Raw genomic sequence first — 144179 nt, 5'->3', positions numbered from 1 at the left:
CCCATCCACTTTTGCTTCCCCTACTAATTCTTCCCTGTTTGTGAGCAGCAGGTCAAGAAGAGATCTGCCCCTAGTTGGTTCCTCCAGCACTTGCACCAATGTCAGGAGGACACTGTGGTCAAGAGGCAAGGATTGTGGCAGACTTGGGGTGAGGGTGAGGCCACCGAAAGGAGCTCAGGGAGATGGGGAGCTTAGGGAGGCATTGGGGGCCCAGGGGTGATGGGGGAGAGTGGGGAACCGGGGAAGCAGTGGGGACAGGAGGGTGGGGGAGTGCCAAAATACAAGCTCACCCAGGGTGCCATTTTCCTCAAGTGCCTGACAAAGAGAGAGATAAGCCATGCGAGGCAGGGCTATATTCCAGCTCTCCCTTCGCTCCAATGGAACAGGCCTGCCCAGTGTGGGTAAGGGAATCCACGCTTCACTCTCACCAAGGGTGCAGCAGGCTTCTGGCTGCACTTCCCTGGGCTTGTAGGAGGGATGGTGAAATCAGATGCAGTGAGATTTGCAAGTGAAAGGACACTGTTATTTTAATGTGAGCCCTGGCTTCTGAAACTGAGCAGAACCTTTATCAATATCTCCACATACATTTCAGAAGATGTTTGCATTTAAGCCTTAAGCAACAGCCAGACAAGCGTTAATATGGTGTGTCCCCTTCCCATCCTCCCCCCAAAATATCCCATTTTTGGTAGAGAGTGAGCAAAAAAAAAGTATCATTAAACAAAGTTCCTGGGTCTGGACAAAAGCATTTCAGTGGCATACTTTACAGTCAAAGCAAGGTTTCTCCATAATCACACCACTGTCTTCGTGAGCTTGTCTTTGATAATCTTCCACTTATTGAGCATGCCGAGGAAGGCGTCAGATTGCAGATTCTGGTGCGCCAACTGCTGAAAGTATTGTAAGCAAGAACAACTTAATTTCTAGTGATCCAAGGGATCGTAAGACAAGGAAAAAAACTCAGGCTGTGTTACCCTAGGGCCACATATTTGCTGCTACTGTAACCCACACACCCCTTCTGGGTGTGGTAGGGTTCTGTCCTCTCGAGTGGCACCAAGGCCCCCTTAGAGATTAATAAGTCTGCTCTACAGCCTTTGCTAAGAGGCCTATGGCTTTTAGCTCATGCGGTAGAAGCTCATGTATTTAGCTCCAGAGGTCCCAGGTTCCATCCCACCGTCTGACAACCGGAGTCTGTTGGTGTTACACTATGTCTAGTTGTTAGCATTAATATTTCTCATATATACCCCAAGGATTTGGAAACAAATTGCAGCTGGAAAGTTGGTTCCAGGGTTTTCTCATACCCCAGACACCAATCTTCTGCAGCAGAGACTGGTTATTAAATGCCATCATTTCCCACAGGGTGCAATATAGCTTCCTTCCCTCCATAGAGCCCACATTTCACAGCCTCCTCTGGGCTCCATGTGCCTTATGGCGTTCTGAATGGCTTTTGGAAATTGTAACTGATCAAAATCTCTACAAACAGAACATGGTGAGCGATGCTTTTAAAGGCTTAAAGATGCTCCATTTCAACTTGCACTCCCATAGTCAATGGAAAGAAACTATTCCTTCAGCAATTCCAGCACTGCAGAATTTCTAGGCCTGGTTTATTCTACACAAGTAGGTTGATGCAAAGCAGCTTACGTCAACCTAGCTGTGGATGTGTCTACACTTAAATTTAGCTCCTATCAATGTAAGTGCCCGCGATGCTGACTTAATACCACCTCCTTGCGTGGCATAGAGTCATGCTTGATGTAGTTAGGTTGACACAGTGTCCGCGTAGACACTGTGTTGGTTACATCAACTGTTACTGGACTCCAGGAGCTGTCCCACAATGACCCACAGTGACTGCTGTGGTCATCATTGTGAACTCAGCTGCCAAAGGGCCAGGTGGACAGGAAGCCGCCACTCTCCTTTAAAGCCCCTTGAATTTTAAAAATTCCTTTCCGGATTGCTTGGCTTGCCGAGCACACCTAGCAGCAGCTGGTTGTTGTGTGCAGCTGACCATGGTGGCTACACGCTGCAGATGCACTCCTGCCTGGAGTACGCAGGAGGTGTTGGATCTCCTGGGCCTGTGGGGAGAAGAGGCTGTGCAGGCACAGCTCCGATCCAGCCATAGAAAGTGGCATCTAAGAGCAGATTGCTCAGGGCATGCAGGAGACGGGCTATAAGATGGGCCAGCAGCAGTGACACAGGAAAGCCAAGGAGCTGCAGCAGGTGTACCAAAAGGTGAGAGGGGCCAATAATTGATCTGGTGTGGAGCTGCCGTCCTGCTGCTTTTACAAAGAGCTGCATGCCATCCTCAGTGGAGCTCTCACCACCACCCCCAAGAGCCCCGTGGATACTTCAGAGGAGCCTGAGTCACAAGCCCCTTCCATGGATGGGGGGGAAGAGGAGGTGGATGATGAAGGAGGAGGAGCAGGAGGAGTATGGTGGACAGTCGACCAGGGGATCCAGCTGCACAGTGAGCCAGGACATGGTTTTGACTCCAGAGCAATCCAACCAGTTGAGCATGGGGGCAAGCCCAATGCAGGGGAAGGAACCTCTGGAAAGGATGCAGTTTGCTTTGAAATTACAGGGGTGGAACCCCCAAAGTAGCCCCTGCTGGACACATCTGTTGATTTACTCTTTTTTACTGGTGCTAGAAGAGTAATGAAACAACCCAGAGAGGCAGAGTTGCTATCTGCTTTTCACTGTGCACCAGAACATCCTGTGAATTCTCCATACAGATCTCAATGAATCTTTCATGGAGGTAGTCTGCCAAAGGATTTTGGGGAGGGCTGCCTTATTTCTCCCACCATGGCAGGACACTTTCCTACGCCGCTCAGTGATTACTTCAGCAGGCACCATTGCAATAGATAGGCAAGCAGCCTACGGGCCTGGGTGGCATTGGGACGCCAGCAGCAGCTGTGCCCGTGTCTGCCTCTGTTACCCTCAGGAGTGAGATATCAGCTAAAATCACCACCGCCTGTGGAAAATGGTGCCAGTACTCCATCCCATGGCCCTATACATAGACTCATGCCTGGGAACTATCCCAGTGTAGCTGTGTCTATAGTAGGGGCTTCTGCAGGGACAGCTTTATCGATCAGGGATCGTCACACCCCTGACTGACATGGCTAGGCTGGCAGAAATCAGTAGTGTAGCTAGAACCTAAGAGCTGGTCTACACACAGTTTTTGTACGAGTATACCTATTTCAGCTAGGGACGCAATATAGTTATACCATATATTTACAGGACTAAGCTATACTGGTAAAAACACCTTCATACTGCTATAACTGTGCCCACACCAGGGGTGGGGAGGGGTACTAGTTTAACTATACCCATCTAGTCTCATAGCTTGAGTTCCACATTTTGGCTGCATGAGGCCAGATTCAGATCTCGATTACATTGGTGTAAATCTGGAAAAAAGCTACTGAACGTGAGCAGAATTACTCTGGATTTAAATCGTATAACATTCCACCTAAAACCTATGTCGATGAAGCAGCTCTGGACAACGTGGATCACTTCTGCTATCTCGGCTCAATTCTTACCAGCTCACTTAACCGTGATAGGGAACTTAATACTAGAATTGGCAAAGCTTCCGTTACCTTTGGCAAACTTACCTCACATGTTTGGAACAACAAGTTGCTAACCCTGAGCACAAAGATGTCTGTTTATCAGGCTTGTGTCCTTAGTACCCTCCTTTAGGATTGTGAAAGCTGGGTTACGTACTCCAAGCAGGAGCGAAGATAGAACAGCTTCCACCTCCACTGTCTTAGAAAAATTCTCGGAGTTACTTGGAATCAACGGATCACCAATAACAAGATCCTTCAGAGAGCTGGCCTGTGGCCTATGCAGCCTATGCTGAACGTTCGCAGGCTTCACTGGTTGGGATACATGGAGTACATTCCTCAAGACAGTCTGCCAAAGGCTGTGCTCTATGGCCAACTTAAGAACTGCCTGTCATGCAGAGAAAGGCCAAAGCGCCAATACAGCGACAAGATCAAGCAAGGCCTCAAGAAATTCAGCATTTCCACTGACAACCAGGAAAATCCTGCCCAAATCATTCAGTTTGGAGAAGCCATGTTAAGGCTGGGGCAGTCACTGTGGAGAGCCACCAGAGAGCCCAGGCTGAGGCTCACAGCTGAGCCTGGAAGCAGAGTGTGCTCCAACCTCCATCTGGTGAGTGGACCTGTAGCCACTGTGGGAAGGTTTGCCGCTCCCGCATCAGGTTCTTTTCCCATACCATTGCTAAGCAGCACTGATGGATTGACTTAATCATGCCTCCTTTTATCTGTCAAGATGTTGGACAGCCATATAACATATACACCAGCATAAATGAAATTAGACTCTGGCGCATCATCGCCACTGCCATGCTGAAATAAATATGTGTGTTGCAGTTTCAGATACAGAGAGACTATACATAAATCTAAGGGGGCATTGGGGTGGCAGAGAATGCAAATGTGTGCTAGTTTTTAAATCTGATTTGTAGCTACCTGGAAGACACAAGTTAAAGCGTTCCACGCTGAGAATGAAAAAGTGCAGAAGTGTGACTGAGTGAACAGACTCAGAGTAAGAAGGCCACTGGCAAAGAGGATGGTCCAATAGGATGGTGAAACTAGGTTTCAATATTCAAAAAGTTATTTGCTTTCCCCCCACCCCACAAGAAAGGAAAACCACATTGTATTCTTTATAAGTAAACCAATCACGCTTACAACTTATTCAGTACTTAACCACCCCTATACAATCCCTAACAATGAAGATTTAAAAATAGCTCCAATGCAATACCTCTGAAATGAATTTTTATTTATTTATTTTTGCACACAGAGGAATGTTGTGGCTCTCAGATAAACTGTGGGAGTTCAGCAGCAGTAAGACTTTGTCCCTCCTATAGAGATCATGCACGTTTATTTCTCTGACTCAGAAAATAGCCATCTGCCATCTAGTGGAGGACTAATGTTTAGCATTTCTTCAATCTACCATTAGGCAGGGGCCTCCTTTCCCTTTCCAAGACTATTATTATTGTAGCACCTAGAAGTCCTAGTCATACTATACATTACAACTCATTATCATGTAACTTAAAAGATGTGCTACTCTGTATCCTAAGTTAGAATCTGTCTCAAACATGATTTGCGATATGTGCTTCAAAATTAAAATTAAACCAGCCCATTGTTACAAATTATGACCGACAAATTAGCATGGCAGACTAAGTTATCTTTTAAAGTCAAGTGTTTCCCCACATATCATCCATTCCTGATATCATAAATCTCCAGCCAAGCTCACATTATAATACACTGTAATTTGCTATTCAGTTTAAAAAACAAAAACAAAGATGCAGGAGATACAGAAACAATCCAGTTAATGAATAATAGGCTTCCATCTTTATCAGTATTAGATTATAAGCCCTTTGGGGCAAAGACCTTGGCTGAGATTTTCAAAGCTGACTAGGCTATTTAGATACACATCTGCAACTAAAATTACAGTGCTGAGCAACTTTCAAAACAAGGCCCCCTTAATAATCATCATACTTACCTCTTAAATACACTTTTCACTAGTTGATCTCAAAGCACTTTACTAAACAAAGTCAGTATCATTATTCCCATTGGAAAACCAAGGAACAGAGCAGGGACTGCTCAAGGTCATATAGCAGACCAATGGCAAAGCCAGGACTAGAACCCAACTCTCCTGAGTTGCAGAGCAACACTCTATTCACTAGGCCAAACTGCCTCTAAGGTAACTCAAATTGTGCATCCCAGAAAAATGGAGGCAACCAAATTCATAGTCACTTTTGAGAACTGAGGCCATTAGATTTTTGAAGGACATTTTTAAAAAACAGAATGTAAATATTGACCTTAAATCATGTGCCAATATCCCTTTAAATAAAAACAACCATGCTAATTTAATCTCTAGTATAACACACAAAGAGGGAAATAAATCAATATTTTCCATAGAGCAGAGTACAAAATAAGCAAAACATACAGTATGTTTCCAAGATGTTAGTACACTGGACAGAATGCCATCTTGGAGAGCTCTCAGATCATGTTATGGGGCTCCATCAGGAAAAAGCTGTGTTTTAAGAGTAAAAGGGGTTTATGTTTTTGAAAGAAGTGCAAGAGTTTGACCAGCTGCACTGAACCAGAGCTACCAGAAAACCTGTGTGTAAAGATCACAGTTTCTATGGACAACTGGAAAAAGCTGAACTTTCAACCTTGCTGTCAAAATATAGTGACTGATAGACAAACAGGGCAATTGTGAAGATCTGAAAAGGAGAATTCCAAAAGATAAGAAACATTTTTTTAAAAAAGGTCACCGTCTGGCTAAGCAGCAGTTCCACAGAAAAGGACTTGGTGATTACAGTGGATGAGAAGCTGGATATGAGTCAGCAGTTTTCCCATGTTGTCAAGAAGCCCAACGCCATATTGGGCTGTATTAGCAGGAAAACATTGCCAGCAGATCGAGGGAAGTGATTATTCCCCTCTGTTTGGCACTGGTGAGGCCACACCTAGAATATTGCATCCAGTTTTGGTCCCCCCATTACAGAAGGGATGTGGAAAATTGGAGAGAGTCCAGTGGAGGGCAACGCAAATGATTAGGGGGGTGGGGCACATGATTTACGAGGAGCGGCTGAGGGAACTGGGCTTATTTAGTCTGCAGAAGAGAAGAGTGATGGGGGATTTTATAGCAGCCTTCAACTACCTGAAGAGGGGGGTTCCAAAGAGGTTGGAGCTAGGCTGTTCTCTGTGGTGACAAATCACAGAACAAGAAGCAATGGTCTCAAGTTGCAGTGGGGGAGGGCTAGGTTGGGTATTAGGAAACACTATTTCACTAGGAGGGTGGTGAAGCACTGGAATGGGTTACTTGGGGAGGTGGTGGAATCTCCATCCTTAGAGGTTTTTAACATCAGGCTTGCCAAAGCCCTGGCTGGGATGATTTAGTTGGTGTTGGTCCTGCTTTGAGCAGGGGACTGGACTAGATGACCTCCTGAGGTCTCTTCCAACCCTAATATTCTATGATTCTATGTCCTGAGCTTACGTGAAGTAAACACGGATAAAAGGTTATCCCCAGCAAATCAGATGATGCACGGTGTATAATTGGAAAAGCACCAGCCAAACTTTTCATTGTGCTATAAAAAGGGATGATTTAACTCTAGCACAACTGAATGTCAGGTCAAGAAAGAAGGAGAAATATTTGTGAGTGTCTCCATATGGGGAGAGGAAGTATTTCTGTGTAATGCTACTAGGTATTTTCTGCTCTAGATTTACTACAGACAATCTAATGTTACTTGCACTGCTAGTGGTTCTTTGTCATTTGTTTCTACATTACTTTTGCATTTTTGCATTTGTTAACATCCATACATCTTAAATATTGTTTTAAGGATATTCTCGTTTGACCATCTTGCTCAATGAATGCTTGACCACGAATGAGTACAACCCAGAGCAGGTATGCATTAGCACACATCCAGTTCAAAGCTTTCATCCCCAGCTCTTTAAGTCTCAAGACTCCACCTGGTGACAATCCAGGGAGGTCATACTGAAAATGAGAGTAAGAATCAGAGATGGGCTAGCATAATCTAGTGTGTGAACTTGCAAATTAAGAATTCAAATACATTTTAAGGTAGGTCTAATCTGGGTCTAAACTACTAGACAATGTACCTGTAAGAAAATACTTTTCATCCTGGAATGAGAACTTCCTGAAATCTATGACTCAGTAAAGATTCAATGCAGTAAGGAAGAGTCTTATTAAATTAAGATTACAGCTTGTTCTAAACATACACCAGTATTTATCTGAAGTTGTTGCCACATCATCTGTCTAATGCCTGCACAGCAGAGTTGGTTGGAACATTTTTGATTAAATGAAATTTTGAAACATTTTATAGAGATGTATCAGTGTCAACAAAGGGTTCTTTGGTCCAAGGCTCTCAGGTAACTTCTGACCAGACAGAGAAAGAGAGAGAGAGAGAAACACATCAAATTGAATAGCTCAGATTTTCAATCTGAAAACAGCTGTTTCAACAGAATATCATTTCACAAAAATGTTCAGAACATTTTGTTTTTGTTCCAGTGCAGAACAAACCCAAATTTTGAAGCTATTAAAGTTGTTGTTAAATGGATTTGTCATCCTCTGGCCAGCTATATTTCATAAATTTGATCAGTCTTATACAAGTTTATTACATTAATGTGCTTCAAAATTGCAACAACATTTATTTCCTAAAATTAAAGAAGCTCCACATTTGCATTTTGTTTTTCTTGACATAAGTCATCAATTTAAATTCTGATAGGGGTGTACAAGGATTAACTCCACAGTTTATATGGATTTTAGCAGGAATTGCTTGTTTAGGACTCCTTATACCAATGAAAGTGTGTCTTATTTTAAAAATTATTGCTAATATTTTGTCATTTAAGTTGCAGTTCTTACTGGGTCTGCTTTTTGTTTTTAATGCAGCAGCTAGGTTATACAACTAGGTGATCTTATAAAATGTTACTTTATGTCCTGGATGGGGAAGGGTCGTACCTACCTTACTGCTGAACAGGAGGGAGCATGGACAAGATTGGTGCACAGCCTCCAGTGTTCTGTTACCTTATCTGTCACTGAATCAGTATTTGGCTTAGGGCAAATTACTTAAAACCAGCCTGCCTCTTCTGTGCAGTCAGCTGGATCTGAGTAACCAAACTGGGCTCCACAGCCTGGAGACCTATGCCTATCTGAAAAGGAAAGGACGGACCCTCCTCAATGACTGCTGTGTCGTGGGCCACCCATCCCTTCCCTATACACAAAGATGGAGGGTGGGATTTTGCCCCACTTGGATGCCCCGGGGCTGAAATAATCCCATGGACACAGTGTGGTGTCACAAGGATCAGCACCCAAGGACCAGCACCCAGCATCTATATGAGCTCCTCGGCCCCACCACAAGCAGCTCCATAGTTCCTGACCATGCATGAGACAAGAAGGCATTCTAGAACAGTGGTTCTTAACCTGTACTGCAGCCTGCACCCCTTTGGTTCTCAAAATATGTTCTCGCACCCCTTATCAAAAATCATTGAAGTAGGTCAGTTCTTTAAACCTAGATATTTTTGTTTGTATATTACAGTAATTGTTAAAAAATGTATAATGTTAATACATAGGTTTGATGAAACAAAAGTATTTGTACTTACATGCCTGTGCTTAATTTGTGTTTTCGATTATTTACCTTCTAAAAAAATCTGGCATGTCTCACACCCCCAGAAAAGGTGTCTCGCACCCCCAGGGGGTGCATGCACCCCCGGTTAAGAACCACTGTTCTAGACACTTATCGCACTGGACCTGGCTGCACTCTGTATCCATCCAGCCAAGCAGGGTTATGAGGCAGTAAAAGAACAGTGTTACTCTGACTGCTGTCATTTATTCATCCAGGATGCACTGTGCACTTAGATTTCTGGGTTTAGTTTGTTTGGAGCTGCTGCAACAGGGGGTTGCACTGGGAATGCAGAGCCAGCGTGGAGGCATAGACATATCACACTGATGGCCTTGGGCTTGGTCAGATCCTCCCAAGATGCAGGAAGATTTTGTCGGCACAGCATGTTAGGGTGTGTAAAACCCTTCCCCCATGATGGAATGAATTAGGAGAAATCTCAGTATGGAACACTTGGTAGAGATTTCTGCCCCTGGATTTGAATTATTGTTCATTACAACCCATACCATTATCACAATCCTCAGACCCTCTTGTGCTACACAGAGTGGAGGTGAGAGGGATTTTTGGAGAGGACAGAGGAAAGGAGCCAGCAAACCTGTAGACTTTTCAACTAGGGCAGAGCTCTAACTTTTAGCCAGGATGACCACTGCTGAACACCTTGTCCAATAATAACTCAGGCTGTGGAACTCACGCGATTAACTCAAAAAAATTAATCGTGATTAAAAAAATTAGTTGCAGTTTTAATCACACTGTTAAACAATAGAATACCAATTGAAATGTATTAAATATTTTGGATGTTTTTCTCCATTTTCAAATATATTGATTTCAATTACAACACAGAAAACAAAGTGTACAGTGCTCACTCTATATTATAATTTTTTTACAAATATTTGCACTGTAAAAATGATAAAATAGTATTTTTCAATTCACCTCATACAAGTATCGTAGTGCAATCTCTTTATTGTGAAAGTGCAACTTACAAATGTAGATTTTTTTTTGTTATATAACTGCAGTCAAACACAAAACAATGTAAAACTTTAGAGCCTAAAAGTCCACTCAGTCCTACTTTCTGTTCAGCCAATCGCTAAGAGAAACAAGTTTGTTTACATTTACAGGAGATAATGCGGCTCGCTTCTTGTTTACAATATCACCTGAAAGTGAGAACAGGCATTCGCATGGCACTTTTGTAGAGGTGAGGCAGTTCAGGATTTAATATTCACTCACACCCAGTGCTGCAGTCTCCCCACTATGACATGAACTTAGATATGCCCCCACAATAAGGCTCTGATCCAGCTTCCACTGAAATCAATGGGCATTTTGTCATTGGTTTGAACGGGAGCAGAATCAGACCCTAAATGACAACTGCAGTGCTGTCACCATGGATTCTTGTAAGAGCTACTGTTTCTAGGAGGGGCTTCTAATTCAGATCCTTCTTTAGCTCAGTACTTAGAGATCTAAAGGTTCCTGGTTCAAGTTTCAGATGGGAAACTCCAGAAGAGGATAATTCCTCATATGCCATTTCCTTTCTCAGATGCCAGTCTGCACTACAATGCCTCTACTATTTTACTGAACATATGCTTGCCAGAATGCACTCATGCATCTGCTGTTTTAATACTAACAACTGCCCTCTAAATGCAGCACTCAAGATAACTGTCTGTTTATTTTGTAGTCAGCCAGCTCTGTACTATCAATACTCAGGAATTCTCATCTGTAGGTCTCAATGCTTTACAATGGTGGGTGTGCATATCATTATCTCCTTTTACAGATGGGAAACTTCAGGTAGAGAGGTGAACGAACTTGCCCAAGGTCACACAGCAAATTTGCAATAGTCGGGAATAAAACCTGACTCCATATCCACTCCCACTCTTTTTGCATCGGTCACAAACCATTATATCACAAATATAAATTTAACAAGGGTTAATCACAGTGGGGAAGAAACTCAATTTTTTTTTTTTGCAGAAATTATGATCTAGCTGCAAGTGTTAACAAAATTAAGGAAAGGGGACCCTTTGAGAGATACCAATCACTTGTTGGGACAGACAACCTATTCCACCCATTGGAACTAACCAACTTCAGGGCTCACATGCATTCAGACTCCTGTGTCACCAGTAGATGAAGGCATGCAGGAGTTAACAGAGAAGAGAGAGTCCCATGAATGTTCACTGATGGTCATACCACTGCAGTGCCACTGGAATGAATTAAATGACTACTTATTACCTGGCCAGTGTAGACATACCCTTCATTACACAATTGCTTTAATTATTCAGTGCTCCCTTGGAAAGGGCCATTGACTGTATACAGACGATGAACTCCCGGAGATAGTTATGCATGGCCTGAACATTTTAACAAAAACATTTTGCATTGTGTTTTGATGCTCCTGAAGTACCGTAGGTTGATGGGATAGATTTTCAAAGTGTGTAAACAGAGACAGTAAAAACAAAAGTGTGAAATCCATGATTGCACCTCAGATAGCATTGTCCAAACAAACCATATAACAACACTTACAACTGGAACCTCCTGCTTGGTAGAAACCAATGCTTTATACTACTTCCAATAGCGGAGGCTGCAGAGGGCAATGATTTTAAGTGAAATCAAATGGGCCATTTGCACCACATTTCACACATGGGATGTACATTGGCTTAGGAAAAGACAGGTACTTTCCAGAAGACTAACAATAGCATACAAGCTGTGACCTTGGGCAAATGACCTGACTTTCTCTGGCTCAGTTTTCCCAGCTGTAAAATGTGGATAATGCTACTTATCTGCCTGTCTCATGGGGTAGAGTGAAGCTTGTTTGCTAATATTTATAACATATTTTGAGATTCTCAGATGGAAGACGTTACCTAATAGCAAAGAACCAGTATATCCACTATGTTTATCGTGCTGTGATAATCTCCTTGCATTTGCCAGTTAACAGTACTTACCAGAGATTTAATGCTGAATTCACACGTCAACTTCTGCCTGAGGTGAGACTTGCCTCACCTCAGGTCCTTTTACTTTTATTGCAGTTCCTCTGAGCCCCTAGCATAAAGAAGTATTTTTGGTAAGTTTTCCTCCCATAGTTCTCTCTTTTGGTTGTCTGGGCATTCTTGGGTGGAGTGGTGGGGGAGACAATAGTTCTTGGGTAATATTAATGGATCTCTTCTGTGCTTTACCATGCCTTTACCTTGAGCATTTAGAGGAGTCAGTTTTATTAATGTAAGTATATTACCATCTGGCTGCATGTTCATTACTTGTTCAAATGTAGATTGACTCTATACATGCAAAGTAGCTAGTAGATTATATTATAGATTATCTACAAAGAAATGTGAATCAGTTCCTTCCTGATTGAGAGGAGGTTTAATTGAAAAAAGAGTTGTTTGATGAAAGTGTAGACTATGCATATGCAGAAAATACTATCTAGCACCAGGAAGGGTTATGGAGATTACAGCTGCTGAGAACTACTTTTATAATAGATTATTTGATTTAGTTAAGGTTGAAAAAAGTTTACATTCTAACTCTCTGTTGTCAGATGCTCATGACTTTTTGAGTCAGTCACCTTTGGAGATGATTGTAAAGAGGCTAGCCGGGGCTCGACCCTCTCCAGGGTGGCAGGGGCCCAAACCGCCTCACTACACACAGTTGTTGTTTGGGGGAAATTAGTCCGGCCGCGAGAGTCTCCCTTGGCGGCCCTTGCGGCAACTGAAATAAGCACCGTAAGCCCGGGCCCTAGGTCAGGGCGGGGCAACAGTGAGTCAGGTACTCAGGCCCTCAGGCAGGGGCTGAGCAACAGCAGTATAGAAATAAGCCCAGGCCCTGGGTCAGGGCGGGGCAACAGTGGGTCAGGTGCTCAGGCCCTCCGGCAGGGGCTCAGCGGTAGCAAACAGTAGCAATAAGCCCAGGCCTCCAAAGGACCTGGAAGAGGGGGAGACTGCCACCCACAAGTTGGGTGGCAGGGGGGACACAGGCCCTCCCACTCCACTGCGTCCCAGCCCGGGGCCGTAGCAGAGGCAGAAGACCCGCTGCTGTGTCAGTGGGGATCCTGGCCGCAACACACTGACATGGGCTCTGGCAGTGCTACAGCCAGACTAGGGTCGGCTGCCCCTGGACTACTTTCCTGACCCCCCCTCTTGTGGTACCTGGGTCACGGTGGCATCCTCCGGGGGGTCCAGCACCGTGGATTCCTCCAGGTAGCGGGTGCAGGGCAGGCCCGGCAACTCCTCCGGGTAGCGGGCGCAGGGCAGGTTGGGCCAGTCCTGGCGCGTCCCTTGGGCCGTGGGGGCTTCCCAGTCGTGGGCTAGGCTGCAGGCGTCTGGCCTCCCCGGCGGCTGGCCCTCCAGTGAGCTCTGAGGGCGAGCCTTTATACTTCCGGGTTGCCACCTGACACTCTGAGGGGCGGGCTCAGAGCTCCCTAGCTCTGCCTAGTCCGGCATCCGGATGGGCTCGTCCCTCTCCGGGGCGGCGGGGGCCCACACCGCCTCACTACATGACATTTTCCAAGCTTGGTGTCTCTCAGAGTCTAAGGGCCTTTTTGATGACTGAACAAGGTATGGGGAGAGGCTTGTGTCAATGTTGTAGCATTTGGAGTTCGTAGAGTAGTGGGCAGGAGGGAGGGGGAAGGACATCCTCCCCCTTTTTAAAAAAAAGTACCATAGTGACATTTGCAGAGGATAGCACAATAATGGCTGAACAACTAACTCAAAATGTGCCATGTATGCAGAGATTACCCGTGGATATAAATAGAGAAGGAATGGGAGACACTGGGTATCTTTGATACCAATATAGGGCCAGATCCTTGTCCCTATTAAGGTTGCTTAGCACACAGCTGGCTAGTTGAGGATTTCCCTGGTGTGAGGGAAGACCCAAGTGGCATAAGGCTGGCATAGTGGCACCACGCACTTCTGGCCCAGCCCATCACTGGCTACTGGAATAGTCCTTGGTGTGTTGGCAGCCAATATAATTAGGGCAACTCTGATGCTCCTTTAAGTTTCTTCTTGAGATCAGACTAGCACCTGGTGGCCCTGAACTCAGGGTAACAAAGGAATTTTACATCCATCTTTGTTCCCCGCTACCCAGATCTCAGTGATCAGGCCCATATTCTTTAGAGAGGGATGTTGATGTAAACAGAAAATGAGGGCAACACAGGGATAGCTAACATGGCATTAAAAAAAAAAAAAAAAGCCCTGGACTCTGATCTAGGCAGCACTGACTCTGATCTTCATCCTCAGGTTAGATCAACTGCAGTCCTGAAGCTTACTGAATGCATTTTTCAGACTAGGAGCCAGATTTACAAGAATACTGAAACACCTAAAGATGCACAGAGGTGTTGAGAGCCAAAAATGCCAAAGCAGGTTAGGCACCCAACTCTCATCGAATGTCTTTGATGTTGCAAAACCAAAGCTCAGCTGATGCGCCTATGTTACACTGACAGACCCCAGTCGTCATTGGGTGGGATCAAACCTGGGACCTCTGGAGGTAAATGCATGAGCCTATACTGCAAGAGCTAAAAGCCACATGCACCTTAGCTAAGGCTGTAGAGCAGACTGATCTTTCTCTCTAAGTGGTCTCAGGTGCTAGTAGAGGGGACAGAGCATCACACCCAGGTTGTGTGTGGGTTACACCTACTCCTATTCATTTCCAAAACAACAGTGTTAAAACCCCATGCACTGCTCATTCTCACTGCAAATGATCTGCTGTGGCAGAAGGCAACAGATGCGGAATCACTCGATTTCAAAGGATTTAGGTAGGTGGCATACCTGGTGTATGGCACACCACTGGAGGTGTGCTTTGATCCACACACCAGATAACTACTTTGGTGCTGCCTTGAGTGTCTTATTTTTATATTGGATGCCAGCATCCCAGTAATCCTGAACAAGCCAATAATGCACGTACTCCTCTGAAACTTGGAAAGTGTTTCAGTTCAAGTCTGAGTTCTTCTGAACAACACCAAAATAAATCTGCTGCCGTACAGGAAGGAAAATTCTTTTCAGTTAATAGAGCTCCCTGTTTACACCACCTGAGAATGTAGCTCTTTGAGAGAAAGGGGTGACCTACACTAAAACTACACTGAGACCCAAAAGGTGGAATATTGTGTACATACCAAACATCTGCTTTCCTTACAGCTTTCTATTTGCATATACTGCCATCCCCACTATAGCTTAACAATAGATAAGTGGTTGCTGCCATCTAATGGGTAAAGTGATCAGATAAACAAGTCTTAGAATTAAGTGTCTGAGATAGGATTTGGGGTGTAACAGTCTTTCTAGAAGAAAAAACTCAGTATTGCATTAAGCTTTGAGGATATCTCAAAAGAGACTCATTGCTGACAGTGGGCAGTAGCAATGGGCGTGTATGGATAAGTGCTGAGGATATGCAGACAAAGTCAAATAGCGTAATTTGGCATCATTTCAGGAAATAGGGTTAAAACTGACTTTTAAGGTATTAGGACATCAACTTCATCCCATTCCTCTGCAGGTTTTAACCATGGTTTCTGCTACAGTGCGGAATATAGTTTCTCTTTATTTATACTTGCAGCTAAACTATGTTCAGCCCACTAATTCAACAGCACCTGTTGCTGACACCCTTTTCAGCAATATGACTCATAAAACCTTGGAATTTCCAGTCTGCAGAAAGTTTTAGACATTTTGAGTTACATCTAGCAAGGGATATAAAAGGTAATAATAAGAAGAGGTTCTATAATTACATTAGGAGCAAGAGAAAGATGAAGGGAAGTTTAAGGCCATTACTTATTGGGGAAGAAGAGCTAATAACAGACTACACCAAGATGGCTGAGGTGTTTAATGCCTATTTTGCTTCAGTCTTAGATTAAAAGGTTAATTCAAAAAAGAACTAGGTAAGTTCATGGAGGATAGGTCCATCAATGGCTATAAGCCAGGATGGACAGGGATGGTGTCCCTAGCCTCTGTTTGCCAGAAGCTGGGAATGGGTGACAGGGGATGGATCACTTGGTGATTACCTGTTCTGTTCATTCCCTCTGGGGCACTTGGCACTGGCCAAGTTGGAAGACAGGATACTGGGCTAGATGTACGTTTGGTCTGACCCAGTATGGCCATTCTTATATTCTTAATTGTGACTGAATATTAAATATTAAACAACAAGGGGGAAGGAACACAAGCCAGAATAGGGAAAGACCTGATTGACAATTATTTAGATAAATTAGGTGTATTCAAGGTAGTAGGTCCTGATGAAATTCACCTTAGGCTATTTAAGAAACTAGCTGAAGAAATCTTGGAACTATTAGCGATTATCTTGGAAAAGTCATGGATGACAGGTGAGGTCCCAGATGACAGGAGAAGGGGAAACATGGAACCTATCTTCAAAAAGGGGAACAAAGAGGCCCAGGGAATTGTAAACCAGCCAGCTTAACTTCAATGCCTGCAAAGATACTGGAACAAATTATTTAATGTAAATTTGTAAGCATCTAGAGGACAATAGGGTGATAAGTAATAGCCAACATGGATTTGTCAAGATCATGCCAAACCAAACTAATTTCCTACTTTGACAGGGTTACTCAACCTGTGAAAAAGAGAGGAAAAGCAGACATGATATATCTTGATTTTGACAGAGTTCCACATCACATTCTCATAAACAAACAAGGGAAATGTGCTCTAGATGAAATAACTATAAGGTGGGTGCACAACTGGTTGAAAAACCACACTCAAGTTGTCATCAATAGTTTGCTATCAAATTGGGAGATCGTATCTAAGGGTGTCCTTCAGGAGTCTGTCCTGGTTTATTTATTCCATTATCCAAGCCATTAATGAAAACACAGAGCACACTTATAAAATTTGTGGATTACACCAAGCACTTTGAAGGACGGGATAAGAATTCAAAAGGACCTTGACAAATTGGAGAATTGGTCTGAAATCTACAAGATAAATTCAGTAAAGACAAATGGCAAAGTACTATGCTTAGGAAGGAAAAATCAAATACAGAACTACAACATGGGGAATAACTGGCTTGGCAGAAGTACTGCTGAAAAGAATCTGGGGGTTATAATCGATCACAAATTGAATATGAGCCAACAATATGATGCAGTTGCAACAAAACACAAATATCATTCTGGGGTATATTAACAGGAGTGTCATACGTAAGCACAGGAAGTAATTATCCTGCTGTCCTCAGCACTGGTGAGGCCTCAGCTTAACTACTGTATCCAATTTTGGGCACCACATTTTAGGAAGGATGTGGACATATTGGAGAGAGTCCAGAGGAGATTAACAAAAATGACTAAAGGTTAGAAAACCTGGGCATGTTTAGTCTTGAGAAAAGAAGATTGAGGGGGAACCTGATAATAATCTTCAAGTATGTTAAGGGCTGTTATAAAGAGGACAGTGATTAATTGTTCTCCATGTCCACTGAAAGTAGGACAAGAGGTAATCAGCTTAATCTTCAGCAAAGAACATTTAGAGATTAGGAAAAACTTTCTAACAACTATCCTTATAGTTAAGTATTGGAATAGGTTAATAAGAGAGGTTGTGAAATCCCCACCATTGGTGATTTTTAGGAACAGCTTAGAAAAACACCTGTCAGGGACGATCTAAGCATACTTAGTTCCACCACAGCAAGAGGGGGGATGGACTACATGATCTCTGACAGTCCCTTCCAGGCCTACAGTTCTATGATTTTGAAAAAAGAAAAGGAGTACTTGTGGCACCTTAGAGACTAACCAATTTATTTGAGCATGAGCTTTCGTGAGCTACAGCTCACTTCATCGGATGCATACTGTGGAAATTGCAGAATACATTATTATATACACAGACACCATGAAACAATACCTCCTCCCACCCCACTCTCCTGCTGGTAATAGCTTATCTAAAGTGATCATCAAGATGGGCCATTTCCAGCACAAACCCAGGTTTTCTCACGCTCCGCCCCCCCGCAGACAAACTCACTCTCTTGCTGGTAATAGCCCATCCAAAGTGACCAATCTCTTCACAATGTGTATGATAATCAAGGTGGGCCATTTCCTGCACAAATCCAGGTTCTCTCACCCCCTCACCCCCCTCCAAAAACACACACACACAAACTCACTCTCCTGCTGGTAATAGCTTATCCAAAGTGACCACTCTCCCCACAATGTGCATGACAATCAAGGTGGGCCCCCCCCCCAGCCTTCTGGTTAAACCTGTATTTGTGCTGGAAATGGCCCACCTTGATTTTCATGCACGTTGTAAGGAGAGTTTGTGTGTGTGGTTTTGGGGGGGGGGGGGGGTGAGGGGGTGAGAGAACCTGGATTCCTGCAGGACATGGCCCACCTTGATTATCATACACATTGTGAAGAGAGTGGTCACTTTGGATGGGCTATTACCAGCAAGAGAGTGAGTTTGTCTGTGGGGGGGGGGGTGGAGGGTGAGAAAACCTGGATTTGTGCTGGAAATGGCCCATCTTGATGATCACTTTAGATAAGCTATTACCAGCAGGAGAGTGGGGTGGGAGGAGGTATTGTTTCATGGTGTCTGTGTATATAATAATGTATTCTGCAATTTCCACAGTATGCATCCGATAAAGTGAGCTGTAGCTCACGAAAGCTCATGCTCAAATAAATTGGTTAGTCTCTACGGTGCCACAAGTACTCCTTTTCTTTTTGCGAATACAGACTAACACGGCTGCTACTCTGAAACCTATGATTTTGAAAAGTGTTTTCAGTTCAAATAAGACTGAAAAGCAGATACTTTATACATTTTCCACAAATCAGAAATTCAGAAAAATGTTGGTTACAGAAAATTTTCATTTTGGAATTTCAAAATGTAATTTTGAATTTTATGTTATGGATTTGTTTCATCTCCATATTTACATTATTTCAGACCAAGGCCCTACTGGTAGTGCATGACATGCACTATTACTACAACTGACAAGTCATAATGACGTAATAATTGAAATAATCCATTTTTTTATTATATTTTTTGTTTTTACAATCAGTGAGGGCAGCTGCTTTTTAGCACTGATTGAAACATTTTATTTTATCTTCTATACCAGAATTTCTCCTGTGTAGGTTGTAATTAAACCGTTTACAACTGTAAGTTCCAAAGACTTTCACTAAGACGTAGGCTTCTAAGTGCCTGAGTCACTTTTGAAAGCGAGACTTGTGCTCCCAAGTCATGTAGGCACTTTAAAATTTTTTGCCCTAGATGTACAAGGAAGTTATTGTTAATATTAGTTTTTATATTAAGCACTGCTCCTCAGTGGGTGGTGTGAGCAGAAAATCCAGTAAATATAGGGCTACCAGCCAACAGCTGTGGATCTGAATAAAAATCTCCAAAAATGATTGAAGGGCTAGAGGAACTGATTTATGAGAAAAGACTAAAGGAAGTAAGTATGTTTTGTTTGGCAAAAGTATGACAAAGAAAAGACAGGACATTTATCTAAAGGGTGTAAATAGTGAAAAGGATGAAAAACTAGAGTGGAAGTGAGAACATCCGGGTTCTCATTCCAGCTCTCACACCGATTAGCTGTATGACCTTGGCTAAGTCACTTAGGGCCAGATTTATAAAAGTATTCAGGTGCTAAAAGATCCAGGAGAGGCACCTAATGGGATTTTCAAGAGTTTAGGTGCCTAACTCCCATTAGGCACCTTGGTGCTTTTGAAAATCCCACTAGGCACCTACCTGTCCAAACACCTTTGAAATTTGGCCCTTAACCTCTCTGCCTCCATTTCCCATCTGTAAAATAGGGATAATAATACTTAACTACCTTAATAAGGACATTGGGAGGCTTAACTAATTAATGTTTGTAAAGGGCTTTAGGATCAACAGATGGAAGGTAGTAAAACTGTGATTATTATATATCTATAGTAATAAAACTGTAAGTTGAGTAATGAAAGGACTTTGAGCATAGATAAAACAGGTTGGAAAGTGTGCTAAAAGTGGGAGCCAATATTTAAAAAAAACTCTTGCATATAGGCTCCTAAATCCACAACTGGGCCCTATATACATGACCTGATTTTCATATGTAGGTTCCTGGTTAGGCACCTACATTTGAAAATTTTGGCCTAAGTCAGTAATGTGTGGATACTCATGCCAGTAATGACACTGATATTTAGGTATCTCAATACTGAGTCTCAGTGCATTGATTAAAGAACCTGTTACGAATTAAGACTACAATATATGCCTTCCCCAATCCTGTAAAGACTTATGCACATGCTTAACTTTATGTACTTTGAGTCAATAGCACTACTACCACCACTAAAAACTGAAAAATGTCAGCCAATAAATAAATAAACGTAGAGAAATGTTGCTGCAGTGACTCATAAGAACTGTAGTTTGCTGCCTCATGTTGTCTACAAACCGAGTTCCCCAGCTGGATTACTTCTCCCATAATGCAGCCTGGGTAGGGACTCCCAGGATGCACTATAGCAGATCAGGAACAAGGGACACCATGAGGGACAAAATCTAGTCAGGAAGCCTGGTTCATAGAAGAAAATGGATGCTATGAGGCATCTGAATGACAACTCCCATGAAACATTGTGGTACCATCTCTAAACTGAAATTTTTGGTTAATAGCTGAAAGTTTTAGCAGTTTGAATTGCTTTCTTTAATTATACATAAAAACAGGTCCTGATGACAACTAGTTGGAGAGTAGGGGGTTATTCTGCAAAAAAAAAAAAAAAAAAAAAAAGTTTTTCTCAGAAAAATCAATGTCCTGTTACATGTTATTAGTTCAGTACCAACTCATGGGGAAGATTGCTGAGACAGATATTGCAAGCCCATGCAGTATCTTTGGTGACTAGTGTATTAAATTTGTGAATGGTTTATGTAAGATTGTGTTCTAGGGCTTTTTGTATAAAAGTCTGAGTTTAAACAGACTCAATCTTTTTGATACAGCAAACGGACAGAACCTCTGAGGTCCCCACCCCTGCTGACGGATTAGAAAGACTTTGGCATGCCAGACACCCATATGGAAGACAGGCATTTCTTGGAGTGTTTAGTGAGCATTTAACTCCTTTATTTTACATTTTTCCTCTGGTGATGCTTTTGCCCTAATAAATGTACTTTGCTTAGGAAGAACTGTGTGGTCACTAGTAAAAAAAAAGTCATTTCCTTTGGATCAAACCAAAGGGCTGGATGTTCATCACACTTGCTGGGGATATCATAGTGTATGCAGGGAGCTGTGCAGCATTTGAACCCCAGCCAGAAGGGAGTGGGCCAAGGGTCCCTGCCGAGAAACAGGTGACATATGCTGAATGACCAGCACTCCTTCATACAGCATTTCAGTATTATTTAGAGGCTTCCCATCTGAGGTCTGATCTGTCCTGACCCCGCTTAGCGTGTATGTTCTGCTAGGATTGCAACACCAGGTAGTGCAGTGGTATGGAACCATTTCACATGATTTTATCTGTACGGCTTCAATTGATACTGCACCATAGCTACATGCCACTGTGAAAAGTAGGCTGTGTCCACACTGTGGTGTGTAGCTACACCTGGAGGGGGGGGGGAGGAAGGGGGGGGAGGAGGAAGAATGCTCAACAGCAGGGAGCTGCTAGAGTCTTTCCCCTCTGCCTCTCGCTGCCAGAGAGTCTTTTGCTGTGGTGGGGCAAGGCTCTGGCAGCAGGGAGAGAGCAGGACACTACACTTCCTAAAAGGTGCAGTGTGGACAAGGGAGGCATTGCTTGGGCATGTAGTGAGCCAGATGGGGTACACACCCACAGGGTTCAGGCATGTTTTTACTCACCTAAGTGGTGCCTCACCACTTACACTGCCATTTAGAGCTGCGTTAAGGGTATGCATAGTGAATGTACTCTACACTCCACTGGAAAGAGTGTTCAGTATCTTAAGGTGTATCTATACTGAAAACAGTTTTTCCCTTAACAAGTGAAGTACACACCAGGACAGGTGTTAAATGTTGTGGCGCTGATAGTCATCAATTAGTTAGGAAATATCAACTCCCGTGACCCTGCAGATCACTTACTGCTTTATCTCCTTACGCTCAGCAGTTATGAAAAGGATGGAGTGCAGGGGTGAATACATTTCCTTTCTTATCATGTTAATAACAAAGTTGTCAATAAATCAAATCTTTGTGCAATCAATCACCTTAGGGTGGAGTTATACGATAAATATTCTCATTAAAGTTGCCTATTTTTATTTAATTGTTTCATAAAAAAATTAATGCTTTAAAGGCTCAGACCTTTTGCAAAGTCTTACCTGTACAGTTTTGCAACATTACATGATGGTGTTTTATATAAATCTTTCACAAAAAGTTGTAGCAAATAGTAGTAGGTAGATTTTGCCATTCAATATATTCCAGAGAAGCATTTCAGTGACTATGAAAGGAAGAGTCATTTTATCACTTGGGTCACTCATTTAACTCATTTTGAAAGAACTAGATTGACAGCAAAATAGATAAACTCTGACCCTGTCATAACATGAACGTGCATTTGGGATATACGAGTTGAAATTAAAGGGTTAGGTCCTCAGTACTGCAACATTTAACTTTTTGGTGCCCTTTGGCCTAATGGAATGCACAGCCCCAAGTTAGGTACCCAGGCTTCTTTTACAATGCATGGGGAGAGTTGGGCCCTCAAGAATGGGATCCACAAAAGCCAGCTTGTTGGGCTGAGAGCTACCTAAGCTGGCCAGTAGGAGGGAGAGGGCTTGGGCTCAAGCCCTGGAAGGGAATTAAGCACCTGAGTCGGTGTCACAAGGAGGCTCCTACCTTTGCACAGGAGTCAAAAGCTGTGACTCCTATTAGAGTTAAGTGCCTCAGGGCATGGCTACACTGGAAACTTCAAAGTGGCAGCCTGTCCACACTAGCGCTTTAAAGCACTCAGACTTGCTACGCTCAGGGGGTTTCAGAGTAACAGCCGTGTTAGTCTGTATTTGCAAAAAGAAAAGGAGTACTTGTGGCACCTTAGAGACTAACCAATTTATTTGAGCATAAGCTTTCGTGAGCTACAGCTCACTCCTACTCTTTCCACAGCATGCATCCGATGAAGATCTTTTATACACACAAAGCATGAAAAAATACCTCCCCCCACCCCACTCTCCTGCTGGCAATAGCTTATCTAAAGTGACCACTCTCCTTACAATGTGTATGATAATCAAGGTGGGCCATTTCCAGCACAAATCCAGGGTTTAACAAGAACGTCCGAGGGGGGAGGGGGGTTAGGAAAAAACAAGGGGAAATAGGTTACCTTGCATAATGACTTAGGCTTGAGTAGAGACTGGGAGTGGCTAAGTCATTATGCAAGGTAACCTATTTCCCCCTTGTTTTTTCCTAACCCCCCTCGGACGTTCTTGTTAAACCCTGGATTTGTGCTGGAAATGGCCCACCTTGATTATCATACACATTGTAAGGAGAGTGGTCACTTTAGATAAGCTATTGCCAGCAGGAGAGTGGGGTGGGGGGGGGGGGAGGTATTTTTTCATGCTTTGTGTGTATAAAAGATCTTCTACACTTTCCACAGTATGCATCCGATGAAGTGAGCTGTAGCTCACGAAAGCTTATGCTCAAATAAATTGGTTAGTCTCTAAGGTGCCACAAGTACTCCTTTTCCTTTTACGCTCAGGGGGGTGATTTTTCACCCCCCTGAACCAGCAAGTTACAGCATTGTAAAATGTAAGTGTAGACAAGCCTGAAGTCCTTTCCTACAAAAGGATAGAGGAAGAAGCAGCTCTGTATATACCAACCAACAGAAATTTAGGCAAAAAGGGATTTTTGAGTGCCTACAGGATTAGGTGGCTACTGAGCAGGGTTTTGAGGATCCGAATTTTGGACTTAGGCACCTAGAGTGGCAGTTAAGTACTTGGAGTCCTTTTGTGAATCTAGTTTGAAGAATATAAGGAATTTTCATACACAGAACCTGTGTGTAAAAATATCAGCAAGACTGAACTCCAGACCACTTAGGTGCTACACAGCATGTAGGCTCCTGATTCAACCAAAGGATCAGAGTAAATTTCCCCATTTAACTTTTGACATTCAGTATTGGCATTTCTAATTTCTCTCTCCATTGTTCTCTATAGCCTATTTTGTACTGAGTTCTCACATGCTATAGCTAGGCACATGTTTAAGTGACACGGAATTCACTGAAGTGGGGAAACAGCACTTAAGGCACCATCCAACTACGTGTGAAGAAGTTTGAGGAGTGTGGAAAAGCCATTGTTACAGATGAAGTATGGGCTGGATGAATGGACTATAAGGTGGATAGAAAGCGGGCTAGATTGTCAGGCTCAACGGGTATTGATCAATGGCTCCATGTCTAGTTGGCAGCGGGTATCAAGTGGAGTGCCCCAAGGGTCAGTCCTGGGGCCAGTTCTGTTCAATATCTTCATAAATGATCTGGAAGATGGGGTGGATTGCACCCTCAGCAAGTTTGCAGATGACACTAAACTGGGAGGAGAGGTAGATACGGTGGAGGGTAGGGATAGGATACAGAGGGACCTAGACAAATTGGAGGATTGGGCCAAAAGAAATCTGATGAAGTTCAACAAGGACAAGTGCAGAGTCCTGCACTTAGGACGGAAGAATCCAATGCACCGCTACAGACTAGAGACCGAATGGCTCGGCAGCAGTTCTGCAGAAAAGGACCTAGGGGTTACAGTGGACGAGAAGCTGGATGAGTCAACAGTGTGCCCTTGTTGCCAAGAAGGCCAATGGCATTTTGGGCTGTATAAGTAGGGGCACTGCCAGCAGATTGAGGGACGTGATCATTCCCCTCTGTTCAACACTGGTGAGGCCTCATCTGGAGTACTGTGTCCAGTTTTGGGCCCCACACTACAAGAAGAATGTGGAAAAATTAGAAAAAAAGAGTCCAGCGGAGGGCAACAAAAATGATTAGGGGACTGGAACACATGAGTTATGAGGAGGCTGAGGGAACTGGGGATGTTTAGTCTACGGAAGAGAAGAATGAGGGGGGATTTGATAGCTGCTTTCAACTACCTGAAAGGGGGTTCCAAAGAGGATGGCTCTAGACTGTTCTCAGTCGTAGCTGATGACAGAACAAGGAGTAATGGTCTCAAGTTGCAGTGGGGGAGATTTAGGTTGGATATTAGGAAAAACTTTTTCACTAGGAGGGTGGTGAAACACTGGAATGCGTTACCTAGGGAGGGTGGTGGAATCTCCTTCCTTAGAAGTTTTTAAGGTCAGGCTTGACAAAGCCCTGGCTGGGATGATTTAACTGGGGATTGGTCCTGCTTTGAGCAGGGGATTGGACTAGATGACCTCCTGAGGTCCCTTCCAACCCTGATATTCTATGATAAAACAAGCTCAAGAACACTTTTTTCTTCAAAATGTTTGCCAACCCTAATTTTAGATAATTGATCCAGTTCTGCACACTAAAGCACAGTAATTTTTTTCATTAAGTGTTTCCCAAAATATGCGGGACACAGAATAGGACTTCTTTCTTACAGAGACTATGCCAGAATACTGATAGCAACTTCTCAGCTTGCACAAGAAATCCCTTGCTGAAGAACATATTACTCAAATCAGAACAATGTGTCACAACATCCTTTGCCGTGAAGCAATGTCAATATTTCACTGAGCTAACCTTATTAAAGAGGCATTGCTGGTGCAGACTCTTCCCAGGAAATCCCTGCAGTCTTTTTTTTTTTTTTTAAATCTTTTAGAATAAGCAGTTCCCAAAACCTTCAGGAGAAAATAGTTAATTGGGAAATGAAACCGTTTCAGCAGACAGTGAACAGTGTGTGCTTTTGAAAGTGGAATCCCTGTTATCCTTACTCGTTATAGCTTGGCACGTCACCAAATGCAAGGAACAGTTTGTGTACTTTCTGCAGGTTTGGAAACAAGTCGTAAAATGGTTATTTTTCTTTAAGGAAGCATACATTCAGAGTCCCAGCTTTTCCCATGCATTATGCCATTTTGCCATCATCATGCCATCATCAGTGCACAGCAGCCCTAAAGCTGGTGGAGCTATGAGATGATCACTCAGGTATAGGAAGATCCACCTGTGGTGGAGAGTTGGCAGAATGGCTCTTTGTAGGTTCAGCATGAGTCACACCTTGGGAATCTATTAATGGCTGCCATACTGGGCTGACTTCTACATAAGAATTTGGCTGCAGCTGACATCTCCTTTCATGCAAGGGCTTTGATCCATCAGTCTGATTAGTCATGAACTCACTGGCTCTGCTTCCTCTCTGCTCTGCCTTGGAGCACCTGGCTGTGGAGCACTCCTTCACCTAGAGCTTTGTGCCCATGTGAAGGGAACTACTCCCCTTCTGCAGCAGAACCACTGTGGTCAAACCACATTTGGAGAGCTTCTGCACCTCTAACGGAGTGAGCAGAACAAGTTTTTCCCCTAGTAAGTGTTGCCTGACTTACAGTGGCGGAGCTGCTAAGATCAGCTGTGCTAATAACCACAGCATTGATAGGGTCTGTCAAGGTTCCTTCCCCACTCTGAACTCTAGGGTACAGATGTGGGGACCTGCATGAAAACCCCCTAAACTTATTTTTACCAGCTTAGGTTAAAACTTCCCCAAGGTACAAACTATTTTACCTTTTGCCCTTGGACTTTTTTGCTGCCACCACCAAGCGTCTAACAAATATATAAAAGGGAAAGAGCCCGCTTGGAAACGTCTTTCCCCCGAAAATCCTCCCAAACCCTACACCCCCTTTCCTGGGGAAGGCTTGATAAAAATCCTCACCAATTTGCATAGGTGAACACAGACCCAAACCCTTGGATCTTAAGAACAATGAAAAAGCAATCAGGTTCTTAAAAGAAGAATTTTAATAGAAGAAAAAGTAAAAGAATCACCTCTGTAAAATCAGGATGGTAAATACCTTACAGGGTAATCAGATTCAAAACACAGAGAATCCCTCTAGGCGAAACCTTAAGTTACAAAAAGACACAAAAACAGTTATATACATTCCATTCAGCACAACATATTTTATCAGCAATTTAAACAAAACAGAATCTAATGCATATCTAACTAGATTGCTTAATAACCCTTTACAGGAGTTCTGACCTGCATTCCTGCTCTGGTCCCGGCAAAAGCAGCCCACAGACTGAGAGAGCCTTTGTTTCTCCCCCCTCCAGCTTTGAAAGTATCTTGTCTCCTCATTGGTCATTTTGGTCAGGTGCCAGCAAGGTTATCCTAGCTTCTTAACCCTTTACAGGTGAAAGGGTTTTTCCTCTGGCCAGGAGGGATTTAAAAGGTGTTTACCCTTCCCTTTATATTTATGACAGGGTCATCGGTTTACATTAAAAGGAGTCAGTGGCTCAGGGGATTGGTGATTTAGGTTGGGGGCAAAACTCCCCTTGACATTTTTGGGTGTGAACTGGGAGTCTAGCCTGAATAAAGGTTGCAGGGAATTGGGTGTTTGTCACCTTTCGTAGGTAGTTAGCAAAAGGTTTTACCATCTGCAGCCTGTCTGATGGAGCATGAACTACTTTCTCATTCCCCAGGCCTGGGCTATAGCACATTAGTGTACGGAGACTTGAGTTGCTGTTCCCTATTCTGTACTTTCCCTGGGGATATATAAGAACAGTTCACTTTTTGGTGCTGTCAAGCTAGCATTTTTTCACAACACGTTGGCTTTCAGTAGCATTTGGGCACCTAGTTGCTTATTTGTGCCTTTGAAAATCTCCCCTGAAGTGAATACTTGTGAAAAATACCCGTTTTTAAAGTTTTGTTTAACTAAATGTATAGGCAGTTAGATTTTGTAGAAACACTGGCTGCCAAATGTGATGAAGTCCTTATCGGTAAAAGTCAGTTTTCAGTACCAGGTTAGGTTATAGCTGCTGCCTACAAGCAAGCAAACTCATGGTCTCCCAATTACAGCAGGCCTGACTTCACCCTTTGCTCCTAGTTCTGTACACAGAAGTTTCCCCACTTAGTTACTTGAAAATGTGCATATATAAAACTTAGCCTTTGAAAGGAGTACGACTCCAATTCAATATTTTCTACAGGATATTTGAATCTGTTTGTTTCCATTATGAAAGGTTAGACAAAAGAAATAGTATCTGTAGTGATTAGAGACCAAGACCAGAGACTTCCATCGCTCTGTCACAGACTTTCTATGGGACCCAGCCTCTCCCTTCTGCTTCTCCACTATAAAAGGGGGGTAATATTTACCTGTCTTTACAGTGGTGTGATGAAGCTCATTGTAATACACACTTTTCTAACATGCCCTGAAATCTTGTTACACTAAGTTGAGTATAAATGAGACCTTGTCTACACGACAGTTTATGTCGGTATAACTTATGTCACTCAGAGGTGTGAATAAGCTGCCGCCCCCCACCCTTCCCCAGAGCAATGTAGTTTATACCAACCTAAGCACTGGTGTAGACAGCACTATGTCGGTGGGAATGCTTCTCCCACCAACATAGCTACTGCTGCTCATTGAGAGTGGATTAATTAAGTCGACAGGAGAGCTCTCTCCTATCGACTTAGAGTGTCTGCACTAGCAGTGTTACCGCAAGACAGCTGTACTGGTGCAGGTGCGCTGCTGGAAACTCTGTAGTGTAGATATAGCCTAAATTAAGCTAGACGTGTCTAGCTGATGTTAGAGGGAGAAGGTAGTAATAAATTGCTTCTATAAAGCCAATTAAAATGTTTTGGGAGGACAGACAAAGAGAGATTATAACAAACTGCATGACTATAAAACTATAAACCTCTTCATATTAGGAAACATTACATTGAAGGAGAAATTGTATCAGAGAATCAGTAACATGAATTGAAATCAGGAAAGTGACTGTAAAGCTTCTGATCTTTTTAAACAGGTAATATTTGTGAGTGCCTCTGTAAAAAGTAATTAGTATGTTTTACTGGTAAAGAATTCAGAGTGCAGGTAAAGGAAAAAAAGGAGGCTACCTTTTAATTCCTTTTTATTACTAGATTCATTAATAACAAAACCAGTGATTATTCATTATGACTCAAGCTATATGACCATGAAAACTATAATCCTTTTCATATACGGAAGTCTTACAATCAAGGAGATCTTGCATACCTACAGATAATATCATAATACAAATATTTACAGAGAGTTGCTTTTAGATATTTGAAACAAGGTACAGAGTAGTTTTTGGGGTACTTAAGCAGTAGAATGTGTAAATGATTGGCGTTCATGACATAATTTAGCATTTCTCCTAAGACTCTGCATTTCACTCAACGGACACAGTTACTATTTATACGTGTGTGTGTATTTTTTATATATATATATATATATATATATATATATATATATTAACTATTGTGTGTGGGTGTATATACAACAACACACACACACACAATCAAATTCAGCTGGGACTAGATTGCTAGTTCTTTAACTCCAAAAGCATAGGCTTCGACCACTTAGGTTAAACAAGATCTCCGTTCACTAGTGGTAATGCTAGGTGCTTTATCTTCTGTGTGGGGCAGCAAATGGGGGATGTCATAATACACACAAGATGATTTGGGGAAATGACTTGAGAAACAACTGTCACAATGGAACAGCACTAGCAGTAGGATTTTTGAGGCTATCATTGTATGGGAGCTCGCCAGCATCTCTCTTAGGTAGCTTTGAAAAGCTTGGCCTAGAAGTGGATCATTAGACATTGATATTGTTACAGTTTCTGCCGTACCAATGGCTAAAACCAGAATGATCAGAATCTAGGAAATCTGTGGAATCTAGTTGTAACTGGAGTTGTTCCACTATCAACTTCTTGATAACTTCCCCTCCAATGAGCACGTTTGATGCTGGATGATAATTGACAGGGTTCTTAAAGTCCAGGGAGGAGTTTTTGAGCAAGGGACTAATCCCTGCTTGCTGAAGAGCAACTGGCATCTTGTTTACCTCAAGAAAGCAGCATCCGTGGTTGTACAGCGCTTAGCTCAATGGGGTCCTGGTCTATAACTCAGGACCTAGTCCCCACAGTAATTTAAATAATAAACATAAATAAGAGACCCAAAACTTCTGAACAGTTTTTCACCAGCCACAAGTGGCATGGGATCCTATCACAGTCAGTAGATGCTACTCTCCCAGCACATGCAACACGTCAATAAGGAAAGATGAGCAGAACTCAAGCAGGGCAGATGGTGCCATTTCTGGCACTGTGCCCATGAAACCAGCCACCACTGATGTAACTCAGGCAATTTTAATCTATGACATAGGTTGAAACTTCCTCACCGCAGGAAATACTCAACTCTCTTACCAAGTGCTGGAATCACCAGTGCGCCACCATTTGGGACGTTTTCACTGGTGTAGATTTGGCACATGCTACCACAGTGGGATTGCTCTGGCCGCTACCAAAGCCATGGCCCATGAGTGCACAACAATAGCTCATACTCACATCATCAGGTTGTGGCATTCCAGCACTACACTTCTGTCCTCACATTACATTGTTCTCTGGATTGGCATCACTACTTTTCTGTCTGAACAGTGCACAACACAAAGGAGACCCATTCCTGATTGGGGCCTCTGCGTGCTACCAGAGTAAAAATATTTACTGCTACTAATAGGTCATTAGAGCAAGATGAAATTTAATTAAAAAACATTTCATGAAAACAAAAATATTTCAGCCATTTTTGACCAGTTCTACAGCTTGTTGAATCAGTTCACAAATTTAAAAAAGGTGGGGGGGGGGGCGAATAGTTTCACAGAATTCCCCTCCCCTTTCTACCAGCTCGATACAGGACACCACTTTATGCTGACTCAATGCATCATTGTACAGAATCATAGATCTGTAGGGCTGGAAGGGATTGCCCCCCTGTGCTGAGGCAGGACCAAGTACACCTAGATCATATATGGTGACAGTGTCACGCCACAATGATGCAACATTTATCCCCGCCTCCTCCATTCTGACTGCTGAACTAATAGGGGGATTCCCTTCCCTTACCCTGACCAAGCTCCTGGGAGGAAAGGATTATCTTCTCTTCTCCCCACAGGCTAACAGAAAGGTGTGGGGCGATTTCCACCCTCTGCCTCCTCAAGGCTGCTAAGCTGGGGAATTCCCTTTGCTCCTGAAGGAAGGTCAAATTTGCTTGCTCCTTGGAGTAGGGAAACCTTTATAGCTCTCATATCACTAGTTCATTGCTTCATGGTTCCTTTAGGTGCGTGGCACTAGAGCGAATCACAAATTTTGGAAATGGTCATCATTACTTCTTGGACAATCTGCAGCAAGGGAGATTCAAGCTAGATACTCGGAAAAGCTAACTATCAGGATAGTTAACCTCTGGAATAGGCTTGCAAGGAGGTCGTGGAATCCCCTCACTTTAGGTTTTTAAGAACAGGTTGGACAAACATCAATCAAGGATGGTCTAGGTTTACTTGGTCCTGCGTCAGCGCAAGGGACTGGACTAGAGGACCTCTCGAGGTCTCTTCCAAACCTATGTTTCTATGTCCTATGGTTTTTTACAATTTTTTTCAGCCAGCTAATAAAGTAGTTGATCTTTCTGGAATTTTGAGGAAAGCACTCAGGAAAAAAAAAAAGCTTTTTCCTGCATTTTTGACCATCTCTATGCATAATATTAAAATAGACTTCAATTAGTCAAGACTACTTACCAATTAGAGATGAGGCCGCCACTAGGATCCAGAATGTAACGATATAAGGCACATGAACCACAAGCCAATCAAAGGTGACTATCTGGTATCCCTGGCTGCTGCTCCCACTGCTGCTGTTGCTAATATCTACAGCTTTTCTTAATGTCTCTTGAGAGGTTTCAAAAGCCATATTTGGAATGGTGGGTTCAGAGAGGACACTTCCAGCCAGGCTCCCTGGACGGCAAGCCAACCATGCCAGGAGCACAGAGGAATACAGGTTAAGTGTTCCTGCTCTCATTATCAGAGGTGGCAGGAATGTCTTTGCTTGATTTTAAACTGTCTGTCTTCTTTTCTAGTACCCCGCTTTGGCTTAATTTTAAGCTCTTCTTCTATGTGGGCTTCAGAGCTTTGCTTCTAGTTTCCTTGAGGTCCAATTTTTAACTCTTTTTGCTATCTTCCCCGAGGCACTCCCTTTTGTAGTGCTGCACTGTCTCTGATGGGGTCTGTTGTTTGATTCCTTAATTCTGCAGCCCTGACCTCCTAATGCAGTGCTGGAGGTGAGAGACCTCTCCCAGGAGGTCCCCAGTCCCCTCTTCAGTGCTGGTTCCTAACTTCTTTGGGAGAATGCAGGACACTTGTTATAAGTGAGAGCATTTGAACAGGAGGAGGAGTCTGTCAAAGCCGTGTACTACTACAGTATCTAGTAATGATCTCAAAACCATTCATGACCTCTGCTTTTCCCCTTATTTATAGATCTATGGGTATGAACTAAGATTATTATTTACTACTTCTGTTCATAACAGTTATGAAGCAATAGGCGTTTAAAGCCGGCTCGTGTGAGCCGTGTGACACAGACTTTGCCCCTGTTAAAAAGGAGCGCAGCTTAATGAGAGATTACTTTGTGCGTCTTGCTCAAGATAGAAAGCAAACATAAAAGATTGCTGTGTTCAATTCAGCGTATACCATCAATGGATGGAATTCCTTCTCAGGCTTTTCATCTTTAGCTGTTTTTCACTGGTAAGCCAAGGCTTACTAAGTGTAAGCGGGGGAATAGTCCCGCTCTTGTAGGGAACTTTCCTGACTTCTGCACTACCCCAGTGAAGTGGGCTAGCGAAAGGATATGAGTCCTCGCTCCCACTTCCTTTACCCAGTGGCCTCCCTGCCCTTGAGGACCCCCCTTCCACTCTCCTTGCTGGCAGAGTCCTCGTAACCCCAACAAGGCTGGGCCCAGGATTCCTGGGGGGGCTCGACCCCCAACCCTGCTGTCGTCACCTAGGACAGGGGCTAGGGTGTCCCCACTCCGGGGTACTCTCTCTGCACTGGGCACTTCTCTGACCCACTGACCATTACATACAAGTTAAAGCAAATGCAAGTTATTTAATCAACAATTAATTTTAAAAAGAAGAAGAAAAAATGGGAAAGGTTAAAGGAAACACATCACCCCGCTCTGTGGCAGGGAACATCACCAACAGTGTCTCTGGAACGTCCGGGCAGTTCACAGTCTGTTCCTTGTAAGTCCCAGGCCTTCTTCTCAGGCCCTGGCTGTGCTGCAGGGATGCTGTGGGTTGGACACTTGCTCTGGTGGTGGCCACACGCTCTCAGGCTCTAAGTGGTAGGACCCTTCTTCCCAGTGTCGCCCCCACCCTGTTGGGGTTACAAACCAAGCCTGGCCTGCAGAGCCCCTTGGCTGAGGCGTCTCCCTGTGCTGGGCCCACTGCCCAGGGTCCCCCTCGCTCTCCCCAGCTGCTCACTGCACCCAGCTCCAGACCGCTCTAGCCGCAGCTCCACCAGGCAGTCTCTGCGCTGCTGCTGCTCTGCCTCCAGCTCCCTGGGCTGCTTTTCTGGCCCCTCTGGCTCTGGTTGCTGCAGCTCTGCTCCCAGGACAGGTCTGCTCTCTCTGGGCTGTGCCTCTGGCTTTGGGGCTGCAGCTCTGCTCCCCAGCTCAGCTTGGGCCCCTGCTTTCTCCTTAGCTCGGCCCCACTCTGTCTGACCCAGGCAAATCCAGCTCACACGGAGGACGGGACCTCCCTGGCCTCCTGACTCCCTGATTAGCCTGCCTGCCCTGTCATTCAGGCTGACCTGGAGCATTGGCCTCTCCCCATTGTTCCTGGGGGCTGTCAGTCTCAGGTTCCCCAGGTTCTCCGATTCCCCATTGACCCTTCTCCCTTTTTAGTACTGGGAGCTAGCAACTAAAACACCCCCACTGAATGTTAGTAAGGGGGCAACGGTCCCCTTACATAAGCAAAACTATGATATCAAGGGCTAGATTTGCCTTTAGTCTCAGCCCTGTATCACTGCACCACCCCAGAAGGAAGCCTAGGAATGAATAGTGACTCAAGAGAATTTGCTCCTGCTGCCAGCATGTTAAGGTGGGAAGAACCAAGACTCTTTCCACTCCCCCACCCACTTGCTGGCAAAGGGGAGTATCAAGTGTGCAGCCGCCATTCTCCCCCACCACACCCAGGCCAGAGACTGGAGGGTCCTACGTGGCTGGTCAGCGCCTTGAGGGTGGGACCTTACTTTCCTGTGTAGCCAGGTAGGATCAGGACACAATCAAACCCTAAGACATTGCAGCACGATCTGAAGTTAGAAAATGGATGCTCTTTTTTCTCTCTGCATGAAGTTTGAAATATATTAGTGCAGCTGGCACTAGTATTTAAATACAACCCCACAGGCCTGAGGATTCCTTCAGCCCTGCTGACTGAAGTCCTCTACTTATCCCCAGAATATGTACAGCTGGGATTGTGGCAGGGCCAGCATCCCCACACTGTCTGAGCAAAGTGCCACAAGCTGTTCTGGAGGGACCATGCTCATGGCGTGTGGCGGGGGAAAGGAAGTAATTCAGTCTCTATAGCTCATTTAATTATTGGCTTCTAAAATGAGACTGCAAACAAGGATGACAATCGGTAGAAACAGATATTGATTTCTGATTTCCTGCCCATCAGGAGCTGCATCTGGACCCACTGGCTCATTTTACATAGGTCAAATAGTCACCAATCAGTAAGACGTGTTGTTCACTATCAATTTTAGGAACTATTTAGCAAAAATATGTAGTCTTTGGAGACACACATTTAGCAGGAGAGAAAAAACACCCCTCAATATGGGAAGTGCTGAACTATTCTGGGAGTGGGAAGCTGTGTAAATGAGCACCTCACCACTCATGCACCAATCATCCCAGGTCTCAGAAATCAGAAGTCAGTCCCTCGCTCTCTGACACAACTGTGCACATTCTTCTTCTTTTTTTTTTTTCCTAAAGAAAGAAGTTAGTTTCAGTGGAGGCCCTTTCCACCCGTGATTACTCTTGTCAGGTATTGAAGAGGGGCTAATAGCTCTGACTGGTGAACTCCCCATTACATCACTGCTGTGAGACATGGCTTCCTCTGCCGCTTAATGTCAGTCCAGGGAGAGATGAGGAAATCTTTGGTAAACATAGCCAAATGTCCCATTGCCTCTCCCTGCCTGACCACGCCATAGCTGTCAGCCAGAGAGAGAGAGAGAGAGAGTATGAAGCATACAGCAACTAGGGTGATGGTCTGCAAAAGTCTATGATTCTTTCCTTGCTAAGGGGGTCGGCATAGGCCACTGTGTTAAGTCAAGTTAGGCATATCTTGGATTCATTTAAGGGGGAGAAGCAGTCACTAGCAGGGACATATTTCCACAACTGCAGAGTCTAATTGGCTCCCAGGCCATGGGAAGTAAAGGACCAATGCCCATGGGTCTAGAATTCCTTGTGTATATACCTGACTTTTCAGAGCTCAGTCTAAGCAAACAAAAAACCCTCTGAACTAATTTCTGAACTAATGTTTAAGAGCTACTCTGTGGCTTTGTTCTGGTGTGCTGCATTCTTCTTTCGGTCCCTCTTCTCACAGTCCTGCCACTCCTTCAATTCTTGTTTTTTGGCCACAGAGTGCATCATGACATCACACAGAAAGTCCTCTTTAGTTCTTCGTGGCCTCTTTCTAATACTGGGCAGCCGTTGAGCCGGTGATAACGAAGAGTGAGGCTGGCTCCCAAGGTCATATCTGCGAAGCTAAAATGCAACATTTTACAGAAGCAGTATTGTTTGCAACACACAGATCACTGATTCAGTGATTTAAAACACAGCCACTATTCACATACCTATCACTGGCTGACCCCAGGCAAGCACACATGAGCCACAAGACCTCCAAAATGGTGAGTAACGGCAGGGGCAGGGGAAATCAGTGTTCCAGGACCATAGTTTACACTGGGCACATGGCTCTTAGGGAGAGCCAGCACTGCAGGGGGGGGCACCTTATAATCATTACTGTCACCACATCTTCCACAGGCTGTGTTCATTATGGAAGATATCTTGCTGCTGCGGGTAAGCAGGGAATCAAGGGAGGATCTTCTCCAAGACTGCGGCTTCTGTCCTGGCCCTTATGCGGCTCGCCCATGTGCAGCAATGGTCCCCACCACCCCCGTGACGGCAGAGGGGCATGGGAAAGTTACCCTTAATGGAGTAAGGAACAAAGCAGCTCTGTCAAAGAACCTGTGGCAGTGGATTGCCCAGTATCTCCATAGGATTTTCCTGGAGATCTCTGAGGCAGATTCCTGTGAAGTGAGGGAGTCAGTCAACAGCCTGTTCCACCGCTCAGACTAGGCATGTGGTACACGAATCTTACAGACACAAGCCTGCTTTCTGTAACCCTCCTGCCCCCAACAACTCGCTTCAGCAATTCCCAAAATCAAAGCCACTTACCAGGGCCTCCTCTCCTGTTTGCGCGTTTCCAAGCTCTGACAGCTGTCACTGGCTAGCTTCCTCCAGGGTAGAGAAGAGCTCCTGGCTGCATGCATCTCGGACTTCTGAGTCATCCTCTGCCTCTGGGTCCCCCTCCCGCTCCACATCCTCACCAAGATTGCCTCCTCCTGGCTCGGTCCACTCTTGACTGGCACACGAGCCACCAAAGTATCCATAGTGGCCTTCGCAGTGGAGGTAGGGTTGCCACTGAGTATCGCGTCCAGCTCTTTGTAGAACCAGCAGCTCGTGGTCACAGCACCGGAGCAGTGGTTTACATCCCGCACCTTGTGGTAGGTGTTCCACAGCTCCTTCATTTAGACCCTGCACTGCAATGTGTCCCAGTCATGGCTCCTTTGTGTCATACATTGTGAAATCTGTCCGTAGGTATCATAATTCCTAAGGCTGGAGAGCACCTAGGACTGGACAGCCTCCTCTCCCCAAATGCGGATAAGGTCCAGCAGCTCGGCATTGCTCCAAGCAGGGGTTGCGCACTAAGTGGCTTGGCAGTGTGTACACCTCGGGAGTTACAACGCAGAAAGCTGCTTTACTGTGCAGAAACTTGCCAGTGTAGACAAGGCCTTAGTGTGCCAAAACAAGACCAACCCTGTTCACCTGACAACCCCCACACCCAGGGCATGCAGCTGTGTTTTTTTCTGTTCAAAGAGAGCCTGAGTCAGGGTTGGCCCCATGGGTAAAGCCACTGGCACAGAAGGCCTTCCCCGTCAGCTATGGAGTAGGGTCCACTGGCTCTGCACTCCCTCGTCTCCTCACAGATAGCATTTTGGAGATGGGAGAAGTTTGGTCAGGGCAGTCCTGTGCTCTGGCTATTTCTCCACTTGCTACAAGACACATCGTAGAGGCATTTGGTATCTGGGTGAAGTTAGAGCAGGGGGTGGTTAACTGTCCCTCAGGCATCTCATGATCAGACAAACAAACAATCTACCTCCCTTCCTTGTCAGTGACAAGCTTTGCACAAGTGCAAAGATTAAGCAGGCCCAGATAACGAAGACCTCCTCCTTGGCTAACCTTTGGTGAGGGCCTATCCAGGTTAACAGCACCCTCGGCTTTGCATTTCTAAGTGTAATCCAGCCTACGCATTTACCTACCAATCCCTTGAACAGTCCCATTTCAATTCCTTAAAGAACTTTACAAACTGCAAATAGAATTTAGATCACAAGACACAATACTGCCAATGTGCTGATACAATGTAACCAGTGTACTCCTCAACAGGAACAGGTATGTCAGGTTGCTAGAAACCAGAGAGCCTCTTAGACTGCAGTTGACATTTAACTAGCCTTTTGAAATCTTTGACATGTACAGTGCAAGAACTAATGGGGAGGTCACTCTGATAGTGAGTACTGTACTTTGGAATTATAATCTTCAAGTCTTTTGTAATATGATGGATTGTTTTAAAACAGCTTTGATGGCATTAATAAATGGTGGTGACACATACATTAAATATTTATTTAAGAAATAATTTGAAAGCTACTTAAAGGTGTAGAAAAGGTAATGCAAGGTCAAAAGATCTAATCAGTGAAGAGTCACTGAGGCCATGATCCAAAGCCCACTGAAGTCAGTGGAAGGGCTCCAATTAATGGGCTTTGGATCAAGCCCTTAATAAGCAAACTCTGTAGGGCTGGGACGCTTAAGACATCACCATATGAACTCCATTAATGGGTGGAATATTTGGGTTCTGTATAAACCTGAATAAATACATAAATTGTGGCATTTGCTCCGTCCCAAATAAAGCCAAAGTCTCAGGGTGGATATTCAGTTTGCTTTGGCCAGTTGGAGGCCTCAGGTGCAGTAGCAGAGACAGCAGCACTGACTGCTGCTTCTCTACTCATAGACTCAGATATTAAGGTCAGAACAGACCATTATGATCATCTAGTCTGACCTCCTGCACAATGCAGGCCATAGAATCTTACCCACCCATTCCTGCAATAAACCTCTCACCTATGTCTAAGCTACTGAAGTCCTCAAATCATGGTTTAAAGACTTCAAGGTGCAGAGAATCCTCCAGCAAATGACCCATGCCCCATGCTACAGGGGAAGGCAAAAAACCCCAGGGCCTCTTCCAATCTGCCCTGGAGGAAAATTCCTTCCTGACCCCAAATATGGCGATCAGCTGAACCCTGAGCATATGGGCAAGATTCACCAGCCAGATACCCAGGAAAGAATTCTCTGTAGTAACTCACATCCCACCTCATCTAACATCCCATCACAGGCCACTGGACCTATTTACCATGAATAGTTAAAGATCAATTAATTGCCAAAATCATGTTATCCCATCATGCCATCTCCTCCATAAACTTATCGAGTTTAATCTTGAAGCCAGATCGGTCTTTTGCCCCCACTGCTTCCCTTGGAAGGCTGTTCCAGAACTTCACTCCTCTGATGGTTAGAAGTCTTCGTCTAATTTCAAGTCTAAACTTCCCGATGGCCAGTTTATATCCATTTGTTCTTGTGTCCACATTGGTACTGAGCTTAAATAATTCCTCTCCTTCTCCGGTATTTATCCCTCTGATGTATTTACAGAGAGCAATCATATCTTCCCTCAACCTTCTTTTGGTTAGGCTAAACAAGCCAAGCTCCTTGAGTCTCCTTTCATAAGACAGGTTTTCCATTCCTCGGATCATCCTAGTAGCCCTTCTCTGTACCTGTTCCAGTTTGAATTCATCCTGCTTAAACATGGGAGACCAGAACTGCACACAGTATTCCAGGTGAGGTCTCACCAGTACCTTGTATAATGGTACTAGCACCTCCTTATCTCTACTGGAAATACCTCGCCTGATGCATCCCAAGATGGCATTAGCTTTTTTCATGGCCATATCACATTGGCGGCTCATAGTCATCCTGTGGTTAACCAATACTCCAAGGTCCTTCTCCTCCTCTGTTACTTCTAACTGATGCGTCCCCAGCTTACAACTAAAATTCTTGTTATTAATCCCTAAATGCATGACCTTAAACTTCTCACTACTAAATTTCATCCTATTACTATTACTCCAGTTTACAAGGTCATCCAGATCTTCCTGTATGATATCCTGGTCTCTCTCTAAATTGGCAATACCTCCCAGCTTTGTATCATCCGCAAACTTTATTAGCACACTCCCACTTTTTGTGCCGAGGTCAGTAATAAAAAGATTAAATAAGATTGGTCCCAAAACCGATCCCTGAGGAACTCCACTGGTAACCTCCCTCCAGCCTGACAGTTCACCTTTCAGTAGGACCCACTGTAGTCTCCCTTTTAACCAATTCCTTATCCACCTTTCAATTTTCATATTGATCCCCATCTTTTCCAATTTAACTAATAATTCCCCATGTGGCACCGTATCAAATGCCTTACTGAAATCTAGGTAAATTAGATCCACTGCGTTTCCTTTGTCTAAAAAATCTGTTACTTTCTCAAAAAAGGGGATCAGGTTGGTTTGGCACGGTCTACCTTTTGTAAAACCATGTTGTATTTTGTCCCATTTACCATTGACCTCAATGTCCTTAACTACTTTCTCCTTCAAAATGTTTTCCAAGACCTCACATACTACAGATGTCAAACTAACAGGCCTGTAGTTACCCGGATCACATTTTTCCCCTTTCTTAAAAATAGGAACTATGTTAGCAATTCTCCAGTTATACGGTACAACCCCTGAGTTTACAGATTCATTAAAAATTCTTGGTAATGGGCTTGCAATTTCATGTGCCAATTCCTTTAATATTCTTGGATGAAGATTATCTGGGCCCCCCGATTTAGTCCCATTAAGCTGTTCGAGTTTCGCTTCTACCTCAGATATGGTAATATCTACCTCCATATCCTCATTCCCATTTGTCATGCTACCATTATCCCTAAGATCCTCATTAAAGACCGAGGCAAAGTATTTGTTTAGATATTGGGCCATGCCTAGATTATCCTTAACCTCCACTCCATCCTCAGTGTTTAGCGGTCCCACTTCTTCTTTCTTTGTTTTCTTCTTATTTATGTGGCTACAGAACTTTTTACTATTGGTTTTAATTCCCTTTGCAAGGTCCAACTCGACTTTTAGCCTCTCTCACTTTATCCCTACGTGTTCTGACCTCAATAAGGTAGCTTTCCTTGCTGATCCCTCCCATCTTCCACTCCCTGTATGCTTTCTGCTTTTTCTGAATCACCTCTCCGAGATGCTTGCTCATCCAGCTTGGCCTACAACTCCTGCCTGAATTTTTCCTCCTTTCTTGGGATGTAGGCTTCTGATAGCTTCTGCAGCTTTGACTTAAAGTAATCCCAGGCCTCCTCTGCCTTTAGATCCATAAGTTCTTCAGTCCAATCCACTTCCCTAACTAATTTCCTTAATTTTTGAAAGTCAGCCATTTTGAAATTTTATTTTTAGAAATATTTTTGTTTATCCTTCCCTTCAGTTTGAACTGAATTAGCGGAAGATCACTTGAACCAAGATTGTCCCCTACAACCATTTCTTCTATGAGGTCCTCACTACTCACCAAAACCAAATCTAAAATGGCATCCCCTCTAGTCAGTTCAGCAACTACTTGATGAAGGAATCCATCTACTATCGCATCTAGGAAAATCTGAGCCCTATTATTATTACTAGCACTCATCCTCCAGTCTATGTCTGGGAAGTTAAAGTCTCCAATGATCACGCAATTTCCATGATTATTTACTTCATTAAAAACATTAAAGAGGGCTCTATCCATATCCAAATTAGATCCCGGTGGTCTATAGCACACCCCAAGCACTATCCCAGGGGAGGCTCTAATAGTTTTCTTCCCCAATGTAATTTTTGCCCAGACGGACTCAGTCATATCCATTTCATTGCTTCTTATTTCTTTACATTCTACCTCATCACTGATATACAGTGCTACTCCACCACCTTTGCCTTTATTTCTGTCTTTCCTAAACAGCACATACCCTTCAATACCTGTAGTCCAGTCATGACTACTATTCCACCATGTTTCTGTTATCCCTGTAATATCTGGTTTCACTTCCTGCACCAGTAGCTCTAGTTCCTCCAATTTTGACTATCATACTCCTCTACAACAAGAAAAGGAGTACTTGTGGCACCTTAGAGACTAACCAATTTATTTGAGCATGAGCTTTCGTGAGCTACAGCTCACTTCATCAGATGCATACTGTGGAAATTGCAGAATGCATTATTATATACACAGAGACCATGAAACAATACCTCCTCCCACCCCACTCCCCTGCTGGTAATAGCTTATCTAAAGTGATCATCAAGATGGGCCATTTCCAGCACAAATCCGGGTTTTCTCACCCTCCGCCCCCCCACAGACAAATTCACTCTCTTGCTGGTAATAGCCCATCCAAAGTGACCACTCTCTTCACAATGTGTATGGAAAAACAAGGAGAAATGGATACTATTAATTTAGGGAGTGGCTAAGTCATTATGCAAGGTAGCCAATTTCCCCTTGTTTTTTCCTACCCCCCCTCCCCCGGCCTTCTGGTTAAACTTGGATTTATGCTGGAAGTGGCCCACCTTGATTGTCATGCACATTGTGGGGAGAGTGGTCAGTTTGGATGAGCTATTGCCAGCAGGAGAGTGAGTTTGTGTGTGTGTGTGTGTGTGGGGGGGGGTGTTAAAAAACCTGGATTTGTGCTGGAAATGGCCCACCTTGATTTTCATGCACGTTGTAAGGAGAGTTTGTGTGTGTGGTTTTTGGAGGGGGATGGGGGGGTGAGAGAACCTGGATTCCTGCAGGAAATGGCCCACCTTGATTATCATACACATTGTGTAGAGAGTGGTCACTTTGGATGGGCTATTACCAGCAAGAGAGTGAGTTTGTCTGTGGGGGGGCGGAGGGTGAGAAAACCTGGATTTGTGCTGGAAATGGCCCATCTTGATGATCACTTTAGATAAGCTATTACCAGCAGGAGAGTGGGGTGGGAGGAGGTATTGTTTCATGGTGTCTGTGTATATAATAATGTATTCTGCAATTTCCACAGTATGCATCCGATGAAGTGAGCTGTAGCTCACGAAAGCTCATGCTCAAATAAATTGGTTAGTCTCTACGGTGCCACAAGTACTCCTTTTCTTTTTGCGAATACAGACTAACACGGCTGTTACTCCGAATCCTCTACAACAGTGAATGCTGCTGCCTCCTGGTTCAGTTCTCCACTATCTTGCATAGTCAGTTATACTGGGCAGAGTAGGTGTAACACGCTTGACACATTTTACACCCACTTTGCACAGATGTGACTATGGATGGTGCAAGGCCCTGCACCTTCAGCATCCCTCAGTTGCCAGTATGTAGCTATCCAACACCTGCTGCCACCCTGCTATTCCACCCCAATGAGAACGCCCCTTACCCTCCTTGGAACAAGTAATACTGGGATAGCATGCCTCTCTGGGCAACATATTTAATTATATATAACATTTGGAACCCTTATTCTCAGGCAGCAAACCCTGGATGCAGTGGCTCCAAGTCTCCTGCATTGCTTCCCCCATTACTATGATTAGAATGGCCATAAAAGAAGTTGTTGGTGTAGTCAAGGTTAGCTTCCTCTACACACATTTTTAAAGAAGCAAAACACAAAACATAAACAGCAAAGAGTCACTAACATAATACTAGTGACTAGAAACCAAGCTGGCACGAACACCTCAAGGGGAGATATGATTGCTCTCTATAAATAGATCAGAGGGATAAATACCGGGGAGGGAGAGGAGTTATTTCAATTAAGGGCCAGTGTTGGCAGAAGACCAAATGCAGATAAAACTGGCCATAAACAAATTCAGGCTTGAGACTAGGCAAAAGTTTCTTACCATCAAAGGAGTGACATTCTGAAACAGCCTTCCAAGGGGAGCAGTGGGGGCAAAAATCCAACTGGCTTTAAGACTGAACTTGACAAGTTTATGGAGGGGGTGGTCTGATGAAGTCACCTATAGTGGCATGTGGCCCATCACCAACTGTCAGTAACAAGTATCTCCAATGGCCAGAGATGGGACACTAGATGGGGAAGGCTGTGAGTTACAGTGAATTCCAGGTGTCAGGCTAGTGGGTCTCACCCATATGCTCAGGGTCTAACTGATCGCTATATATGGGGTTGGAAAGGAATTTCCCCCCAGTTCAGATTGGCAGAGACTCTGGGGTTTTTTCCACATGCCTCTGCAGCATGGGTCCCTTGATAGTTTGAACTATAATAAATGGTGAGGTTCTGTGGCCTGTGATGTTCAGGAGGTCAGACTAGATGATCACAATGGTCTCTTCAAGCCTTAAATCTAGGAGTTAAAATGATGCAATGAAACCAGTGACAAGGCACACTGGATCAAATACAACATTCCTCGGGGAAAGCTAAAATCAAGATTAAAAGTTGGTTACTGCAGCAGTTTCTCAATAGTATATTACTAGACTATCATACTATTCATTTTGCAAGCACTTTTTACAATGCCTATAGGAAGCATGCTTAATAGGCAATTATATGTATACATGACACTCAAAGCAGCTATTGCAAAGTTACTATAGTAATACTCAATAAATCAAGGTATTTCATTAGCTAATTAATAGTGTACTGCCACTCTTCAGCCTCACACAAATACTTAGTTATCTGACCAACATGATAATGTACTAATCTTATTCTGAAAGGAGCTGTATGTATTCAAACAATACAATGATTGGCTGATTGCAATTAAACAGCCTTGCTAAATCACCCTTATAAAGAGCAAAAAAAGTTCTCCAGGATTGCATCTACATGCTGACAAGTGTGTCTTCACACTAGCATAAGAGGATAGGGTGTTTTGAGCACAACTACCATGAGAAAAATCAGTGCTTTTGCCTGAGATCATAACCTAGCAATTGTGGAACAGCAGCTTCACCCATCGACACTTGAAAATTGCTGAGGGTCTTGGCAGACCACTTAATGATTTTTCCAAATGTTGTTTGTACCATTAGCTAACTACTGTAAAGCACTTTGGATAAAAGCGCTATATAAAAAAAACCTTAATAATGAACATTATTTTGTTCTACAAATAAAAAACCACAACTCATATTTTTATATCAGTAGTCTTACCTTTCTAATGCGATGGATGTGTCCTCTCTCCCCCGCTGCGCCAGCCCCCAAACTGGGGCTGGGAAAGAGGGGGATCTGTCCCCTGCCACAGCAGCCCCAGAGCTGGGGCTGGGAAGGAAGGCCGTCTCTCCCTGGCAGCCGCAGCCCGGGAGCTGGGGAAAGTCGCCTCTTTCTCTGGCCGCCGCAGCCCAGCAGGATTCAAATTCCTCCCTCCCCACCTACCCCCTATTCCCCCCCAAGGCCACCACCTCACCTTACATGTGTGTCTTCTCCAGGGTCCAAGCACCTAATTAGTGGAGCCACACCTGTGTGGCTCCACTAATTAGGTGGGTGGCCCTTCATTCTGTTGTGTGCGGCCGCCCAGGCATGCACCTTAGAGGGAACTAGCTGCAGACCACCTAAATGGAGCTCGCAGATCACAGTTCGAGAAAACTCTGTGTTAGTGCAATCGATCTACTAATTTTCCATGCTTCATGAAAGCTCACGCATTTATGCGATTACATTAGTTTACTATGAATTTATAATTGCAAGTGTGAGCAGCTAAATAGCTGTACAAGGTTGTGATTAATTGATTGTATACGCTGCTAATACTCAGCTGGTTTTCATATTCCTCACTAATATGCATTCATATGGTGGTATGTGTTTTACAGTTGGTTGTTTTATGAGGATCTTCAAGAGCACATGTTTTAAATCAGCATTTCTCTTATTATGTAGAAAAAGTCATCCTACCAGTTCACTGTTTGGATGGCAACAGCATCCACCAGTCAGACCACTCAAAGTTCCCCATTCATTTGTAAACACCAAGCAGTAAAAGACGACATGAATAATATCAACATAGACAATTTGCCTTCGACTGTCCATTTTCTAATACCAACAGAGTGCCATGTGCTGCAGGAAGAACTCTAGTCGAAATGATAAGAATGGAAATATTCTGAACTAACATTTGCTTTCTAAAACAACCATATTTCTAAAGGAATGGCATTTCCTATAGCTCTAAACAATGAAAAACTCACAGCATTTGTGACGTATCTGCTTTTTTACAAAACATGCATTTCAGCTAGTCCTGTTGTCAAAGTAATGTATGACAGTTAGGAAGCATAGGAAAGCCTCAAATCAATGTGTGTGTTGGATTTAACCTTGCTCTGCATTTTTTCTGCCCTATGTAGAATGCAATAAAGCTAAAACTCTAAGAATTTAAATGAAAGAATACTTACTAGTGTACTGAATGACTAAATGTTAATTTTCCCAAGCCCAAGTTATGGGAATCAAAATGTTTGGAGAAAGGGCCTTTTGTTTAACTACCATAACTTGTGCAGGGGAACAAATCATTCACACATTACTAATGTAAAGGTCCAGGAACAGTCAGTTAATGGGTGGATCTTAATTCATGTAGCAGTTCCTGAGCGATTAACTCTTGCATGCCATAGAGGCACTTGCTGGTATAGCACTGAAGTACATGCTTCTGGCTGGCCATTTGTATGTGTTGTGTTTTTTAAACTCTGTTGAAAACCTTTCAAAATCATCTTTATCTCACATTTTGCTTGAGCTAAAGTATGAGGCAGGCTAATATATAAATATTGCTGGGATAATTATTTACTGTTACCTTAGTCAAAGTGGCTCTGCTTCTGTTAAATGCTCCACTGGCTGGGGACAAGTACCAAAATCAGGTGCGTGCAAGTCACCTCAACCCCCCAAACACAGGTCAAGTCTGACACAGGGGTGCCGGAACAATTTTTATAGTGGGGGTACTAAGAGCCATTGAACCAAACTGTAAACCCTGTATGTGATGGAATCCACCAGCGGGTGCTGCAGCAACCCCCAACACCCCTAATTCGCAGACCTATGGTCTGACAGGCAAGATGTAGTGGATATCTGCAAGGCAGCCTCAAAATAAGTGTCAGTCTGTGTGTCACTATTAAATAAAAACCAAGTGAGAGGCAAGTAAGCACTGAGTGGCAGCTGCTACAGAAGTACTCATCCAGGTATTCAAAGTTTGCTAACCAGCAGCACAACCAGCGATATGATAGCACTCTGTAATGGCTGTTATGGGGCTATCTGGGACTGGGAATGGGCGACAGAGGGATGGATCACTTGATGATTACCTGGTCTGTTCATTCCCTCTGGGGGACCTAGCATTAGCCACTGTTGGAAGACAGGACACTGGGTTAGATGGACCTTTGGTCTGACCCAATATGGCCACTCTTATATTCATCCAGCCCAAAGGGAACTAATGATGTGAATAATGTTGCACCTGTCCTAACTGCATCAATGCAACAGAGTAACCCAAAAGGTTATAATGAGGGCAGCGATTTACTGTTAAAATTTTAATCCCCAGATCAAGGGGAACAGTCCAAAGTTATGGAGAGGGAGCAAAATTATTCCCCCATAGAAACTCACTTCCAGGACTTGTCACCCAGTGAGGATAAGGAAAACACGGTACAAGAAGGATGAGGAAACATGGTACAATGATCAAATACAATCGTAGAGGCTGAAGGTCTTCCCAGCGGGTTCACCCAAACACAGAACCTTTTAAGTGTTGAGAAGGAATACAACTGAAACATCTCCCATGCAGAGAATAAGAATTACGTTCTGGAGACACTGGTTGGCACACAGATACATTGTAGAATTAATGTTTTCTTTGGATTGGACATTAAGTGACCACACTGTACATATAGGACAACAAACAGCAGAATATGAAAAATGGAAGATGACCCAGAGCCACCATCCACCAAGAGCATTTGCAAATCCTAAGCTTGTGATGAGGCACAAGCAGTCAACTCAGCAGTGAGTAAAGTGACAGACATTGGTGAAGAAACAGAAAACACCTGACAGGCACCAAACACAAAGCACTTTGGCCAGAATGCACAAAAAGAGTTAGATACTCAAGTCCCAGTTTTGGGACCACTGTGACAGACAGGACTCCTGCTGAACCTTGTATGGGCCTAAACTCCATCACCACCTAAGTTTTGCAGTAAAAGCTCTACAGAGACCTATGTTTCTGCTTCTGAGCACACACACACTGCTGCCACCCTGTAGGCATCTGGGCACCAACCTCCTGGCCTAAGCCCCTGAACAATTCACAAATCAGGAAAAGACAGGCATTTGGCCACCTAAATCACATGGGGGCCCTGATCTGATAGGTGTGCTCAGAGGGCACTCTTGGAGGGCACTCTTTCTCTGGCTCAAATGACAGAGAGAGTGAGGCATGAGTGACACTATAGCATGGTGATCAGAGCACTCATCTGAGAGGTAGGAGACCCAGGATCCAATCCCTCTGCGCTAATGATGCTTTCATTATTTACCCAGAGTGCAAGAGCTTCAAGAGGAGAGACTGAGGGAGCCCCACATCAGAATAGCCTAGTGGTTGGAGCATCCTCCTGAGAAGTAGCAGATCCCTATTCAGATCTGTTCTCCCCCTCAGGAGGAGGTGGATTTGAACGGGCAGGGTCTCCCCCATCCCAGGTGAGTACTCTAATCACTCAGCTAAAAGTTATGATGGAGGGCCTGCCTTCCCCCCACCTTCTTGCTAAAACAGAAGAGGTACCTAATACTAAGAGAGGGTTTGCAGCTGAGAATTGCTAGCAGAGATAAGTGGCTAAGTCTGGACTGCAGAGAGGCACCTATCTCCAAGACAGGGCTGGGCTTAGCATGCACCTGTTGCTGGCATCTCCCATTGGCTAGTTTAAGTGGATCCCTGCCTAGCATGCAGCCTTTTGTGAATCACACTCTAAGGCACCTGTATCTCCACCTTCGTTGCATAGGGAGCCTAAGTGCCTAACTTAGGCTTTATGAATGACAGTGATTTTATAAAAAGAAAAGGCGTACTTATGGCACCTTAGAGACAAACAAATTTATTTCAGCATAAGCTTTCATGAGCTACAGCTCACTTCATCAGATGCATGCAGTGGAAAATACAGTGGGGAGATTTATATACATAGAGAACATGAAACAATGGGTATTACCATACACACTGTAACAAGAGTGATCTCTTAAGGTGAGCTATTACCAGCGAGGTGGGGGGGACCTTTTGTAGTGATAATCAAGGTGGGCTATTTCCAGCAATTGACAAGAACGTCTGAGGAACAGTGGGGGGTGGAGGGGGGGGAATAAGCATGGGGAAATAGTTTACTTTGTGTAATGACCCATCCACTCCCAGTCTCTATTCAAGCCTAAGTTAATTGTATCCAGTTTGCAAATTAATTCCAATTCAGCAGTCTCTCATTGGAGTCTGTTTTTGAAGTTTTTTTTGTTGAAGAATTGCCACTTTTAGGTCTGTAATTGAGTGACCAAAGAGATTGAAGTGTTCTCCAACTGGTTTTTGAATGTTATAATTCTTGACGTCTGACTTGTGTCCATTTATTCTTTTACGTAGAGACTGTCTAGTTTGACCAATGTACATGGCAGAGGGGCATTGTTGGCACATGATGGCATATATCACATTGGTGGATGTGCAGGTGAACGAGCCTCTGATAGTGTGGCTGATGTGATTAGGCCCTATGATGGTGTCCCCTGAATAGATATGTGGGCACAGTTGGCAACGGGCTTTGTTGCAAGGATAGGTTAAATAAATAAATGGATACAAATCAGACGTCAAGAATTATAACCTTCAAAAACCAGTTGGAGAACACTTCAATCTCTTCAATCAAGCCCGACCACAAGTACAGGTGTACCAGGGTGGGATTAATGAACCCACAGCAGCTCCTTAACCTTTGCTAAACCACCATGGGGTATGCACACCCTATCCCACTCCCCAAGAAAATAATTGTAAATAGTCAATCATCCCAAGTTTCCAACATAATTTAATGTGGATTTGTCTGGAGAGATTTATATGTTCGACTTTTTCTGAAAAAAAAAAGACCCCTTTGTTTCTCAGAAAGTTTATCTGGTTTTAGTGGTTCTTTTTTAAACACCACAGGTTGGTGCTATGAACAATCTGTAGCAGCTGACAGAGAGGCAGGATTTGCAGCTGCAGCATCAGTCACTGTAAAGAACACACATTTGTGAAAATTTTAGTCTTATGTTCCTCGCAAGGACAGTTGGCTGAGGGGGCACAGATGTGCACAGGCACTTTATTTTAATCACTGGCTGTTGCAGCTGCCAAAACTCGGCCTCCTGTTTGTACTGATATTTCAAAATTGTTGTTCCTGCTTGGAAAGGGCAGGAAATGTTTGTTCACGTAACAATGACTCCAGTTTGAAGTATTGCATGTAATGTTCAAAATCACTACATAGAGCAAACGTTTTGGCCCGAGGGTCACATCTGGGTATGGAAATTGTATAGCGGGCCATGAATGCTCATGAAATTGGAGGTTGGGATGCAGGAGGGCTCTGATGGGGGTGCGGGCTCTGGGGTGGGGCCAGAAATGAGGAGTTCAGCGTGCAGGAGGGGGCTCTGGGTTTGGGGGGGGAGTGCTCTGGCTGGGGGTGGGAGCTCTGGGGTGGGGCTGGGGATGAGGGGGTTGGGGTGCAAGAGGGGGCTCCAGGCTGGGACTGAGGGCTTCGGAGGACGATCAGGGCTGGGGCAGGGGGTTGGGGCGTGGGAGGGGGTCAGAGATGCAGGCTCCGGGCGGCGCTTACCTTAAGCAGCTCCCAGAAGCAGCGGCATGTCCCCCATCCAGCTCCTATGCAGAGGCGTGGCCAGGTGGCTCTCATGCTTCCCTGTCCGCAGGTGATGCCCCTACAGCTCCCATTGTCTGTGGTTCCCAGCCAATGGGAGCTGCGGGGGGGCAGCACTTGGGGCGAGGGGTAGGGGGTGGAGCTCCCTGGCTGTCCCTACGTTTAGGAGCTGGACGGGGGACATGCCTCTGCTTCCGGGAGCCACACGGAGCGGGGCAAGATCCACTCCCTGGCTGGAGCGGGGCAAGCCTCAGACCTCACTCCCTGGCAGGAGCTTGAGGGCTGGATTAAAACCTCTGGAGGGCTGGATGCAGCCTCCAGGCCGTAGTTTGCCCACCCCTGGCATAGAGGAATTGGTGCCATTAGTCATGTTTATTTTCCTGAAGGAAACATGCAGAGAGGTTTTTTAACACACACTGAGCAGAAGGACCAAAATAATCACAGTTTTGTATTTACCAGCCAATACTCTTGCATGCATTTGTTATACCTGTATGTTGGCCTATACTACATTGCAGCGCGCTCGTTATTACTTTTGCACAACCAGCTGTGCTACATTAGCATTCAGTATTTAATTGTTATCTTTCAGCACACACCAAGACCTTGTCTATACTGGGAAATGATACTGTTTGAGAACATGTGTTAACTAGCACTAAAGGTATGTCTACATTTGAGCTGGGAAGCATGATTCCCTGCCCATGTTGACATATATGTGCTAGTTCTGCTCAATCTAGCATGCTAGAATGCCAGGGTAGCATGGGTGGTGGCTTGGGCCAGCTGCCCGAATCAGTACCCACCTGAACTGCCATAGCTACACTTCTATTTTTAGCATGCTACCTCGATTAAAGCTAGTGCACATGTGTGTACCAGACTAGAAATTATACCTCCAGCTCAAGTGTAGACATACCCTAGTTAAACATTCGCTGTAGACAAAGACAGTCAGGTACAACGTTATGCATCATGTCATCTGGTCATGGTTAATTTTAGGGTCCACTCCAGAGTTAACCACACACAGCTGACATGATGTTAGACACAATAGCTTTTATCAACACTGAGTGCAAAGCTGTACTTAACATCATGTTAGTTAACGCTTGTTCTAACAAAATAATTCAGACAAATCCCAATAGGTCCGACCACTTTTCAAACTACCAAAAACTTCACCTTCTTGTTTCAGCTGCTGCTGAGCTGAGTCACGTGCTCAGTGACATAATTAGTCAGTAGCAAACAGTATCTTTTCTTATATTAAAATGATTTCTCTGAACACGTTAAGAACATCAGAATAGCCATACTGGGTCAGACCAATAGTCCATCTAGCCCAGTATCCGGTCTTCTTACAGTGGTCAGCACTAGATGCTTCAGAGGGAATGAACAAAACAGAGCAATTATTGGGTGATGCATCCCATGTCGTCCAGTCCCATCTTCCGGCAGTCAGAGGTTTAGGGACATCCATAGCATGGCGTTGTGTCCCTGACCATCTCAACTAATAGCCATTGATGGACCTATCCTCCATGAACTTATCTAATCCTTTTTTGAACCTACTTATACTTTTCCAATCCTGTCCCCTGGACTTTATATAGGGCATGATATGGCCTGGTATCTCTAGCACTAAAGCAGTGCAGGGAACATAGCTTTGGGCTGCATTTAGCATGACTGGAAGCCTGTACCCAAGGGCCCAGGATGGGAATATCAGGTGTGTTGAATGTTGGGACTGAGCTGCAGCAATAGAAATGTGTGAACCAGCATCTAGCATGGTAGAGTGTTGGGACTGAAGTTAACGGGCAGCACTGAGGAAGGGTGCGATTCTGTGCTGTGCCTTTAAGAGGTGTAGCACAGAAATCCTGGGCTGCTCTGGAGACTGGGGTGGCCTCCAGAATAATTTAGATAGTCCTGGGGGCCTGTATAAATTCCAGCAGCCCCCCTGAAATGTCCTCCTATGGGTGACAGCACTGCCCAGAATCTCTTCAGCATTATGTGCTGTGGCCCACCCCACCCCAGGTATCCCCGTACACTAGTACTAGCAAAGGGTTTCTTGGAAGCAGACTTACAGCTATCTGCCACAGTGCCTGTCCTGGGGGAACTCTCCCCCAGCCAGATCTGGGCAGTAAAGGGGCTGGCACAGAGGTGAGAATATGACTAAGTCATCTTCTTCAGGAATATCAAATTCATAACACATAAAAAACAAGAAGAAAAGCAAAGCTGTCACTTCTTCCACACAGACCCGCATTCTGATTAGAAATAAAGGCCTCAATGTTAATTGTTTTTTAATCAGAAGGACCCTTCGTTCCTAGCCAGTTGTATAAATGAATGACCCATGAATTCCTAAGCCAGCTAAACCTGTCTTGTATTATGATAATTTGTTCCAGGACCATATTTATACCTAAGAAGATTTTTCATAATTTCAGTTACCTACATTCTTCTTTCCCAGCCTCTTTTTATTTAAAAAAACCAACCCACTGTAATATGAAATTTGTTGTAGCCTGCAGAGATTTGTTGTTATGACTATCCTTAAATGAACTAGAGCTTCTGTCCAAGTGACATGGAGGAGGGAGGTAAGACTCCCAGGTATGCTGCTGATTTAGAGAACACCCTCCTTGGGATTTTTATCTAGTAAAACTATTTAGGACATTTGCATTAAAATACTCCAGTTATCTCATGGCCTCCTAGTTCTCTATTCTTCATTCTTGCTAAACATATCAACTTTCTTCTTTCTCCGATGTTCACTATGTACTTGATTCTAAAAAAACCCGAATAAATAGAATGCCCTTATCTTCTCCCTAATTGTTTCCATCATTCAGTTTTCACTCCTGACTTCTTTGGATATTTTAACTAGCCTGTATGAGATAATGTTTTGCTTTGATAGTCATTACTTAGGGTAGGGATAGGGTCCAGAGTGACGTAGACAAATTGGAGGATTGGGCTAAAAGAAATCTGATGAGGTTCAACAAGGACAAGTGCAGAGTCCTGCACTTAGGATGGAAGAATCCCATGCACAGCTACAGGCTGGGGACCAACTGGCTAAGCAGCAGTTCTGCAGAAAAGGACCTGGAGATTACAGTGGATGAGAAGCTGCATATGAGTCAACAGTGTGCCCTTGTTGCCATGAAGGCTAACGGCATATTGGGCTGCATTAGTAGGAGTGTTGCCAGCAGATTGAAGGAAGTGATTATTCCCCTCTATTTGGCACTGTTGAGGCCACATCTGAAGTACTGTGTCCAGTTTTGGGCCCACCCACTACGGAAAGGATGTGGACAAATTGGAGAGAGTCCAGTGGAGGGCAACGAAAATGATGAGGGGGCTGGGGCACATGACTTATGAGGAGAGGCTGAGGGAACTGGGATTATTTAGTCTGCAGAAGAGAAGAGTGAGGGGGGATTTTATAGCAGCCTTCAACTACCTGAAGGGGGGTTCCAAAGAGGATGGAGCTAGGCTGTTCTCAGTGGTGGCAGATGACAGAACAAGGAGCAATGGTCTCAAGTTGCAGTGGGGGAGGTGTAGGTTGGATATTAGGAAAAGCTATTTCACTAGGAGGGTGGTGAAGCACTGGAATGGGTTACCTAGGGAGGTAGTGGAATCTCCATCCTTAGAGGTTTTTAAGGCCCAGCTTGACAAAGCCCTGGCTGGCATAATTTAGTTGGGGTTGGTCCTGCTTTCAGCAGGGAGTTGGACTAGATGACCTCCTGAGGTCTCTTCCAACACTAATCTTCTATGATTCCATGATTCTATGAATTCAGGCTTACAAACAATGGTGAATGTAGATAAATCTACAGCTGTTGTCTTAAAGGGATCCCATGGTATCTAACTTATTACGACTGTAGTGACAGTTTAAAACTGGGATTTTCAAAAGAGACTAAGAGTTAAGCGTACAAATCTCACTGAAATTCAGTGGGAGTTAGGTGCCTAACTCCAAGACTCCATGGCAAAGATCAGCCTAAAGCAATATAAGGTATAATGTGAAGACACTTGCTGTGTTATATGTTTCAGCATTCCAGACCAGATCCTGGGGTTACAAGGTGTTTTGCACTGCACTGCTGGTGTACTCTGCTTGCAAAACCTGTAGAAATCAGGGCAGAAATCATGTCTTCTTATTTGACTGTAAGCAACCACCACACTTTAGTGTGCTATAGGAAACCCTATATGAGCTGTGTGAGTTGTCTGCTTTGCACTGCCCCAGTAGCAGAAAATAGCTCTGTAGCTGGTGGAAACAACACTGGAAGATACTCCTGCACAGGGGAATCCTTGAGTGTCATAGAGCCTCTGCAGCAGTCTGAAGCCATCTCACTCCTTGCCACTGGTTCAAGGGGCATGGCCAGGAAAGGGGGTGTTAGCAGGACATCCCCTCCAACTGGTTGATCCCTGGCTGCTAGAACTGCTCTTAGAGCTCATTGACTACCGGCATAGATTAGAGGAGCCATTAGACCACTTTAATTTAGGGCAGGGGCTGGACGAGTGCCCACTGTCCCCAGGATTTGGGAGGCACAAGGTGGCTTATAATCACCTTACCACACTCCCTCCCCTCTCCAGACTTGCACCGAGTGCTCCTTGGCCTGTTCAAAAAAATCTTGGCCAATAGATAATATTAGAATTTCAAAATTGCAGAAACATTAAGCATACAACAAAAGCATTATATGGAAAATAAACCATAAATTACCAGCTCCAATCTCTTCCCCCACCCTCAAACAACAACTCCAGTAACTTTCTGTTGCTTCTTTCTTCTACAGAATGAAAAGCCAAACTATGCAAGTTATGAAATGAGCATCAGTCTCCAATATTTACAGACTCCTCCCCCCATCACACAATATGGTACTTGCAATGCCAAGATGACAGCCGACTGAGGGATTCTGAATTACCTCATCAGTTCCTTCTGGCTTTTTTTTTACATTGTTTCAATGGTCTGAAAAATCATCACCTTTTGGTGCAGTGGAAGCTCAGAATAGGCTGAGTGAAGTTGTGCTGCCATTGTTCCAATGCACTGCCATGGTGCAGTCTGATCCCTGTCACTGGCAGCCAAGTTATCAGGAGCCAGCCCATCTTATACCATGCATGGACAATATATGGCCGCTTAGGGTTTGCAGAAATTGGTCAATGTAACTGACTGATCCTTGTAAGTGCTGAACTGAAATGGACTTTTTTCAGAGTAACAGCCGTGTTAGTCTGTATTCGCAAAAAGAAAAGGAGGACTTGTGGCACCTTAGAGACTAACCAATTTATCTGAGCATAAGCTTTCGTGAGCTACAGCTCACTTCATCGGATGCATACTGTGGAAACTGCAGAAGACATTATATACACAGAGACCATGAAACAATACCTCCTCCCACCCCACTCCCCTGCTGGTAATAGCTTATCTAAAGTGATCATCAAGTTGGGCCATTTCCAGCACAAATCCAGGTTTTCTCACCCTCCCCCCCCCCCCACACACAAACTCACTCTCCTGCTGGTAATAGCCCATCCAAAGTGACCACTCTCTTCACAATGTGTATGATAATCAAGGTGGGCCATTTCCTACAGGAATCCAGGTTCTGTCACCCCCTCACCCCCCTCCAAAAACCACACACACAAACTCACTCTCCTGCTGGTAATAGCCCATCCAAAGTGACCACTCTCCTTACAACGTGCATGAAAATCAAGGTGGGCCATTTCCAGCACAAATACAGGTTTTCTCACCCCCCCCCTTTTTTTTCCCCCCAAAAAACCACACACACTCACACAAACTCACTCTCCTGCTGGTAATAGCTTATCCAAAGTGACCACTCTCCCTACAATGTGCATGATAATCAAGGTGGGCCATTTCCAGCACAAATCCAGGTTTTCTCACCCCCCCCACCCCCATACACACACAAACTCACTCTCCTGCTGGTAGTAGCTCATCCAAAGTGACCACTCTCCCTACAATGTGCATGATAATCAAGGTGGGCCATTTCCAGCACAAATCCAGGTTTGGGGGGGGGGGGGTGAGAAAACCTGGATTTGTGCAGGAAATGGCCCACCTTGATTATCATGCACATTGTAGGGAGAGTGGTCACTTTGGATGGGCTATTACCAGCAGGAGAGTGAGTTTGTGTGTGTGGGGGGGGGCGGAGGGTGAGAAAACCTGGATTTGTGCTGGAAATGGCCCAACTTGATGATCACTTTAGATAAGCTATTACCAGCAGGGGAGTGGGGTGGGAGGAGGTATTGTTTCATGGTCTCTGTGTATATAATGTCTTCTGCAGTTTCCACAGTATGCATCCGATGAAATGGACTGTAATTCTCCATATGATGCGTAGTCAGTCTGTAGACTACACTGGATGCCACTGAGTCAAATATTTTAAAACAGAATTTTAAAAAAGAATTAATTAATTGTGTGACCTTTAATAACAGTCACACTTGGCAACAAACTAAAATAAGAGTAATCAAATCTCATGCTGCAGAGCAAAGTGCTCACTTGCGGGGCTTCCTTCCCCCCACAATGTACAGTATTACAGTTAGCTAGATGCATTTGGGGATTTTTTTATTTGCCACTGAACCAACATGTGTGGTCGGATTTGTTACGAAAAATCCAGTGTACTGTTGCCACAAGTCAAAAGATGCATCAGAACCAAGAATGTACACAACATTAAATTCATGGTATAAACTGCATTCCTGCCTAGAACATTGAGTGATTTAAAATATGTCTCCCTTTTACAATATTTCTCTAGTTTATATCTGAGATGGTCACATTTCTCATGAGTAATGTAGTTTCTTCATACACCTTCTCTTTTGTTCCTGATACCAGACTGTGTCTTTGGGCCCATCCTTGCACCAGCGATGGGGACTTTTCATATTAGTCTATGGGCCTGATTCTCCAGTGCCTGGAACTCGTGCAATCATTAACACCTGTGCAAAGTGCATGTAAAATGCTACTACTCTGGCTTGGTAGCATTTTATAGCCACATGGCACTTGCCATACACATGGCAACTATACAAGGTGCAAGGCAGAGGAGACTGAGGTCAGAGATCTAATTAATCAGTGAAATACCTACTCAGTTCAGAATTTCTCAAGTAGCAACACACTGTGTAGAAAAACCCTAGAAAACCATAAACCCATCACTGGAGAAAAAGAATGATCTAGTAAGAACCATCCTTGACATTATTGAGCAAGAAGGTGGGTCTGGTACAGAGAAACTCTGAAACCCCAGTTTTACAGGCAGAAATAAATTCCATTCCCTTACCCAATCCTATATGACTACTACTATTCCTATGCCTATCTCCTATTTATCATTCAGTGTGTTCTATTTTTAGGTCTCCTTAATCCTCCTCCTGTCTTCTCTTTTTTTAGTCCAGACTGATAACTGTTTCCTGGAACATGAGCTGAGATGATTCCAAATATTATTTTAGTGTGACTGAAATTAAGGTAAGATATTTTTAGCTGTTTTTACTTATTTATCTTTTTGGACTATTTTTGTGGGCTTTGTTTTATCTTGTTTAATGTTTTCCAATTCCTCTATCATTACATTTCTTCCAGCCAATCAGCTCTAATTTAATGTCTTCCTTATTGTTTTTTATAATCTTGCTTGAGCATTGCTCTCAAATCCACACGTTGTAATTTCTCTTGGACACACTGTGCCCTCTGCAGTTTAGTGTGGCTCAAAATCCAAATCTTTTTTCCTCAGCCCCCTTATAAACAGTATGGGGAACATTTTCAAAGGCATAAATGGCAGTTAGGTATCCAGCTCCCATGGAAAGTCAGTGAGAGGTAGGAGCCTAACTACCATGAGTGCCTTTGAAAGTCTCCCACTATGGGCTCAAACCTGCCCTTGATTGTGCTAATAATAATATTGTGCTAATAATAATACCTAGGTCTTTTCATCCATAGTCCTCAAAGCGCTTTACAAAGAATGTCAGTATTGTTCCCATTTTGCAGATGGGGAAACTGAGGCACAGAGTGGTGAAATGATTTGCCCACTATCATCTAGCAAGCTAGTAGCAGGAATAGAACCCAGAGTCCTAATCCTCTGATCTAGCCACTAGACTACACTGTCTCCTTATATCTAAGATATGAACCACAACAATTCAGGGATGCAATCTGCTGTTAAAAAGAGTGGGGTTAGGCAATATCCGCTGAACATGTATGCTCCTACTCCAAGGAACAGTATTCAAGTACACCAGCACCATAGTGGTATTCATCAGGGACATATTTTGTTCTGAGATTGCAAAATGTCTCTTGTTGAAATGCGGCTGGCTACAAGCTGCTATAGATGCTATATGGAAGTTTATTGCTCAAGAGCTTATGATCAGGAGTAAATCAGGAAAAATTCCACTAAGTCAATGGAGATACACCAGCATAAAACAGAGGAGAATTAGGCCTAATGATTTTTTGTATGCGGGACTACATATATGCTACAAACCTCTCTCTTCATCCTTAGCAGAAAACATATACATTACCTAGGCAATCCCCTTCCAGCATGCTGTACTGTTTCTGGGATGGGTGGGTCTTCCCAACAGCTTTTCTAAACAGCCCTCAGATTTCAAGAAATTGACAGCATTCTCTAAATTACCATTTGTTTGTTCAGCTGAATTCAGACCAGATCCCAGAGACCACAGCAATGCCATAGAATTAGCTGCTCACTTATCATAGAATATCAGGGTTAGAAGGGACCTCAGGAGGTCATCTAGTCCAACCGCCTGCTCAAAGCAGGACTAATCCCCAACTAAATCATCCCAGCCAGGGCTTTGTCAAGCCTGACTTTACAAACCTCAAAAGGAAGGAGATTCCACCACCTCCTCAGGTAACGCATTCCAGTGCTTCACCACCCTCCCAGTGAAAAAGTTTTTCCTAATATCCAACCTAAATCTCCCCCACTGCAACTTGAGACCATTACTCCTTGTTCTGTCATCTGCTACCACTGAGAACAGTCTCGATCCATCTTCTTTGGAACCCCCTTTCAGGTAGTTGAAAGCAGCTATCAAATCCCCCCTCATTCTTCTCTTCCGCAGACTAAACAATCCCAGTTCACTCAGCCTCTCCTCATAAGTCATGTGTTCCAGTCCCCTAATCATTTTTGTTGCCCTCTGCTGGATGCTTTCCAATTTTTTCACATCCTTCTTGTAGTGTGGGGCCCAAAACTGGACACACTACTCCAGATGAGGCCTCACCAATGTCGAATAGAGGGAAACGATCACGTCCCTCGATCTGCTGGCAGTGCCCCTACGTATACAGCCCAAAATGCCATTGGCCTTCTTGGCAACAAGGGCACACTGTTGACTCATATTCAGCTTCTCGTCCACTGTAACCCCAGGTCCTTTTCTGCAGAACTGCTGCCTAGCCATTCGGTCCCTAGTCTGTAGCGGTGCATGGGATTCTTCCGCCCTAAGTGCAGGACTCTGCGCTTGTCCTTGTTGAACCTCATCAGATTTCTTTTGGCCCAGTCCTCTCATTTGTCTAGGTCCCTCTGTATCCTATACCTACCTTCCAGCGTATCTACCTCTCCTCCCAGTTTAGTGTCATCTGCAAACTTGCTGAGGGTGCAAGCCACGCCATCCTCCAGATCATTAATGAAGATATTGAACAAAACAGGCTCCAGGACCGACCCTTGGGGCACTCCACTTGATACCGGCTGCCAACTAGACATGGAGCCATTGATCACTACCCATTGAGCCCGACGATCTAGCCAGCTTTCTATCCACCTTATAGTCCATTCATCCAGCCCATACTTCTTTAACTTGCTGGCATGAATACTGTGGGAGACCGTATCAAAAGCTTTGCTAAAGTCAAGGAATAACACGTCCACTGCTTTCCCCTCATCCACAGAGCCAGTTATCTCGTCATAGAAGGCAATTAGATTAGTCAGGCATGACTTGCCCTTGGTGAATCCATGCTGACTGTTCCTGATCACTTTCCTCTCCTCTAAGTGCTTCAGAATTGATTCCTTGAGGACTTCTCAGATGATGCTGGATAGCTAGTATCCAGAGAGAGAGAGACAGATACAGGACAAGGAGCTTCATTGCCAATGTCTAGATGTCCTTATTCACATTTGAGATGAACTGAAGAAGGTGATACAGAAGGTCTTCTATTCAAGAAAGTCAGTTTCCCAACAACTGGGCTTCACTGAGAAGCAATGTGGTTTACAGGATCAAGCACAGGCCATGGGACGAGGACTGTAATTTTATAATCTGGGCTTTACCACTAATTCACTATGTCGTTTAGCAAATTACATAGGACCTGATTCACTATGACTCAGCACCTTGTAGAGTAATTCACAGCAATGTGTAAAGCGGACATGTAACACTACCAAGCCAGAATGGTAGCATTTTACACCTATTTTGCCCTGGTATAAGTCACTACACTAGGTGCAGGGGAATAGTGAATCAGGCCTTGCTATCTTAACCAAGGATGTAGTAAATTCAAGATAAGAAATAATAATACCGTCTTACATAACACATTCCGCAGTAAATCTCAAAGAGCTTTATGAAGAAGTACACATTATTATCCCTCTTTTACTGGGAAACTAAAGCACAGACAGCTGAAGTGACTTGCCCAAGGTCACCCATCAGGGAGTGGCAGAGACAGGAATAGAATCCAGGTTCCCCAGTCTACTGATCTATCCACTAGGCCATTTAGGAATTTCTAGTTCTAAGTCCGATGCTGATCTTCTAGGTCACTCAGGCAATATTGACTCTGGCTTTTTTCTCTCTTTTTGTCTTAGTTTCCCTAGCTGCATAAAGGAATAGTACTACAATTGGCTTACGTTGCAAAGTGTTGTGAGAAATAGTGTTTGTATAGTGCTTTGAAAAGTGTTTGTGTGTCTTGACCAGAGCTGCATGTTGCTGTGAAGTGATATTACTATTAAAAAATGAAGTCCTGATGCACTGAAATTACAATGCCAGTTTTAATTCAATGAGTAGCCTTTTTGACTTGTATACATTTGTTGTAAAATCCTAATAAAAGTAATGTAAACAGCCCCCGCTCTGAATGCTATTATTATCTTAAAACTAAATTTAAGGAGAATCTTTAGAAAACTGGCAGAACATCCAAATACTTTACCCTGTGCTTGCTTCACATAATAACAAAGTTTTGATTCACTCCCTTTCTTTCAAAACCTGCATTAACTATGATTACTGTGTTACTTTGCCAAGAACCATAAAAAAAGACTTTGGATAAAAGACTCTTTAACCATTTAATCCAGGGAATAGCAGCTTGGAATTTGCATGCATACATGTACAGATCAGGTTGGCTACATATTCTACTCTGAACAAACCATACTTTGGGCAAAAGCTTCTTGACATGAGTTCCTGTGAATCTCTGTTCACCAACAAGTCTGAACATCCCATCTAAAACCTTCCCATGCCTATGTTTATTGTGTTCTGTGTGTGCATGCGTGTGTGCTTGCACTATGGGTATTGTAGTTCTGGCTGTAGAAAGGATTTAGGACAGTGGCATTTCCCTTTCAACGAGTTAATGTTCAATCAGTCTCTATTCTGATGCCTGTGGGCTTGGGACAAGGTATTTTTTCTAGTTGTGACACTCAAGTATGTTGATTTTACAGATAGCATCATAACTGGGTCCAGCTATGTGTGAAGTAGAGCTGGGCAGGAAATATTTTTTCCCATTGTGGGAATGTTTGAGATTTCAAAACCGTTTCTATTCCACATCAGGATGCAACTGAGACGTTTTCAAAATTTTCACAAAAAACCGAGAGACCCACCCCAGAATGGGTGGTTAGGACACTCACACGGGATATGGGAAACCTCAGTTCAAGTTGTTGCTCCAAAACAGGAAGAGCAGAGACCTGAACACAGCTCTCCCAGAGCACAGGTGAAGGCCTTAACCACTAAGCTATTGGCTATTCTAGAGCAGTAACTCTCAGCCTTTCCAGGCTACTGTGTCCCTTTCAGGAGTCTGACTTGTCTTGAGTACCCCCAAGTTTCACCTCACTTAAAAACTACTTGCTTACACAGTCAGACATAAAAATACAACAGTGCCAAGGCACACTAGTACTGAAAAATTGCTTATGTTTTCATTTTTACCATACAATTATAAAATACATCAATTGGAATATAAATATTGTACTTACATTTCAGTGTATAGTATTTAGAGCAGTATAAACAAGTCATTGTCTGTATGAAATTTTCGTTTGTACTGACTTCACTAGTGATTTTTATGTAGCCTGTTGTAAAACTAGGCAAATATCTAGATGAGTTGATGTACACCCTGGAAGACCTCTGTGTAACCTCAGGGGTACATGTACCCCTGGTTGAGAACCACTGTTCTAGGGGATAGGTGGGGTGGTTGTGCTATGGAGGAGTTTCTTTCACTTTCATTTTTGACTGGAAATTTCAGCCTAGACCTGAGAAACCCAAAAGCCAGTAAGAGAACACTTCAATCTTCCTGGACATTCTATAACAGATTTGAAAGTAGCTATACTTGAACAAAAAAACTTCAGAAACAGACTTCAAAGAGAAACTACAGAACTAAAATTCATTTGCAAATTTAACACCATTAATTTGGGCTTGAATAGGGACGGGGAGTGGTGGCTCATTATAAAAGTAGCTTTGCCTCTCCTGGAATTGACACCTCCTCATCAATTATTGGGAGTGGACTACATCCACCCTGATCGAATTGGCCCTGTCAACACTGGTTCTCCACTTGTGAGGTAACTCCCTTCTCGTCATGTGTCATTATATAATGCCTGCATCTGTAATTTTCACTCCATGCATCTGAAGAAGTGGGTTTTTTACCCACGAAAGCTTATGCCCAAATAAACCTGTTAGTCTTTAACGTGCCAGCAGACTCCTTGTTGTCTTCCTAACAAAAGTTTCATCAAAACCAACCCTTTCCTGCAAAAACTTTCAGTTTCAACAAATTGGTGTTTTTTGACCAAAAAACCCAAAAAACATTTTGTCAAAAAATTACCATCCAGCTGGAATCAGATGCTCTGGTATGTGTATGGTTATATGACAGGCGCTAGATTAGAGGTGTCAAGCTCATTTTGGAGGAGAGGGACAACTTCCATATTTCATCATGGTTTGTGGACTAGGTTATAAACTCAGGACTAAGTACTCTGCACAATATACAGTGAAATGTACGGAAGTTTTCACAGAGATCAAGAAAAGAATGAGGTTTTTATATTGTAACTAAATGTTTAGTTTAGTTATTTATTATTTGTTCAGCGCTTAGTGGGAATATCTGCCCTTTTTGGGGAACTGCTATTTCAGCCCTTTTTTTTTTTGAACTTCTCCATCCTCCTTTCCCTGTACCTCTCCCCATTCCCTGTTATGGTGAGTTTCATCTGTTGTTTTCTCTGCATTTCCTTCCCCATAGTAACTCCTAGCCTAGTGTACTTCACTCCCGCCTCCTACTCCCATTCCATCTGCTAAAATGATCAGCAAGAAAATATTTATGTTGACACTCAATTGTCATCATTAGAGATGTTACTCCACTAAGATTAATACCAAAGGGGGGAGTTTGCTCCATTTCATTGTTTTAGGCTGATTGCCGACTCGGGCAGATACCACTGTGTCAGTTATAGCTGGTTCCCATTTGGAAGGTTCTCTCTGCAGAGGTTTGGAAGAGTCTCTTCACCATAGGCAGGCCTTTTCAAGGCAAAGCCTTGCATAGCAGCCTTTTCTCATTTGTCACCCCATGCTGACAGCCTTGCTGGCACTTAGCTTGTCTTCCTTATCCTGTGGCTCAACCCTCTGGCCAGGTCACTGTTAGTCGCACCCCTTCTGGGATAAACTGAGTCCAACAACACAGAAGTAGTCTGGCAGCGCCACACCAGAGCTTTAGCCCAACTTCAGGAGTTGTAGGCTTTCAAGTCCTTGGCTCCAGGGTCCTTGCACCACCACCCAAGGTGAGTGGGTAGGGGAACTCAGACCCACCCCCTAGTCAGGGCTCCAGTCCAGGGACCCTGTATGAATGGAGAAGGTCTGTTTAGTCAGCTCCTCTGCTGTATCCCTTGGCTGCTTCCTACCATGGCCTGCAACTAGGCTTTTCCTAAAGTCTCTTTCCAGGCTGAGTGTTCCATAGATCCCAACAAGGGAAACCACACTAGTTATGGAGAACAAAAGGTCCCACACCAGACCTATCTACCCCAAGGGGGCTCTGACATTTAGGAATCTCTGGTTAGACTCTGGCCCCAGAGGCCTTCCTTCACAGGGCTAGCTCAAGAGGTCCACTCCCTCTCCCAATCAGCCTCTACTGAGATGGGCTTTTCCTCTTTTAACTCTTCCTTCCAAGTTTGATACCTCACCCAGGTGTAATGGGGTGGGCTTGACTGGGCCCACAGACACTCATTAATCCCTTCTTAGTCAGTGTGGGATCTGTATACCCCATCACAGATGTTGGGTTATGTCCATTTTGTATGTTTTGTATAATTTCAGGAACCCATATTGGTTCCCAAAATGGAATTTATGCCCATGCGACCCAGCTGATCACAGTTTCCCATCTTTTATTTCTCCTCAGAAGTGGTAAACAACTTCTGGATAAAACTGGGGTTTTTTACTGCCTTTTCCATGGGGTTTCCCAGAAGGGGTTTCCTGCTCCTTCTACGGAGTTTCCCGGGAAAGGTTAGATAAGTCTGTCCCAAGCACTGCTCAGAGGCTCTCCATCTGAGTGAGAGCAAAGGACTATCACAGGTCTGACTTGCACTTACCTACCCATCCTAGTGGTAGAGGGGGCTAGGGTTTTCTTTTCACAGCTCTGCCTCCACATGGATGTGCATTTGCCATCACCTGTAAGGAGAAGAGAAGGACAGACAGCCACATCCCACTTACCATTATCCATCTGCAGCTCCTGTCCCCCGACATACCATCTACTCTTCTTCAGACCCAGAGAAACACCAAGGGACTCCCTGGAGCTCCTCTCCGATGGCTTTCAACTAGCCGGAGGATTGAGGTCCCAGACAACAATTGAAACTTAATCTATAGAAGAAGGTTTCTATTGAGGGGTTTACTTACCTGTTTATAGGGTTTATTTTGAGGAATCACTGTATTGCATAATTTTACTGTTTACTCCCTCCTTTTCTTTGGCCTACTCATTGTACACCAATTCTTCAATACACTTTATTTGTTTTTCACCTTATCCCAACTGACTCCTTGTTATTTGAGGTGGAAGGGACCCTTTATGGGAAAATCAAATCTACTAGTTGACAGACGCTGAACAGGGAGGGTCCAATCTAAGGAAACAGGAAGCATAGGCCCACATATATTTCTTTGTCTTTCTGTCCTTTCCTCTAACACAGAGGGACTGAAACTTTTTTTTAAATGCAAGCTGAGACTCTGCACAATTTGGATCTATCAGGCAGGCCACATAAATACACCTTATTTATGGGCCATATATTTGATACCCCTCCTCTAAAAGTTTCAGTCTTCAAACTTTAGTTTGTCTTTGGCTGCAGATAGCCATTCTTTCAAATGGTTGATTTCCCTATCATGTATATCTTCCATAAACAAAAACCTCAATTAAAAAAGATTAAGGCTGCATATGTGTGACAGTCCCTCCAACACAAACCCTAAGCCCCGGTCTACACTATGAGGTTAGGTTGAATTTAGCCACGTTAGGTAGCTTTTATAAGCAATGTGGCTACACAACCAACCCTGTTCTGTTGACCTAAAGGGCTCTTAAAATCAACTGCTGTACTCCTCCCCGATGAGGGGAATAGTGCTAAAATCCACCTTCTTGGGTCAAATTTGGGGTAGTGCAGACGCAGTGTTGTGCAATTCAATGGTATTGGCCTCCGGGAGCCATCCCAGAGTGCTCCAGTGTGACCACTCTGGACAGCACTTTCAACCCTGATGCACTAGCCAGGCACACAGGAAAAGCCCAGGGAACTTTTGAATTTCATTTCCTGTTTGGTCAGCATGGCGAGCTCAGCAGCACAGGTGACCATGCAGTCCCAGAATTGCAAATGAGCTCCAGCATGGAGCGAACAGGAGATACTGCTGATTGCTGTATGCGGAGAAGAATCTGTGCAGGCAGAACTCTGATCAAAAAGAAGAAATGCTAATATATATGCCAAAATCACATAGGGAATGGTGGAGAGAGGCTACACCAGGGACACAGAGCAGTGTCGCATGAAAGTTAAGGATCTCAGACAAGCATACTACAAGACAAAGGAGTCTCACGCAACACAGAGGAGGATTTTGTGGATGAGGAGGAGGAGGAGGAGGAGAATGCGCAGCAGGCAAGCGGAGAATCTGTTCTCCTCAGCAGCCAGGACCTTTTCATCACCCTGGAGCCAATACCCCCCCCCCCCAAGGCAGGTTCCTGGACCCTGACGGCAGAGAAGGTACTTCTGGTGAGTGCACATTTGTAATGATACTACAGGGGTTAAAAGCAATTGTGTTTAATGTTTCATTTGCCCTGAACAATTGGGATGCATTCGCGGCCAGTACAGTTACTGGAAAAGTCTTTTAACGTGTCTGGGGATGGAGCGGAATCTTCCAGGGACATCTCCATGAAGCTCTCCTAGAGGTACTCTGAAAGCCTTTGCAGAAGGTTTCTGTGGAGGGCTGCCTTATTTCGTCCTCCACGGTAGGACACTTTACCACACCAAGCCAGTAGCAAGTAGTCTGGAATCATTGCAGCACAAAGCATGGCAGCGAATGGTCCTGGGTTTTGGTTGCATTCATGCAACTTTCGGTCTTTATCTTTCTCTGTCAGCCTCAGGAGAGTGATATCATTCATGGTCACCTGGTTGAAATAGGGGAATTTTTGTAAGGGAACAGTAAAAGGACCCCATTCATGCTGGGCTGTTTGTGCTTGGCTAAAAGGGATCATCCCGGAGAATAGCCACGTGGTGGGGGGAGGGGTGTGCTGCACATCCAACCCAAAACCGCAGCCCCTCCTTTTAAACAGCAAACCCAACTGGCATTGCTTGCTATGGGAAAGGAGGGTGCTGCAGTTTGAAACCATTCCCACATGTTATGAAGGTGGAAGAAGCCAACCTTTTGGCTTACCATGGCTGCCTGGAAACCAAATTCTGTTGCCCAGCCATGTGTGATGTGTCACCATACTGGCAGGTGCTCAATATAAAAGGCAAAATGCGACCTTGTACCTAAAGCACATGTGCTGTCTGCTGTGAATTGCTTGACTCACTGTGAAAGAGTCTCCCTTTTGTTCTCAGAAATGTATCTTCTTAAATTTTACTCTCCCTTTTTATCCCCCCTGCAGGAGCAAATGTTTTTATGCTCCCTGAATTAACTCCGTCCCTGAGGTTATCGCAGATCAGAAGGCGAAAAAAAACACACTTGCGATGACATGTTTTCCAAACTCCTGCAGTCCTCCTGCACTGATAGGGCACAGCTAAATGCATGGAGACATTCAGTGACAGAGGCCAGGAAAGCATTCAGTGAGCATGATCAGAACTCGCAGGAGGAGATGCTGAGGCTAATGGGGGAGCAAACGGACATCTGGTGGAGCTGCAGGAAAGGCAACAAGAGCACAGACTGCCACTGCATCCATTGTATAACCACCTGCCCTCCTCGCCAAGTTCCATATCCTCCTCACCCAGATGCCCAAGAACGTGGCGGGGAGGCTCCAGGCACCCAGCCACTCCACTCCAGAGGATGGCCCAAGTAACAGAAAGCTGTCATTCAAACAGCTTTGATTTGTAGTGTGGCTACAATAAGCAATGTGGCCTTGTCCTTCTCTCCTGCCCCACCCCACCCAGGCTACCTTGTCAGTGATCTCCCTTTTTTTAAAATAAATAAAGAATGCATGGATTCAAAACAATAGGGACTTTATTTCCTTTGCCAGCTGTGGTCAAAGGGGGTGGGGGACTGGTTTACAGGGAAGTAAATTCAACAAAGGGGGAGGGTTTGCAGCAAGGAGAAACACACACAATGTCACACCGTAGCCTGGCCAGTCATGAAACTGTTTTTCAAAGCCTCTCTGATGTGCAGCGCGCCTAGCTGTGCTATTCTAATTGCTCTGGTCTCAGGCTGTGCAAAACTGGCCGCCAGGCGATTTGCCTCAACCTCCCACCCCACCATAAACGTCTCCCCCTTACTCTCACAGATATTATGGAGCACACAGCAAGCAGCAATAACAATGGGAATATTGGTTGTGCTGAGGTCTAACCTAGTCAGCAAACAGCGCCCGCGAGCTTTTAAACATCTAAAGTGACATTATGCCACCATTCTGCACTTGCGCAGCCTATAGTTGAACTGCTCCTTACTACTGTCCAGGCTGCCTGTGTACGGCTTCATGAGCCATGGGTGCAAGGGGTAGGCTGGGTCCTCAAGGATAACTATTGGCATTTCAACATCCCCAACAGTAATTTTCTGGTCTGGGAAGTAAGTCCCTTCTTGCAGCTGTTTGAAGAGCCCAGAGATCCTAAAAATGTGAGTGTAATGCATCTTTCACCACATTGATGTCGGTGAAACGGCCCTTGTGATCCACCAGGGCTTGCAGCACCATTGAGAAGTACCCCTTGCGGTTTACGTATTGGTTGGCAAGGTGGTCCGGTGCCAAGATAAGGATATGCGTTCTGTCTATTGCCCCACCACAGTTAGGGAACCCCATTGCAGCAAAGCCATGACCTGCACATTTCCCAGAGTCACTACCCTTGCTAGCAGAAGGTCACTGATTGCTTTGGCTACTTGGATCACAGCAGCCCCCATGGTAGATTTGCCCACTCCAAATTGATTCCCGACTGACCGGTAGCAGTCAAGCATTGCAAGCTTCCACAGGGCTATCGCCATTCGCTTCTCAGCTGTCAGGGCAGGTCTCATCTGGGTATTCCTGTGCTTCAGGGCGGGGGAAAGCAACTCAGAAAGTTCCATGAAAGTGGCCTTACGCATGCGAAAGTTTCGCAGCCATTGGGAATCATGCCATACCTGCAACACTATGCAGTCCCACCAGTCTGTGCTTGTTTGCTGGGCCCAGAATCGGTGTTTCACTGTATCAACCTGCCCCACTGATGCCATGATGTCCCAATTGCCACATCCCATGCTTTCAGTAATGTCTGTGTTCATGTCCTCCTCACAATTGTCCTCGTGCTGGCGTCTCCTAGCCAGGTTCTGCACATACTGCAGGATAATGCGCAAGGTGTTTACAATGCTCACAACAGCAGCGCTGAGTGGGCTCCATGCTTGCTGTGCTATTGCATCTGCACGGGTAACCCAGGAAAAAAGGTGCAAAACGATTGTTTGCTGTTGCTTTCAAGGAGGGAGGGAGAGAGAGAGGGGAGACTGATGACATGTACCCAAAACCACCTGCGACAATGTTTTTGCCCCATCAGGCATTGGGAGCTTAAGCCAAAATTCCAATGGGCAGCGGGGACTGTGGGATAGCTACCCACAGTGCACCAATCCGTGAGTCGATGCTAGCCTTGGTATTGAAGACACAGTCTGCCAACCTACTGCGCTTAGTGGGGACATACACAATCGGCTGTATAAAATCGCTTTCTAAAGATCGACTTCTATAAAATCGACCTAATTTCGTAGTGTAGACATACCCTAAGAAGCAAGAAAATTCCTTGCTCTGGGACATCTCTTAACTGCAGCCTATTGCCCACACAGAACATTTCCATTGAGAGTAACAGACTCCATATTTTCACAAGGAGCTTCCTTCAACCTCCAACAGTTAGGAAACACACTACACGTTAATCTCCCACACAGTATGACATGAAGCCTTAATTATAACTTTAGTGACATTAGCAACTATCCAGGGTTGAGATATGTGTACACATTAAGTGTGTAATGTGTTTCTGGAAGAAACATAAGGTCATAATTAAGATGTATATCTATTTGGCCATCATTTATTCAGAAGGTGTGTACTGAATTTTCTCTTCTGACTCTGAGGGCTGTATTATGTCCAGCACTACATGTGTGCACAAGGGGAGGAAGACACAAGGAACCTTCCTCCTTATATATGCCCTTGTGCCAGTGTAACTTGCTGGTGAGCATGTGTTCTGGAACCTCTTCTGTGCTGAATCTATATAGGATAAGTCTGCTATAGCCACACATAGTGAGGCTTGGATCTCTAGCTCAAGGTGTAGCTCTTCATGCTTTTAATCCTGAAGGTCCCCAGTTCAATCAAGAGGGCAGCCCTCATGCAAGGGTAGAGCACAATCTGTTCCTTGTGTTGCCTGATGCAAGGCTGGCATTAGGATTAGCCTCCCAAAACTAGAATAGTATTCTATTACGTCCAGATTACATCCCCCCAGACAGCAGAGTGAGCTTTGCCTTAAAAGTAGCTGGAGCTCTGGGAGCCACTGTGGCTATGTTAGGCTCAATGCCTCTGGGAGTTGATACATTTTCATCAGACCTACAAAGTGGGACTGTGCATTAAAGAGACACTAACCATTTTAATCAAATTCAGGGCAATATCTACATTTTCTCATGAAGATTTGTTGATTGCAGTTTAAGGTTATAAGTTTGTGATCATCTTTTAAATCTTGTGACTGAGAGAAAGTTTTTCTATTATATCTTATTTATATTTCAAAATTCTGCAGTAATGGAGACATTTTGCTTTTGTATGTGCCTTTAAATAAATGCAGTTTTTAAAAGTTTACATTTTGAGGGCTTCCCAGTTCCCCGTCCACAGATAAAATAGGTTGGAAAGGGGGGAAGAAAAACACTGTACATACTTTGAATTCCATTCACTCGGTCCGCTTGTTTCCCTGTCAACATCACGATAGCTCTTGGTAATTGTCCTTTCTGCAAAGTAATTTTTAATCAGCTCTTTGGCAATTTCACATAAATTATTTTCTCAAACCAAATTTCATCCCATGCTTACCTGAATGAATATTCACTCTCCGCTATCACTCTTTGAGGCCCTTTGATTTTCTCCTGTCTATAACAGATTGAAGTGCTTTCAGCACTTTGGCACAAAATGCATCTGAACGGGAGCTGATTGGTTATTGGCGATCCCAGGGAAGCTGACTTTGTTTCAGCTGATCTGAGTTAGCACTCCCGTAGTTTAACTTCAAATTTGGGATTAGAATGAGTATTAGAAGGTTTAAAAAACACTTTGGCAAACTTGGAGCATGTGCAAAAAAAAAAGCCTTAAACCAAACAGTTTAGGGTTATAGTGTGAACCACAAAGGATCTGTATTACTGATCCCCACATGCCCTGTTTCTTGACTTCTTATTAAGACCCATGTTAGTAGCAGTGCTTTAATAGTATCCCAACATGAACCTAACCAGGAATGGGAGGTAAATGGATTTTTAAGTGAAACTTGCAAGGGCCAAGTGGACAGAATTTAATCTCTGGCAAATAACTTGCTGTAACTCTTCCTGTAAAGAAACACTTCATACAGCAACTTGATTCCAAAACTACTCTGCCATCTGCAAAGCCAAGGTCACTCAATGACTTTCTCTGATAACAACTAGAAGTTTTGGAGTGTAGACAAAACCAGAATGTCTGTACACAACATTTCATTATAAAATCAATTACAATGATTAAAAGAAAAAGTGCTAATACATCAAATGTATCACACACTTTACCAGCTAAGAAACCCTGCTTATAGTGCCATATGGAAAGGTTTGTACAGTTATCTTTATTGATGGCAAAATGAGTTATTATCAGTCTTTAGAAATCTAAATTAACACCCACATGATGACATTAGACCAGTTCATGACTGGACCTTGTCCCACTCGAGAAAGCCTTCTATTGTTCCTGGAATCATGCCATAGATCTTGGCCTCACTGGCTCTCCTTTCTTCTTTTATTACAAAGGACAAAATGTTTAGGCCAGGCAGCTTTGATATTCATATGTAACCAACTCCGGTGGTTTTCTGTTTCATATAGTCAATTTCAGGTCTTCTCCACACCCTCCTTTCCCACAATAACACTTTGGTTTCTTTCTCCTCTCCCCTGACTTGTGTGAGTATTTACATACTTTATTTTTAAGTTATCCTTGTGCCCGCTAAATAGAACCTGATTCGTCTTTCATTTTGACTGATGTAATTTGTCTTGGTCAGTCCAAGTGAATGGATAATTCCTATATTTCTTATGTTTTTTGAGGCATGTTATCCCCTATTAAGGCCTGATTAATCTGCATAAATTAATTTTGATACTAAATTATCCATTCAAATGGCTAAAATTCTGTGGTAGATGAAATATTTTTACCAATATTTAGTAAAAAAATCAGGCAGAATGAAGGGGGAAAATTGGATTTTTATCAGGGTTTAAAATACCAGGAATGGATGTTTTGCCAAAGTAAGCAATTTAATGTCCTGATAAGTTTTTGAAATAAAAGAGCTAATTTTGGGAAAATAAATATTTATATGCTTTGAAAACAGCAAAGCCATCAGACCCTAGTCATTATGGGTCTAAACATTGTATCATTGAAGTCTAAGGCAGCTTTGCCATTGACTTCAGTGGGCACAGGATCAAGCCCTATTCGATACCACGTTCATTATTCTCTATTTTGTCTTATGCAATAGGCGTTTTGAATAGTTCCTTATCAATTTCTTCCACATTTGGTTTAATTATTTCTTAAACATAGTTTTCACCCAGTGAGTTATTGTCAATTAATTGAAAAGCATGGTATAAAGCCTTTTTAGTGGGCAAATATTTTACGTATTTAGTCAGGGTCATGAATTAAATGGCCTTGTATGTTCTTAGTGGATGCAACTAATTTTTGTGGCCTATACAGCATTTCTACTTATAATTTGTGGACTCGGTCTCCATTTTCAAATAAATATTGTGTAGGACTCAGAAGTGTTTCTGAACTGTAGTCATCAGAGGAATTTTGACTTTCTCTCATTTTTTTTCATGCCTTTAAAAAGAATTTAACCACATTATTGATTTTTCCCCAAGGACCAGATTCTGCCATCCTTACTCACACTGAGTAGTACTTTATTCAGGCCTTGTCTAAACTACAAAGTTTTGTCGACAAAAGGCAACGTTTGTCGACAAAACAGGTGATGCGTTCACACTGCAATGCGACTTTTGGCAGCAAAAATGCTGTTTTGGTGACAAATAAAACCACCCTGACAAGAGACATAAGGCTTTTTGTGCAAAATTTTTGTTGATGAAATGCCAGTGTAGACACTACTCTTGATTTTATCACTTTAATTGGCGTCCAGGAGGTGTCCCACAATGTCCATCCTGACTGCTCCGGTCAGCAATTTGAACTCCACTGCCCTGCAGCCAGGTAAATAACCATCCACCCCTCCCGCTTAGAAGCCCCAGGAATTTTTGGAATTCCATGTCCTGTTTGCTCGGCATGGAGAAGTCTCATTGCATCTTCCCAGGTGATCATGGCAGGTTATCACAGCAAATGCTCTCCTGCTTGGACCACTGCAGAGTTGCTGGATCTGCTCAGTACTGGATATGGGAAGAGGAGGCTGTGCAGTCCCAGCTGTGCTTGAGCCATAGGAATTGGGATACCTATGGGCAGATTTCTCAAGGCTTGTGAGAAAAGGGCTATGATCAGGACACACTGCAGTGCAGAGTGAAGATAAAGGAGCTGTGGCAGGCGTACCATAAGGCAAGGGAGGCAAACCATTGCTCTAGTGCTTCACCTAAGACCTGCCGGTTCTATGAAGAGCTGGATGCTATCCTCGGTAGCGACTCCACCTCCACTGCCAAGAGCCCCGTGGATACTTCAGCAGGCTTGGAGGCAGCGGAAGAGGACCTAACCCAGAGGATGAAGTCACTGATGACGAGGTGGAGTTAGACGATGATGTGGAGCTCCCAGAGGGGTCTCCCAGTGGGGCAGGCAGCCAGGAACTGTTCACCACTCCAGAGGTATATAGCCAGTCTCAGCAGTTGCTCTCCGGTGAGCAAGAAGCAGGAGAGGAGACACCTGGTAAGTGGCTGTGGTTTGTGTAGTGTGGAGGTGGGTTCAGGATATAGAAATGTAGAAGGCTGGCTGTGTTTCTGTGTGCAGGACATTTCCCTTTGTAGCTAATCTGTACAGCGGAACAGAGTGTTGATGAACACCGAGATCTCATGGGAATCCTCCAGAGAGATCTCCGGGAAAGTTTCCTGGACATACTTGGCAATTCTCTGCTGAAGGTTCCTTGGCAGAGCTGCTTTGTTTCTTCCCCCATTGTAGGAAATTTTCCCACGCCATTGGCAATCACTTGTGCAGGGACCAAAGCGGCACATAGGTGAGCAGCATAGGGACCAGGGCAGAAGCCACAAGCTTGTAGCTGTACCCTCTCTTCCCTTCTTACCCTCAGCAGTGACTCAGATATCTGCTACAATGACCTCTGCCTGTGGAATAGTGTGGGAGAATTTTAAGAATTTTTTTCCTAGTTGGCTATACTGCAACCATTGTAGAGTGCTCTTTTCCCCATGTAGCGCGCCCCCACTCCCAGCCACCACTCACCATGCTTTCGGTGTTTGCAGAGATGTGTGCTTGCCAAGGGTCAGTGAGAAAGTAATTGTTATGTTACCAGAGGTGTATTATATTGAAATGTTTCAATACTGTGCGTGAACTTAACAATCGTGCTTCTGTGCACTGTTCCTTCTGCTTTGGCTGATGTGGCCTTCAGGAACACCCCACACGCACCGGCCGAGCATCTCAGCCAGATAAGAAAGCGCCCAGGACGGCGCAAAGAAGACATGTTCTGGGAGGTACTGCACTTCTCCAATGCAGAGAAAAGGGAACGCAAGGAGTGGAAGGAAGCTGAAAGGCAGGACAGAAAAGAAAATCAGGAGTTTGTTAAGGACACTCCTGAGCAGATGATTATAGTAATGGAGGAGCAAACACAGATGCTGAAGTCCTTAATAATGCTGCCCTCTCCTGCAGCACATTCAGAACTCTTTTCCATGTCCCCCCAAATTCCGCCCACACAGTCCTTTCTGCTTTCCGGGACTTCTCAGTCTCCCATTCACTCCACCCCCTCAGACAACTTTCAAAATGACAGCTGGACCTGCCCTTTCCTGGTACCTCCTTTCCTACCAAGCATCATTTTGTGGGTGTGTGTAGTTTCTTGTGCAATAAAAGCAAAGTTCTGGAATGGTAACTCATCTTTTTGGTTTCCTACAAATTGAGATAGCAAACACTACCAATACATACATAGGCAGTTTAATCATTTGCTTACCAAGCGGTCTGCCTCAACACTCCACCCCTGAGCAAATCTTTCACCCTTAGTTTCACAAATAATGCAACATACAACACGCGACTATGACCAGGGGAATATTATCCTCATTAAGGTCTAACCTGCCATAAAGGCATCGGCAGCGCACCTTTAATCTGCCAACGGCACATTTCACTGTCATCTGGCACCTACTCAGCCTGTAGTTGAACGATTCCTTACTGCTGTCCAGATTTCCCATGTAAAGTTTCATGAGCCATTGTAATCTTCTGATCTGGAAAGAAAGTCCCTGCTTGTAGCTTTCTGTACAGGCCGGTGTTCCTGAAGATGCGTGTGTCATGCACCTTCACGGACCACCCCGCGTTGATGTCAGTGAAACGCCCCCTGTGATCCATAGGCGCCTGCAACACCATGGAGAAGTAGCCCTTCATACTGATGTACTCCGTCACAAGGTGATCTGGTGCCAAAATTGGAATATGTGTGCCATCTATCACTCCTCCAGTTAGGGAAATCCATTTCTGCAAAGCCATTCACTATTTCATGCATATTTCCTAGAGTCACAGTCCTTCGTAGCAGGAATCGATTAATTGCCGTGCACACTTGCATTAATGCAGCCCCAGCAGTCAACTTCCCAACCCCAAATTGATTCACGACCAACCAGTAGCAGTCTGGAGTCGCCAGCTTCCACATAGCAATTTCTACAGGCTTCTCTACCGATAGGGCAGCTCTCATTCTGGTGTCCTTGTGCCACAGTACTGGGATGAGCTTCACACACAGTTCCAGGAAGGTGGCTTTCCGCATCTGAAAGATCTATAGCCACTGCTCGTCATCCCACACCTGCATGATGATACAATCCCAACATTCAATGCTTGTTTCCTGAGCCCAGAAGCGATGGTCCACCCTATGCAGCTGTTCTGTGAATGCCAAAAGCAATCTAAAGTTGCTCCTATCCATATCATGCAGCATGTCAGGCAACTGGGAGTCTTCTTCAGTTAGGAACTTTGTGATTAATTGTACTGCCGTCTGCGACATATTCATGACAGTTATCTGAGCATAGAAGAGCCATGCGGGATCCATTCCTTCTCACAAAGATGTTGGGGCGCACAGCAAACAAGGGCAGTTGAAAAATGCTGTGAAAGAAAGCCGGAAGCCCATGGAATGCTGGGACAGAAAGCAATGCATCATGAGACATTGAGCCCGGTCCCAAGATGTGCCGAGATCCACACCGCCTTCCCACAAGACCTAGCGGCAGAAGGTGTCAAGCTGGACTGTGGGATAGGTATCTACAGTGCACTGCTCAGACTGTCGATACTAGTGCCCCAAGTGTGCACGTGCTCTGCTGACAGAGGGAGTGAGTGTGAACATGCGAAGTGATTTTTATTATAGCGCTTTTTGAGCGTCAACATAACTTTTGTCGACAAAACTCTGTAGTGTAGACAAGGCTTCAGTGAGTAGTCCCACTAAAGTCAGTGATTTCATCAGCACACAATACAACATTACTGAACCTCCTGTTAACCACTGTCAGATATGTTGCATTGAAGTCTATGGGACTCCTCATGGAATAAGAGGCAGAATCTGCCCCTAATTTTGAAAATTCTTTTAGAAGTTCCCCCTTATTCATGTGGTTTCTGCTGCTTTCCAATTTGACTTTTAGAACCAATTTTGCTGCATCTTATAAAATGTCAATAGAAGCATCTGGGGTAGAGTTAATTTCAGAATACTCTGCTGTATTTTTAACTGGTTGATGACAAGAACATACTGGAGTAAAATATTTCCATTTCCAGAATCTGAGAAGTTTTTCTGATTGTGTTTATTTGGATCCAGTTTGAGGCGTGGCCACACCAAATATTCATAGAGCCTAAGTTGATTAACAGATTTTTTAATTATCATCAATGAAAGAGAGAAAAATTTTGGAGTGTGATTTGGATGGTATTTCACAATGTTTTGTAATTCATTGCATTTGCTAACAATTTGAAACATTCTTCCTCCATAAACATTTAATTTCTAATACCTTATTGCAACATAACTGACAGGGTTAACAGTAGGTTCAGTAATGTTTTGTTCTGTGTGCTGAGAAAAGCTTTGACATCAGCTATCCATCCAAAAAGAGCCATCCTAAGAGTAGCTGCAGTCTGTTCCTGCAAGAACTCTTGAAATGCAAAATTCCACAGAGGAACAACATGAGAACAGACATGACATCACATGGCATCACTTGCAAACTGCTTGTGGGCATTACTAGTAAAAATTGGACATCCCTTCTGTAATTTTCCCTGTTATCTTGGGAATACTATATGCTCTGGGCTGAAGTCTCAAATTAAATAGTTTAATTCTCATTATTTTTAAGGCTTTCATACAGTGCTTAATTTGTGTCAGGGTACCTCTAGGCTTAGCAGTTCATAGCCCCTACACCTCTGGGCTTGCTGCATCATTGTGAATGTAAAAAAATTGCTTGTGCCCTGGCATCTCTTTCATTACTAATTAAGCACTGCTTTCATATTGTTCTCCCATAAGAATTCCATTGTTCTTCATTTAACTCTAGGTCTTTCATTCTCCATTCATCTCCAGCTTTTCACCCCATTGGCTGTACAGAAGATATGAGCCAGAATCAAGCATTTATATGGAACAATTCAGAGTTAAAGGGCCAGTTCGTCAGTTGGCATTAACAGGCATAGCTCTGTTGAAGCCACAATGATGTACACAAGTTGAGGAGGTGGCCCAAAGTCTCTAATGCCTGGTCTACACTGCGGGGGAGGAAGGGGGATTGATCTAAGTCGGGGTCTCAAACTCAAATGACCATGAGGGCTACATGAGGACGAGCGCATTGGCCCAAGGGCCGCATCACTGACACCCCCACCTGCCTGCCTGCCCTGGCCCTGCTCCGCTCCGGGAAGCAGCCAGAACCACGTCCCTAAGGCCCGGAGGGGGAGAGGGGCAGAGAGCTCTGTGCACTGCTCTTGCTGCTCCTCCAGGTACCTCCCCCAAAGCTCCCACTGGCTGTGGTTCCCCCTTCTTGGCCAATGGGAGCTGTGGGGGGCGGTGCCTGGAGGCAAAAGCAATGCACGGAGCCCTCTTCTCCATCCCCAGCCGCAGGGACTTGCTGCCGGCTGCTTCAGGGAGCAGTGCGGGGCTCGCGGCGCCACGGCGGCTAATCCCACGGGCTGGATCTGGCCCGTGGGCTGTAATTTGCCCACCACTGGCCTGGGGGCGGGCGCAGGGAGCTTGGCGGGCCACAGGAAATAGCCTCGCGGGCCGTGTGTTTGAGACCCCTGATCTAAGTTACACAATTTCAGCTTTGTGAATAATGTAGCTGAAGTCAATGTACTTAGATCTACTTACCGCGGTGTCTTCACTGTGGTAAGTCGATGGCTGATGCTCCCCCGTCGACTCTGCTTCTGCTTCTCGCCCTGGTGGACTACCAGAGTCAACGGGAGAGTGCTCGGCAGCTGATTTATCGCATCTAGATGAGCCACGATAAATCGACCCCCGCTGGATCGATCGCTGCCTGTCGATCTAGCTGGTAATGCAGACAAGCCCTAAGATTCTACTACTGCATCCTTTGATTGGAAGGCTGTATAAAGTTTGTTAGTAACTGTAAAGATTTTTTTTAAAAATTAGTGTTTGCTAGTTGATACTTATTTTTCATTTGCTCAGAAGACATAAGTATCTTTTGAAACAAATCCCCAGGAACCTAGATTTCAGTTTTTATCTATTCAAATGTCTATATGTTGTTTGATCATCCAACTTTAGGCCATAATTCCTCCATTGAGAGGTCTGTCTGTACCAAGGATTTACCAGTCCTGCCTACATTCTAACCATTATAATTGTTAAAGAAAGATTTATTTCTAAATATTTTTTGCAAACTAAGGAAAGAGACACTTCTGATTATTTTTAGGTTTCAGATCAGTGTTCTAAGCCCATTTTAAGGTCTGCCAGGGGTTCATGCACACTTTCTAAGGTATGCAGCATTTAAGTGCAGCAGGCATTCCTGCTGATTGTCTAAAAAGAACCTCTACCCACTTAAAGGGCATTAAGAAATCCAGAGATGTCAACTAAAAAACGTATTAACATAGTTCTATCAAGCAGGAGAACATTATATTCTAATGAATACAGCTGACATCTCCAGAATGGAATGGAATGTACATGTTTCTGAAACAGTAAACAGCTCTCTATGGCAGGGATTCCTGTATTTTTCCTTGATAGATTGATTGGAAAGAAGTTTTCTCAAATTATGGGATCAGCCCCATGTGGGAGTTGGACAGTGTCTGGTTAGGGCCTATGCAGAGGGAGTGGCTGGTTAAACTGGCTTTAGGGCCCCTCTGAATGGCCCTTGTGGCACAAGGGAGCCAGAAAAGAATAAAGAACCTGACCCAAAGTGTAAGTAGACATGGTCTCTGCCTTTTAGGAGGAAGACACAACAAATCAAAGAATAACAGACCATGGTGGATGGATGTGTGAGCGAGGAGATGAAACAACAGAAAAATATAAAAAGCTAGTTAAGGATTGCAGGGAAAATATAAGAGCAGCAAAATGGCAGGATGAACAAACAATGCCATACAGGTATTGTTAATAGCATGGCAGCACTGTGGCTAATTAACGAGTTGCATTGTGTCTTCCAGCAGACAACTAACCATGCTGTTACCGAGCCTAACAGTGGCACTGCTGGGTTTTTTTCTGGGTAATGTTCTGGGTTTTTTGTCATTTCTCCCATTCTACCTTGGACAGTTAAGTAATGTTGGTGACTGGTCAGTTGCTTTCTAGGTATGCAAGACAGAACTGTGGGAGGGCAAACACTACCTGAAATAAGAGAAAAACGCCAGCATAATAAGCCTTAGAAAGTCAGCAACCAAACTGGCCCCTGGTATGCAAGAAAGGCATATCATCATAAATTTAGACAAAATTTAATCAGACAAATGAACCTATGCCAGGACACACACCTGTCAACCAACTTCTGGTTCCTTTGTCACATTTAAAGCACCAATGTGGTAGCCAAAAGGCCTGATTCTCCTCAAATTACACTGCTTAAAGCAGAAGTAATTCCACTGAAGTCAAGGGGATTTCCCTGCCTCCCACTGCCCCACAACCCACGGTGGTCACTAGTTACATCCAGTGTTGTCAATTTAGTCATTTTCCAACCCTGCCTTTCCCCCAGTAAATTCGAACACCCCTCTAATTTCAATTCCTGGGGAAAACACAACTGCCTATAGTGGTGTAAAACCAACATAAATGAGAGGGGAATCAGGGCTGAATGTTTAAGAAGAGTTTATAGATATGCAAAGCAAGAAGGTAGACATTAATAAATAAAAATTCTTTTTTTTTAAAAGGTCTTTTATAAGAAAAATGAAGAGGAAAGGACAATCACTATGTAATTAAGGTCTTTAAGACAGCTGTAGGTAAAAAGCATGTAAAGGAACTCCTGCAGAAACTAAATATATACACATCAACATTTGGGTTCAAATGATAGGTGTCCCAAGGAGATAAGGATATTATCTAAATAAGGACTCAATTCTGCAAGGGTATAGGGAGAGTTGTGAGAACTGCCTGGAGCCAGAGTAGTTGGCTCTGAAGAAATACTGTTGCATGGGACTGGTTGAAAGCATTTTTTGTCTGTACCTGTCACTGTGATAGCCTCGTCTCTCACTTTCTCCTAAGGTTAGCTATTCAACACTAAAAGCATTCTAAAGTGTATGCCTCAAGAGTACCTTGAAATAAGGAAAAAGGCTGTTATACATACATTTGTGCCTTAACATAATTATACTTTAAGACACTATGTCCTGACCATGGCCTCTGTTCACACACTGTACCAAGGCTTATTTCATTCTTACTCACTAGTGCTTATTTCAGTGAAAACATAAAATTTTACTATGTTACTTAGCTCAGTGCGCGTTTGCACACTACAGGCCCAGTCTTGCTTCTGTTGAATTTAATGGGAGCAGGATCCAGCCCTATTGGGAAACTTATTTTTCTGATTGTGCTGAGAAAAAGCTGAGTGCCCAGCACTAGCTTCTCTACCTTTATTTTATCAACAGGCAGCAGAACTGAACCGTAATTTAGAAATGGCTCCAACACCCATTAAAGTCAGCAGAAAATCTCCCACTGACACCAGTGGGAGTTGTATCAAGTTGTTGCCGGCACCCAGTGCCGAGAGGCAAAACAACAGCAGGGGTTGGTTCGCTACCTGGTGTGCTTCACCCAATAATCACAATGGGGTGGAGAAGCAGAAAAGTTTATTTGCAGCTGCAAAAAGGTACAGGGAGAATAAGATCTCAAATCCTGCACCCAGAGCAGGAAGTTACACAGGCTTTTATACATCCTTTCTTCAGCATACTTATCCAATAGCAAGCTGCCCTAAGTATCCATATAGCCAGCCAATCCAGTTACCAGCTAGTTCCCTTGTTTTTTGTATTATTTGTTAAACTATACATAAGGCTGCTTTACTCAGCATTTTTCTTCCATATCTCCCCTGTTTGGCCTTGTTTAGTTTCAGGCAGTCTGACTCTGCAATATATTGTTGCAGATCCTCAGCATAACTGCTGTGAGTGCCTCCAGGCGCGGGGGCCAAGGACACTTGGGCCTAGTACGCAGAGCGGCTGCGAGTGCCTCCAGGTGGGGGGGGACGGACCAAGGACACTTGGGCCTAGTGCGAGGGGGCTTCATCGACACTCGTGGTCTTCCATCACCTCGAGTTACCTAGTGGCCATGCCCCAGTGTCCCCAATAATTCCCTCCTTTGAGAACACTCAACAGCCTTGGCTCTGAGTTTTCTCACTTGGGCTACTTATTTCTTTACAATAGGACTTTGCATAAGCACTTTGATAGCCCTGAAGAGAATGACTTATTAACTTCTGCAAAAGGGCCCTGACACATGATACTGCACAGCATAATACCATTAATACAAGCAATATAGGAAAGAGAAGTTTCAATTACAGGCTAAATAAACCACCAAGCCAAGACGACAAACCCCAGCCTGAAAACAAGGTTTGCAACCAATCGCTCTCTGGGGCAGTATAGGCAACCTGAGCTCCGGCTCGGGCATGGGCCTCAGCCTGTACCACCTTTTCATAGATTTCATACCTGCTATCATTTACATATACACAACATCGGGGCCCAACGAGAGCACAAACCCCTCCTTGGGATGCTAAGAGATAGTCCAAAGCCAGCCTGTTTTGGAGGGAAAACGTCCTGAGCTGCTGTACCTCTTTATTTAATGTTTTTCCTGCTGACCCTAAATCACTAAGCGAGTCTTTTAACTCTAAGGCAACTTTTTTAAGTACCATTTGCAGCCTTACAGTATAGCGTCCTATGCATGCCATGGCTGGCCCGGTAAACAGTGGCGCTATTCCCAGTACAGAGCACCCTACAAGCTTCTCGGCTGTGAGGGAATTCTTCATGTTGCCCTCCAATGCCGTAGTTAGTCGCCGCAGGGTCTTTTCTCGTGACTCAACAGAGGTGTCTCGGGCATTTCTAATCTTTCCTTTGGGCAGTGTGGCAGTTATTGACAGATGAGGAACTCCATGAGCTATATAACAGCTACCTGTCCAGCTGGCTGGCAGCACCTTGTAAGCCTTTCGGCCACATACAAAATAGTGACCCTGTAGGGCCCAGTAAGGACTGTTTCTTAAGGGAATTCCTGGGATATTTAAAGCTGTTTTTCCAAACAGTTCATATGCCCCTAAGGGGGCATCCCATCCTCCTGATTGGGTACAAGTGGGGGCGTTTCTAATTGTGCGGTTCAAATTACACTCGCCGTAGGGACCACTACAAACCCACCATTGGCTTGCTACATTGGAGATATTAACTGGACGGCAAGTTATATTTCCAAACCCTTTTTTTTTTTTGTGGTAAGATTATTTGTAAGAGTTTCCCTAAAAGGGGAGGAACCATTACACCCACACTGCTGTCCTCCCCTTTTGGTCTTTATCCAATACCCAGCAGCCCACTGTGTAATAACACAGGAGCTTTTTCCCACAGGACACCCATAGTAATCGGATTGGTTTCAGGTAAAACATAATACTCCCTCAGTGAGTACTGCAACTGAATACTCCTGGTCCTGATAGGTGGCTTGCTGTAAAGAGGTCTTATTCCAGAACGGCGAGTCTGTTCTTTCCTGCTCTTTGGTGGCGGCTAATTCTGCTAGGGTCAGGGGCAGCACGTCAAGGGGCATTCCCGTTTTGGGGGACAGTGGAGTTGGAGCACATACCCAGCAATCAGTCTGGTTTGTTAAAGTAGCAACATGGTGCGCAAGCAAAACAAAGGAGTTATGCTCCCGATATGCACAGTTTGGAAATACCAATACAGAGAATAACAATGTTACCCAATTAATTATCACCAGAGTCTTCCCAACCCAGGGTCTTCAGAACCTGGGTGGGCCCATTTTAACGTAAGGGTGCCCACTATTTGTGTCTTTTAAACAGTAGCTTTAGCCCGAGATCGTCACTAGATGAGGAGTCAGCAGGTTGGACGGTCCACTGTTCTGCTGACGAGGGGGCAGGTACTGCCTTCAGACGAGAGTGATGGATCCAGTTCTTGTGTCCCTCGATCTTTGCCGCTGTATGGGAGACCAGCAGGACGGTATAGGGTCCTTTCCACTTTTCCTGGAGAGGCTCGTCTTTCCAGGTACGAACAAGCACAGAGTCACCGGGCTGTAAGGAGTGGACGGGAGAGTCCAAGGGGAGAGGCTGGGAATCCTTGGTATACCTGTGAAGAGACAAGAGAACAGCAGACAGGGAACACATATACTGTAACAAAAAACCATTACCCAGCTCCCATTCCCCTGAGAGAACCGGGGTGCCATTCATAGGCCATGCCCTTCCAAACATAATTTCAAAGGGACTAAGCCCTAATCCACCCTTAGGGAGAACGCGAATACGAAGTAGGACGAGGGGCAAAGCATCAGGCCATCGCAGTGAGGCTTCTTGGCACACTTTTGAGAGATGCCGTTTAAGGGTTGGTACGCTCCACTACACCACTGGCTTGCGGTCTCCAGGGCGTATGGAGTTTCCAGGGGATCTGTAAGGCATGTGAGATGCTTTGAATGATTTTTGACGTGAAATGTGTCCCGTTGTCAGATTCCATCCACAGGGGGAGTCCAAAGCGAGGAATGATCTCCTTAACAAACTTCAGGGCCACTGTTCTGGCAGTGCAATTATGGCATGGGAAGGTTTCTGGCCATCTGCTGAACTGATTCACTATGACAAGGAGATATTTGAACACTTGGGTCTGGGGAAACTCATTAAAGTCTATTTGCCACACTTGTCCGGGGCCCGGAGTGGGTTCTAGGGCAGCTGGTGGCACAGGATGTCCCGGTCGGGGGTTATTCTTTTGGCAGACTGATCAGTCCGCTTGTACCTGGGCAGCCAGGAGTCGGAGTCCGGAAGTGATAAAGTATTTTCCCATTAGCTGGATAAGTGCTTCCCTGCCAGCATGAGTGGTTTGATGTAGTTTCTGCAGCACTGGCCGGATCAGGCCCTTTGGTAAGAGGACCTTCCCTTCCGGGGAATGGAGCCATCCCTCCTTTTCCCGGAGACCAAGTTTGTCAGTTAGCTGTCTCTCCTCCCCAGAGTACTGAGGGGTTGGAAGCTCCCCTACTGATGGGATAAGGGCATGCATATGGGCATTCTCAGTCTGAGGGGATAGCAGGGTGGCAGCATGCTTAGCCTCTCTGTCTGCCCGGGCGTTACCTCTGGCCACATCTTGATCCTCCCTTTGATGGGCTTTACAGTGTACCACCGCCACTTCCGAGGGAAGTTGTACGGCTTCTAGGAGCCGGAGGATTTAGGGCCCATACTTGACTGGGGAGCCTTGGGCTGTCAGCATTCCCCTTTGCTTCCATAGGCGAGCATGAGCATGTAGCACACCAAAAGCATACTTTGAATCGGTAAAAATGTTGACCCGCTTTTCTTTTGACAGTTCAAGTGCACGGGTCAGGGCTATTAGTTCGGCAAGCTGGGCAGAGGTCCCAGCAGGCAAACCTTCAGCTTCCACAGTGTCATGGAGGGTCACAACAGCATAACCCGCCCTCCTTTGCCCATCTATTACAGTACTGCTACCATCAGTGTACCACTCATAATCTGCATTTGGGAGGGGTACATCCTTTAAATCCGGACGGCTGGAGTACTGGGCATCTATGATCTCTAAACAGTCATGTTTTTGTTCCTCTGTTTCTGGCAAGAGAGTGGCTGGGTTAAGGGAGGGGCAAGGCTGTAAGGTGACTTCAGAGCTCTCTAACAGCTTAGCCTGGTACCGAGCAATCCGAGCCTGGGTGAGCCAAAGCCCTCCCTTTGCATCCAATAAGGCTCGGACCATATGGGGAGTATAGATTTGCATAACCCCTCCCAATGTTAGCTTCTCAGCTTCCTCAAGCACTAGGGCAGTAGCTGCGACCGCCCGTAAACATGCCGGCCAACCCTTTGTAACCTGATCCAGTTGCTTAGAAAAATAAGCCACGGGACGTCGCCATGCTCCTAACAGCTGTGTGAACACTCCTAGGGCCACCGCCTTTCGTTCATGTACATACAACTGAAATGGCTTAGAGAGATCCGGCAGGCCCAGAGCCGGGGCTTCCATCAATTTTCTTTTCAGGATTTTAAATGCCCTGTCAGCCTCTGGGGTCCAATAGAAGGGGTCATGATCTGCTCCTTTTACACAGTCGTACAGGGGTTTAGCCCACAGTCCAAACTCTGGGATCCATATCCTGCAAAAGCCTGCCATACCCAGAAATGCCCTGAGCCGCTTACGATTACTTGGGGTAGGAACTTGAGAGATAGCTTCCTTTCTTTCGCTTGAAAGCTGACGCTCCCCTTGCCGTATGTGAAACCCAAGGTACCGTACCTCTGGGAGGGCGATTTGAGCCTTACTCCATGCTGCCCGATATCCCCGGAGTCCAATAAAATTCAGGAGGCTCACAGTGGCTTTAAGGCAGGGGGTTTGGCCCACAGTGGCAATTAACAAATCATCTACATACTGCAGAAGGAGGGCCTCCTCATTATCCCACTCCTCTAGGTCCCTGGCTAGAGCCTGGCCAAAGAGGGTGGGGGAGTTTTTAAATCCCTGGGCCAACACTGTCCAGCAAAGTTGCTTTTTAACCCTTTTTCGGTCCTCCCACTCGAAGGAGAAGATCTCCTGTGACAGGGTGGCAACTGGGATGGTAAAGAAAGCATCTTTCAGATCGAGGACTGAAAAATGGATACACTGTCCCCCTATAGAAGCCAATAAGGTATATGGGTTAGGGACAAGAGGGTGCAAAGTCTTAACCCGTTCATTGACTGCCCCTAGGTCCTGTACCAGCCGATACGTGCCATCAGGCTTCTGTACGGGTAGAATGGGAGTGTTCCAGGCTGACTGACATTCCCGGAGAATACCATACATTAGGAATCGATCTATAGTTTCCTGTAAACCTTCTCTGGCTTCCCTCTTGATTGGATACTGTTTTACTTGCACTGGGCCTTTCCCTGGTATGAGCTGAATAGTAATGGGGGTCTGGTGGGTGGCCTTTCCTGGAATCCCTGATGTCCACACGAGGGGGTACACCTGGTCTTCCCACGGGCTCCATTCTGGGGCTTGCATGGCTGAGGGCTCAACTGCAAGGGTCATGATCCATGCATTCTCAGGGGGTAAGGTAAGGGTTATTTCATCCTCAGTAAAATGCAGGGTGGCACCGAGGCGACAAAGCAGATCCCATCCCAGCAGAGGTGTTGGACACTCAGGGAGGTATACCAGCTTGTGGGATATAGTCCTGTTTCCCAAAGCGCATTCCGCTGGGGCATACACTGGGCACTTGGTGTCCCTGCCTGTGGCTCCCACAACAGTAAGGGAATCTGCTACTGGCAACTGAAGGGGTCGATTTATAGCAGTTCGTGCCGCTCCAGAGTCCACTAAAAAATCTATTTCTGAGCTTCCCACCTGCATCTTTACTCGGGGTTCCGGGGGTAGGGTGGTCCGTCTCCCCTGACACCCCTATTCCTGCTCCGCCATCGCCATCATAGAGGCACCCCCCTTTTCCTTCCTCTTTGGGCACTCATTTTTCCAGTGTCCCTCTTGTCAACACAAGGCACACTGGTTGCGACCCAGTCGTCCCTCCTGCGAGCCCGGACGTTCGTGTCCACGGCCCCTTCCTCCCCGGCCACTTCCCTTAGTGCCGGCCTATACCGCTGTTACCATCAGTCTCACTTGCTTTCTCTCCTTCTCTGTCTCTCTCAGACTATAAGCTTGGTTTGCAGTCTCTAAGATTTGTGCCATGGTCATGCCCATTAAATCCTCCTTTTTTTGTAACTTTCTCTTAATATCAGGGGCTGCTCTGCTCGTAAAAATTCCCTTAATAATTGACTCAGTTGCCTGATCATCGGGGTCTGCATTAGTGTTCTGTTGAATTGTGTCCCGAATACGCTGTAGAAAGGCCCCTGGGCTTTCTTTTAAATCCTGCATTACTTCATATGGCTTTGCCCAATTATTATGTCAGACAGCCGAGTGACAGAGTCCATGCAAAAGCAACTCTTTATAGGAGGTAAGGCGGGTCATATCCCCACGATCATTTGGATCCCACCTGGGGTCTGCTCGGGGGACTTGTGCATCCGGGTCAGGGACATTAATACGATCCCGGTCGTACCGTTTCTGCGCCTCCTCTCTTGCTTTGGACACAACCTGTTGTCTTTCAACCTCAGACAATAGGGTTCAGAGGAGGATGTTACAATCATCCCAGTCCGGCTTGTGACTACTGAGGCACCCCTCAAAAACTGATATAAACCTGCTTGGGTTGGTGGAAAACTCTCCTGCCTGTGCTTTGAAGCAGCCAAATCCACAGGATTAAAGGGCACATGAGTATAAACCTGCATAGTCGTGGCCGGACGCGTGTCCGATCCAGACCGGGCGACTTTAGTTTCGGTGATTAAGGGGTATAGGCCAACCATTGGGGACTTACAAGGTGTGGGTGTAGGGGCCGAAGGGGACACCGGCTCTGCCATTACAGTGGGGGTGGGGGTCTGGGGACTAACATTAGCTGCTACCGAACCAGTCGGAGTCAGATTACAGCGCTGTAAAATATCTGGTCGAGTACATAAAGTCAGAAACAAATGCGCATACATATGTTCATTCCATTTCCTTGTTCTCTGACAGAACAGGAGTAACTGAAGGATCGTGTTGTAATTAATTGACCCTCCTGGTGGCCACCACTCCTGGTCCTCTAGTTGATATTGAGGCCAGTCAACTGTACAGAATCGTTTTAATTGGCTCTTAGTCATCGGATCCACACCAAATACCTTCCAGTTTGCTAGAATGCATTCTAGGGGTGTACACCGTGCCCTAACCCCTGAGCTCTGTCCCTGTCCCATACCTACAGGGTAACTCTGGGCATCCCCAGGTTCCAACAGAGCATACAATCCGGATTTCAAAAGGTTCCTACCTTATCCAAGGGACCGGTTCCCCACCGTCGTCCGCAGCTGCTCCTCCCCCATGTCCAAGGGACCGGTTCCTCACCGTCGTCCACAGCTGCTTCTCCACTATATGAGTGCGTTGCACCTTTGTGCCCTCCGGGGTCGATCAAATCGCGTCTCCTCCGAGGCCCCCGACGAACTCACCGGTGCACGCTGGGCGTCGGTTCTCGCCGCAATGCTCGACCTCTAGGAGGGGTCCGGGCAAGGCTAAATAGCAGCCTCATCGCCCACCCAGGGACGCCAAAAGCTGTTGCCGGCACCCAGTGCCGAGAGGCAAAACAACAGCAGGAGTTCGTTCGCTACCCGGTGTGCTTCACCCAATAATCACAATGGGGTGGAGAAGCAGAAATGTTTATTTGCAGCTGCAAAAAGGTACAGGGAGAATAAGATCTCAAATCCTGCACCCAGAGCAGGAAGTTACACAGGCTTTTATACATCCTTTCTTCAGCATACTTATCCAATAGCAAGCTGCCCTAAGTATCCATATAGCCAGCCAATCCAGTTACCAGCTAGTTCCCTTGTTTTTTGTATCATTTGTTAAACTATACATAAAGCTGCTTTACTCAGCATTTTTCTTCCATATCTGCCCTGTTTGGCCTTGTTTAGTTTCAGGCAGTCTGACTCTGCAACATATTGTTGCAGATTCTCAGCATAACTGCTGCGAGTGCCTCCAGGCGCGGGGGCCAAGGACACTTGGGCCTAGTACGCAGAGCTGCTGCGACTGCTTCCAGGCGGGAGGGGGAGGGCCAAGGACACTTGGGCCTAGTGCGAGGGGGCTTTATCGACACTCGTGGTCTTCCATCCCCTCGAGTTACCTAGTGGCCATGCTCCAGTGTCCCCAACAAAGTCTTTACAGAGTATTGGGCAACTAATTTTTAAAAGACATACAGAAAGGGGGGACTGAAACAAATGTGGTACCAACCTTAAAAAGAATAAAAGAGCTGTTCTGGCAATCAATGTTCAGTAAGTCTAACTTCACTTTAGAGAGGGATGGAAGAGGATGCTGATGAAAAGGCTAGCTACTTTAAGATGGTCACACAGCTTTTCTTTTGTAATGAAATTAAAAATTTGATCAAGTAACAATTAAAAAAAAATTCAAAATCTCATCTACCTAAACTTGAGACTAAACCTGTTGTTCCAAATCGGAATTTAGTAAGACTGAACTTCACCCGAGGTATTCAACATAGTAAGATTTATAAGCATTCATCTGTACTGAATTCACAGATCATAAAAAATATGTTGAGTCACATTCGTATTGTTCCAGTTCAAAATCAGTGCAGTTCAAAGTTAAAATATGTCTCTCATAGCAATATTTCATGGCTAATTACTTCTTAGATAGCTTATCTTTCTCTAGTGTCAACAGAGAAAATGTTTTAGGAAAATCATTTACAAAGGTTAGTGAACAAGATTGTTAAAAAATGTAAGAGCGTATCAAAAGACAGAAAGATAAAGGGCAAAATTCTTCACTGATTCACACCTGGTACTATCTCATTAAAATGAATGAAGATGCAGGGAGTGTTAGCCAATGGAGAAGGAAACCCATTGTATTTCAGGTTTCAGAGTAGCAGCCATGTTAGCCTGTATCCGCAAAAAGAAAAGGGAGGACTTGTGGCACCTTAGAGACTAACAAATCTATTTGAGCATCAGCTTTCGTGAGCTACAGCTCACTTCATTGGATGCATTCAGTGGAAAATACAGTGGGGAGATTTATATACACAGAGAACATTTAACAATGGGTGTTACCATACACACTGTAACCTTTAGTAGTGATAATCAAGGTGGGCCATTTCCAGCAGTTGACAAGAACGTCTGAGGAACAGTGGGGGGTGGGAATAAACATAGGGCAATAGTTTTACTTTGTGTAATGACCCATCCACTCCCAGTCTCTATTCAAGCCTAAGTTAATTGTATCCAGTTTGCAAATTAATTCCAATTCAGCAGTCTCTCATTGGAGTCTGTTTCTGAAGTTTTTTTGTTGAAGAATTGCCACTTTTAGGTCTGTAATCGAGTGACCAAAGAGATTGAAGTGTTCTCCGACTGGTTTTTGAATGTTATAATTCTTGATGTCTGATTTGTGTCCATTTATTCTTTTACGTAGACACTGTCCAGTTTGGCCAGTGTACATGGCAGAGGGGCATTGCTGGCACATGATGGCATATATCACATTGGTAGACGTGGAGGTGAACGAGCCTCTGATAGTGTGGCTGATGTGATTAGACCCTATGATGGTGTCCCCTGAATAGATATGTGGACACAGTTGGCAACAGGCTTTGTTGCAAGGATAGGTTCCTGGGTTAGTGGTTCTGTTGTGTGGTTGCTGGTGAGTATTTGCTTCAGGTTGGGGGGCTGTCTGTAAGCAAGGACTGGCCTGTCTCCCAAGATCTCCCAAGATCTGTCTCCCAAGATCCGTGAGCGTGATGGGTCGTCCTTCAGGATAGGTTGTAGATCCTTGATGATGTGTTGGAGAGGTTTTAGTTGGGGGCTGAAGGTGATGGCTAGTGGCGTTCTGTTATTTGCTTTGTTGGGCCTGTCCTGTAGTAGGTAACTTCTGGGTACTCTTCTGGCTCTGTCCATCTGTTTCTTCACTTCAGCAGGTGGGTATTGTAGCTGTAAGAACGCTTGATAGAGATCTTGTAGGTGTTTGTCTCTGTCTGAGGGGTTGGAGCAAATGTGGTTGTATCGTAGAGCTTGGCTGTAGACAATGGATCATGTGGAGTGGTCTGGATGAAAGCTGGAGGCATGTAGGTAGGCATAGCGGTCAGTAAGTTTCCCCCGCTGTTCCTCAGACGTTCTTGTCAACTGCTGGAAATGGCCCACCTTGATTATCACTACAAAAGGTTCCCCCCCCCCCCACTCTCCTTCTGGTAATAGCTCAGCTTACCTGATCACTCTCGTTACATTGTGTATGGTAACACCCATTGTTTCATGTTCTCTATGTATCTAAATCTCCCCACCGTATTTTCCACTGAATGCATCCGATGACGAGAGCTGTAGCTCACGAAAGCTTATGCTCAAATCAAATTATGTTAGTCTCTAAGCTGCCACAAGTCCTCCTTTTCTTTTTATTGTATTTCAGGACATCAGGAGGGTCAGAGGAATGAAAACAGACAAGATTATTGGTTTCTGCTTTCAGCTTCTATTTTCTTTTCCTTTATTATTTGATTTTTAATAAAGGAAAGGCCCATTGCAAAATCTTAATTTTGTGTTAGCCATATTATGCAGAATTACATCAATACCTTCATATGACACTGAATTTTAGTATTTTTTTTCTCATTTTGTTGCTGATATAAAGTTTTTTTCTCCATCCAAGTTGTATTTTGACAATTCTTTTAACCATTCCAAATATGCTAGAGATATGTTAGATTTCTATTTTATGAGAATTTCTCATTTTGCTACTAACAGGCATACTAGTGCCCATTTTTTGGCATATGTTGAAAGATTTAATTAATCTACTAAATCTAGTATATAGACCAGGAGGCAGGGGCAGTTATATCTATTCATAATTGTTACCTTTGCATTTACTGCAACAGTACTTCTGTAATTTGTGACAAAAATATTATGTGGGACAGTTTTTAGCTGATAGTTAGTAGCATCTGCACAGTTTACTTTGATTAGCTAAACCTGAGGCATTTTGACAGTCTGGTATCCAGTAATATCTATTTAAGATTTTTTTGTGGAAAACTGTCAAGATAATGAACTGGATGTTCTGCTATCTTTCTTCTTGATCTTCTTCAGACAATGAAATATGATTCCATTTTCCCTTGTATCTCATGTTAGTGTGTACAACAATGTGGTTTGTGTATAATGGCCACAAAGGTATCTTTTAATACCAAATTTAAGAAAATCTTTTAATGGAGACATTTGTTTGTTTTTCCACATATGCCTAATTGCTGTTATATAATTCATAAGAAAAATGCCATATGACAGGGACAAGGCACAAATGATATATTTTGTATAAGAAATGGAACAAAACTGCCAGAAGAAATTAAAGCTGTTACTCTGTATATTTGTCTTTGCATTCACAAGTTTGTAGTATTTGTACAGTCAACTTTAACTTTTCATTGTTCTGTATGAGGCTGAATATTGAATTTGATAAACCTCAGTGATCGTTTTATAGCAAAAGAGCTAATTTAATCTTTGAAATGACTAGGGTTTTTTATACAGTAGATGTATTTGGGATGTTTGAGCTATCTCATATTTAATAAAATTCTACATTTTTAGTCACAGACTATTTTGTGAAATGTGTACTATCCTAACTGTGACACTGCATAATCTAAGACCATGTAAAACCAATGTGAGAAGAAAAAAGAAACAAGAATGCCTTTGCTCTTAGAATAGATGGTTTCCATCACATCTCAAGAGGAAGACTAAAGCTCTATTTTGAAAATATTGGATACTATTTCAAATTAGCTAAGAGACTTAGGAAACACAGGTTTGGCTATGTGTATTTTTTCTATCCCTGGAAACTATTATTTTGTACAAATTATGCATTGGTTACTCATCATTATTTATTTTTATAAAGAATAGAAATTGATTTTTAATATTAAAATTATCAGAGGACAAAATTGTTTCATGGGCAGGAATGACTTAGTCGGATAAAAAATTAATCAGATTATCTTCACACACAAGGTTATTTAGATGCCCAGAAGCAGGGCAGTTAGTTTTCCAACCTAATCACTGGTCTTAGATGGACTTCCCTTTTGGATTTGGGATTTTTGTTTTTGGATTTTTTCATTCTCCAAAGCACTGTTTTTGGGAATTCAGTGTTGCTCCCTCCCTCTATTAAAAAAAATAAAAATCCAATCAATGCCCAAAAAGCCAAGAAGCGAAGCACAGCTAGGTAGGGGAGGTAAGGCTCTGGTCTAGGGGCCTGCTGCACATTGATTTCAATGGGCCTTGGAACAAGCTCTCAACCAGCGTTGTTCACAGCACTGACCCTGGGCTACAGGCTGCACCCAGCACGGGTCTGGACACAGACCCGTCAGGGGACCTGCGGCTGCAACCCTCAGCCCCGCCCCAGTACTTCAAGCGGCTGCCGCCTGCGGCAAGCCCCGCCCCCGCCCCTCGCGCTTCCCCGCGGAAGCCCCGCCCGCAGGCGGTGTCTGGTTGGCCCTTCAGGCGGGTATTAGCATTAGGACGTCAGGGCGCATGCGCAGTGTTTGAAAGCAATGGCGGCGCTTACGGAGGAGGCGGTGCGGGAGAGAGTCAATCTGCGGCACCAGAACCTCGGTAACCAGCTCCCATCCTGGCGGCGCGCTCCTCCAGAAGAGGGTGGCAGGGATGGTCGCCGGGGACAGGAGCCTGGAGATGAAGACAGCAGCTTCCCCCCCTCGGTGGCGGTTAAAACCGTTAATCCGGCGGCACTAGGCGGGTTGGAAAACAAGAGGCGGGGCTTATGTAGTGGTTCCGCCCCCAGAGTACCGCTGACCAACGGGAGGAGACGATTGACAGCAGCTGGAGCTCCCCTTTCCCGCCCTCTCCCACCCGGTGTGGCTGCCTCAGGCGGGCCGCTGGCGGGGAGGGAGGGGCTGTGGGGGGCGGGGCTGAGACGCGTTGCATGCGCCTGTCAGGAGCTGCCCCGCCCCCTCGCATGGCGGTGTGGGAATGGGGGCGTGGCCACGCTTGGGAAGGGCAGGGCGGGGCTTACTGGGGTCCCCCATCACCCTGGCCTTGCTGGTGACTGATGGGCCCTGTGGTTGGTCAGATGGCTCCCAGCAGCAGGTTAGCAGGGATGTGCCATGCAGCAAGGATGCTTAGGAGGCGGGAGCCTATCAGCTTGGCCACAATGCCCAGCCCTTTTCGCAGCACTTGGCTTTGCCTGTCACAGGGCTGTGCCCATGTCAGCTGCTAGTGGCTGCCTGGCCTGTTGCTACAGCACAGCAGGGGGAGGACATCACCACCGCCGCCCCAAGTGGCTGAGGCTTGGGACCTTGGCGATGATGGTCAGGGTTTGATTGCTGCCTGTGATCCTGGCGGTGGCAGTGTGGACGTGTTTGGTTTCACAGGTATTTGCTCTGAGCCCACCCACATGTTCAAACTGTACTGGATTTTAAAATGGCAGCTGTTGTGATCGGAGCAGCCTGAATCCCACATCATAAGGGAGGGGGCAGAAATGACTTTGTACCACCTTTAGAGCTCCCTGATTGTGCACAGGGGGCTGGTCCTTTGAGTGGCAGACAGATACAACTGTCATAGTCCAGCTGCGCTCTGGCCATGCCCCTCTTCCCTTCATGATGCTCCCTACAGCAGGGACTGTGGAGGCAGTATATATCAATGGTTAGGGGAATCCCCAGTTAACCGATAGATGGTGATTTTACAGTAGACTGTGTAGGGGGATCTGGCTCCCTGTCCTGTTTCTTGTCCCATAAATATCTGTGGAGGCCTCCAAATTATTAGAGTCAGAGACCATTGCTTTATGCCAGCTATAAAAGCTGCTGAGAAGCCCACTTTCAAGCAGAAAAAAGTGGAGTATTAGGGTATATCTACATTGAAATGAAAGACCCCAGCATAGCCACAGCTGGTCCAGCTCAGGTAAATTGGGCTGCAGGGCTAAAAATTGCTGTGTAGACATTTGGGCTTGGGCTGGTGTCCAGGTTTTGGGACCCTGCCCCCCTCATGGAGTCCCAGAGGTTGGGCTGTAGCCTGAACCCAAACATCTACATAGCAGTTTTACAGCCTGAGTTCCGAGAGCCCAATTCAGCTGACCTGGGCCAGCAACGGGTGCTTAATTGGAGAGTAGATGTACCTGCAGAGTGCAGTACTGCTCTCACTTAAACTAGTTTTAATCCAAAGTAACTCTGCTAAAATTAAATGTATTACTCTGGTCTTACACCAGTGTATTTCAGAGCAGTATATAGCCCAACAGCTGTAGTGGCTCATGTCACAGTGAGCATAATCTTCCATTTCTTTGCAACTCATAGTCATTTATTCCAGTGCAAAGTGAGTATAAAGCTCTGCAAAATTGGAATCAGTAGATGAGTACTTAAGGTGGAGGCCCATTAACCAGTAAAAGCAGCTTTCTTTCCTCACTTCGCTTCCAGTCAGGCTAGTGTAATCAGACTAATCTTTTTTCTTTAATTGGTACGCCATCTGTGCACTTGGTACTATGTGAAATTAGAGAAAGATCAGTTGCCGGTTTGAGTACCTCACAATCCTGATTAGACTAGCACGGATAAAACAGCACATGGACTTACTAAGTGACGATCCAAACTCAAATGGATGCAGATATCTTCCTTTGTTTTCCAATGCATTTCTCCCTAAAGTGGGTTGACATTAAAAGACCCTTAGGAAAAGCATGTCTTAAGGAGTGTATGAGTGTCGAGAACGAGAAGTAAGTTGGCATGCTAGACGTGAAAAGGAGTAGCTTGGAAGAATAGACTGTTTTAATTCAGTTGTAAATTGGGAAAAGCTCTGGGCAACAGTCACCTGACTTCAGATGTGCAAAGACAGTACTGTGTGGTTCTCTTGCAATGATAACAGCTAGAAACTTTGGGACAGATTCTGCTTGCCGCTTAACAAATGTGCAATATGGGAAATGGCACAGAGAGCCTCCCCTTGCCAGCTCTTGCATGGTCCACATAAGGATCAGGGAGAATTGCATTTGCTGTACTTGAGGGGCATGTAACATCCCAAGGATGCATTGTGCGTGGTAGACGGATCTACCAGTGCTTACCACTGTCAAGCCATATGCGAGATGGAGGAGGACATAAGCTGCACCCTACAAAGAAATGTAATAGTGGGCATGCAGCATCTGTATCAGGGGTGGGTTTTGAAAATTGTATGGAGACTGGTTAAGGGAGGGGGACGTGGCCCTCCCTGCTTCTCACCCCCTGACGGCCCCCTGGGACCCCTGCCCCATCCAACCACCCCTTCTCTCTGTCCCCTGACCACCCCCGCAACCCCTGCCCGGCCCCCTGCCATCCCATCCAACCCCCCCCCCCCCCGTTTCCTTCCTTACTGCCCTGCCAGGACCCCTGCCCCATCCAGCCACCCTTTCTCCCTGTCCCCTGACTGCCCCCGCTGCCCCATCCAATGCCCCCCCCCTTCCTGACTGCCCCTCCAGGACCCCTGCTCCCATTCAACCCCCCCTGTTCCCTGCCCTCTGACTGCCCCGACCTCTATCCACCCTATGACTATCCCCTGACCACCCCTGCCCTCTATCCAACCCGCCCTGCTCCCTGCCCCCTTACTGTGCAGCACAGAGCACCGGGTCAGGCCAGGCTCTGCAGCTGCACTGCCCCACAAGCTTGCAGCCCCTGCTGCGCCGCTTGGAACATTGCGCTGGCGGTGCAGTGAGCTGAGGCTGCGAGGGAGGGAGAACAGCAGGGGAGGGGCTGGGGGCAAGCCTCCCGGGCCGGGTAGAATCTAGGCCGTAGTTTGCCCACCTCTGATCTATATACTTAGGAACTCCCAGTGGTGTAAGGGTGTTTGATTCAGCATTGCTATGCTCAGAAGCTCCCAATGTTTCCTTTAGTGTGGTATGATACCACATTTCCACCAAGGGCTTATCTACGCTACCACTTGAATCGATGTAACTTATGTCACTCAGGGGTGTGAAAAAGTCACCGTTTTGTGACGCAGGTTACATCGACTTAAAGCAGTGTCTACACTGTACTGTGTTGCAGGAGATGCTCTCCCACTGACATAACTTCCGCCTCTCATTGAGATGTAGTAATTATGCCAATGGGAAAGTATCTTCACCAGATGTGCTGCAGCTGCTCCACTGTAGCACGATAGTGTAGACTAGCCCTTAGTGTGGGTTGTACCCACAGCACTCAGTTCTACCCTCTTCCCCCCCCCCCCCCCTTCAAATCAAGCCTGGATTCTGCGGTATTTGGTGGCTGTAGAAGAGTGGACTTATTACTGATGTACCCCCTTATGGCTGGGTTTGGGTATTAACTCTGCTCATCTAGCGCTTCCTGCTGACGTCCACTCTGGCCAGGAATGTCTCTCCTGTGACTCAGATCTCCAGCCAGGTCACATTAAAGCTCTCCTCTTCCACAGTATCAACATCCCTAAGGGACCTTGTCCCACACAGTACTGGTCATTAATATGACATCTCCTGCCCTTCCAGGGCTCCTCTTCCATTCCCTTTTTCTGTCAGAATACTGGCCCTAGAGTATTTTATACTTTTCCCTGGAGTATTTTAACCAAATTCAAAAGCGAAATACAAACCAAAACGATAGCAACTTTTGCCCATTCCCTCAGGTTTAAATTTTTAATCCATCCTGGAGTCTCCCCCAGCTTTCTGTTCTTCTGGAGAATGCTCACTCTCACAAGTTACTTCCCTGGAGCCTTGCCTCTTCTTTGGATCCTCCACTTCTGTCTATCCCTAACATTGTCTGCCTATTGGTTGGCTTTTATCAAGTCCACTCTAGGAGTTCTTTTCACTCTGCCATCAGAGCCTGGCCCAGGCATATAAACTCCTTCCTGAAGCTCTTCAGTTGAGTGCCTGGCTGGATTTCTTTTCTGGAGGTCCAGGTCCTGCCCTTTGTTTCAGAGGTCACTGGCAGAGCATGTTCCACCCCAGTGACATCTCTGTACCTCCTGCATACGGTCTCTGGTACTCAGAGAGGGACTGCAGAGTTCTTTCCATGTAGCCCCCTTCTGCTTTAGTCTTCCTCCTTTTACAGAAACCACCCAGCTCCTCCCTAACCGAGCTTCATTTTTAAATAAGCCTGGCCCACCCTGTAGGTGAAACCAGGTGTGTTAATTGGCCTTGCCAGCCCACGTTAACTGTTTCACCGTCTGTGTGAGGTAAACACCCCCATTACAATGGCATTGTGCTCCCTGTCTATCATAGAAATCTTCTTGCTCACTGGTTTCAGAGTAACAGCCGTGTTAGTCTGTATTCGCAAAAAGAAAAGGAGTACTTGTGGCACCTTAGAGACTAACCAATTTATTTGAGCATAAGCTTTCGTGAGCTACAGCTCACTTCATCGGTGCATACTGTGGAAACTGCAGAAGACATTATATACACAGAGACCATGAAACAATACCTCCTCCCACCCCACTCTCCTGCTGGTAATAGCTTATCTAAAGTGATCACTCTCCTTACAATGTGTATGATAATCAAGTTGGGCCATTTCCAGCACAAATCCAGGTTTTCTCACCCCCCCCCCCCGCCCTCCAAAAACCACACACACAAACTCTCTCTCCTGCTGGTAATAGCTCATCCAAACTGACCACTCTCCTTACAATGTGTATGATAATCAAGGTGGGCCATTTCCAGCATAAATCCAAGTTTAACCAGAACGTCTTGGGGGGGGGGGTAGGAAAAAACAAGGGGAAATAGGTTACCTTGCATAATGACTTAGCCACTCCCAGTCTCTATTTAAGCCTAAATTAATAGTATCCAATTTGCAAATGAATTCCAATTCAGCAGTTTCTCGCTGGACTCTGGATTTGAAGTTTTTTTGTTGTAAGATAGCGACCTTCATATCTGTAATTGCGTGACCAGAGAGATTGAAGTGTTCTCCAACTGGTTTATGAATGTTATAATTCTTGACATCTGATTTGTGTCCATTTATTCTTTTACATAGAGACTGTCCAGTTTGACCAATGTACATGGCAGAGGGGCATTGCTGGCACATGATGGCATATATCACATTGGTGGATGTGCAGGTGAACGAGCCTCTGATAGTGTGGCTGATGTTATTAGGCCCTGTGATGGTGTCCCCTGAATAGATATGTGGGCACAGTTGGCAACGGGCTTTGTTGCAAGGATAGGTTCCTGGGTTAGTGGTTCTGTTGTGTCGTATGTGGTTGTTGGTGAGTATTTGCTTCAGGTTGGGGGGCTGTCTGTAGGCAAGGACTGGCCTGTCTCCCAAGATTTGTGAGAGTGTTGGGTCATCCTTCAGGATGGGTTGTAGATCCTTAATAATGCGTTGGAGGGGTTTTAGTTGGGGCTGAAGGTGACGGCTAGTGGCGTTCTGTTATTTTCTTTGTTAGTCCTGTCCTGTAGTAGGTGACTTCTGGGAACTCTTCTGGCTCTATCAATCTGTTTCTTCACTTCCGCAGGTGGGTATTGTAGTTGTAAGAATGCTTGATAGAGATCTTGTAGATGTTTGTCTCTGCCTGAGGGGTTGGAGCAAATGCGGTTGTATCGCAGAGCTTGGCTGTAGACGATGGATCGTGTGGTGTGGTCAGGGTGAAAGCTGGAGGCATGTAGGTAGGAATAGCGGTCAGTAGGTTTCTGGTATAGGGTGGTGTTTATGTGACCAGTGTTTATTAGCACTGTAGTGTCCAGGAAGTGGATCTCTTGTGTGGACTGGACCAGGCTGAGGTTGATGGTGGGATGGAAATTGTTGAAATCATGGTGGAATTCCTCAAGGAGATGTCATCAATATAGCGCAATTAGAGTAGGGGCGTTAGGGGACGAGAGCTGAGGAAGCGTTGTTCTAAATCAGCCATAAAAATGTTGGCATACTGTGGGGCCATGCGGGTACCCATAGCAGTGCCGCTGATCTGAAGGTATACATTGTCCCCAAATGTAAAATAGTTATGGGTAAGGACAAAGTCACAAAGTTCAGCCACCAGGTTAGCCGTGACATTATCGGGGATAGTGTTCTTGACGGCATGTAGTCCATCTTTGTGTGGAATGTTGGTGTAAAGGGCTTCTACATCCATAGTGGCCAGGATGGTGTTATCAGGAAGATCACCGATGGATTGTAGTTTCCTCAGGAAGTCAGTGGTGTCTCGAAGGTAGCTGGGAGTGCTGGTAGCGTAGGGCCTGAGGAGGGAGTCTACATAGTCAGACAATCCTGCTGTCAGGGTGCCAATGCCTGAGATGATGGGGCGCCCAGGATTTCCAAGTTTATGGATCTTGGGTAGTAGATAGAATATCCCAGGTCAGGATATTCTTGCTCACTGTTGCTTTTGTATGACTAAGCAGACTTTTTACAGTAGTGACTGTGCCACCTTTTCTTTTCAGAATGCCCCTACCAGCATGAACTCACTCACGGTGATTGTAGGGTCATGCTGTGTGGAGGATGCCATTTTGCCCTAAAATGGCATCCTCCATGTGGTGTGACCTTGCATGTACAATTTACATGAGTTCCTGCTGTGCGGAGGATGCCATTTTGCTCTATCAAATGCCATCTTTCATGTGGCATGACCTTGCAATGCATCATGCTATGTGGAGCATGCCATTTAGAGGATGGATAAATGGCATCCTCCATGCAGCAAAAGTGCTGATTCACCATTCTGCCGTGATCAGACCTCACTATAGAACAGCCCTGAGTACATCAGTAATAATACTTTTGTTATTTGATCTAGGAATATCTCGTAAAGCACATTCTTGCTCTTAACTCTGAGGGTTTGATCCAAAAGGTGCTAAATGTCTGCGGCAAGGTGCTGAGCACCCTCACGTCCCATTGATTTCTATAGGAACAGTGTATGCTCAGTAGGTGCTTACAGTCAAGCCCCACATGACCTGCAGGGTTTTTTTGTGTGGGTTTTTTTTTTTTTTTTTTTTTTTTTTTTTTTTTTTGCCATTTGGTTATTTATCTTATGAAATACAAGCTGTTTCTGCTAAAAGAACTAGGGAAGAAGTTTTGTTTCATCACATAGACCCAGAAGACAAGTACAAAAAGGCTGGTTGGGTACATGCCAATAAATCCATTAGAATGTGGCAGAACTGTTTGGTTAGAAACTAGGTTTTAGTGTAATGATTTAGTGGCTTTTTAAGAAACTGCCACAGATCTATCTAGTTGAAATAGGTATACTCTGTTCACAAGTTGATATAGATGTAATCTGACTGCAAGAAACATAATTTACAGATGCACCCCTCTTTGGCCACATGTGAATGTCATTAGAATTTTGAGAATGGAAGCGGAAGTGTTGCTTTCTATCCTCTGCCTTTGTGGCTCAATTTCCATGCAGACAGCTTGGTGGGAAGCAATACAGATGGAAGGTGTATTATCTCCCTCAAGGTCCTCTTTGCAGTTCTACCAAGCAGCATATCTGCAGACAGTTTTTAAAATCTGCCCTCATAGGCACAGGGAGGCCAGTCGCTGTGATTGTTAGCTCTACTTGCCGATGATAAATATTCTCCAGGTCGTTGACACGCACAACCCTGAAATCACCAAAAAAAAATTAAACATGTATCTTGCATTTCTGTCACTTCAATATCAGGTGTATTTAACATAATTAGAATAATTTCAATAACTTCATTTGTCTTTAGATAAATATATTCAAGTTTCACATTTTCTCATTGTAGCTGATGTCCGATCATTGTCTCTTCCTGGAACTTATCATGAAAAGATTACTCATTTAGGAAATTCTCTGAAAAATTTCACTCGCCTAAAATCCTTAGACCTCTCTCGCAATGCATTGGTTAGCTTGGAGGTACGTTTTTTGTTTAATTTTTTTAAATGATTATTTAAGATAAATATAACAGGAACTGGGTTAGGTCTTGAAGTCATGGAGAAAGGACAAGAGGATTGGGGGAGTCATATTGAAGGTTTTATGGAGGTTGGAACAATATCGGATTTTTTTGTGCTTTGCAAGCCCGGTACCTTATGGAAAAATGATGGAGGGTACAGGTGAAGGGGGCACCAGGTTACCTTCCGATAAACTTGAAATTCAGTATCTGTAAAGAAAATAAGTATTTTGTGAGCAGCCTCACTACCTGCTCCATCACCAGCACAGCATGCAGATCTTGATTTAGGCCCTGATCCTGCAAACACTTGTGAGTACTTTTTTTTTTTTTTTTTTTTTTTTTTTTTTAAACAAGTAAATGGAGCTTTGGAGGATTGATAACAGAATAGTGTTTTATCTCCAAATGACAATTTTGAATCTAGTTTGGGTTAGTGGTCAAAAATTATTTGCTGGTGGCTGTTCAGAGCACTGTGTGAAATGATTTTGTAGTTTTAGTCTAATTCCAAGTGGACTGGAGTCCAGATTATAATTGGCACCCTTGGTTGTAGTCTCAGCAAAAGCTGGCTTGGAGTCTGCACTAATGTATTAAATTTACAGGTTGTCTTTCTCGGAGATTGTGGCACTTCAGTGGTTTAGTATGGGGAAACATGCATTGCCATGCCTGTGCTATAGCTCCTTTGTAGTTGAAGGAGGATTTTAGTTTCAAGTGCTATCAATCCATCACCTTTTTCAGGTTGTGGCCCTGATCTTAAAAAGACTTACACTCGTGTTTAATTTAAACACGGGTTCAACCAGTGTCATCGAGACTCTTCATATGGGTAGAAATAAGTATGTGCTTAAATCTTTGCAGGATCAGAGTGTAAGTATATAATCGCTTACCTCAACCCTTTTTGTGAAGAGCAGCATCAATATGCTATATTACTTTATTTTACATAATATCTGTAGTATTTCTTGATAGCTTAAGAGCTCAAATTGATGAATGTCAATACTTAAGAGGTGCTCAATTCACATTTAAGTGTCACCACTCTTAACTAATTGTTCATCTTGTTCAGCAAAATAATGTTAACTTCAAAAATGTTTTAAGTGTCACTAGAAAATTTTAAATATTTAAAGATGCCACTAGAAGACAGAAGGGCTTTATATGCACAGAACAGGTATGGCATGGGCAGCGGTTATGAAGTTGTCCCCAAGTGCTCTACCACTCAGCTACAACCTTTGTCTGGAAGGAACATCTTCTTGGTGGATAGTTTTGATACAGCCAGAAAGAATAACAAATAATGTCACTTGTGATTTTTGTTTGTGAGGTTTTTAAAAATGTTCATGTTTGCACTAGAACCTGGACTGAGACCAGCAACTCGTTTCACATAGGCCACCAAACAGCTACAGGCAGCTGGTAAAGACTATTAAGTCACTGGTTGCCTGGCTTTGATTTATATCAATGACCTAGTGTATTTCACTCTATGAAAACGTGAAGTTTATTGGAGTCCTATGTGAGTACAAACTAATATGGTTTCTATTTTCTGTATATTAACAGGGCATTCAGCATCTGATATTTTTAGAAAAGCTCAATCTCTATTACAATCACATTTCATCACTGTCTGAAATATTTCGACTTCATAGTTTAACTGCACTCAAGGATGTGGACCTCCGTCTCAACCCTGTAGTTAAAAATGAGTCTGATTATCGTCTTTTTGTTGTGCACATGCTTCCTAACCTTAGACGCTTAGGTAAGTACAATTCAGAACTTCAAAACTTAATTGAGTTCTTGAAATTTTAGATATAGCGTTAGGTATCTTGTATGAAAGAGAAATATATATGTGTATGTATCAAGAATGTGTCTGTGGTGTGTGATTTATGCAATTTATTCCATATGAGTGCCAATGAAACCTGTATACCATGTCCACATTTATTCTTTAAAGGCTATATATGTACTTTTAAGAATGTTGTTTTGGTGGTATTTCTTAAATGTATGGAACAAAATGTTGTATCCCTGCACCTGGCTTTCCAGGTGGAGGGATACCTTTGTTACCATAATAATGGCTAGCTAAATGGTCAGTAGGACTTCTGATACCCTTTTTTATTTATAACTTTTAAAAAATATGAAAGAATATTAGATTAGATAGAGAGGAAGGATAGGCCACTGACTAAAGAGCTAGCCTGGGACTCAGGAGACCCAGGGTCCTTTTCCTGTGCTGCCACAGGCTTCCTGGGTGACCTTGGACAAGTCACTTAGGTCCAGATCCACAAAGGTATGTAACCTGTGAAATCAATGGATGTAAGGAATCTAAATACATTTGTGAATCTGAGCCTTAGTCTCTATGCCTCAGTTCTGTAGCTGGGAAATAGAGAGATAATAGTATTTCTCTGCCTCCCTGGATGTTGTGAGAATAAATACATTAAAGATTGCCAGATGCTCAAATACCCATGGTAATGGGGGCCATATATGTACCTAAGATATCTAGATAGATTGACTGGAGACCATCTACCTGTGCACATTAAAGCATGTTTTTATTATCATCATGCTTGTGCTTCTTTGTGAATGCAAATTGTCTTAAATTAATCTGTAAGCTCTTTAGTGCAGGATCTTTTTTTTTTAAATTGTGTGTTGGTTCAGGAATCAGTAGGAACCATGTCCTGTACCAATAGCATGAATTGACAGATTTAGCCCATCACTCCAACAGGTTTCTGTGGTTGATGTACATTACCAGCTTAGTGCATGCTAGGGTTTGGGACCGAGCCAATGCCATTTATCAGCAGCAGGGCTGGCTGTTGCATGAACTTAAATACATAATGAAGTTCAAAGCTGATGTGCATTAACCTTCGTAACATGATTATTTAGGGTATTCAGTACTCTATTAAACAATTTTAGATCATTCAAATATCCCATTGCAGATGTTCTTTAATACAAACAGTTTTATAGACTTTACGGTTGTGATTTTTCTAATGTTCTCACCACTGGTCTAGCTTTGCTCCCCTTGTCTTCAGTAGTAGAAGAATAAGGCCAATACTGAGCGCTTTTGAAAATCCCACCCTATGTTTAATTTGAAAAAAACATTACCAAGGTTGACTGTGTTTTGAAAATGCAATATATTTTTTCTGAATAAAGATGTTTTGAATAAAGGTTTAGAGTAAACATTTTGTTATATGAAGGGTGCTCTATTCTGTTATGATTTTGTATTAATATTTTCTGTGAACATATGATTTGATTAATTAGACACACAAATATGCACACAGCTATTACACAAATTAACTGTATACGTAAATGTTTTGATAAGAAAGCTTACTATTTCCTCCTTGCGTTTATTTGTATTTCAAACTTTCTGATAATGCTTATCAGGACTTCTGCCCACAACTAACTTATGACTAGTGGATATATAGGGAAGAAAACCGTATCCTGCTCCCTGTAGGATTCTGTTAGCTTCTGTGAACCAATCCAACAGTTAAATAGTTAGTTTTTCTGTTTTAGTATAAAATATCACTCTGAGAACTTGTCTTTTCCCCTTCCCATAGAATTGTTCAGAACAGTGACCCATTTTCAGTAGTGCTTTGCATATCTTTTGCTGTCAATAGTGTAGTTTGTGGCTTTGTAAGTTAAAAGATTTAAGTATCAGGATCCTTTAAAAGGGAATGTTGGGTACATGCAGCTATACTACCATAGCAAGATGTTAACTTTAAAAAAAAAAAAAAAAAACATGCCAAATACAAACCTCTTTAACTTTTGTCTCTTTGTTGAGTAGTTCATTATACAAAGAAAATTAGGACAATTGTCATTAAGGCCATCTTCCCCTTCTGCTAGCCTTAGAACAGAATTCACTTATGTCTGTGTGAATGGAGTTGCCAGTCAGCCCCAAATATAAAGCTCTATTTTCGTTGCGGAGCCAAAGGGACAAATCTTGTCCCACTCAAAATCAATAGAAGTTTTGCTGTTGACTTCAGTGAAGTCAAGATTTCAACTGAAAGATCATGGCTCATGGCCTCTGGTTTCATTAACGAAAAGCTACAGTAGAACTTCAGAGTTACGAACTGACCAGTCAACCACACACCTCATTTGGAACCGGAAGTACGCAATCAGGCAGCAGCAGAGACAAAAACAAAATGAAAATCTCACAAATACAGTACTGTGTTAAATGCAAAGTACTAAAAAATCAAAAAGAGAAAGCAGCATTTATCTTCTGCATAGTAAAGTTTCAAAGCTGTCTTAAGTCAATGTTCAGTTGTAAGCTTTTAAAAGAACTATAACGTTTTGTTCAGAGTTATGAACAACCTCCATTCCCAAGGTGTTCTACTGTAATTCCAAATTCATATTACTTGAACCCATGAGCAGTGGGTGGAGCCCCACGTCGGGTAAGCTAGCCCCTAGCTGCGCCTCTCTGCCCAAGCCCCCTGCAGCCAGAGCCCTATGCCCCCCCCCTTTGTGGCCGGAGCCACGAGTTCTCTCCCCTGCCGAGAGGAGCCCCAAGTCCCTCCCCCCCAGCCAGAGCATCCTTGGGCCAGCTAGAGCCCTTGAGCCCCCCCACATGGTTAGAGAAGCCCTGGGCCAGCCGGAGTCCCCCCACAGCACTCTGTCTTCCCAGACCCCAAGCTGCCCTGCGTGAAAAGCTCTTGTTTCTTCTCTTCCGGGAGAATTCATTTAGCTTTTGGTATGCTCCATGGAAGGTTCTGGGGTGGCTGAGGAGGTATGTGTTACTCAGCTTCATCAGTAATCTTTCTGGAGTCCAGGGAGATTACTGATTAACCCAGGAAGTGGAATAGCAGATACCACCTTCTTGGCTGCCCCGGAACCTGTATGGGGCATAATGATAAGAGAAAACTTCCCCCTCCAAACCCACAACCGGTGTCAGGAGGTCGCAGCTGTGCCTGGGCAGGCTCAGCCTTTCCTGGCCTATTATACCCGCTGCCACGTGGCTGTTTCCAGGCTTCCTTTCTTGTCTGCCATTCTCCCTTATATCTGGGTGGAATCTAATAAGCTATACCTGGCCTGACGGGGCTTCCGACACCTGCTATCAGGATGAGGAGAATCATTCCTCTCTGTTACAGTCTATTTAAATGTGAAGGGGTTGTTTTCCTACAAATGAATTATGAGATAAAAAGCCTACAAAACCCAGACACAAAACTTTAAGCCCCTAGAGAATGGGTTGGGTTTACAAATGTTGGCTCTGGAATAGCAATTATGTTCTATAACATTAGCTTAGACATATGCACGTGTTGTTTTCACAATGAATGGAACTTTCAGAAATCTATATATTTTTAACTTTTGGCCTTTTTTTCTCCACTAGGAGCACGTTATGTATTTTCCTTAAAACTGACATGATGAAATCTGTGCCCTCACTGGTTATCAGAGGTTTATCTTCTGTAAATGTAGTCAGTTTGAAGGTGCCATGATACCGTTCTGATTTCCTGAGTTAAAAGCTATAGTGAAAAATATTAATGACATTGATTTCTTTTTGTGGGGATTTTTTTCTAGATGATCGACCGGTGAGAGATAGTGAACGAAAAGCATCCCTTTTGCATTTCACCACAGAGCATGCATTTGAATTAAAAGATTCTTCACCAACAGCAAAATTGAAAGAAATTGAAAGGTATGAACAAAGTAACAGAAGCAGTAGTTTTGAAGTGTTGGAAAGGCAATTAGGGCTTAATTCTAAAGCAAATATTGCACTCAGGCAAGTTTATAAACATCCTTAGTGCAAGAATCAAAAAGTGCAGCTGTGAAAACATATGGAAAATCTTCAGGGCTCTCTTGTCCCGTCAGTGTAAATCTTATGAGTTACTTTGGGGAATTACTCAAGTCCGTGTCTGACAAACCTTACCTATTTGTTACTTGTGCATTAAATTCCTCCAGGCAAATTTCTGTGTTTTGAATACCACAGGTCTCTGGTTTAGGAATTCTTGCCTCATTACCAGTTACATGATTCCTCTTTCTTCATTTGTCAGTTAATGCTGTTCATATTCAGTTCTGTCTTTGTTGATTTCTTGCTATAAGTAAGCCTCTCTCTGTGCTGTGCCCATCAATTTATATTTTTATAATGGCACTAATCTCTGGTATCTGAGTGTGCAATCTATGAAGGTACTTAGGCACGTACGTCCCAGTTTCGGCTTGGCTGCAATCCACAAAATGCTTGCCAAACAGTGGAGGCATCAACTCAGTCGATGCCAAATTTTTCAGAGTAAACGTTCCCGCCTCTAGGTAGGCACACTGCTGCTCAACTCTAAGCTCTTGGACACCCCAGACAGATTCATGAACCAGGGGAAGATAGGTGTGTGACGGGTTCCCCTCCCCCCCGCCCCGGTGCCACCTGATGTATTGGGGTACCACTGAGCCCGCCTGTTCCACCAGGCTGGGCTCCCTTACACTGTCCTGCTGAGCCAGACCCTCAAGCCTCCTCCAACACACAGGTAGGGACACACCCAGCTGCAGAAGGACACAGACACTGAAATCAGCACTGCATGAGTAGGCTTCAGCTAGGGAATTGCCCAGCACTCAAGTGCACACCCCCTCTGGCGTGCAAACCCAAAATTATATCGTCTTGCACTGCACAGAAATCTGTACAGTGTAAGGTCATGAAATTTGCTCCCTCCCTCAGTGTGGTGAAAGATGCGCACAGTTTTTGTCCCCCCCAGTTATGAATGCCACAAACTGGTTTTAAACAAAAACAAGTTTATTAACTACAAAAGATAGATTTTAAGTGATTATAAGGTTTAGGAAACAGATCAAAGCAGATTAACTATCAAATGAAACAAACTTAAGTTTAAGATACTAAAAAAAAACTGGTTACAAGTAGTAATTTCTCACCTGCATTGTTGTTTTAGCTAGATTGAGGTGGTTCTTGAAGGCAAGGTGCTCTTACTTGCAACTTAAAACTCAAGATATTTCTTTCACAGGCCAGACCCCTTTCTAGCCTGGGCTCAGCTCTTCACCCCCACTTTGTCTTTGTTTCTTAGATATTTCCAGCAGCCATCCTGGCTGGGGATTCAGTGAAGAATGACCCTGATTATGTCACTCCCCTGCCTGAAATAGGTTTTACATATAGCAGGAATCCTTTGTTTTCTAGTGTGGTTGCTCACCCCACCCACCCCGGAAAAATACTGGTATTCTATCATGGAGTCCAGGACCAGATGACTTGATCATATGACCCTGCAGTGTCAAAGCAGCCATAAATCAGAGGTTTTTTTGGTAGCATCCCAGGAAAGCTTCTCAGGAAGGTGGGAGATTAGCATCTTCAAAGACCTATTGTTCTCCCTAATGATCTGTTGACTTGTTCCCAGGTAGCCAGCCAGACTGATTGCATTCTGTCTGGTAGGCGTTCTCTAGGTGCAGACACTTTTGTAGTACAGATGTATTGTCAATAGTCCTAACTTTAGATACAAAAAGGATACATTCCTACAAATAGGATAATCATATTTAGTAAATAACCTTTCCAGTGGTACATCACATGACCTTTCTTGCATAAAATACATTATGATTGACACAATCATATAATATTACTCTGAAAAATATGGGAAGCAGTGTCACAAGGTGTTCATCTGTCTGAGTTGCACGTGGAGCATTCTGAGAGGCCACCTACCAGATCAGGTCCCATTCAAAATCTGGTTGGAGGAAGTGGTGATGGTGCCTCCCATTTTATAATTTTTGTCCCAATAGTAAGGGTCTCAATGGGAGGCCCAGGTTCAATTCCTCCCTGTGCTGGAGTGGGAGAAAGGAGACCCCAGTTCAAATCCTACCTCTCAGAAGAGTGCTGTGCTATGTTCCCTGTGAGCTGCATGGCTGCGCAGCAGTCTCTCCAGGCCCGCCGGCGCTGCTGGGGAGAGGAGCCCCTTTCCTGGTCCAGGCCCGCCAGAGCTGCCGTGGCTGGGGAGAGGAGCCCCTCCCCAGGCCCAGGGCTGCCGGGGCCAGTGAGAGGTACCTCTCACCTGGCCCTGAGCTGCTGTGGTAAGAGAAGGCTGCACCCCAAACCCCTCACCCCCCGCTCCACCCCAGAGCCCGTACCCCAACCAGAGCCCTCACCCCCCCCCCAACCCTCTGCCCTAGCCCTGAGCCCCCTCCTGCACTCCAACCCCCTCATCCGCGGCCTGGCCTCACCCCAGCCAGAGTCCTCACCCCCACTGCCCCCCAACCCTTTGCCCCAGCCCTGAGCCCCCTCCCACACTCCAAATCCCTTGGCCCCGGCCCCATGCCCACCACATGAATTTTGTTAAGTATACCAATATGGAGGTGATGTGTCACACATCACCTCCATATTGGTGCACATAACAAAATTCATTCCGTACATGGACATAAAAAAATTAGAGGGAACGCTGGTGCTGTGACTACTGAGCTATGGAATATTCTGATGTGGGCTCCCTCAGTCTCTCCTGTTAGTGCTGTTCTTCCGCGGGTAAATAATGAAAGAGGGACTAGAGCAGGGTCTCTCACCTCCCAGGTAAGTGCCCTAACCACTGGTCACTGGACCACCACTCTTTCACTATCTCTCTGGCCCAGTGACTTTCATTATTTTTTTACAGTGGAATAGCTTCAGCAGGAGAGAATGGGGGAGCAGGTGAGTGCCTTAATCATGAGGCTAAAAATTGTAAAGTTGGGGCAGAGGTACCCCCTCTTCCGCTGGCTGTTTTATGTAGAGTAAGGCAGGTGCCTAACTCATTCCTACAAGAAACTGCTGAGGTGCCTAAAGCCACCTGATTCCAGGCAGCTGGTTTCCAAAGCAGAGCTAGGAACCACACTGCAGCCTGGACTTCAGCCTCGTCCCCTGCCCAGAGATAGGTGGCTAGCACATACCTGGCTTTGGCATCTCCCATTGGATATCTGAGGTGGATCCCTGCTTAGCATGCTGGCTTTTATGGATCGCCTTTGAAGGTGCATATCTCTTCCTAGGACCCTAGGAGCCTATCTCATGTTTTGCGGATCACAGTGTTACTGTGAGTTTGTAGGTGCTAAAAGTTAAGTGCTATGACACTGATTGTTGAAATGCCTAAGTCCCTTTGTGGATTTCACCCCGAGTGCTTGTTGGCCTGTCTTTCTACATCCAGAGCTGGACATCAGATCATTTTCTGAGAGTGAATATCATTACAAATGGATTTATGGTAGAAGGATTCTTGTATTCAAAATGCCTTTTGCCCTTCTGGATCTCATTTTAAAAGCAGTTTGGTTACTCTTACTTAACCTAATATGTAATTAAATTGTAAATGGGCAATCTTTTTGTTGTATGTTTGTACAGTGCCTAGCAAATGGGGCACTGATCGGGCTCCCTAGGCACTTGAGAATGAGATTCACAAAAGCCAACAAGCTGAGCAGCCTATACTGTATGAGAGAGGTGTTGCTTAAGCCCCACCTCTTAAAGAAATTTATACACCTAACTGGGCAGGAGAAATGTAGGGGACTTTATTGGCAGAAACTTAAATACCTAGGGAATTTAGACACCTACTGGGTTATACAGCAGCTGAATGGGATTTTGGAGATCTGTATTTTGGACTTGGGTACCTAAAGTAGCAGTTAAGCACCTAAATCCCTTTGCGGAAATTTCCCTTTTCCTTTGGTGGCTGAGGCATCCAACCTCAGTTCAGCTGTAACTACTTTTCAGGAGCTGGTGTGATTGACCACATATCTCCAAAGATATTATTTAATGGAAGAAATTTATTCATAGTACCACTGTTACAAACTTTACCTGTATTAGCAGGTGTTAATCTTGTTATGCTGTAAATTTCATGTGCTGTTATTGCTTTTTTTAAATCTTAAGAATTGAATTCTTTCAATAATCAGTCACGAAATATTTTGAAATTTACAGCAAATTTGAAATTTGATTTAAAAGTTTATAATCAACCTTAAATTAGCTGGCAGTTGCATACAAATCAGAGCATTTTAATTTTACTTCTAAAAATATGTTGGAAGATTCCTTTCAACATATTGTCATTCATTCTCCCCACTCCCCCAATAATTACAGTACAGGTTGGAGTCAGTTGCAGGATTGGGGCCTAAAAACACAACACAGACAAAAGGTGGAAGAAAGAATGTATTATTCCCATTTCGTAGATGGGAAACTGAGACTGAGATTCAATGAATGGCCTAAAAATCACACAGGAAATCTGTGGTAGAGCTAGGAATTAAAACCAGATCTCCCGAGTCAATCTAGTGCTTTATCCATTATCTAATATCTTGTAACAAAACAACTAATCTTTTACCTAGAATAAAAAACTGTGCTGGTCCACTAACATTGATACTCAGTAAAATAAGTAAAGTTGGTTTTTATCCACAGAAAAAGGATCTTTAAATACAGGAAACCACAACATTAAAATAAGGTGACAGTGTGACGGCATATTTTCCTTAACAGATCTGGTCAGCCACGGATAGCATATATTAACTCAATGTCAAGGAAGTGTTCTGTGATGGATGAAGAAGATGAAGCAGTGCTAAACCTAATTACAAAGTGTGAATGGGACTTGAGCAAACCTCTTGGAATAACAGGATCTGCTAAAAAGGACCCTGAAGTAGAATTTCACAGTTTACAAAGTATGTTGATATACATTTAAAAATCTGTCATAAAAATTAGGTAATTAGTGAATAGTTTAAAAAGGAGATCTTCAGAGTTTAGGGGCCATATCTTCTCTGTTTTTGAATATTTTCAAATGCATCACTTTAGCATTTTTAAAGCAGTCTACTTATTTTTCTTGCATAAAATAGACTAAAATTAAAGATTTTTATGTATTGAACTGTATGTAAACATTGATATTCTTTGCTTACTTTTCCACTGAAGTCTTTATTATGCATCATATTTTATATGAAACGTGCTATATGGAAGAGAAATTGAGTAAAACCTCCATTATCTTGTGACACATCCCTTAGTAGAAACTTTGAAAAATACTATGAAATAAAATACTCCTATAAAATAAAAATCATAACATAAGTCCAAAAGAGCTCTGTAGAGGTGCAGTAGTAGTGCTTTCCCTCCATGCAAGTACTATATCCAGAAACTTATACTGGAGCCCTAAGAATTCTGGGCCATGTCACCTTCCCCTTGAGCTATTCCCACATATTGGAAAGAAAAAGTGCTTTGAGGGACTTCCTTTTGCATTTGGGAATGGGGTAGGGCTGGACTGGACCCCTGTAAAAGTAACAGGAAGATTGACGCCTCAAACTAGTGGATCGATCCTCCAAGATCCAGGGAGGCCCTGTGGCTCTCTATAACTACACTCTCTTCACACTTAGATCTATTATGTTGCAACCCTATTAAACTTAGCCTGTTTTATATAACAACTAAACTTTAATCCAGTCTCTGATTTCCTAAGGTATTCGCAATATGGAAGATAATGTTGGCATTACTATGAATAGGAAATCTGAAACCAGACCCAAGAGCCTACAAATGTGGAAGCAACAAGCAAATATGCCTATGGTAAAAAAAACCAAAAAAACCCCAAGACAGACAAACTTGTATTGTGTTGTCTTTAACTATTTGAACCTGTAAGCTACCATACAGATTTTAGGAGAAACACTAGATACACAAGTGCAGGCTTGTAGGAATGCCCTTCCTCTGGCTGTAAATGAAGTAGTTTTAAATGTTTGAATCTAGTCTTTGTCAGGTATATTCAGCTTAGTTCAGTTGATGGTATTGGTTCAAAACTGGGATGGCTACCACTATTGGTTCAAAGCTCTTGTGGCTACCACTATTTTAATCACATTCAGTCCTGCTCTGAGTAGGGTTGGGTAATACAATGATTAAAATGCTGGCAGTTAGACTATACTAACCCTCATTCTAATGCTACCACCAGTGGTAGCAACAGTGGGAAATTTTAGGACTCCCATTGCATAAATCTGTACTGCTACAGCTGGCCCAGGTCAGCTGACTTGGTACTGAACTGCAGGGCTATAAAATTGTAATGTAGATGTTAGTCTGGACTCCAGCTCGAGCCCTCTGCGACCCTCCCCCTTTGTGGGGTCTTAGAGCCCCACGAGCCAAAAAACAAAAATCAGCTGACCCACGTCAGCCATGCATCTTTTATTGCAGTGTAGACATACCCTTAGTGTTCTGTGAGTTGGTTAGTAGAAAAAAAGTTCAAAATGGAGCGCTGCTTTTATTGGGTGGTTGGTTTGTTTTTATTAATATAGTTTCAAAAGAATGCTAGGTGCCTGACAGGCAAAATCTCTTTGGCAGAAATGGGTGGATGCCGATTAAAATCAGTCGTAGAACCAACACAGTATCCATTAATACATGTAATTACTAATGTGCAGGTTGGTTTCAGTCCCCATTTGGCACTGACCTGGTACGTGCCAAAATCTAAGGAATTTAAATATTAATGCTCAGAGCTATATATAATGACCATTTTTGCCTGAATAGATTTCAGTTTACATTCACAAAGTGTCTTTTGTGTGTAGGTGCCTTTGACAGGTAATGGAAAAATATTAATCAAGACAAGTAACCTAACATTACCCATTTAGCCAAAATTAAAAAGGAAAAAATAAAGATATCCTTCTCCAAAATCTTGAGCAAATAGAGGTGTTTTCAGTGTCTTGAAGGTAAACAGCTTTGGAGTAATTTGGATCAGGAGGAGAGTGAGCTCCAAAGCCTAGGTTTCCTTCATGGAGAAGGCCCTGTCGGCAGCCCCTTCCCTTTTAAACCAGGGCTATTTCTGGTTTTGGCACGTCCACTGCTTAGTAGTATTGCATGCAAAGAGAGGCTAATGCAGAATGTGCTGCAGACCCAGTGGTATTTTAGAAAAGGACCATTTAAATCTATGCTCCCGAGACTTCATTGGCTACCAATTTAATCTGGGTACAGTTCAAGATACTGGGTTTTTTTGCTCAGAAATTCATTATTGGTTTGGGCCCTGACTGCTTAAGCAGCCACCTCTCTCCTTATACTTTTGTCTAACTGTTGAGACCATCAAGTCTCCTTAAAATGACTGGCCCCAAATTTACATGAGGGGTCTCATGGCAGAGTGTTTTTCAGAGGAGACTCCTCAGTTCTAGATCTTGCTCCCTTCTTTGGGAGAGAGAGAGCTTAAGGTTCTTAATCTTTGGGTCACATTGCAAAGCCCATCTGTTTTTTTGTGAGAGAGTTGCTACTTTAAGTAGGCGGGTGCTTTCTGAGGCATGGAGAAAAATTTGTATTTGCACATACAGCCTGAGTCTGGCCCAGAATAAAAAAAAAATTTTTTTTAAAGGTAAGATATGAGTTAAAGTGAGAATAGAGTTTCAGAAATTACTCTTAAATTATTCCCTAGAATTTTGCACTAATGCAGGGTAAGGGCTTGTCTATGTGAACATTTAGTTTGTGGCAAACAGGGGTGTGAATCTTCCCTGCCCTAGCCTGCTATGGACCAACTGTCCACGTGGACCCTGCTAATACATCCGATGAAGTGAGCTGTAGCTCACAAAAGCTTATGCTCAAATTAATTTGTTAGTCTCTAAGGTGCCACAAGTACTCCTTTTCTTTTTGCATATTAACAGTTTTTGTTAGTGTGCATTGATTTAGTTCTCTGGACTAGATCAAAGTGCACTAGCAAACTGTTAAGACCCATCAGCAGGGTCCACATGGACAGTTTAGTGTGTGGCAGATTCACACCCCAAGGTGCCATGACCATCTTGCTAAATATTTCAATGTTCTGGTCCAGTAATAAATAATAAGCTGAGTACTGTTCTGTATCTATAAAATCTGCTATTGGCTTCAACATTTGTTTTCTATCCCCCTTTTGAAAGGGGGAAAAAGTAGTGAGAGAAAAGGAGAATTCTAGACAAGCACTTTCAAAATGTTTTCTTGTTAATGTATTATTCACTTAAATGTCCTTTTAATAGGAAGTACAGTTAATTCAGGGAAGACATTGCCTGCCAAAATTTCTACTGAATTGTAAACTCTAGGGCCCCAATCCTGCAAAGATTTATGTAGATCCTTAAAGTTAAGCACCTGCATACAAGACTTCATGGGTTTGGGATCTAAGTGGCAATACACTTTATGTAAAGATGAACTAAAGTTTAGAAATTTTTCTTAATAAACTATTCAGCATACCAAACCAGTTACAATGTGTGCTCAAAAGTGCAACTATCTTTGCACTTTAAAAACAATATTATTTTAAAATACATACCTCCTTTATTTACCTGTACCGAGTCCTGGATTCTGTGGCTTTTCCTATAATAGCTGATGATATGATTTTAAGAAGCAGAATAAGGCTTTCAAGGCATAAGTCTTGATTTGAAGCACTTTATCAGATTTGCAGTATAGTTTCCTGAGTGCTATGTTTTCATACTGATTATGTATTGATATTTTTAAATCTAGGATGGTAGTTCAGAAAACAGAAATGCGTTGAAAGTTCAGGAAACCGACGAAGGTAACAGTTGTTTGTGTGTTAACCTTGTGCTGTATATTATGTCTATGTACAAAGAACAATCTGTAGTACAACAAATGAGTAAAGATTATGTAGTTTTTAATCTAATTTGTCAATTATAGGATATTCCAATTTAATGGGACTATTTACCATTAATTTTACTGCTATGGGAGTTTTACTGACAAAGGAAAAGCTGGGGGCTTCAACATGCATTGAGAGAATAATTTAATCTATTCTAGTTTTGAATCATTGATTTCATGTTTGTGTCAGATGCTTCTATCAACAATAAAATTACTCATTCCTGGCCCTGTAATAGCATTTGAAAATATTTCAGGTTCATACCTTATGCCAATAATTCTGCATCCTGTGTATTGCTATTGTGTGGAGACTTACAGGAGACTCATTTGAATGTTGAATTAGAAATTTATAAAGCTATACACACTCAGTTTCCTGAATAAAGATTTAAAACGTGGATTAATTTCAGTGCAAAAATAAACAGACATTTATTTACCATTTTTAAAAAAAAGTTAACTCTGATAGAGGATCACCAACGAGTATTCTATGTTACAAATTCCAAGATGTGTGTTTATTATGTTACTTCCTACCATCTAATTTAAGGGGATTAAATAAGTTTTTAAAACATAATATAATTTGTTTCTAGAGTACAGAAGTTTGCCTGATTGTTCACCAACTCTGCCTGTTGTGCATAATACCATTAAGCAAGGGAATGAGAAAAGGAAAAATAGCACTAAAGTTACATTTTCAGACAATAAGACTGAAGATCTTCTTAAGAGAGATCCTAATCTGAAATTTCAAGATGAGGCTGAATCTTATAAAAAAATTACAACCCATGCCAATTTCACACCCCATCCAGGTAACAAATGCAGAAATTTTGTGCTCTTTCTTGAGTTGTTCAGTTAACCTCTATAATGCAAACTTTCATTGTCCCCTGTGTGTTTATATGGAAGTGTCTGGCTACAGCAGTTCTGCTATCTCATTTGTGGTTTTCTGAGTGTATTTCTAATCTTTCTAGTCAGACCTCTGTTAAATCCAAATGAAAAAACAAACAAACCCCAAACTATCTACAAATCCAGTGAATTTCCGTGTGTTCTGTATTCGTTAGTCAGCAAAGTCTGCATATTGTACAGTCAGATGTGATTACTCAATCAAATTATAAACAACTTTTTGAAATTCTGGTCAAGATGTGACTTGCGTACATTTTTATTTACTCACAGGTTGGTGAAAGACGAGTGTGTCTCCCGCACCTCACATCCGGTGGCATATATGAGTCATAATGGAACTGCAAGGGCCCCAGAGAAAATTTTCCCTGGTGCAGGACCAGCATGGGACCAGCGTACATGGCTCCGTGCTGCCCCTCCCAATCTGACAGTGCCCGGCATAGGGGCATGGCAGAAGGGAGACTGGCCATAGCATTTGGAGCAACATGACTAGGAGTTGCTCTTCAACCCAAAATAGCTGGAGAGGTTGCCATAAATTAAAGAACCCCTTGGAAACACTCTGACTTACACTAAGGGCTGTAATGGCCCTTAGAACAGGTACAGTCTGGTAGACCCAAAGATGCCTGGAGCGGTGCCATCTGTGCTGAGCTTCTTGAGACATACACCACAGAATCTAGCCCAATAGCTTATTTCAGTTATTTGAGGGAGCCTCTGACTAACTCTCCCTCTCCCCTTCTTTTCTAGAGAAAACAGAGTGAGCGCTCAGTGAGAAATCATAGTAGAGACAGGGCATACCGTGGCTAGTAGAGGTCAAGCCTATGCCCCCCAGGGAGCTGTGAAGTAAAAAGTAGAGCAGAGTGAATAACTGATTTTTCAGTTTAGTGACTGAAATGAAAACAAAGTTTGTTAGAGGTCAAACAAAGTGAAATATTTTGTTACTTTTAAAATTTAAACAAGTCTAGCTAGATATCAAAATGAAACTTTGTTTTGAAACGTTGAAATGTCTCATTTAAAAAACATTGATATGAACAAAAAGAAAAGGAGTACTTGTGGCACCTTAGAGACTAACCAATTTATTTGAGCATGAGCTTTCGTGAGCTACAGCTCACTTCATCGGATGCATCCGATGAAGTGAGCTGTAGCTCACGAAAGCTCATGCTCAAATAAATTGGTTAGTCTCTAAGGTGCCACAAGTACTCCTTTTCTTTTTGCGAATACAGACTAACACAGCTGTTACTCTGAAATTGATATGAACAATTTTCTTTTGAATTTTTCTCATTTTATTGAGCTGAAACTATTTTTCTGAAATCAACCCAGATTTGTAAATAGATTTAATTGCCCTGAAAATGCATTTTTTTGGCAAATAAGGTATTGGACTGAAAAATTTCACCCAGCTCGAGTAGAAAAGTACCAGTGTGTTGTCTCCACTATATGGACAGCCATCTCAAGATAAAAAGTAAATAAACCCCCCATACTTTTTTCTTGTGCAGTGAAGACATCGTCTTAAATTGGCTCTAGGAGGACTGTGCAGCAGCCACAGTCCCCAGAAGGAATTTTGGTTGAAATCTTCTTGGAAGGTCTCTGATTTAATATCTGGTCCATGTCAATGGCCCCACCTAGTGGATTTTTCTAATATTGCTGTATAATGTTTGCCATTTTACAAGGATTGTTTAATAAATGAACTCTCCACTCATTTCCTGAAGTATGTACCCATATTCTAGACTATAGTAATGAAATACTTTTATTCAACTAATGTCTTTCAATTTAAGCACAAAGGGCTGTTGTTGGCCACATCATAAACAGCTCTCACGTAAAGAGCACTGGAGCCAAATATTACGTGGTTTGACTTACTCAGTCTTCACTGATTCCATAGCATATTAGGTTATCATGAACATCAGTACTTTAAAAGTTCTAAATGCTACTGTCATGGAATGACATTTGTACTACGCCCAAGTAGTGGCTCTGTAGTTAAAATATTTTGGACAGTTTCCCTTAGAAATTTAATTTTGATATTAAGTCTTCCATGTAGCTTATCATGCGTACGCTTAGGACAAAGGTGTTTTTTGTTTTTGTTTTTTTAATTCAGTAAATTTAAATTTGGGCTTCAATCTTAACCTGCCTCTAGTTTTTTAAACAAACATTTTACTGTAACTATTAGAATAATATCTCTACATAATGCTTGCCGTTTGTTTTCAATAACATATAATTGTAAACCTGAGTGGCACTGTACATAATATTGAATGGCTAGTAGACTTGGGGTAAATCTGTTATTCATTTTGAAATAATGTATATAATATATCCTTAGATGTCATTCAGTGAAAACATGCTTATTTCAAAGCTGAAAAAAGTTAAATTTTCCTGATCCATCCTAGTAATAAACCTGTTCTCTGAACCAATTAACTTTATAATCTCTTTACCAGTATTCAGAAAAAAATAGTTCAACCCTTGTTTAAAAATGGAATGTTCATGTTTTGTTAATTTTGACTTTTGATGCTAATTTAAAAGAACAAGGTCATTCTGTTTAAGTGACTCTGTATTTTTTCTTTTGGAGATTCTCAAGAAATTTCTTATCCAGTCCTCTCCTCTCCAAAGATACATTCACAGGCTCAGAAGATTTTTAATACATTATCAGCATCTAGATTACTTTGCAATAGAATATCACATAATGGAGGAAACCAACCAGTTCAGAACCAAACTTACCGTGCAGCTTTGCAGAAAAATAATGGACAACCTAATGTTAATGTGAATGTGTCTAAACAAGAAACCATGCAAGAGAGTGGCAGAAACCATCCCCCTTCCATTCAGGGACCTGGACCTGAAGAGCAAAGGCCAAATAGCAAAACTACAGATGTCAGAGAGGTAAATGCTAGAACAGAAGAGTTGGTAATTTCTTTAAAATGTTTAGTTTCATTATTTATTATTAGACTGAACTATTAAAATGGACAATTACTAAAGACAAAACAAAAGTGTTTAGTTTTTCCTCAACCAATACCAATTTGTCATTGGTGCACTGTTTTTATCCTTCCATGAATGGGTGCCCATAACATCCACAGTAGTTTAGCGTGCTCATTATCTGATCTGACACTGCAGAATGCTACCACTGAGGAAGATGGTTTAGGAGTGACTATTAATCTCACTGATGCAGTAAAAAAAACTGAGGATTGTCAAGATGACATACTGACAGTATATGGCAAGGCCCTGTGTGCTTTGTTGTTTACTGGACCTAACCTTTGCAGCAAGGCCTCCTGACTTCTGTGGCATAGCAGCGCAGAATTCTGTGTTGCCTTGGAATTTCTGCAGCAGCTTCAAGTTAGTTAATAGAAAAATTGTTAGATCATCCTCTCCAGCTCCCTAAAAATGCAGGATTGTTTTGTTCCTTACAGTAAATAGAAATTGTGATTAAAATTTTGGGAGTTGGCAACAGTCAATTTTTTTAATTTTTATTTTATTTTATTTTTTTTAAATAAAAAGCAAATACCCCATGCTTATTCACAATTTGGGAGATAAATTTCCATCTTAGCTCCTGCTATTCTTTGGCAGGAGAAAGTTTTATACTGTAGTGGCTGCAACTTCACAGAGACATACTTTTTAAAAATGAAAAATTACAATGTACTGAATATCACAGTAGTCAGTAAACCTTGCAAAAAGACCCTGTTCTTGCAGAATTCATTTTTATGTGCATCAGCTCTCCCTGATGTAATGGTTGTCTGAGTGAAGATTTTTCTGTGTATGTTTAGTAAAAGCTACTATCTCCCTCCTGAAAATTGTCCTAGAGCAGACTGAGGTAACTGGGCACTGGACCCTTGGCTAAGTTGAGAGGGGCTTAGTGTCATATGTAGATGGAGCTTCATTAAGCTCTGCTGAAATTTAGTAGATGCTGATCTGAAAGCTCAAAAAAACTTTCAATCACTTACAACTTTTTACTTTCCCACTGCCCCAAACCAAGCAGTACTGTATGTGTATGGTGTTTCAAATTCCATTTGTTTTTGCTGTAACTCTATTCAAAAATGTTTAATTACAGTTCTTGTCCTGGAGAAAACACATTTTTCTCCCTCTATGTGTATATATTACACAAGAAAAACTACATTTAAAAACATTAAGCTTGCAAATTCAAGTACTCAAAAAGTTAGAAAATGTTAGAATTAATGTTGCCTGGCCTCTTCCATGTATAGGTTATAAATAATACAATTATGTGATCTTTAATTATATGATCAAGTACTGTTTTTTTCCCCCACTGATCCATTTCCTCATTCAGTGCAAAGGAGCTTGCTCTGGGGATGAATCAGGATTGTGTAGTGAAGGAGGCTGTTGTCTGGATCACCCCTGCCTCATTTGTTGCAGAAGTTGGAAGGTGTGTAGTGAATGAGGCAGGGGATTGCAGGAAGGGAAAGGTTGGTATCATGGTTAAGGCAATTGAATTCTGCCCTCGGTATTCTGTCCCTGCCTGTGCCACAGAGTTCCTGTGCAGTGTTAGGCAAGTGACTAACCAAGTGATGGGGATGGTGCATGGCAGTCCGGTCAGCATTAGGAACTGTGAGAGGCTCAAGCATGCTCAGTGAAGATGAAATCTTTGGAGATTATGGTAACTGAAGTCTAGGAACTCTCTACTGATCATGTGCAGACTTGTTCCCTCCCCCCCCCCCCCCCAGCTTATAAATTGGCCAGATTTGGGCAAATTTACATAAGGGGGCAAACAACACATTCCTGACAAAAAGGCCACTCCCCTGTCAGATTTCAAGTCACCATTGTAAAGCTTGGGGATGCCAGAGCTATTCAGAGAAAAGATCATCAGAAGTTATTAACACGGGCAAAATGTATTTTTTTCTAGCTGGGTTTTTGGAAATGACCTGTTTTGGCTGCAATTTCCCCCAAGCCCCTCTTCTCCCCCCTGCCCCCGCCAAAAAAAAAAACAGGCAAAAACACCCAACGTGTACAATTTCAATGGAAATGGTTAAAGTTTGGCAAAGTTATAAGCAACTGAAAACCGGGTCTTATAGTGGGAAGTGTCAGGCAACCTTAATAGGCAGTACAGTACTACCAGCCCTGCATGTAATGATATTTTACCCTCACGTAAATAAAAAATGTTGACAAAATTGTGGTCAGAATTTTTCCTAGACAGTTCTCCTTCAGGCAGAAACCAAGTATAGGTATTTTCAGGCCAAAAGTTTTCAGAAATAAAAGTGTGAGAATACTGGGAACTATGAAGGAAACTGCATCTTTAAAATTAGCTGGTACTATAAGGCCACCACTGTAATATTAGTGTTGTTTTCTAGGTTTGTTTGTTTTTTAGTAATCAACACCAAGTTTGGGCCAAAACTACCTGACTCTGTCCCTTTAAATTCCTCTCTTTGTTGCATGTCACATTTCTGCACTTAAAAGGTTATATGGACCAAATTGAAAACATTTGCAGTTCTAATGCATGAAAAAGAATTTTTTTTTTTAATTCAGGTGTTTGAAACACATCATGTAGCAACTCAATCAGCTAATAAACATCTGTATGAAGCAACACCTATGGAACATCTTCTGGACTTAGTGGACAAATATTGGAATGGTTATAAATCACTCCACTGCAATGAGAAATTTCTTTGTAAGTAGGAAAAAGATATTTTTAACAGGGATTAGTGAACAACCGAAGATTTATATAAGTGATGTACAGAAAAATCATTATTTATTGGGGCTTGCTTGAAAACACAGGAGCTTCCTGTATTAACAGATTAGTGTGTTTTCAGGTTTTGTGAGTTTGCGATATAATTCCATCTTGAGTAGTGTAATTTAAATGATAGATTTTAGCCTCTGTCTATGGCATGATAATTAGTAATCAGATTTCCAGAACCTAATCCGATAATAATCCACTCAACACATTATGAACAGAAGACAGACATAAGCAATTCCACATCAGTGCATAAGGTGGCTTTTATTTTACTTATTAATTGGACATGAAAACCAGAAGTGAATAAAAATACAGTGTTAGAATGATGGTCTCAGGCCAGACAGAAGTAAGATGTTGCACCACTAATGTTAGACCAACTAGCTTTGATCTTAATTTAGGGCTACATTGCAACCCAGCAGCACAAGATGCCTCTGTTTTTTCTGCATCAGATACTCGCATAATGGGGAACAGCACAGAAAGGGAAGCAGGCTCTTCAGAACCACTATGTCCTCTGCCTTGTGCAAATGGATGGGAGGGGGAAGAGTAGGGTGAAGGTTTGGCTTCCCTTCCCTCTTTGTCTTCCTCACGTTGTCGCATCCAGGCTAGCATAGCTGTGCTGGCATGTCAGGGAATATATGATGAGCTGGATATAAACCTGGCACAGTGAATTAGTGAAACTCCTTTTGCTACAATCACCTATTAAAAAGGAAATTAATTCATACATTTTATTTTACCCCCACCTTAGGTACAGTACTGCTGTAATGGATCTACTACTATCTGTGTTGCTGTCAGGGTTCCCTCCCCATTCTGCACTCTGGGGTACAGATGTGGGGACCTGCATGAAAGACCCTCTGAGCTTATTTCTATCAGCTTAGGTTAAAAACTTCCCCAAGGCACAAATCCTTTCATTGTCCTTAGACAGTATTGCTGCCACCACCAAGTGATGTAGACAAAAATTCAGGAAAAGGGTCACTTGGAGTCCCAATTCCCCCAAGCCCCTTCACCCCCTTTCCTGGGAAGGCTTGAGAATAATATACTAACCAATTGGTTACAATGTGAGCACAGACCAAACCCCTTGGTTTTTAGGACACTGAAAATTATTCAGGTTCTTAAAAGAAGAATTTTATTTATTTAAAAAAAAAAAAAAAAAAAAAAGAGAATCACGCCTCCAAAATCAGGATGGAAGGTAACTTTACAGGGTAAATAAAAAGACTTAAAACACAGAGGATTCCCCTCTGACTCTGCTTCACAGTTACAAAACAGGAATGAAATTACCTCTTAGCATAGGGAAAATTCACAAGTTAAAACAAAAGATAATCTAACGCATTTCCTTGCCCTTACTTACAGTTTTTGTAATCTTAGATGGGTCATTTTGGGTATGCTTTCAGGAGATGTTTTACCTGCCTGGTCTCTCTCTCTGTCCAGAGAGGGAACAAACAAAGAGAGCACAAACAAAACCTCCCCCCCATATTTTAAAGTATCTTCTTTCTTTATTGGTCCTTTATTGGTCCAGGTTGTTTGAGCTTCTTAACCCCTTATAGGTAAAGTGATTCAGTACATCTGGCCAGGACGGATTTTATGTTACTGTATACATAAAGGTTGTTACCCTTCCCTTAATATTTATAACCATTGCTAAGGTGCCTAAGTTACTTAACTTCACCTTTGCAGATAGAGGTCTATAAAATCATGAATAGTGTGGAGAAAGTGCATAAGGAAGTGTTATTTACCCCTTCACATAAACACTAACTGGGGGAGGGGTGTGTCACCCAGTGAAATTAATAGGAGGCAGGCTTATAAACAAATGGAAGTACTGCTTCACACAACACAGTCAACCTGTGGAACTTGTTGCCAGGGGATGTTGTGGAGGTCTGAATCATCTGGCATTGGCCACTATTGGAAGACTGTATACTGGGCTGGATGGACCATTAGTCTGACCCAATATGGCCATTCTTCTGTAAGTAGAATGAACAATATTAAATAGGAAAGGAGTGATGCAACTCAGATCTTTACAGATCAAAACTTCTGTGTTCTGTGAAATATCAGAATTTCCATGTGGGTTAGAAGTCACTTAGATCCTGATGGGTGCAGATGAAGGTTACGAGAATGCATAATTAAGCAACAGGTAGGGCTACTGAGCATGGTACTTTTTCTAAAAAATTCATTTTGTGTATGTGACAGAATGTACCCATGTCCACACCCTACACATTATTGTAATAATCTTTGTACAATGTATGCTATCATTTGGGTATCATTTGAAAACTTACAATTTGCTGGCCATTATTGTCCCAATAAAATGTGTGTGGCAACATTGCATGTGAAGTTACAAGATTTCACTGTATGTTATTAACATATGTTCCAAACTGAGATTGGCAAACAGCTCTCTCTCTCAAACAAAGGAATGTGTGCTCTGCTTAATTTGCATTTAAGCAGTAAACAGAGTAATCAAGTAGGAAGGGGAAACGAAGGGTGCTTAAACAGGCTAGGAAAAGCAGTAGGGAACATCCTTCTCGTTAGACTCTTTGTTTCCTGAATTTTAGCTGGAAGTGTTTTTCAAGAGGGAGACTATAAAAAGGAGGGACAAACACCCTAAGAGAATTCCCCTCCTCCCCCATTGTATTCATGGCACCAGAAGTGACAAAGGAAGCATTCGCTGGACTAGAGAAGGGATCCTGACCTAAGAAATTAAGTCAGTAAGACTGCTGAATGCATATGGTGAGAAACCTTGCTTGAACCTGATCTAGATTGTTAAGTTAGGCACCAGCAGTGTTTTAACTTTATTTTCTTGTAACCTTTTCAGACTTTTGTGCCCCATTACTTGTACTCATAGTCGTTTTATTGTTTGATCTAATCCAGTGTGTTTAAATGGAAGCATCTGGGAAACTTCATTTGGGGTAGCAAGTTATGTGCATATTTTTTCTATTAAAGTAATAACAGGCTTTATATGAACTTGTAGTGTCCAGGAGAGGGCTGGGTTGTACAGGGCATATATTTCTGGGGGGGAATCTAAGACTGGGTGTGTGGTGGGGTCACCTGCAGTATAACCAAAGCTGGTAAGAGCCAAGGTGTGGCTGGTTGGCTGCAGCACACAGACAGACATAGCTGGGAGTGAGCTGCGTGCTGGAGGCTACAGCAGCAAAGAATTGCAAAGGGCACCCTAGGTTAGAGGTCTGGGATGACACAGCTATCCATTAGTCTGGATTGTAGCATGATATGTCACAGTACAGTAAACTGAAGGGAGTAGGTGCTGCAGGCTATTTTGTTTGGGAACTCTCTTTATCATCTGTCATGAGGAATGGAGCTGCTGCCTCTGCTGGTTACAGTTTTCTTGGAACCCCCAATACATTCATGCAGCAGTGCCCTGCCCTCAAGCCTGGCGTGGCTATCGCTTTCTCCTAAGTGCAGCTCTTGCACACACTTGAATGAGACACTGCTGCTGGTTGGCAATGGGAGTAACTTAAAATCCTAAAAATTAGCCATTAAACATGTAATTTGTATTTCCTGGATTTTGAGTACTTGATTTATGACATAATACAGTTTTGATATTACCTTTCCATGGCAGAAATGAAGGAGTAGGATGTGTTATCAAGTTTACAGGAAAGCAATTTTCTTCAGTCCAGTTACACTTACTGAGCAGAGTTCTGCAATAAATTACTGTAGCGTAATTTCAGATTAACTCAATTGAAGTCAATAGAAATCACTGATTAGATTTTGTACCATTATCACTAACTACAGACATTGTTTGATACCCTTGCCTAATCTGCTCTGTTCTGTTTTTAATTCACAGCTCAGGCAGGGCCTGTTTTGTCTGCAATGCAGAAATCTGCACCTGCGGATCAACAAAAAGATTCTGAAACAATGTGTCAGGAGGTGAATAATCTGCTCTTAGAGAAAAAGACTTTACAAAGTCATTTGTCTGAACAAGATCAAGAATACAACATAAAGATTAACAATCTGATGTCAGAACTGAGCACTACTCAAAAAGACATGGTGATTATGGCACTTCTGTTTTCTTCTAATGATTCTGTGGTGTGGATGAAATTGAATGCGTGTGTGGTAAAACTTAAGTGTTTAATCATATCTGAGTTTCTAATTCAAGCTGGAAAGATCTTGTTAGTGGGTATAGTTAATACACTAACTTTCAATTTGTGCAGATCAGAGTTCAAATTGATTTTGATCACTGGAATATGTGAAAAGCCTGAATCTCTCTGGACTACAGAGAGCTAGTTTGTCAGTCATCACTAAGGGTATGTCTACACTGGCAAAGTTACAGCACCGCTCAGAGACCCCTGAAGTGAAACCGCTGTTGTGTGTTCACACTATCAGCTGCATGTGGAATAGCGTATTCACACTTGCAGCGGTATTTGGAGTGGTGCACTCTGGTCAGCTATCCCACAGAGCATCTCTTCCTCTTCTGCCTCTAAGAGTTGTGGGAAGATGGGGGAGGTCACGGGGCATCCTGGGTCCTATCCCCTGGCCCTGTGATCTATTGCTTTGCATCCCAGCAATCCCTGTGTTTCCATCTGCATTGGGCCCCATCTTTCAACAGTTTGTGTGCTGCGGGCTCTGCCTCTTTGGTCTGCAGGAATGGATCCTGAACTGTTGACCAGTATGCTGCTCGCTCTGACCAACACGTCATGAGTGGCAGTGGAGTTATTCCTTAAACTATAAAGGCAAGAGGAGTGCGACATTGATCTTGCCACACGTAGTAGGTATGACATGAGATTGCTTGTGGCATTCATGGAGGTGCTGACCACAGTGGAACGCCACTTTTGGGCTCGGGAAATAAGCACTGAGTGGTGGGATTGCATTGTCATGCACATCTGGGATGACGAGCAGTGGCTGCAGAACTTTCGGATGAGAAAAGTCACATTCATGGGACTGTGTGATGAGCTTGCCCCAGCTCTGCAGCGCAAGGACATGAGAATGAGAGCAGCCCTGCCGTTGGAGAAGCGCGTGGTGATTGCACTGTGGAAGCTGGCTACTCCAGACTGCTACCGATCGGTCACTAACCAATTCGGAGTGGGAAAGTCGACCGTTGGACTCATGTTGGCGGAAGTGTGCAGGACCATTAATCACATCCTACTCTGAAAGACCATGACTCTGGGCAACGTGTGTGACGTGGAGGGCTTTGCACAAATGGGCCTCCCGAACTGCAGAGGGGCGATAGATGACACGCATATTCCAATTCTGGCACCAGACCACCTAGCCACTGAGTACATTAATCAGAAGAGGTATTTCTCAATGGTTCTCCAAGTGCTTATGGATCACCATGGGCATGTCACAAACAGGCTGGTCCGGAAAGGTGCATGACGCATGCATCTTTCGGAACACTGGCCTGTTCAGGAAGCTGCAAGCAGGGACTTTTTTCCTGGATCAGAAGACCACCGTTGGAGAAGTCAAAATGTCCATTGTGATACCGGGAGACCCCGCCTACCCATTAATTCCGTGGCTTATGAAGCGATACATGGGACACCTTGACACCAGCAAGGAGCGGTTCAACAACAGACTGAGCAAATACAGAATGAGTGTGCTTTTGGCCGTTTGAAGGCCTGCTGACGCTGTCTATATGGGAAGTTGGACCTGGCCCATGACAATCGTGCTGTACACTCCATAATATTTGGGAAGGGAAGGGTGAAAGCTTAGCTCAGGGCTGGACTGCTAAGACTCGGCGCCTGGAGGCTGAGTTTGAACATCTAGAGAACAGGGCTATTTAGAGGGGTGCAGCGCAGGGCCAAAAGGATCAGGGATGCCTTGAGGCAGTAATTTGAAGCTGAAAGCGACTAATATTTATTGCTGTGCTCAGGAGTGCAGTGCTTGTAATGCTAGGAGGTGATTGGTGCAAACGATGCAACATGAAGGTTTAACACAATTGTCTATTGCTTTGCAGGGCTGTTTGTTTCCAATTAATAGAATAAAAATAGTTTTCAAACCAACAATTCTTTTATTAAAAAACAACAACTGGAGGAGAGAGTCAAACAAACAAAAAACACATCAGCACTGAGGGATGAGGGAAGGTAAGGTCCCAGGAGGAGGTGCGGTCCCGGGACTGCTAAAGATTTGTGCATGTCCAGGGATCAAACCTCCTTTGAATTACAATGCAGGGGGTACTGTATTTCAGCAGGGCCAAACTGCAGAGGGATGGGTGTTGTGTGCAGTGGGTACTGGGAGTCAACAATGCTGGACTGCGACAGGGAGGAGTGGAATGCCATGGGTACAGACTGGAGCCAGGAGGTTGATAAGGTGTTGGCAGTGTCTGAGGGGTGCATGGGAAAGAGTTTTGCGACAGTGGCTGCAGGGGAAGTTGGGTGCGGAGCTGCTCGGTTTGCAGTGCTAGTATCTCCTGCAGTGTGTCTGCTTGGCACTCCATAATGTTTAAAAGCTGCTCCGTGGTTTCATTCTGGCGTTCCGTGTTCTCCTTTCGGTCCCTGTTCTCCCTGTCCTGCCACTCTTTCGATTCCTATTTTTCAGCCACTGAGTGCATCATAACGTCACGCAGAAAGTCTTCCTTAGTTCTTCGTGCCTGCTTTCTAATTCTGCGTAGCCACTCAGCTGGCGATAACAACGAGGGAGGCTGAGCTCCCAAGGTCATATCTGTGAAGTTTAAACATAACATTTTACAGAAGCAGTATTGTATGCAACACACAAAATGCTGATTCAGTGATTTAAAACACATCCAGTATTCACACACCTGTCACTAACTCACTGACCCCAGGCAAGCACACATGAGCTACACGACTCCCAAAATGGTGAGTAGCAGCAGGGGCAGGGTAAATCACCCTTCCTGGACCTTGCTGTTCTCTTGGGGAGAGCCAGCATGATAGGGAGAGCCTGATAATCATTCCTGTCCCCACATTTTCCATAGAATGTGATCTTTATAGAAGAGATCTCGCTGCTGAGGGTGAGCAGGAAATCAAGGGAGGGTCTTCTCCAAGACTGCAGCTTCTGCCCTGGCCCTTATGCGGCTTGCCTGTGTGCAGTAATGGTTCTAACCCACCCCTTCTGTGATGACACAGTGCTATGGGAAAGTTACCGTTAATGGGGCAAGAAACAAAGCAGTTCTGCCAAAGAACCTGCGGCAGCGGATTGGCCAGTATCTCCATGAGCGTTTCCTGGAGATCTGAAGCAGATTCCTGTGAAGTGAGGGAGTCAATCTACACCCTATTCCGCTGGCATGTGGTGGTACGTGCATCATACAGACACAAGCTTGCTTCTGCAACCCCCCTGCCCCCAACAACTTGCCTCAGCGATTACCAAAATCAAATCCACTTACCAGGGGCCTCCTCTCCTGTTTGCGCTTTGCCAAGCTCTGACAGCCTCCTCCGGGGTAGAAAAGAGCTCCTGGCTGCATGCATCTCTGACCTCCAAGTCATCGTCTGCCTCTGGGTCCCCCTCCCCCTCCTCGTCCAAAATTTCCTCCTCCTGGCTCGGTCAACTCTCGACTGGCATGTGAGCCAACGAAGTATGCACAGTGGCCTTCACGATGGAGGTGGGGTCGCCGCCGAGTATTGCGTCCAGCCCTTTGTAGAACCGGCAGCTCATGGGCGCAGCACCGGAGCAGTGGTTTGCCTCCCGCGTCTTGTGGTAGGCGTTCCACAGCTCCTTCACTTTGACCCTGCACTGCAGTGTGTCCCAGTCATGGCCCCTTTCTGTCATGCATCGTGAAATCTGTCCATAGGTATCATAATTTGTATGGCTGGAGCCCAGCTGGGAGTGAACAGCCTCCTCTCCCCAAATGCTGATGAGGTCCAGCAGCTCGGCATTGCTCCAAGCGGGGGATCACCTGGTGCGTGGAGCAGGCATGCCACCTGGTAGGATGCGTGGAGACCACTGCACACATCACCAAGCAAACAGGGAGGGGATGTGTACATGTACGCCATTCTGTCCTAGGCCTCTGTGGGTATGTCTACACTACAATTAGGCACCCTCAGCTGACTCGGACTTGTAGGGCTTGGGTTGTGGGGCTGTTTAACTGCAGTGTAGATTACCAGGCTAGCTCTAGGACCCTTCCACGTCACAGGGTCCTAGAGGCCAGGCTCCAATCTGAACCCAGAAGTCTAATTAAAACAGCCCCTTAGCCCAAGTCCTGTGAGTCCAAGTCATTTGCCAGGGGCCAGCTGCTGGTTTTTAATTGCAGTGTAGATGTACCCTCAGATAGTTCCCATCTCAGTGGTACCTACTTGTGACACTACTCATTTTGTCATGGGGATCTCTGACAGTCAGTTGCCACCTCTCACAGAATCTGATGCAGTGGTACTTTAGCCCTCTGGCTAAGGCACTCGAGTCCTAAGAGTTAAGAACTCAAAACAGGGTCATCTGAGAGTCTTCAGAAGGACTCTGCCCTTCTGTTCAGGGATTGTCTTCAAACGACCACTCCTTTTGATCAGTTTCCCTGTGCCCGGTCATCCCATCTGGTGGGGGACTTGTCCATCCTTCATGAGGTCCTGTCCTCCAAGATGCTTGCATCCCCGCCCAGCTTGGAAAATGGAGTGAAGAGTAAGCTTATAAAATCTGCAGATGGCCCCAAGCTGGGAGAGGTTGTATGCACTTTGGAGAACAGGATTAGGATTCAAAGTGACCTTGATAAATGGGAGAATTGGTCTGAAAACAAAGATGAAATTCAATAAAGACAAGTGCAAAGTACTACGCTTAAGAAGGGGTGGGGAAAATCAAATACACAACTACAAAATCGGATTACTGGCTAGGCAATAGTACTGCAGAATAGGACCTAAGGGGTCATAGTGGATCTCAAATATGAGCAGTTGCAGCAATGCAGTTGCAGAAAATGCCAATATCACTCGGGGTGTATCAACAGTAGTGTTGTAAGTAAGACGTTGGAGATAATAATCCCATTCTGGGCCCTGGTGAGACCCCAGCTGTGTCCAGTTTTGGGCACCACACTGGAAGAAAGAGATGGACAAATTGGAGCGAGTCCAGAGGAGAGCAAGTAAAATGAAATGTTTAGAAGAGCTGACCTCTGAGGAAAGGTTACGCTTTATCTTCAGTCTTGAGAAAAGAAGACTGAGGGGAAACCTGATAAGTCTTGAGACAAGTTGAGGTGTTACAAGAGAGGGCAGTAATTAATTGCTGTCAATGCCCACTGAAGGTAGGGCAAGTAGTAATGGGCTTAATCTGCAGCAAGAGAGATTTAGTTTAAATATCAGGGAAAAAAACCTTGCTAAACTATAAGGACAGTTAAGTACTGGAATAGGCTTCCAAGGAAAGTTTTAGAATTCCTGTCATTGGAGATTTTTAAGACCAGGTTATTCAAACATATGAGGGATGGTATAGGTATAGTTGGTCCTGCCTCAGCATGAGGTAGGGGGGCTGAACTAGATGACCTGTCAAGGTCCCTTCCAGCCCTACATTTTTATGGATCTGTGTCTGACTCTTGATTGTAACTAGGCTTCTTTCATAGAGAGAGAAGCAGAGCCAGGTCAGCCAGGAAGAGAACTAGAATTTGATTTAACTCCACTCCACACCTGACATCTACTATAGAGGCAGCTGGATGGGGCTACATGGGTCCACAGGCCCTCATTAATCTCCCTGCCAGTGTGTTCCATCGCAGCCTCCTATGTGGTCTGTATCCAATCCAGGATTATTCTGTCATGACTTCACTTGGCACTGTAGGTCAATCCAGGATACTACTTTCCTTCCCGACTTGTTAGTCTTTCCTTTCCTGGGATATGGGATCCCTGTGCCATCCTGTACCTTCATCCTCTGTGCCTGAGAGCAACATGAAAGAACACAAGCAATTCTCTGCTATGGAGTTTGTTATGGCCAAGAAGCCAGATTAATTATACCATGTGCGTGAACAGCACTATAGGGGTTTTTTTGGACTTAATCCAGTCCTTGATCTTCAGCAGCTTCAGCTGTTGCTGAGCAATCCAAAACAACTCCATCTGACAAGGAATCCAGGAAGATAGATAAGTTTGGCAAAAAGTTGTCTCTTCTGCTTGGCTGTGAGACTGCCGTTTCGAGACAGTAATGGTCAGTTATAATTACTCTGTGAAATAAGTTCACATCACAGCACTGTGAGCCATGGACCCATGAAGAAAGTAGTTACCATTGTGACTATATGCACTCACACCCTTTGGAAAATCCCTCTTGCTATGGACAGTCAGCAGCTCACAGATACCATAAAGGCTGTGAATCTGGGTCCCTGTCGATATCATTCCATCCAGGGGAATACCAGGCTTTCCCAAGTTCTGAACTATTGTGATTCAATGACTGGTGTAATGTTTGTTTTCCATGGAACCAAGTCACAGAAAACAAAATAAATCAGGAATACCAGGTCTTGCCTTTTTCATTTTCAGTGATGATTGCTTTATGATTTACAGTGTTACAAAATCATGTTTATACTGTCAAAGAATAATTTACTGGGAAAATGTTCAGTTATCAATTTCCTTTTTAAGGTTCGTTCTGTTTTTCTTAATTTTTTAAATGTCACTAGGATATCTTGAAGCAACGTTTAGACCAGTTGTTGGAAGAGAACACTAACTTAAAAACTCATCTGTTAAATGTGGAACAGAATGTCAAAAATGCAGACAGTTCTAGTTCATTACATTTGCAACTTATTGGTGAGTTTTTAAAATCTCTTGTTTTGATAACTGTTGTGTCAGAGGCAAACCCTTGGCTGCGTTCTATCTTTAGGTTTAATTTGTTTAGTATATCATGATGCCTTTACTCACACCAAGTACTACCTCATTCCATAAGTACTTCCATGGCAATTATTATTTGTATTACCTTAATGCATAGGGGCCCTAGATATAGACCAAGACCCCATTGTGATAGGTGCAGTACAAACAGCAAACAAAAAGACAATCCCTGCCGCAAGGGTCTTACAAACTAACTAGGAGACAATAGATAAATATAGACAGGAGTACAAGGAAACAGAGACAACATTGGTCTGTGCACACCAGCAGCCTACCCATTGTCAAGTTTTTTGTAGGCATCACAGCAAAGGAGGGATTTGAAGGTAGCGAATTAGGTAGCTTTGTGCATGTTTACAGTGAGTGCCTCCCAAGCATGTGCAGCAGCGTGGTAAAAGGCACAAAGGTGCTTGTTTGAAAATTTAACAGTTGGGCAGTAGAGACTGGCATCATGGGCTGATCGGAGGCAAGCATGAACAGATTGACAGCGAACAATAAGTAACGTGGTAGTTGATTTGTGAAGGGCCTTGAAAGTGAACAGAAGCAGCTTATGTTGGATGTGACAGAGAAGGGGAAGCCAATGGGGGGGTTCAAAGAGTGGGGCTACAGCAGAGTGGAGGATGTAGCTCACTATTTTAAAGATATAATCAACAATTTCTCAGCCAAACCACATTTAAAGTGGACAAATTTTCTCTTAATGCTTACTTATTTAGTGTGTGTTTGCACATCCAGCATAGATTCTAAATTTGCTTAGTACCAACCAGAATAGAATAAGGACACATGGCACATAAGTATGGATTAAAGTCCACTGATTGCAACCTTATTAATAATTCTATTAGTGTTAAACTGTGGATCATACTATTAATCGGGTGACATGATTCCCTCTAGTGGCCCTATCAACGAAGTTCCAGTATGCCCAAACAAAAGATGCACTTCATCCACTCACAAACTCCACTCTCCCCTTTCCTCATGAGTAAGTATCAGGGCAACAATGAGGCGTGCCATGTAACGAGACCTGACATGCTGGTGACATTAGTCTAGTATCAACACATTGAAGTGCCCAGAATCTGGGATAAGGGATAAAGAACACCAGTTGTGCAGGGATTACCATCTACAATTACTATGACCATTTCTCCCCACTAGTCCCTGGGAAGCCAAGGAACCCATCCAATCAGGTATAAATGCACTAATAACTTGAGGTCTACACTTAAAATGCTGCAGCAATGTTTCAGTGAAGATGCTAATACGCCAATGGGGGAGCTTCTCCTGTTGGTGGAATTAATCCACCTCCACGAGAGGTGGTAGCTATGTCCATGGGAGAGTCCCTCCCATCAACGTAGTGCTATCTACCCTGGTGTTAGGTTGGTATAACGGTCACTCGCGTGTGGATTTTTCAGACTCCTGAGCGACTGTTTTACCAATGTAAGTTTATAGCGTAGACCTGGTCTGAGTCTGCTCCACTGTCACACTGATGAACTCTGTCTCTATTGAAAGCACTAGAGCCAGTATATTACCTGTCACTCAATTTCACACTTCCTTCTTGCGCTTTCAACGCAAATTCACATTTGCAGAAGAATTTGTGACCTTTTTCCTTTCTGTGAACATTAAAATCATAATTTATTTGGACAAATGTTCATAAAAATGATGAAAGAGGATTGGAAATGCCAGGTGAGTAAACTTTGGTTTTTATTTGAATGAATACTCTCGTTTACTTTTTTCAGGAACCAGCCAATTAGCAAATATCAGCATCTCTGCAGGCAAACAAACATTTTCATGTATAGGACAATGATAGCTGTATTCCATCTGGAAGAGGCATAGATAAACTCATAGAAATAACTGGTGGAAAAAGGCCTGTTAGATCATCCAGTCCATCCTTCCTGGTCAGTGCAGCATTGTTCACTACAACAACTTTCATCAGTGCTTTCTACATGATGAGTTTCCACCAGTTAGAACTCATTGTTAGGAAACTTTCCTTTGCTCAGTTTAATACTGAGGGCATTTATTACAGATGATTGTGTTGCGCACACCAATGGTAATTTATTAAGTTGTCCCTTTAGATTTTTATGGTACCTGCATTTTAGGTCTAAAATGATTGACAGAGTCCTTTTTTAAAATGATTTGGTGCGTTACTGAGCCTTAGTATTCAATACATTTCTCATACTTTTTTTCATCTAGATACTTTTACTATTTAATTATTTCAGTATCGAAGAGCAGGAAACAATTTACTTGAACGCCCACCTATCCACCTCCAAAAAACAAAGCCCTACTCAGTTTAAAAAAAAAAAAAAAAATCTGAAAGCGTGTTTCAGAGAATCATAGATATGTAGGGCTGGAAGGGACCTTGAGAGCTAAACAGCAGAGTCCAGCTAAAAAGCACTCTCCAAAATTATACCTCCATTAGAAAAATTGTACTTTCACTCAGACACACATCCACAAAAAGTCTGGATCTCCCAAATGTTGACTTTCAAACAGTTCCCCTGTGCCATATAACTCTTCAAAAATCACAGAAAGATAAGTTTATTTTGGGAGGCAGGAGTGAGTCAGGCTAGCTTCCAAGTTAACTATGGAGTGGTCACTGCCAGCATTCACCTTATCTGTAAAGAAGGGGGATCTGCAGTAAATTAGGCTCATCGTCGCTAGCTCTAAAACTATAAAAATAAGGTTTCTTGATCCTCTTCCCCTCCTCCCACCAATATAATGCATTGTATTGGCATTTTGGAGCCTGAAGATTTTGGGGTGCTAACCAGAAGACATTACTTTGGCTTAGGGAAATAAAAATGTGTCTGAAGTTCATAATATTCTTATATTCATATAGCACCTTTCGGCCTGGAAGATCCCAAAGCACTTTACAAACTTAACAAGCTACTATATTATACTACTATAAACAGTTTAAAACAGATGGTGAAAATACAACTTACAATGGTGTCATAGGGCAGTCCTGCCTGAGCACCATCCTGCTTCAGGCCACAGCATGACAGGCAGCTGCCTAAGTTTCCTTTCTTCAGACTCCCCAGAAATAGTTCAGTGCATCATCCCAATTGTAATAATAGCCCTTGTAGGGTCACTTATTCCCAAAGTCCCACAAACATAAATTATAACAGATGTCCCACAGTCATAGTCAAAAACAGTACTTGCAACATACCGGTCCAGCATCCCTCACTATGTCTCAGCTCTCCAGTGCCATTCTCTCCTGACCTTACACCAGGCCGCCCCATAACCCTTTCAACTGTAGTGCCTTCTAGGGAGAGCTGGTGGAACTCCCACAGCCTCTCTGCTGGGAGCTTCCTTGCCAGGGAGCATCCCTCACACAATCATGATGATCTAGTCTGACCTTCTATACATTGTAGGCTACAGAACCTCATCCACCCACTCCTGTAATAGACCCCTAACCTCTGGTTGAGTTACTCATTTTTCTTCTGGGTCCAGCTCTGTAGGTCTGGAGATGTCAGCAGGTAATCTGCTCCCCTGCCTTCAACCTTCTCCAGCCCTTGGCTCCAGCTCTCTGGCTTGAGCCAGCAGGCTGCTTCTGCTTATTCTTCTCCTTCTCCTCATCTTCCCACCACGACCCAGCAAATCCCTCTTGCTGTTCTCTTGGCCTTCAGCCTTCTCCCAGCCCCCAAATGTACAGTCTGCAGTAGCTTACCTGCCTTCTTCCTCACCACCAGGCAATCCTCACCTACCTTCATCTTCACAGCTTCTGATTCATCAGCTCTCTCTCTGATCCTTTATAGCTGCCTTACCCTCCTAATTGGCAAAATGGGAACACTTGCTCTGGCACAAGGGAGCTGGACCTGCTTCATTCACAGGGGCCAGCCAGATGGAAACTGCAAGGGGAGGTTTATAGTTAAAATGTAAGTTAAATTTGGCCAGGGCACTGGCTTTAATGCCCTTAATTTTGGAGATTGACCCAACTGCACTGAAATCAGTGAAAGCCTGTCATTGACATGACTTCAGGCCCATGAAGAATATTTTGGGATCTTTAACTGGCACAAAAGGTCAGGCTGTCAACAGTAGGTCTCATCCAAGGGTTGGATATTCAGTCTTATTTTATGCTACTGTACAATATTTACTCCTCTGAGGTTAGCTTGAATTTTCATCAAGAGATATAGCCTCCTTAAGATATTTTGTCTCTTTGAATTTTAGATCTGCAAAAGGAGAATCAACAGTTAAGAAGTGAAAACATCAACTTGAAACAGCGTCTTCAGCACTATGATCAGATTCAGGAGCTCACCGAGATGTTGCAGGAAAGTCATAGGTATATTGAAGGTCCTGGTCAGAAATAAAAGAAACGACATAAGAAACCCAGATCCTTGGCATATTAAATACTTTGAAATTTTAAATTCATTCTATATTAAAGTACCAGAGCTTCTCAGTTAAATGTTTACTATGAGTGGAAGATGTTCAATGTATTTAAAATGTAAACATAGTAGGCCTTTTAGTCTCAGTATTTAATGAACAAGTGAAAGTTTAATTGATGATTTCCTTACTGCTCCATAGTAAAATTTTTAGTCCATAGTACTGAGTTGTCTCTAGATTCTGTGGAGGTAGCACAAGATGATGCTTAGCAACCAGTCTGCTCAGCCAGCTCTGTACCTCTTAAATTGACAAACTATACAACTAAATCAGGAGCAACATTTTAAACATTTTGTTTGTTTTTTCAAATTTTAAACTGCATAGATTTATACTCAGTTGAAACTTCAATAACTTACTATCCTGGAGGAGGGCGGGGCGGATAAATTAAAATGTTAATTACAGAAGGAAAATGATCAGATAACAAATTTTCCATTCCGCTTCATGGCATCTTCACCAGTACATAATATTGGGAAGTAACAAGCAGCAACAAATTGAGATGGGCGGGGGGGAAAGAGGGGAATAACGGGCCTGAATTAACACTTTGTTTCTCCAGTTTTACGCTAGTGTAAGTCAATTAATTGAGTTAGCCTGGCATTAAAATTGAAATGCTGGGCTGAATCAGCCCCCAAAATATAGAATTCCTCCCCCCTATGGAAAGCAGGACCTGGGCCTATATAAGGACCGCTGCCTGAAGTATGCTTCTACCAGAGGAGGGCTCACTGGGGGGGATTGAAGTCTATCTTGTAATGTTTTATAAAAGTACACAGGGATGACCATGTTGCTGCTTTTCAGATTTCTTCTGGGAATGCAAGTGCATTCTCTACTTGTTCCTTTAGCCATCAGGTGATGATCAATCTGCCCATTGATACTGGTACAGTGTGCTGTGATACCCCCTGGAATTAGTTGGTTAGAGGCCTTGTGTGCCTTTCTGACGCAGCACTACATCCATTTTGCTAGTGAGGTGTGAATGTGCTGATCTTAGGCATTTTGCGTGGAAGGAGGGGTGGAAAACGGATGATGGATTTTCTTCTAGGTCCTGTATAAATTGAGCTGGAATGTTAGTGCTCTGCACAAATACCTCTCGGGGAAAAAACCTAAATTTGTATTTAAAGACAGGAGCTGAGAGGGAGAAATTGAGGCTGGCCCTCCCACTGGAGGAAAATAGCTGGGCAGCAAGAAGAAGACAGGACAGAGCAGATGGGTTGCTAAGCAACAGCTTGAGCTGCCTCCAGTTTCAGTGCACAAAGGCGACCCATGACTTGGGCTGACTCACTGGAGAGGTGGTGTACAAGAGAGACTATACTATAGACATGTTTTACGAAGGTGTAAATATTGCTGTCTATTTTATTTTAATTAAGTGAATAGTGGTGCTCTTTCAAATTGGGAGAACTAGAATCTGAAGTACGCTGTTTATCCCCAGAAGAGATAGCAGCAGAGGTATTGGCAGTGCCAAGTGCCCCACACACTGGCCTACTAATGTGTTATGTTTGAACAGTACCCTGGGGATTAGATGGCCGATTTTATAAATTGAGTAAATAAGTTTCAGCCATATTCTGGCAGGATCATCTCGTAGGAGCAGAAAATATCTTAGTCTCCATGCCCATTTAAACATTGCCCTGTCTGCCAAAACAGTCAGCAAAGAGGGGTTGAGTACTATGTGTTTTTTTGTGATATAGTTACATGCTATTTGAGGAGATGGACTGAAACAACCAATTTATTTCAGTGTAATGTAGGCCTTCTGCCCAATGGTAATGACTTTCAGCCATTGATCAACTTGGGCTGATTTAAACCAATGGCAGATACTGTGGCAAAAATCCCACAGGGTCTCATAGGAACAACTCACTTTAAGCAGGCCCTGCTATTCTACAGAAGCTACATATTCTCTCTATGAGGTTGATGCGGCTGTAGCATCCCTCACAAAGGATTTGAATCTTCTTCAGCAGCCCATAGAGCCTCCCTGTTAACCACTACTTGCTGGAGTCAGAATGTCCCGGTGTGATAATCTAAAAAACATCAACTCCCAGAATCATGATGAACTCAAGCCAACACTAAAGAAAATACACCTATCCACTCTGTTTGCGGTGGATGGACTATGGACTCCAGGGGCTGATGGTGAAACTCTGGCTAGGAGCCAATTCTGGCATTTTCTGGTACTGACCTTTGTCCCCAGTATAAATCACCTGAAACAAGTTCTACTGGCCACTAAATGGTCATCTTTTTATGATCTGTAATATAGCTAACAGTTTTATATTATAAACTTGTAATACATGATATGTGATCTACTAATAAGAAATTAATGTTTCTGTCCAGTTATAGAATTACTCATCTGGTGAAAGGATAGAAGGGGCATGACTCCAGTCCCTTTTTGTTGTGTTTTTGTGCTTTAGTAAGTTGCTCGCTCTCTCTCTCTCTCTCTGTTTTGGGGAGATGCTAGAAAAAGTTCCCCTTATAAACTTTGTTTTCATATGACTTATAATTTTTGGCACTTGTTCTTAGGATCAGTGTCAGTAAACGTCTGAAAGACTGCTTTATATAACTTCCTTTCAGCATGATCTGGAGATGGGACAAAACTAGGGGGGAAATCTTCAGCTTCAGATAAAATGGAATGTAAATCCCAATTTTGGATTTGGAAAAACAAAAGCAACCTTGGTCTTGCCCATCTGTGTCCTAAACATATGGGGTGAGAGTCTGTGCTGTGACTCTGAAGGGGGAGGGTTACCATAATAAGATAACATCGTACAGTATGTCTATATCTTGGCAGTTATGAGGATTTCAGAATTAACACAACAGCTTATTTTATAGTTGTTTCAGTGGCTAAAAACTAGTTGGCCAGAGCTTCAGTAATGTAAAATACAATTTTACATCAGCTGAGGATTTGGCCCAGTGAAGGCAAACTTGTTCATATGGAGAGCACTTCTATTTGAAATGTATTATTGAGACTATTCTTTCCAGTAAGGAATGTTTACTTGGTCATAAATTATTCCAAAAAATCTCTCATTGATGTCTCTCTTCTTTTCCACATTCAAAGTGGAAAAAAAATAGCCACAATAGTTTATTCTGTAATAGAATTACAAAGAAATAATAGCACCCAATAGAAACATGAAAGGAAGTTAAAAGAAGTAAAATGGTTGAAATAATAAGCACAATTAGTTGTTTGGATTGTTTATTTGCAGAACTTTGGTTTCTACCAATGAGCATCTCCTGCAAGAATTAGCAGAGACGCGTACACGACACAGGACTGAAGTTGAGCAGCTCCACTGGAATTACAATCAGTTAAAAAAAACAATGGATAAACATCCTCATAGCAACATGGACAACAGCAGGTGTTAGTGACAATACAAGGAAATTTGTTGTAAAATGATTTATAAGAGGTGATAGCAAACATTTACAACTACACCATGAGCTGATGTCTTTGATACCTTTTATTTATTCAAAATTGTTTTTCTGTCTTTGTGCATAGAAATTGTTCAGCAGAGACTTTTCAGAACAAATCTTCACTTTCTTTTTTACAGAAACATGGATGTGCATGATGGCAGTTTAAACCCAGTCAGAAATTTTGGTTGAGCACTTTCAGTCCAGAAGTCAGAGCTACCTAAAGCTAAATGTGAGTTCAAAATTAGAACTATTATCTTGAAATCAGGGCCATAAGTGCCAATGGCTGAGTTAGTTCAGAAGGACATAGCGCATATTTTTTATATATAAATGTAGTATAACGTAAGTTGAATTATAGCACTGATCTGTACTTATGCACTGGGTACTGCTGTCCATATTATCAAATGTAATATTAAACATGGTTTAGAAGGGAAACTTTTCAGGGAAAGAAAAAATTTACTGCTTGCTCTTTCAATTTCACTGTGGATGAGCACCTGTAACAAGAGGTGAAACTTTACAAAGAATGTATCTGTGATAGTCCTTTGGCCTATGTGTGATTGATAGTTACTTTAGTTATTCCATTACAAATAAAACTATCAAACATTTTCCCTACACAGCCATCATTGTCTAAAGCTTTTATTTTACTCTCCATAACCTTACTGAGTATGAGCTGTACTCTTTCACCTACAAGTACAGTAAGAGTCACGTTCTCTACTGAGACCCGCCCTCTCTGGACTCTCAGGCAGCACAAAGAGGGTGGACTCTAGTCAGCAGAAAATTCCCCTGTCAAATGTGCAGTAAATAATCTTGTCGGATTTTTAAAAAATAATTAGCAGTTAATATGTGATGCAGCTTACTCTCTTCTGCAATATAAATGGATCAGGTATAATCTGTTTTTTACTGTAGTCTGATTCATAACTTTCTTGAATATTTTTCTCGTTATCTTTTTCTAATAAAAGAAATTGAAATTATTTGTTCTCCTTCTAATTACTCAATTCTGATACATAGTAAATACAAGTCACTTTTACTAACAGCTATTCTTGAGTTAAGCAATATTAAAAGTGCACATGTAACTTTAAAAAATGAAGGGTTTTTTTGTAGTTGGATTAGTCAAAAGGATTCTTGTACTTGAGACTTCCCATAAGTAATAGATTGTAAATTATGTAATCACCAGGCCCGGTATTTTTAATTAATATTTAACATTTGAATGTGCCAGTTCCCAGGAGACCGCTATATATGCTTTTCCTTTTTGGACTCTTTCCAATGAACTTAATACATAAACAAACCTAAAACAAAAATCATACCTATGTACTAATAGCAGTCGCCTGTACATTCATGGTAACTTAAGCTCTCATTAATCATATTCATCATGTGGGCTGTCACTGGGTCATGACTGGCAGGATTCATGGCTAGTCTGAATATGATAAGCAGGGTTGGGTCTAGTTCCTATTTAGATAGAAGCTGTGGAACAAATTCCCATGACGCTGCCTGGATATAGACAGCTAGGCTGTGGGATTGGGTTAATAAGGGAATGAAACGTTGAGCTTGGAACAGAAGCTCATTTATCTAATTTTATTAAAATTTGGACCGATTTAGTCATGGTACAAAACTATTCATTAAACAGGTGGTTTTTGTTTGTTTGTTTTTTAAAAAACCTCTAGCTTCTTTTTTTTTTTTTTTTTAAATTGAGGGGTAGGGGAGAAGTTGCCAACATGCCCATGCTGCAAGAAAGGCTGTTGGTGATTCAGAAAGTTGCCCTTTCCCCTTGGCTGGTCCTGAACCTCTGTGTTAGCATAACATTAATAGCGCCTCTAACGGGAATGAAGCTTCCTTTCTAATATCCTGCCAGCTTACTCTCACTGTAGATACTATGACCCTTTTTATGCAAGGGTTGAAGTGTTAGCCCCAGCCTCCTTGCTAAATCCAGTTCGAATCATTGTCCATTCTGTCCATCAGGACAATTCCCCTTGCGTCTCCTTTGGTTACAGTATGCTTCACTTTCTGTTTTAAATGGATGTGTAGTGTTGCTATGTACTGTTTTCCACCCCCATAGACCAATTTCAATGTCTCTCTCACCAATGGAAGTTGGACCAATAAAATATATTGCCTCACCCACCTTGTCTCTCTAATATCCTGGGAGCAACACAGCTCCCAATAACACAGCATAAATATAAATGATAAAGTCTTTGGTGATACTCCATAATGCATAGTACTGTATAAATACATTGTAAATACTAAGAGATTGTGCACATAATGTAAAGCCAGCAGATCATTACTTTTTCCTGGTGCAAATTTCCACCTTAATATTAGCATAATATTTACACCCTAAATGGCAGAGGTAAGGCCAAGGAGCTCACTCTTACAATGGACAGAGCTTGAAGAAGGAGGGGTTATCCGTGAGAGTGATGTAAACACATTTGCAATAAATTAGCCAAAACCCTGTTTGTAAGCTCCCAGTGATCGTTGCTGTTAGAGAGGGAAAGGGACTTGGGTTTCTAGCTGGGTGAAAAGGATTGTGAATATAAGAAACTGAGGTAAACAGAAGTCATTTCAATTACCATAAATAAGGGCAGAGGGGAGGAAAGGAAAAGCACAAAAAGTGAAAAGAGAAACTAGGGAAGAAAAGAAGTCTCAAAGCATAGAAATTCCCCCTGTCGTCTGAGGGTATGTCCTCACAGTACAGTTAGCTCAGGTTCTTAGTCACGTGGTTGCCCCTGTAGCCCCCTCTCATCCACACACACAAACATCTCACCTGAGTTTAGTGGTGCTTGCATTCAGGCACAGCTGGGAGTATGGGTTAGAGCCTGCTTTCATTCTGAGTGGTAACCAGCTGACTTTTCTGTGAGCATACAAACTGACTCACTTCAGCACTGAGAGTCCTCCACTGCCTTCCCACAGTTCCACCCCATATGCCCAGAAGGACAAACAAGCTTGCCCATAATTCACTAGGAAAGAATCCTAGCACTTACAGCAGCATCAAGAACCATGGGATATGCCCCCAGAAGCTATAGTGACAAATGGAGAAGTGCAGCATCATTGATGACAGAGTAACTGAGGTATGGCTTTGCATTGTGGCTGCTCACGCCTGGGCTACACTAACTCGGGGCTTCAGACTCAAGTGCTGATCACTTAGGGTACCTGTGTCGTGAAGACATATGTTAATGGTATGAAAACAAATAGAAAAATAAGAATCAGCATC

The 144179-nt window shown here is 43.6% G+C and overlaps 1 protein-coding gene and 2 long non-coding RNA genes across 5 annotated transcripts; 2 read left to right on the top strand and 1 right to left on the bottom strand.

The window, feature by feature from the left end:
* Nucleotides 1-57229: 57229 nt before the first annotated feature.
* On the top strand, nt 57230-67555 carry LOC141981581 (uncharacterized). The gene is made up of 3 exons (XR_012637839.1): nt 57230-57300; nt 65916-66184; nt 67060-67555. It is a non-coding gene; the product is annotated as an uncharacterized LOC141981581 (long non-coding RNA).
* A 13512-nt stretch (nt 67556-81067) lies between these two features.
* Nucleotides 81068-93629, bottom strand: LOC141982797 (uncharacterized). Of its 2 annotated transcripts, none has more exons than XR_012638223.1 (3): nt 93493-93629; nt 88280-88672; nt 81068-83580 (listed from the first exon to the last, which is right to left on the bottom strand). It is a non-coding gene; the product is annotated as an uncharacterized LOC141982797 (long non-coding RNA). The 2 variants fall into 2 exon arrangements; XR_012638224.1 differs by having other exon boundaries at nt 88280-88496.
* CEP72 (centrosomal protein 72) lies at nt 93462-141867 on the top strand. 2 transcript variants are annotated; one of them, XM_074945157.1, is made up of 14 exons: nt 93463-93539; nt 101530-101657; nt 103225-103417; nt 107155-107269; nt 112013-112191; nt 112968-113071; nt 115949-116000; nt 116659-116871; nt 119508-119815; nt 122405-122543; nt 126391-126593; nt 133057-133183; nt 137399-137510; nt 140782-141867. In XM_074945157.1, exons 1-14 carry the CDS (start codon nt 93479-93481, stop codon nt 140936-140938), a joined length of 2091 nt encoding a protein of 696 aa, XP_074801258.1. In that variant the 5' UTR covers nt 93463-93478; the 3' UTR covers nt 140939-141867. The 2 variants fall into 2 exon arrangements, with proteins under 2 accessions (XP_074801259.1, XP_074801258.1); XM_074945158.1 differs by lacking the exon at nt 101530-101657 and having other exon boundaries at nt 93462-93539; nt 140782-141866.
* The last annotated feature ends 2312 nt before the right edge of the window (nt 141868-144179 follow it).

Source organism: Natator depressus, chromosome 2 (assembly GCF_965152275.1).
Source record: "Natator depressus isolate rNatDep1 chromosome 2, rNatDep2.hap1, whole genome shotgun sequence".
NCBI classification, from domain to species: Eukaryota; Metazoa; Chordata; order Testudines; family Cheloniidae; genus Natator; species Natator depressus.
The sequence above is the reverse complement of the archived record's forward strand: the minus strand, read 5'-3'. Positions and strand labels throughout refer to the sequence as shown.

Bases quoted from the DNA above. Each gene is read 5' to 3' on its own strand.
- CEP72 (XM_074945157.1), top strand. From the start codon at position 93,479: ATGGCGGCGCTTACGGAGGAGGCGGTGCGGGAGAGAGTCAATCTGCGG. The intron at 113,072-115,948 runs GTAAAAAAAACC...TTTTAAATCTAG, and splicing joins AACAAGCAAATATGCCTATG to GATGGTAGTTCAGAAAACAG. The intron at 122,544-126,390 runs GTAAGTAGGAAA...TTTAATTCACAG, and splicing joins CTGCAATGAGAAATTTCTTT to CTCAGGCAGGGCCTGTTTTG.